Consider the following 144,179-nt stretch of genomic DNA (forward strand, 5'->3'; position numbering starts at 1 on the left):
AAAAGAATTCTGTCAAATCAAACACCGTTCAACACCATCACCCACACATACATACACTTGCACACACACACAAACAGCGTATGAAATGCGGAAGCCCGACAGACAATGAAACTTAGCTTCGGTGTGACATCATTCCGTGTTTTTTCAACTAATAAAAAAGCGTGTACAGGCTCCTCTGATATCGCCCCATTCTGGCAGCTGGAGAACAGAGAAAGAGGGGTGAGTTCAGGAGAATGGCGGCACCCAACCTCTCACACTCTTCAAGATGCCGATACCCCCATCCTCATGTCTGTGTCTTAAGAAAAAAAGGAAAAAAAGCTAATTCGATTTTTTTGTCCAAGCTGCACGCTTACTCGCTTGTTGTCATGCATTTTTTTTAATATTATTTTTCTAAATATAATTTTTTGATTAACAGGATAAATCTAAAAAAAACATTTGTGGTAAGCAATCAAGTATAGGATTTTCTGGAGGAAAGAGACCCCTCCACAAATGAACAAGGTTGAGTGCAGAAAAAATGCGCAGTGGTTTGAACAGCACTGCCGTTGTGCAGGGGTCAGAGGTCGACCCAGACACGAAGCTTGCGGCCTGGAGATGAAGCCTTCGGGATGGACGCTGGGCTGTTTTGAGGGGAAGGGGAAATTAGAGGTGGAGTAACTTACTACTTTCTCTTACTTGTGGTCATGAGGGACTTTGCTGTGTAAATGTTGAATAACACGCCCAGCTTGGCCTTTACAAATGACACCAATCTCTTTCCGTTTTGGAAGTCATATAATATTAGTGGCTTGTGTGCAGGTTTGAGTGTTCAGCTAGAGGTGAAACTGCAATCCATTTCCTCTGGTCTCTGTGGTTGCCAGTGCTGCCCAGTGTGGGAGACAGGTGAAACACTCCAAAGGACAGAAGTTGCATGTAATATTTGTTATTTCTGATCTGGCCAAATGTTCATACAGTACATACAATAACATAACACATTAGTTGTGCTAGAGCACCTCAGAGTGAATGAGGTAACTACTGTTTCAGGAATGGAAGCACACACTGTCAGCCATATTGTGCAAGACCATATGCAAAATTATACCATTGCATTGCATTGCATTGTAATATGTAATTAAAAATAACTTACGTAACGATACATTTACAAATACTGTATACAGATGTACATTGATGGATGGGAGTGGACTATTTGAAATTGATTTTGAAGAATTGCAGAATATATTAGCCTAGACCATTTTCAAGAGACAAGAGTTATGGAGGGAATCCGCTAAGTCTGTTGAGCACTGGCTCAACACCACCTTAGATGTAATGAAGGGGCATTTTTCCCACCCCAGGCCTGCTTTCCTGCTCCTCTCTGGCTGCTCTGCACTCCAGCAGCAACCCTTTCATGTTCTCAGTTCTTTTTTTAACCATATGTTACGGTACAATTAATAGTTGGCGGGGCTTTTTTAACTCTTTGCCTGGGAGGGTGAAAGCTCCACCCATTTCTCTCCAGCTCCTTGTTTTCGTTTTCTCATGTCGTCCTCCTGATGGATTTATTTCTCGAGACACAGCGCTCTCTCGCTCTGCTCTGTCTATGCCTGACCTCCACGACAGTCTCTGTTGTTTGAAGAGCGTGGCAGAGAGAATGTAGAAGCAGTTTACGCCAGCGCTGGGCTTCCAGCCAGGCCTGCAGACAGGTCTGAACCTTTAACACACATGCATGCGACTAACGGCATGCTGTTTACATTCTTTTTCTCCTAGAAAGACTCAAGTTTCCTGTCACCATAATCTGTTGTTGGAAGGACGTGGTGTTTATCCAGAGTTTGGTTAACATCAGACATACCTATGGGGGGAAGAGGCTTTATGTCATAATGGGGACTTCTGGTGGCTATATTCAGCCCTCCTTCTCTCAGTAGCAACTATGTAAGATAAAAACCGATGTTACTAAGACAGAATGAATGAATCCCCATCATTCTGAAGCCACTATTTTATTGAGCTTGCTTGCCTCCAGTTAGATTGGACTTTTCCAAGCTTGGACCGGGTCATTTTGCTTTTAAGAGCAGCCAAACAGCTAGAGGCCTCTCTGTGTTGGTGAAGGTCAGGTTGGACAGGCAAAGGGAAGGAGAACGAAGGAGTTTATCTTGGAATTGTAAGGTTTCTACTCCAGAGGTAAAGCAAGACACTGGGATTTGATTCCTCTGAATGGGCACAATGACAGCAGAGCACTGACACCCGGTTTCCACCCCATCACCCTCTCATGTGTTTCCTTTACTTATTTATTGATGGAATTATGTATTTATTTACTTGTACATCCCAGTGTGAATATCTATTTATGTATGAGTATTTATTTATTTATATATTTATTTACTGAGGAGTCTTACGGAGAAGTGGGTCGTGTTGTTTTGGGCTGGCTTCAACCTTAAAAGGGAACAGTGTGAAAAAAGGGATTTTGGAGCCATTATTATTGTCTTCCCATTCTCTCTGTGCTCATAATCCAACTTGGCCATCTGTTGAACTGGCGGAAGTGTTCTGCAGAATCGGCAGTAGTTTGCAGTGGCTGCTTGCTGTGGTACTCGTATTTTCCTGGGTGGTCTCGTTGGTAACAGCCAAGTTGAGGGGAGGGTAAGAGAACGGGCACTTGCACGAGCAGGAGTGAGGATGGCTGGTGTAATACAGTGCAGCACTGTCTGCTGAAGCTGGCTTTTCTCACTTAGTTGTGCTTCAGCTGCCCCCCTGACTGTTGTCGCTTATGGTGGGATGTTTCTCATATTACTTTTGCTCATCCAAGTTCTGGATCTGTGTGTCAGGTGACGACAAGCTTCACAGTGCAGTGATATGACAACAGTTTCAGTAGATAAAGTTGACCAGTGTCATCATCATGTTATATCAGAGTTGTGATAAAATTGCACAGGTACACATGCAAGTCTGTTGTGAAGTCCATGTTTTAAAATAAACGCTTTGCTCTTTTTGGACTAATCCATGACATGTGGCTTTTGCCAGCATTTTGGTCGACAGTCAAACCTGGACACTTGCCTGTTCAGCAGCAGAAGAGGTGCCTCGGTACACAGTGGCACTCTGACCCATTTACTGAGGGTGAAAAGGCTTGGCTGAGGCTTGTTAATTTGGGCTTAAATCTAAGCACATGCAGTGGAAAGGATTTGTTTCTTTGTTTTTGACCCTTTGCTTTTTCCCCCAATAGGAATTCACCTGAACATGTTAGTATTTACTACAGGATGATATGGTATATGTATACATATATATATATACATTGAAATATATACATATATAAATATTACTCACTGGGGCATGCATATTGGATGAAGGATGTTGTCCAGAGCCCACAGTGCAATTCTTGTGGTGTTCATTTTTAATTTTTGGGATTTATTTTGTTTTTTGGAAGATGGTCTGGCTTTGGCTTATGGCAGTGAAAAAGGAAGGGGTAATTGTACCCGGTATCCAGTCTTACAAAACTGCATTTGTGAACCTGTTTGCCTGTTAGTGAAGTGAGTAAAATATTTAACCAATATGCAAAGAACACAGCAGAAGTACAGCAGCTTATTGTACTGTGAACTACTGTTTGTACAGTAAGTTACCAGGCATCATTAAACCTCTTACAGTACGTAGCATTTACAAGGATCCCCATAGTTAATGTCTTTATACAGATTGGTGGTCATGATCACTACTCCTCAAAAAAGGTTAGTTTTTACTCATTAACAGTACTAATGTAAATTCCAATGACTTGTGCACTAACCAAAGTGCATGTTCATTTATTGAGCAAAATAGTTTGAAGATATAAGGAGCTGCATGTACTCTTCTTTTACAACACAGATGTGTTTATGTCAATTGGAGAAAAAAAAGACTGTGTAACAAAACCTTTAGAAAACTGACAGATCACACATAATGATCAGCTTGTTATTTCTATGTATAGAGAAAAGCTTAGCAGTGACTAATGCTACACAGGAAAAATATATATATTATACCATTCCTGGGCTGAAACAATTCTAAGTAGTCCATAATGTGAATGTCATGGCCCATAAGAAAAGTGTGTTTAAAGTCAGCGACAGTGACCATATTATTTATGCACTTCGCAAAGTGAATATGCTGTTTATAGGCAGCTGGCTATATCCCTGAACCATCTCATGGGAGTTAACCCAGATACCTGTATTTAGCATAGGTACATCATAATTACAACAGTTCCAATTTATACTCATGACAGCATAGGCCTAAAATGCACAATCAAAACTGTTTCTAATTTTCAGTTTGTGTCTGAAGGTAGAAGTCCAAGTTTTAAAGTCTTGTCCAATGAGAATGGGTTTTAGAGGTTATGTAATCTATTGACGATAAGGTCTTCGCAGTTCCTGCTCAATCACAGGGCTCCAGTGACATCAGTGAAAGCCTGGAAAGTGTATGCCTATTTTAGAATCTTTAGAATCAGAACACTCATAGATGAATTGGAGAAACAAAATGGCACCAGTCTCCCCCTCGCCTGCTCTTGCTCTCTGTACAGTGACCTAGGTCACTGTAACATTGACAAGTAGGCTATACTAAAGGTTCATTATGAGACTGCAACAGGCTGGAGACAGGTCTGCAGCTGGAATGAATGCCCCTCAGAGTAAAACTGGTCTAGTTAGCTTTAGAGCAAAGTCAGGCCTCAATGACAAATTCTGACTACTTCTCGAATATTGTATTCATTTTGTTCTCTTCTCCTTCCTTTTAGTTGTGACAAAGAAGTCATGAGCTTCATTTGATTTTGTTTTTTTTTTCCTGTAAATAATAACGTCATAAGATCTATTTGACAAGACTTTTATTAAGTTCATCTCATGGCTGCAGTGCCTTGTCAGACAAGCGTTGTCGTTTTGAAATGGTTTGGTTGCAGTCTGCACCATTTTAGTAAAAGTTGAACAAAAAAAATCTGTGTCCTCTTTTCTTTCATGATGCTCTGTTTCATTCTTCCTTTTGCCAGCATAAGTGCTGTACCTGTGATGCGAGCTACCGATTTTCCAAATCATCGGGATGTCCTCTCTTTGAATGTGTCTGTTTGCAGCTTGGAGATGTTTTGTTTTTACTTTACTGGAACATGATTGGGAAAGTTGCTGATGTGCTATTTTGTGCTCCATTTTTCTCATCTTGTTTGCTGTGCATCTGTAATGACAGTAGAGGCACTGATAGCATTTTAAGGGTATTGATATATTTTTGGTGTCAAGCAGGATGTCACGCAAATGTGCCATGTGCACATTACCACAGCTATTTGCCACCTGGGGCTTGACACTAACATGACTTTGTTGAGGGTCCGACACTCACAACAGAAGGACCACCCATCTTATGAACCTGACTTGCAGCTCAGTGAAAACGCATTTCCTCCTCAAACAAACACAGCATGCCACCCAAGTGTTGGGAATGCAAGGCAAGTCAGCAATGGAGCATCGTGTTGTATTTACAGGTGACTTTAATATTTAATCACAAACTGATTGTGTTTTATATGCGTTTTGTTGTTAAACATCAAGAAACAAAAATCACATTTAAGCTGTTAGTACAATACAAAACACAGGCAGTAATACAAAATGAAATAACAAAAAAGTCTGTACAATAACTAATAAGTAAACTGTGGTGATGATCATTAGGTTCTCGCAGCATCATTTTACAAAGACCAACAGATACTGTATGCTTGTCCTGAAGAGTTAGGGCAGATAATGACTACAAAACCCCTAACTAGCCAAATCATCTACCAGGTACCAGGTAAACCAGCAATTACAACATTGGCCTTGTAGCCTGACAAAGTTCATCCAGAAGTCAAAAACCTTCAGTCATCCTATGGGTAGTTTCTGTTGGGATTGCCAAATGTTACCATTTCTATGATTTGATGCACAATAATGCAAAATGAGTCAGGTCAGGAAAATAGATACCCAGAATTTTAACTCCTTATATGAAATCATACATATCTGACATTGATCTTAACACTGACAAACATAATATACGCTGTATAAAAGGGCAAACAAATAAAAGGTCATGAATCAATTTTATATTGTATCCAAAGCCACTCTGGAACACTTTACAGTGTTAAAGCATTAATGGGGAATGCTGGAATTTGAAATGCTGCGATGGATATAGAAATTGTACAAAAAAGTAAGCAACAAAATGACCATGTTTTCCAATAAACATCCTCAACATTTACATACCTCTCCAGGTTAAAGAGACAGCTGGAAGAAGTATGTCACATTATTCATTCAGTCTAAAAACAGGTGGTAAATAGATTAGAAACCATGTTAAAACCCATTCCCCTGTGTGAGTAACAGTATTTTTACTGGTTACAAATCAATAGGTGCTCTGAATCTAGACAACATACAGTAAGCATGTGGGGAGTCCCATAGGCTAAGAGAAGAAGCTACTGTATGTATGATACACTGTCTACATGGGCACAAAGCTATGCAGCAATCAATTTTATTTCCCCTTGCAGGATCAGCATTCACTTCTGTTCTGGCTGCTGTTCTTCCCAGGCCACATTAGCCCTTGCAGGATCCACACGTACATACATATGCATACTCATATATACTAAGGAAAGAGACACTTTCCTTTACAATCATGCCTACAAGACTTTGCATTGTGCGATCCAACATGCTAACACTTTCTGACTTAAATCATTTGTGTTTGTAAGCAGAATAGCCTTCATATGGCAGTCATGAAGAGGATGAATCGACGGAACGAGACAAAAAGCACAACTCAAAAATCAGGGTTTATCCTCCATTTGGTCCCTCCTCTTTCAGAGGTGACTCTCTGTTTCATTCTTTTCCATGGTCCCATTCACTGGGGTCAAAGATGAAAGTCCTAATCCGTTTAAGTTGCTTTCATTTAGCCTCCGGACTCTGTAGGTCTCATAATGGATGTTGTGTGTAACGTCCTTTAGGTCTTGCAAGTGGGACCTGGAGGAAACAGGAAGTGCAATTGTCTTGAATGTCCAAATAACACACTTTGTTAACCACGTTGTGTTCCTGAACAACAGAGCTCTAGGAAACTATATTCCATTGAATGTGAACTGCACATTCACTGGAATATATTTGCTGTACCAGTGGAAATCTAATCTTTGGCAATTTCACAGCAATTATTATCAAGTACTGTTGGGGTCATTTAAGGGGTACTTCTTCAAAAAATGTAATGATTGAATAACAATTTGATGTACTTTCCGTGATCTTTTGAGTAGTTAGCATTATATCATGGCTCTAATCTGTTCTGATGATCACACACTTTCTGAGAGCTTCCAAGTCATACAAATTAAAAAAAGATGGTGTGCCCTTTTACTGTGGCTGTCCTCAATGCCCAAACTGATTGGATTATGGAATTCAGTGAATTCCAACTGTTCAACAGCTTCTATCAGCAGATCTAGAACTTGTGACTGCCTTGTGAATTGGGGTGAACATGCCTGTCCTTTCTTTGAGGTCACTGAAAGGTGGAGGCATCACCTTAAGTGAACCGAGAAGGCCTGTCATTAGCCTCTCTACACCTCCATGTCAGATATCACAGAGCACAAAGGTGCACTGTGAAGCAGCCCTTGTCATTCACTAACAGCTCCCCAGGGTACTTAGAGGCCCCAGTGCCTGCCTGTCTCTGCCGCTGCTGTCACCACAGGAAGTATGCCTTTTGTGGGCAGCAGTAAAGCAGCCGAGAACATGTGCCAACCAGAGTTATGTCTGCATTAAAGATGAACTGCACCTTTTACATTAAAAATGTGCAATGTATGTGTAACATGTCATATACAATTTAATATACAGGCTAAAAACTTCTGTGTCTTCTGCGAAACCATATTGTGATGGCACCATTTAGGTTTCTGAGTGGTTTTGTTTGAGGCAAGGGCAATATTGAAATATCAATTATATGGACAGCAAATAAGTGAAGTGACAACAATAGCAGTCCACAGTGTACTCACCTGATGAGTAGATCTCTCAAGTTGGCAAACTCACAATGTGCAACATTCTCAACTGTGAAAGTAAAGATAATTTAAGATTAATATTTTATCATAGTTTTGCCTTATGCAGTGTTTGTTAATAACAAGAAATAACCACACAGCCGTTATACAATGGCGACGTTTACAAGCACGTTAATAATTCGTTTTTAATGCTCTTAAGGCAATACTTCGAGTTAGGCAAAAATCACGTAAACACTCTGATTACTTTAATGCGATTTAGCTCTTAGTGGGAAAAAAAACTCGGAGTAAGATGTGATCTTCTGCGCATTACTGTAAGGTCGTTGTGACATGTAAACATTAAAATCGCGCTTATCGATTTGCATTAAAGCTGCGCATGTCTGAACGTTACAGTCAACACTGACGCTGATGCTGGCCAGCCAGTAAACTATGGTTATGAAAGAAAGTGAATGGCGAAAGCAAACGCGTTTGCTAAATCAGTTGGCCTGCTGTAAAGACGAACGGGTAATAATTATGTAGCATGGTTTTTACGGCTATAGCTAAAATGAAAGTAGCAGGGCTACTTGCAAGGCTGCTCTAGCGCAAAAAACCTCTCGCCCCTCCTTTTTCCACTGTTTAATCGCATTATCCATTATTTACGTGTAAACAGGAGTTTTCGGCAAATGCCTTTTTACAGAGACATGAAATGGCAGTCATGACAATAATCGCATTATTGTGTGCATGTAAACATAGTCAATGGCAAATATAGACATAACTAGAAGACGATTTCCAGCTGGAAAAAAACAAACTATGAACAACTACAGCCATAAACTACCTGACCACTAGATGGCAGTGGAAGTCAAACATTACATAACGCTCTCCTCACGAATATTCTCTTCTGGATGTGGTATGAATAAGGTTGTTTAAAATAGACCTCACTCTTTTTTTTTTTTCTGAACAAGTTAGGCTGGGAAACACTTTTCCACCCTCGCAGGGCTTTAACAGTCAGGCAGTGGTGCTGCCCTGATTGCAGTTCTCCTCCATTGCACGTTTTTGGAGGTTTTAACTGTCATGCTGAATGAAAGGTTTAATCAAATCCTTTCACCTGCAAATAGCATCTGCTGTCATACACTAGGTGGGTTCTCATAGTTCAAATGTGAAAAGGGTGGGAAAACACACAATATTTTCTATTTATCTTGGAGTGCTCTTCAGTCAGTGTCACTTGACCGTGGTGTAATCTTACTTGAGCAGCCACTTGAACAACCATTAAAGCTGCAAGGTGAAAAAAAAATGATGCGATCTCTTAATTTTAATGACAGTGTACAATCTAAGGGAGCTTGAGTTTTTAACAAGGATTAGTTTATAAATTACATATGGATTTGCTGCACTTAATTTAACAAAACAAAAAGAAAAAACATTAATCATCAAATCAATTCAGGTCGAATTGAGTACATGTATATATGCCTTGAAGCTATAAATGAAGCAATGACATGACATTATGAGTATATAAGATGTGAGTTACTCAGATAAATCCACAAAAACCTAAACAAAATACTTTGTTCAGCATGGATGAGAACATGTATTTTTTAGGTCTGATCTTCTGTTTTCTTAAACCAAGATGGCTGAATAATGAAGTGAAACAAGTATGAGATCATTGAAATGTGCAAGAATGCAAATGCATATTACAGTACAATACTTTACTGGTAAAGATTTAACAGCACATATGTTGGCGTCAGTTGCTTTTCAATCTGTGCCTGACTTGATGGTGTGAACTGCTGTTTTAATCCCATTTCTACTTCAGACTGCAGTTGGCAGAGAGGCTCCAAACAGCTGCATCCTATAGAGCCAGGAAAACTTTCTCCTCTCCTCCACGCTGTGACTCCAGAGGGTCTCTGAGTCAGAGGGCTGCTATGTCACTCTGTTTATGAGGCTGGGGTAATTTGTTCTGGGACCTCCCCAGCAAAGATGCTGATTGACATCACCTTCACCTTGCAGCTGACCCTCCCACTCTTAGCTAACATCTGGGTTTTCGTTGACAACGTGGCGCGGACCTTGATTAGAGGAGACAGGAGGTGGGGTTTGGCTGTGTTACTTTCAGGGGCAGGGAGCCTGTTGTTCTTGCGGAGAACATGGGCCAGGCAGCTGCGCAGATCAGACCAGCTGAGTGGCAACTGCGGGGCAGAGTGTGGCTTAGGCCATCTATGTGATGGTAACTCTGTGACCTCACGCTCCCCTGAAACCTGACGCTGCACTGCGCCATGCTCTCGTGGCTCCTCTGGGAGCCTGCCACGCATCCATCCCCTCTGTGGGAAGGGCGATTTGTCATCGGCCCCTCGCAAAGGAACATCTCTCAGCCCTGTTGACATTGGAGGATCAACATCCCCCACAGATCACACTAAGGACGAGGCTGGAAACTGGGTTAACAAACAAACTCGGCCTGTCGCTCTACGCGGGCAGCCCGGTGGAAATGGGTTATCATAAAAGAATATATCAATGTTTATGTTGCGTGCAGCGTGCCTGAAGCATTCTGCATGACCACTGATGATTCATTGGCTTCTTAAAGTGGGCCCTGGTGGCCTTTGTTTAAATGGGGGGCTCCACTGGCAGGTCCGGCTCCTTCTTGTGTAAACACCACTGATCTGTGCTGTAGGTTGCTGATAGGATAGCCAGCAACCACTTCATATCATACAACATTAAACAGGGGGTCCAAGGTGACTTTCCCAGAAGCAGTTTTGGTCAAGAGTCGCTCAATATGGAGTCTGGAGAACCAATTAAAGTTCAATGCAGAGTATCTCAGAATTCTGTGCTACATGATAGAAACAGATCCTACTAGGAGGCCACTCCTCTGTCCAATCAAGCGGAAAAGCTCACAGCATACAGTCACCACACTGTTTATTTGTTTTCCATATCATTGGTGAAGTAGAAACACCTGCTTTTATGTGATCCTTGATTTCGTATGGGGATAATAGCTATATCCAAGGAAACAGACAACAGTAAACTATAGGAAAGGCTGATGCTGAGGGGGAACAAAAAATCCAGTTCTGGCACTTTGTCTTTTACTTTGATCAATACTTGTAAAAACTTTTTGCTCAATGTTAAAGACCAAGCACAACTAGGCTGAAGTTAAAGCAGAATCCTCTTTCACAGAACATTCAGAACTCAGAGAGCCATTCGAATGAGATACGACTGCAGCGTGATAGTTAAACTGTGGAAAATTACCATCTACCCATTTAGTCAGATGTCTGAGATCACAAACAAAACACAAATGCCAATCTAGCACTTCCACAATCTATGATACACAGACACGGTAGAGGATTCATTCAGTTCATTCCTCTGAGACACTTACCTTCAATGATGCCCCATTTAGTTTTCCTGCCCAGGACCTTGTTTCCATTTACCTGGTGTTCTTTGTCTGTACCCACCACGGCAAAGGGGATCTTTTCCTGCAAGTCACACACATAAGACCTCAGGGTACACTTTCAAAATGTATTCCAGGAAAATACACCTTTGCCATCCACAGAGATGTAATGAATATATTTATATTAATCACTATAAACAATGATGAGGCGGCAGTGTGGCATGGTGTTTAAGGTGCCGAGCCTTGTAATCAGGCTGAATGTTAGGGTGCTGTTCTTACCCTAGAGGGAGGTTATTAACTTGAATTGCTTAGTAAATACTCAGCTGTGATAATGGACAGAATGGGAAATGAAAATAAAAAGTGAGTGACATTTCTTGAGTGTGCCAGCTAAGCGCCTGGTAATACCAGTCAACAAGTCAATTAGATTAGGTAAATTTCCTATGCTAAAACATCTCCTTAATAAGGAGTATATAATGTTTACTGACTAATAATGGTGGTAAACATCACCACCCATTCCGTTCAAGCTTTAACCTCCATGTTAGTTGATTGGCATCCATTGTTACCCTGATTTTGTCATTCAGTATCCTGTCCTCAGCATCTTCATCATACTCTTTCTGGGGGTACACTCTGATTCCATTGACCTGGAGGTCCTGTCGGATCTGCAGTGACACAGCAAGTTTGACACGCTTAGTTTTGTTCTCTCACGTTCAGTTTACATAGGACTGCTCCATTAATCTGAGTCTGTGAATTTTACCTCAGTTCAAATCTACATATCTGCATTGATGCAACAGAGCTCCATGAATTCTTTAGTGATAAAGCAGGGTTTTAAGATGGCAATTCAATACATTAGAATTAGTTTTGCAGTACATTCTGCTCCTTTAGTGATGCAAATGGTGGAAGCAGACTTCTGTTCTCCTAAGAACTTGCGTAGGAAGATATTTTGCTGGAGTGAATAAGACTGATGGGTGTTTCATATTTAATATGCTGTTAAGCTTTTATGCACCTTACTCCCACGCAAAGTAGGAATCCTACAGCTGAGAGGGGGCCCGATTATGAAAAGAAAACTAATGAAATGATTACATCATCTCAATTATCCTCCATCTGAAGGAGACCTAGGCTTCTGGTTGCCTTACACAGATAAAGGTGGGAATGCATATTTCCCCGTTACAAAAGGTGCTTGCTGGTCAGTGGCTACGCTTGGTTTTGACGTTTAAGAAAAGCTTGGCCGGGTTTGGTGTTTTCCTTCAGCCCTCTCTTGCAGCGGTCATACACAGACAGCATTTGTAATGTTATAATTGCCTACTCGTGGTATTTAGTGCTTAGAGGAGGAAGTCAAAGGTTAAGAGAGCTTTGGTCATTCAGTAGGAGCAAATCACACAGACCCCTTTCAAGCGCCTTCTTTGGCAGAAGATTTAAAACTTTTCATGTTTTCTGTCCCCTCCCCTCCCCTCTGGCACTTTAGCCCTCACTTTCTAGATTATTTAACTTGTGGAATTTGGAAATAGTTTAGTGACAGCAAGCAATCACTTTTAATAAGGGATTAATTCCATAAGAGGAGAAGACTGCACAATCTGGGGGGGGGGGTCACATCTCTGGTATGAGAACACATTTCTTGAAAAAGAGCATTATGATTTTTGGCTTCACCATCTACATATGAAGTTTTCTTGGACAATCCAAAATTGTGGAAATTCAACACTGGCATATGTCAAACCCTTCATCGCCCCCGACTGCTCACCCTCTGTTTAAACTCCAGTCTCTCCTCCAAGGTGAGTGTGTCCGCTTTGGCAATGACAGGCACGATGCTCACGATCTTACCCAGCCTGTTCATGAACTCCACATCTAAGGGGCGTAACCTTTGAGAGAGCAGGATGAGCAATCACAACACAAAGACAACGTGGCATCATACCTATCCAAACAGGCAGCAGACACATCTATGAACACATTTTCTGAGCCTGAGGGAACGTGTTGTTTAGCAAGGATTAAAAGATGCTTTGTAACTACATGATGAAGCAGTCTGCTGCAGATGTACACATCCCTTCGTAGGATGCTGTTCAGTATCTAGTGCACTGTCATCTTCATTACTTTGCCAGTCACCTGCTTAGTGGGGACTGACTTTAAAAGCCTACAGCACCAATCATCAGGGGGCAGGTTTTCTGAACAGAGCCCTCTGACATTCACAAATGTGTCCTCTATGTTTAAATTTATCCTCTATATTTTTCAGCAGGAGTGAGGAGGTGTTTGCTATAACAGGTTTGTCTTCCAGTCTTGAGATGTAAAGGCTAGGGCTAGATTCAATCTGACCACCATGCACTTGCTCCTTAGCCTTGAGCCACATGTGTGGCTCGGACGTTTTCTTCTTTGGTATATGTCCTTCTGCACTTCTCCAGCACCTCAGAAAATGGGATGTGCATATTCCTACTTCGTATTAATATGATTGAAGAAAATATCTCTGGACAGTGTTTGTACTTTGCTGGTAGTGACAGTATGATGGATCGAGATCTACACACTGCAGGAAACTCACTAATAGTTATAGTATTCTCAGTATTCAGATGAGCTGTGCCTCTGTGCTGTAATAAACTAAAAATTTAGCACATCGATGGCCTGAGGTCTCCATGGTCTAACTCATCAGATTTTATTGCTGTCTTGATCATAACTTATTGCTTTGTCTTATTCTCTGTGTTCCCTCAACCCTGGCTACCTCATGCCTGACTTCATTTACCTCCATATCTTGTTGATCCTCTTATCGTAAGTTATACATTGTAATTAATCAATTTCACTGTTATTGCTTCTGGTGTGGAGATCATACTGTACCTATAATACATAGTAAGGAAGCATATTTAATGAAAAATGGTTTTTCTCTTTAGCAAAACTGCACAGCTTAGAAGGCAAATCCAGCAGGTCTTGATATACATATATTAGTTCCTCCACCTATAAATGAATTACGACACAATTTGTGATAAAAACATAGCTGTTCTAAACAGATCTGATATGTTTTTAAAAGGGGAGCCTATGAGATGAAACAGGAACGCTGCAAGATGCTGTAGTTGTTTCTTACACCTGCAAAACTGAAGGTGCGCTACTTTCCTAAGCCTGAAAAGCTAGAAGAATACAGCTCCTCTCTGACTCTGACCTGCACTTCAACTATATGACCTTCCCTTGCCTGCTGAAAAAAGGAGGTCAACAGTCGTTTTGAGAGGCATTTCAAACCCATCCAACGCCAGAAAACCAAATGAGTGTCAACAGTTCCATGCACTTTTCACCCCCCATGTCCATGTCTGACCTTCAACCTTACACTTGTAGAAACGGCTTTGAAGTGGCTCTACAGCATTGCTGCATTCTGTGGTTTTAGAGTAGCGGACTGGTGTAGACCCCAGCAGGTGTGACACAAGACAGTTATTTCCAGAGTTGATTGTTCCATTACACATAATTTATCACATCTGAATCACAAAGTCCAGGGTTTTCCCACATTTAACTGCATTACGTCACAGGGAACTTGTACACACAGCACGTGGGACGGTACATACCAGTGTCCAGTAGGGGGTAGGAAGTAGACACAGCAGTGGACACGGGTGTCTGGGATCCTCCTCTTCCTGTTGATATTGAGCTCTTCCTTCAGGTACTTCTCATACTGCTCATTGATGTATTTCACTATGGGCTCCCAGCTAAGAGGAAAAAAACAGACTCTGCAGGGGCTGCTTTGCTGGCATCACACATGCACACATGACTTTAATGAAAAATCAGTTATAACTACTTGACCGCATCAAGATTTTTTTTGCCCTACTTACCAGTTCTCATTGTTAATCTGGTCTCCGAAACCTGGGGTGTCGATCACAGTTAACTTCATTTTCACCCCTTTCTCCTCAATGACTGTTAAAAGATTGGACAGAGGAATTGTGCATTAACATTTATTTTAAACTGGTCTGATGTAAATTTCTCTTCATTCTTGCAGTGGACTCTCCACTAGGGGGCAGACTGGATAAGCCAGGTTCAGCAGTATCACTTTATGCATGTGCATTACATTCTCACAGCCTGGGGTCATCCTCATTGGTTGCTTTTACAGCTGTTTAAATAATGTTTATTAACCTCTGATGAATGTACGTAAACACACTGAGGAGAGATCAATCTCTGTAGCTCTGTCAGAGCACATCTCCCTTGCAGCACAGGTGAATCTGAAGGAATACCCATCTATTCTGATCCTTTAGTGCTAACATAAAAACATTAAACGTGTCTGTCTCTCAGTACAAAATCCTCCATGTTTCAAAATCATCCTGCACACCTAAAATAATTCTGCAATCCTAAAACCAGTTATCATTGGCAGCATTAATAAAAGATGCAGTCCTTGTTAGCCCCAACTCCCTGAGTGCTTTTTCCAAGCTGGCTCTGTCAAAGCCACAGATTTACGACTGATCTCAAGAACTAATCAATTAGAGGGTCAAAGGGGTGTCAGACTTTACAGCCTGGACTGTGGTGCAGTCAGACGGCTGTGCGTCGTGATTTCAGTCACGCAACATAAAACCTCTTAGTGTCCTGTGTGCAGTTAGAGCTGACAGTCCGTGTTGTACATGTGATCTGGTTGGGAAAATGGAGAAGCTGGATAAGGAATGCAGTAAGTGCAAATTCATAACCCCATCTAGAGAAATGCTAGTGGACAGAGGATCAAACGTGAACTAGCGTAAGATTGCAGAACTGTGCATTTACTCTGGCCACCAGGATGAGTTTCCACTTTGAAAAGCCTTTTGAAACTGTTAAAATTCAGCTACTCAAACATCAGACTGGCTGCCAGCAGTTTTTGTTCTTCGTTCAGACAGAACTAAAAGAGAGGAAGCATTCAGCTTGCCTGAGCTTAAGGCTGTTTCTTCCCTTTTTTCACAAGCTCTTTTTCCGACCCTAAAATAAGCCTGCGTTGTGTAACGCTCTCTTGTTCCGGGGGGTAATTTACTGTACAGTACTTTGAAGGGATTCTGAGGCTGCTGGAGCCTTTATCCTCTGTAGGTGTTCAGCCATGCAGCCTGGTTAATCTGTCTCTCTCTGCTCGAGCTGCTCTGTGCTCCAGATGAGCAGACCTGCATGGATTGATGGAAGGGACGGTTTCTTAAGCACGCTGCCAGGGAGAGTTACAAGCAGGGGACAGAGTAAGACACCTGTGTGCCAAGGGGACCTCATGACTATATCACAAAACAAACTGGGAACAAAGGCTCGGGTTTTACACAAAGAGCAGAAGCTGATTTGTTGATTTGAAGACCTATCTACAGTACCAAGTTGATTGAGAACTGGTAATATACAACATATATATTTAAATACCCTCATTCTCTGAACTACTGCACTTATGTTCCTTACAGTATATCACCACAATAACAGAAAGTAAGAGCTATTTAAAAGTAGTGTGTTTGTGAAAGTATTGCGCTGCAAGATTTGTTTTTGCAATGCATTTTGATTGCCGGAAATGTTCTAAATTCATTTATACAAATACACCTGTGGTTGCGAGGTGAGTCACTTCCTGTTACACCAGCTGAAAGATGAAAATGGTTTCTAGCTATTTTTACCCTGGCAGTCTACTAAAGTTGTGACTGCACACAGACAACCACTCTAATCTTCAAAAAAACCATCTACATGAAGACATTTTATCAGCTAATTCATTAAAAAGTAAAAGTGGGAAAGATACTACACAAATTAAATCGTCAAATATTCAGTGTTCTTTGAATATGCCCACTATGACAACTTTTAAAAAAAATCCATATGGCAATAACCCAAAATCCTAAATATAATAGCCCTTTCCATTATAAATCATGTCAAAGCTAACAGGTATAGAGATGGCTTTCTTTCAAAGCACAGAGTTACAAAGCACAACTCCAATCTCAGGTCAAATGCAAGGATCAAACTGTTTTCATGATTTAAAATAAATGCATCACGCAGACAGATAATGCACATTTTACACAGAGAATATTTCTTTACTTGATCTTATTATACCCTGGTAAATGCATTATCTATCAACAGGAATAGAAATGATTTCGTTTAGCAAGATAAATTCAACATGATCTGTATTTTTTTTAAGCATTTATGTGAATGATGCAAATGAAATACAGTTACAAGTCATCCTGGTTTATGTTCCTCCCTCGTAAGGTCATTCCTCACAAGTTTAAGGGAAACAGACATAAATCACGATGGAAGTGGGGTCTTTTTTCATGGTTTGACAGAAATGTGCCCATGAAATTGTCCTTCACTGTGACAGAGAATCTCCAAGGATGATGACACTGCCCCCTATTTATATTTTTTCCTATGCCATATAAAATTGTGAAACCCATTTCACACCCAAAGGACCAAACCCTGTCCCCAATAACCCCACTATCTTCCAGAACCAAGTTATTTACGACAGAGCAATTGTGTGCAGTATAATGAGAAAAGTCCTGTGAACCTTCAGTCATATAATTCATTCCTGTCTCAAAATCAAGAAACAGTGCTGGCTCCAGCAGGATCAACGTAACTGTCTCAACAGGTTTTACACAAAAGCTGCAGTTGCTGTCAGTTTTATTACAAGTACCATTCAGAGCAGGAAAAAGTAATGCACAGGCTTTTGGACTGAGGACTCTGCAAGTCTACTACTGCATATAAGTAAGGTGTTAATTCATTTCCGACTTAGTTTGGATTAGACATTGTGAAAGTAGATGTAACTCCTGCTGCGTTCATCATTTTAACTTAGGGGGTGAGGAAGTAGAGCATAACAGGAATTTCCAAGAGGACATGAGCCGATGCGAATATTCAGATTTCTCCTCTTTTGGAATCTGGACATAAGCATTGCAGTTAGGTATATCTACACTTATAACTTGGGCAGATGGACTTCAGAGTATTGCCGGAAATTCAGGCTTCCAGTCTTCTCGCTGCTGCTTTTCCAGGTTTTCTCCCAGCAGGACTTGGAGGGCCCAGTAGCATCACAGATTTGTTCTGACGGCTCAGCCAGGGCGGGATGAGGATAGGATTTATCTTAATACCTGTGCGGCACTCATGGAATGCACAGAGAAAGGCCACACCTAGCTGGTGTCGCGTTACATACAGTGAACTCTGTATGAGTTGTCTCCCCTGTCGTTCATCTGTTCCTGTCTTCTGAACCTCTGACTCCAGAGTTCTAATAATTATTGTGCTCAGGGAGCAGGCCACGCCATTACATAGGGCAGGCTGTTGACAGAAGTCAGTGAACAAAGACTAAGACCCAGGACTTGACTGCATCCTCAGTCTGGCAAACTGTAGTTGGGTTAGAAAAGATCCATTAAACCTAGCCAGTTTCATGAAGAAACAAGAAGAACAATCAATAAATAAAATTTTATTTTGTTTTCATGGATGAATTTTTATGAAGGAATTTATAAGTGTTTAAGCTGAGGCTTGATTGGTATGATTTACAGTCCTACATTCCTGAAGTGATCTTTGTGGTCATGTATAGCATCTGGCCAGCTGCAATACTGTACAAATGCTGGAATGTAACAATGTGTTTTCTGTAAAGCAGACTTAAACCTTTCATGTTACAAGTGATCATTCGTAAACCTTACAACAGTGTACAAATGATGACATCTGTCTTCCATGTCTAGTCTGTCAGTGAAATATATCATTGCCGAAATTTTATAAAGCAAGGTACTGTATAAACTTTGATTCACCACCCATCAAGGACTAAAAATTTGTTGTTGTCTGGTTGAGTGAGGCATGACTACAGTACTGTCCAGCAAAACAACAGCATAATGTAATGTAACACACTGAATTGTGGCTTTGTCTCCAGCTATGTTTGAACGCAGCTTTCACTAGGCACGTGTCAATGTAAGTGAGTGTGTCCCAGCACCACGACACATTGATATCCTCCTGGATGACGGAGCAACACTCAGAAGGGGGGGGGGGGGGGGGGGGGGGTGTTTTGAGTCCTAGACCAAAGAACTCACACTGTTGCTTTACACTAGTATATTTGCCAACCTGTATATCACGCTCCTGTTACTGAGTCTTAGGGCATGTTGAAATCCCATGTTTGGGCCTGCCGCCTTTCATGCGGGGCCCTGCTAAAAGATTAATTACTCTCTGCTATCAGTTTACTCCTGAAAATGAGTGAGACATTTGTTGATTTGTGCAACGAGCCGCCTTTAACTTTAACTTGACAAGGCCTGACTTGACATCAAGTCCCAACAGCTCTCCTGAGCTCTACAGCCGTAAGGCTCCACCCCAAGGGCGCCTCATGTTCTGTGTGTACCCCTGAGGCTGGATCAGGCCGCCCCAGACTCTGGCCGCACAGCAAGTTTTCTATGAAACACTGCATGACGTGCAAATTACACGATTGGCTTATGTTACCTATGGCATTCCATTCTGTCACAGTAAACCAGGCATGAGCATAAAAACAACTCTGCATAATCAAACTAAGACAACTTCACCAAAAAGCACTGTTGTCTGCAAACCACATAGTTACCACAGAATAAAATGGCTTCTATTGCTTTGAATTATTTTAGACCTTGTTTATCCCCATCTTGACTTTTACTTCTCCAGAATAAATATTGGCTTTGAATTTTCATACTGTGAATAGTGGGATTACAACAAACAAATTATATACACAACAAAGAACAAATGTCAATTCAAGCACAATATCAGCAGGAGTGTAGGGAGGGACATTTTTATCAGTCTTGCAAAGACAAAGTGTATTTAGTGAGTGCTTGCTATGTCCAAACGAACACTTTTCCTGGGTTTCAGTTTCAAAGAATTTTTTACAGGGCTAAAAATAATTCATAATTCCTCCTGACAGATTAATGTAAAATAACAATAATAGTATGGTGACCTTCTCTGAGAAAATCCCAAGACCGAACACAGCTAAGGTGACTACCTTCATGCCTCTATCCAATTGAGCATGGCAGTACCTCAGGAATCAAAATAGAAAAGGAAAGCTCTTTATCTGTATATGTGGGGGCTTTGCAAGTCTGCACTGACTATAACATAAGGCCTCACTTTCAAACACTGTCAACAAAGCATTGATGATTTTAAGGCTGAAGCTCCTCAAAAAGTGCAACGTGGCCCTACCTCTGTGATAACTGCTTGAAACTGTAAACTACAAACCAGTGTAGTACTACACTATCAGTGTAGAAAAGGCCATTAACTACTGCATGACTACTCTCACCTCTGCAATATGTCTCAATCAGGCACAGAATGTTCATAGCCCTCTTTGACCAGTAGAAGGCACATGACAAAAGGTCATGATGGTGTCAGGAATAATTTGTCTGTGTAGCTTGTTTTACAAAAGGGATTACTTGGGCCTACAGGACATTTTATATAAATGACATGACAAGTCCCAGAATCCAGGACAAAACAAGATAAAGGATTTCATGGCTTTGACCACAGACCTCTGCTTCCTGTTGACATTACTCCAGCAAGCCAAGAGCCAAGCAAACTGATAAGATGTGCCATTTGATCATCTCCCTGATTTTTGGGTATCTGGCAAGTATTTTTGCCCATGATCACTCAGTCAGAGCTGTCTGCAGAGGTGGCCATCAGTGATAAGACTTTCTCTGTGATCTGTCAAAGTGAATCTCACCGCACATCTCACCATACAGAGAGATGGGGAGGGGGTATCTGTCGGATCCCTATCTGTGAGCAGGAGCAAACAGGCCTGTGTGTGCCATTGTCTTCCCTCGTACTGAAACACAACATGATAGCTGTGGAACTGGTATTCAGAGCAGTGGGATTCTTCACTTCTGATCCACCACCCTCCCATGTGCTGGAAAGCAGTACTCCTACAAGTCATTTTTATGACTTTTATTTATTCCCTTACATAATTTCCATGGTCATTTCAGTCATTCAACAATCATTAAATAACACTTGAAAGAAACCATGGGCAGAGGTTAAGAAACTGACTCGTAACCACACAGTTCTAAGGTCGATTCCTGGATCTGTGGCACTGCACCGGTGAGCAAGGTAATTCGCTTCTGTGAAATATGCATGCATGCTACACGCATGTATGACATTTGTCAAGCTGAAAATAGGTTTCTGCTAATAACATACATGATCATGACTAGTTTTGGCTTTTGGCATCAAGCACCAGATGCAGACATAAGAGATCGATGTGTCTGTGATATTCATATTGTGGGAAAATGGAGTGGTGAGAGTTACATAGGAGGAAGCAGCACAGTTCTGCATAGCTTACCATGGCTGATAGACTGCAGGTTCACAGTTTTGGGGATCTTCTCCTCATAATTAGGTGTGCAAGACTTCCGGCTCACTTTGGACTTGAATAATGTGTTCACCAGGGTTGACTTGCCGAGACCACTCTGACCTGTAACAGAGGACAGTGGTGTTGAAGGTCTGTAATGACTCCTTTAAAGGGAAGCAAAATGTTTGGAAATACCACTCCACATAATTGTCATGCATTCAAAAGGAAAAACACAGTGTTTACAAGAATATGACACTGGAAAGACCAAAGTCTTCCATTCAGATCTCCTTTCTCCAAGGACTGATTGCCACCATGTGTCTATTTCATTACTTTAATGTAACTGGATAAGACAGCCAAAACCAGGCTTACATAAGAGTACATGTGTTTTCCAGCTCTCACAACTGTTGTTATTGTTATAAGTCAAAATGCAGCAGTTTCAGCAACAGATATTTTTCATGAGTTATGATTATTTTGTATGGATGAAAGGTTGGCAATGCAATTTACATCTTTAATAACCTTTGTTATCATAGCAAACCCTTAACCCTTAACCTAGAAAATCCAGTACTCCAATACAAGCATTTCAAGACATTTCATGGTGCTTTTTGCCATGTTATCACAACATTATCAAACAGTAAAACACAGCCAAAGCCTTGTGACTGTGTGCCCAAACTGCCTGTGCCTTGGCTGTGAGAGGTACGTTTTTTTTCCTTCCCATTCCCCTTTTAACCATAGCCAGTATCTAACTACCTGCAGCAGTCACACACTTGTCAGCCAGCCAGCAGCAGAAACAAAAAAGTATAGAACTGGTTATGTGACAAAGTCTTTTTTGTTGGATGAAAACTGAGACCTTTGTTTAAATGTTTTGTTTTAAATATTTCTGTAAATGTTAATCTTTTTTATTTATCAGCACTCACAACTGAGTGGAGTCCTTTGTAGTTAACCATCTCAGTTTAACACAATCTATAGTTAGAATATGTCAGGGATGTAAGTTTAGCCCAAACCTCCCGCTCATAGCGTAATAATTTACAATTTAGGTGTTGTTGGTCTGTGAGTGCATAATATAATCATATTTCTCAGAGACAGCATATGGAAATGAAGGTTTCTGTTCTTGTACCCTGCACTAGCACATCCAGGGGCCATATACAACTTTCCATTCTAGTTTTTGCATTCACAATAATGGTGAAATGCCTGACCCTTCTCCTTCAATTCTCCTAGTTTCCTTTCACCAGCAGACACACTTTCATTCAATGTCATGGGGTTTATTCAGACAGACAGTACAAGCGGCACCTGCATTGACAAATACCTAGAGCCTAGTCTGCAATATGACAGTCATTGATAAACCCATCTAGTTCTGATGAAGACATAAAGCAAGCCGATTCACACAGACAATGGCAGCAACACAACAAAGTGAGGCCCACTATTGCAGGATGGAAACAAAAGGGTGTCTCTGGACAGTTATGAAAGAAGATGAGCTGCAGAAGCACCCAGTTTTACAAATGGTTTGTGATGTAATCAGGCAGGTTCAGAAAAAGGCAAGGAGCCCTCTATTACTGTTTTTTTTTTTAAGGAAAGATATGGGCTGTCTGATGCACGAAAGTCTGGAGGAAGGCCAAAAAAAGAAGACAACATTCCACACGGTCAGTCTTTGGCTAATGAGACATGCAGAGGTTGGAATGGGATATTTCACTCCTTTTCAAAACAATAAACAGAAGAAAAGGATGACTTCAAGTGAGACAGGGAAACTTTTTCACCTAAAAACTGAATGTAGTCAGGTCTATATAATCATACTTGTGCTTTCCACAAATTTAATACATAAATACGAAGAACTCTCATATAGCATCTCAACTGTCAAAAGCCAGTGCTCAGAAAAAATACACACTCCAATTCCTGTCATTTTTCCTGGCCTGACAACGGCAAGTCTCAAATCCATCAGTTATCGCAAAGCAAAGCAGTTTCAGAGATATGAATGAATGGCACCTTTTCAGCGGGGAGAACCCATACATCAGCTGTCACTGCAGTCAGTTTATCACCGTGGAGAAACGCGGTTGCCTGAGGGAGCTGTCGTTGGACAAAATGATTGGACCCTCATCCACACTGAAGATGACAAAGACGGACTGCGCAGAACCGTTCCTGTCTACTCCACCAGATTGGCGGCCACCTTGACTGGAGTGCTGACGGATTTATGGTAACACTTACACTTCACAGGAAGCTGGCAATGTACAATTTATGGCGCACACACACACAGCACTGTAAAAAATGAGATAGCGCTTCTGTCTGCGGTGGTAGTTCCACTCTGTTCAACTCTAACACCTGACTGAGCCTCACAGAGCTTTTGATATTCATACAAATAAGGGCAAACACCAGAGGACCACAAAACATAAATGAATCCAGATCGTGACGCTGTGATCAGCTGGGAGTGACATATCAGTCAGGACAACACATGGTGTGATCACAGCTTTGCTGGCATAAGGCTTAATGAATAAGGCTAATGTCACCATACCACGTGCTGCATATGTACAGCATTTTTTACACCGGACAGGATGTTAATCAGACACTGGCATGTTTGTTTTTAGATATGCACCTATGGGAAAACTCACAGGGCAGACAGTGTGTTGCAATAAGACTGACAAAGAGAAATATTCTGGTTGGAGGCTAAAGCACATTTCAGGTGTTCAATGTTTTGAGTCATGGAAGTACTCAGTTCCACATGACTGTATTTAAACCTCTCTCTGATCTCCTTTGCTAAGCTCTTGACTCACCAAACCACATGAAAGCTAAAATAAAACATAAAAAGCCTGATAGGAAACATTTAATGAAGTGTATTTCAAACGCCACTTGAATCCTTTTATTTGTTGCTCTAGTAGAAATTAGGGAATTGATAAAGAAGAAAACTGCCTGTAAGTACCTGATACATATAATAAAACACATCCAATTTTAATTATTGCCTGGAGTCCTCCTTTAAATCTCTTAAGGAAGTGATTCTTGTATTTCACACAGGAGTGGAACACATTTAACCATCAGGCTTTGATTTGGGGGTTATTATGATCATTTCCACTCACACTTTAAGACACTGAGGAGCTGAGTCACCTGCAGAGAAGGGGAAGAGACACAGCGGCTTGGGGCAGGAAGCCACGTAAAGGTCCTGCCCTCCCAGTCTGAGCTGGGCCGCTTTAATACTCCTGAACGGTGGTGGTGTGTGTGTGTGTGTGTGTGTGTGTGTGTGTGTGCGTGTGTGCACACCACGTGCTGGCGCAGACTCTGACAGGTCCAGGACGCTATCCACTTCCTGTCGACAGCACTCAGCTTCCTATATTCCCACACTGCAGAAGCCACTATGTCAGTTTCTTCCCTCTCCTCTGACTCTCACAGTCCATCCTGTGTGTGTATCTGGTGTAATCAGGAAATACCCCTATCCTGTCTGAACAGATCTCCTTCTGCTGCCATGCAGCATGAGGGCTTTAAGTCAGTGTCACACCCTGTGTAGCAGCATGGCATAATGAGTGGTTAAGGAACTGGGCTTGTGCTGCTGAGCACTGTACTTAAACTGAGTTACCAGAGTGTCAGTTAGCTGCTGGTTACCTAAAAGCCTAAAGACCCTGGACTTCCAGGACAAGGCTTGTGTAACACCTTGCAAAGGTTTCTGGCATAGCACTTGTACATATGTACACACTATCCCCAAGCAATTACACCACTTATGGAAATAAATAAATACATGAAAGAATCCTTGAATATCTTTGAATGAATGACTCATCTGAACAATACAGTTGTCACCATTTACACTCTCTGACTGACATTCACTTTGTACAACAATACACAGCAGTGTCTGTCTGCAGAAGAAAAGAAAAAAACACACAAGAAGGGCAAACTTGATGAAAAAGAGTGACTCATATGGCACTACCTGCTGATTCACTTATACTAACTGCACCTACGGAGCTCTCAAACAGCATGTCTCTCAGTATGGAAACAGGCAAAGTGCCCCAATCAAAATCAAAAGGAGTGAAGTAATACTCAAGCACCTAATGAGTAATATACTGATGTTCCACAGAGATGAGAGGCGAACACATTGAGCTGAACATCTGCTTTTTATCCATCAGGTTAAACGATGTACGATGCACAGACCCCATGATAACCACTTACTTCACATAGCTCTTGCCAGACACCGTAATTTTCAAAGCCCTTATGTCATTTCACTGGTGTTTCTGCAAATGTGGTGAGGTAACTCCGATGATGAAGATGGCCTGACTTTGGATGTACATAAAAGGTAAATCCTCTTCCGCTATTTCATAACAGAACCAGTTCAAACAAGTGACTGATTCCTTTTTGTTTACCCACAATTGCTTTAGACTGGTCTAGAAGCATGTGCAACTACCAAGCAGAGGTCTTCATGGTCCCACTGCTCAACAGATAGTGTCCTTTTCTTTTTTTCATGTTGAAACATATACTTACTTACTTCTGCCACATTTCTTCTTCTTCTCTATGTCTAGTGAAGGTGAAGTAAATGTTCAATAATATGAAAAAAATGTATTGGGGAAATTAAATCACTGTTGACATTCTATCATGCAGCCACATGAGCATAAGATTATTAGTTTGACTAAAGGTCTGCAGCCATTCAGAGGGAAACAAGCAACTCGCAGAAGTTGCGTGCAGTGCAATTTGGACCTGTGTGGAGAGGGAATTATGCAGACTGAGCTGTTTGTGAGTTTTATAGAGAAGCACAAACTTCAACTTATCCGATCAAGTGTCTCAACATGCCATACACAGTAAATCCTATGTGGTTCTCCTTAGTCAAATTGGTGTGACACATTTTCCAGGAAATCTCATGCTATAAATTACACACCATCATGTTTTTCAAGTAATGCATTATTGACTCATAAAATATATTTTACCTGTTCTTCAACTGGTTCTGTGGCCTCCACAAAGCATAGGAACTTTTTGTTCTGACCTGAGCTCAATGCAAATGGAACGTACAAATATGGCCTGACACTGGCCCCTCCTCTTTGCTTTCAGTACCTTTGTTAACCACCATTTATTCCATGACCAGAAGGTGCTGACAGCCAGGGAGAAAACTGTAGGGACTCACCCATGGGAGCCTTTTTGTGTTCATTGAATTTTTTGTCACTCACAGATAACCTCTGGGTCAAAGGGCAATGAGTTGTAATGCACTAGAGAAAACCACATTAACATACTCACCATACATATGTAAGGTATTGTTACAAAAAAGCAAGCAAGATTTGCATAAAACAAGAATACAGGCATGTGTTGGGTGATCACCTTGATGGGGTCAGTATGCTGCATATGGAAGATTATGAGAGGGTGGAGCATTCATCCTTTCTCCTAAATGACCCTGCTTTGAGGATCCTGACTTATCACAGACATTGGATCTCACCTGCTGAAGATAACTGTGACACATTTTGTCACAGCCATCAGAAATGCCTCAGGGGGACATATTCCACAGACATGGTACAGCCCGCCAGAGGGCTTGGAATTCTTGCCTTAAGAGAGATAGAAAAGATAATGTGTGTATGTGCGCGCGTGTGTGTGTGTGTATGAAAGAGAGAGTGTGTAATATTTTTAATGAGTTCCCTGTTGCTCAGGAGAAGTGATCTTGTGAAAATGTCTGATGATTGATGAAGGTGTTATAGAAATAGGGTTTCATTTCCGTACATAGAGTGGTCAAAAATCCTTTGAAAAGGACAGCACTTTCACCACATTTCTACTGCTTTAGTACATGGATTTCTGCTATATCTGGGGTAGGGTCAGCGCAAAATATTTCAAAATGGATCACGCACAAAAATTGGTTGATCTTTGATTACTCACAGTGAATGCAGAGCTACAGTACAATTGCTAACATACAAGGTACAATTCATCACAAGATAATGTATCGGGAAAAGACTTCAAAACTAAATGGAAAGGAAAGTTTGAGGACAAATTTGAAGCTGGCTTATAAAAGCCTAGCATGGTAGTAGCTAGTGGTTACAAACTTTGCTCGAGAGATGGTTTATATCTGTGGTTGCTGTAGTAGGTCTACTGTAACATCAGCTACATGTGTTAGAATGTTCAGATCTGCATACGCTATCCATGTTAGTCAATTTAATGTAAAATCATAACTATCTCAAAAATAGTTTAGATATTGACACAAAAAACACAAACAATGCAATCCCAGAATAACTGAAGGTATTGGCCAAGTTTCATAAGTGTGGCTGAAAAGCTGTATGAGGAGTTACGTACAGAAAATCAGATGGAATACAAAAAGAAAGAAAGAAAAAGAAAAAACTAGAAAGGAAAGTTTGAGGACACATTTTTAGCTGGTTTGAAAAAGCCTAACACGGTAGTAGCCAGTAGTCACTGTGGGCACTGTGGCAGCATTATATACAGTATATGTTTGTGTGTGTATGTGTCTATATATATAACATTTCAAGAGTAAGTGCCCTAGATACTGTTTGAACTAATACTTCATATTGTCGTTTATTGTAAATGCACTGTTTATTCCTATTCCCATGGTTTTGTGTGACAAAACAAACAAAGCTCCTCAGATCAGCTGTCTATGAATTCTGAAAGTCATACCAACAAAGCAAAGCCGATCGAGCTATGCAAAGTCATTTATTCTTTATGAACTGGATAAACCTCCTTCTCTGGATCTCATCAGCCATTCTGGGTTGGATTCTGGCTCCGATGCAGTCAGTGCAATTTAAGCAGATCTAGCCTCACAGGAGTCAAATGCTTCTCATCAATGCGTATTTTTACAGGAAAAACTCACTTTCACATCTGAAGAACTGAGGTCCTTTGGTGCATGCACTGAATACAGCAATTCTTTCATCACATTCCATGTGATACAGTCTGAGTGAGATTTCCTAGAATGGATTCTTCCATAAAGGAGAAAAACAGCTAGAGCCCAGTAAAATATACGCTTATTGTTTTTAATTTCTTTCATCATGCTTTTCATACAGATCATTTCATGTTATTTATGTCTAAATATATGAGCAACTACAGAGCAAGGTAGGTATTTTATGGCTTGTAAAAATGAGTATCAGTGTCAAGGACATAACTGTGCTTAGAGTGGGCAAAATTAATGGCTAAGAACTACTTTTAACTGATTACCAATTAATTGGATATCTAAATCACATTAGTGAAGATGGCTTAAACACTTGAGTTAAGATGGCAGAGACTTCTCTGCTCAATGGCAGGAGCAACACTTAGAATCAGTACAAGCAGTGGGCTATCTCCTGACTCCTTCACATGAATTGAGGTTCTGTAATCATGCTAAATAATACACTGTTACCAAACTATGATCAACTTGTGATAAATATTAGATGAACATGCAATGGACAATTACATCTTAACATGCCTAATTCTCTTGATCTCTGGGAAAATCCATTCTACAGTAAGAGTACACATTTAAACCCAGTTGAATTGAACACATGTTCAGATTGACCAGGTGAATGGATGTGAACTTTTAATGACACACAAGATTCCTACTGAAGCGCTAAAAAACAAGATTACCATAATCTGAAAATAACGCCAGAATAAGATTTAGTGTATTGTTTAACCACACTGGAGAAATGAAAGGCAGAGATGTTCTCCAGCAGAGTGCAAACATGTCCAAATTTTCCATGAGGTAACCAGTGACACTGTTGTCATTTCCAACAGTAAATGGGTTTGTGCAAGTCCCAAGGGACCTGGCTGTGTGTGAGTCAAACAGCTCAGAGCACAGACTTCAGGCCCAAGCACTCTGACTTTGTACAATGAAAATACCTTCAGGAACTCAAATCATTTTTGAGGTGCTGTTCCCCTTCTGCTTAAAGGCCAATAAATCAGCATGGCTCGTTCCTCTGTGGCGAAGGCCAATGCCTTCCACTGTCAGAAGCATAAAACAGCACATGACTGATCACTTGAAACAGCAAAGGGTTCACGAGCATATGCTGGCTTTTGTTAAGGCAGCACTTGATTACAGTGCGCAGTTCTGGGTTTGGAGAGAATTGAAAGTTCATGTTGAGTATTCTTCCTCAAACTGGGACTCATCCGCGGCAGCAGAGTGGACCCTCTGCTACACACACTGTACTGATGAGCTACATTTTCCACCACCTCATGCAAAGAAAACATGGTCTTTTGTTTTCTAGGAGAGCATGACTCATGATATGCAGGGTTCCTCACTCAGCACATGGGAGAAAGCGCCCGGGCCGGCTGTTCTGTGAGGGCACTGTGGGCACTATTGGGCTTCAGGGACAAACGTTTGCACTGCTTACCTGCAGGAGCACATACCTACCTCTACGCACATTTTACAAACCCATGTTATTTATAATCATAAAATTGCACGATTACGACCCATTACAGAACTGTCTGATGATAAGCCTGCTAGACTGTCCTAGAGAACAGTCTTGTGGAAAAACAACTATTTTTACACAGCTTGCTTCTCTGTGCTGTATGTATTATTCTTAATGTCAAACTAATGATCTTCATTTTCTCTAATTTAATATAATGAAACCCACACTTTATAATCCTTTTATGAAAGGTTTGGCCTTTTTAGAAAGTGGAATGTAAGGCATTGGACAACGACTAAACATGATATAGTCAGCACAATAAGGGACATGGACTACTTGGCAGCCCTAGAAGTAAGTAGCTATTGCCAAGAGTGGGATTACTTTGAATGTCTATTGCTGGGACCTCTCTCTGCTCACTTGTCTCATAAATCCTATGGTCACCTCAGGATACAAACGAGTCCAACTCAGCCCCACGGAGCCTCCGCCAAACAAAGCTGAAAATTCAGGATCACTGTACACCCTGGTTGTTAATCTGAATCTGTTCAAACTCACACCCATCCCCCGTCCCCCTTTGGAAGCAGATGGTGGCCTGGGAGAAGCCACGGTAGGACGAGGGAGTTTGTGTGGGGTGCGCTATGATTGGTACAGCTAGAGTGGGTGGGGTCTCCACAACAGACAGATGGCCGATAACTCTCTCTCATGAACTAGTGAAAGTTATGTTGTCTCCTTGGCTCAGCCAGGCTCAACAGGCAGCCTGGGCCACAGCATCTCCCACTGACACAGGAACTGTGCCTCCAGTCTAAACAACTGATGATCTACCATACCATTTCAAAATGTTCAAACCATGTTCTTACTACAAGAAAGTTTTCATATAAAAAAAAAATCCTCATTCCATGACTATTACTTCATGGCCACCTACTAAGGATTCCAAACCAGTAAAGATTTCTTTTCTGTGCTTATTACATTATTACATGTATTACATGATCAACAGTAAAAATAATCTATTGCAATTATGACTAAAACTACTATGAATATAAATCTTGCTCACACAGTTCCCTGGCCAGACCACACATAGAACTCTGCAGATACAGTATAAAAATAGACCACACAGTCCTCTTTGACACATTAACCTGTGGACCACATGACATTTAAATTCAGTTTATGACACCTTCTCTACTGATTGCATGTGTGACATTCTACACAGAAGCCAAATTTCTTCCTCTCATGTGCTATTCATGATATACTACATTTTACATTGCCAATATACAAAGGATTGAATTAAGTCCCCCTGCTTTGAGGCTTAGCCATTACTTTAAAGAATGCATTTAAGGAAGGATTGCAGATTTTGCTAATATTTTGTTTGGAAAAATAATGTTTCCATAGAGCTACTGATAAAAGATAATGCCAATTTCAAATTAGGATGGGGACAGAGTAATGGATTAATGGACTAATGGATTAATTTTGAGAACCTCAACCCATACCAAAAACATTGACACTCATGCAATATTCTTTATTTGATAACTGTTGCAGCGTATTGAAGATCACTATGACCGTTCTGCATTTGATCTTAGACAAACAACTAACAAAAACATTAATAACTAGTCTTCATAACCTCATAACAGGGAATTTGCCAACGTTTTTGACCAATGTGCATTCAGCCATTCTGCTGAGATTAAGTTTTTACATATAATTATTGCTTGCATGGGTCTTGCAGAGGTGGAACCAATCTGAAGTCAAAGTTACACAGGTGCTGTCAACAATGTTTGAAATGAAGCTTTCTTGAAACAACCAGATCTATAATACCAATTTTCCAGCACACTGTCATTTTAGCAGTATATTCACCCTCTACCATCTTAATATTTCACAGCAACCAATGATTAAAAGAAACAGTGAACACTCCACCCTGTGTATCAGGCATGCCATCCAGCTACATTTCCTGTTCAGGTCCCTCCATTTCCTCTGTGTAAAGACAGAGCTTTCCGTTTGCCCATCTCCAGCAATCCCAATAAACCACAACTGCTGTATCATATGCCAGTGTCTGCTTCCCTGCTGTTTATGAAGATTAAGTTGCAAACACAAGGAGCAGATACTGACTGTGCATGTTCTCAACTGCATGGCTGAGCCATCTGCATTTTCCTGTGTGGTCTTAGTTCTCTTTACTTTAAGACTACAAGAGAGTGAACATATTTATTCTCTAAAGCCAGACAAAAAGAAACAACTGCAGATTTCCTGTCCTCCTGTTCTGGCACCATTAGTGTTACGGGGGGTGTTTGGTGCTTGTTAAACAGCAGGCGTATGGGTGTGGAATCAGTTCAAGTCAAGGTTTACTGGAACACAGTCAATCAGACACGCCAAAGATCTTCCCATCCTGGATTTAGAAGCTACACCACTTACCTACAACCATGATGTTAAACTCAAAGCCGGTCTTCATGGCTTTGCGCCTCATTTGGTCCAGAACAGCCTCGATGCCCACGTAGCCGAAGAGACTGCGGCCCCTGATGAGGCCTTCTGGGTTGGGCTCAATGTCGCATGGGAGCTGTTCCACCGGCTCCGCCTCACTCTCTGCCATCTGGACTCGTGGCTCCAGGCCCTGTGGCACGTCTAGGGGGCAGAGAACAGTGAAGTGAGGATGAGGGGAGAAGTCAGTTCATGGTGCAGTAGTGGATCCAATGTTTGAATTGGGAATGAATGCAGTTGCTCACACAAATGCTACGAATGCGAATACTTGACTCAGACAATGGAATGTCTTCAATTTAATAAAAGCCATTTAAAATAATTATATTTTAAATTCAAGAAATGCAATCTCACAAATAGCATTGGGTTTTTGAAAACCTCATACTGCACTAATTGGAATGGGCCTGCTAATTAGCAGTTGTAAAATGATACTGGCGGAAGCAGCTTCTTTCTCATTAAGATAATAAGATGTGTTCAGTGTGGCCTGGAGATGCCCAAGTGATACTCAGAGGACTTTCCTCCATGTAATGTCATTATTAAAGAGGGAATGTGCTCAATTAATTACTAACTATAAATTCATTAGAAACTATGCACTTTAATCTGAGCTTGATTTAATATGTCACCTAAAATTCATTTAGGCAAATTAAATAAATATAAAATATGTAATACGGCGGAGGTAGCTAATAATATTTTCCAAGAGTTGTATAATTTTGACTTGAATATTTTGGCACCCAATCTGCCAAATAGTCAATGCCAAAAACCAGATTTGTTCAATGAGAAACAATTTGTTTTATTCATGCCCTCTACAGTACTGACAGCCTTGTATTCATAAATAAGATTGACAGTAGAAAAGAGTACCCTTTCTTGTAAGAGCAACAAAAGCAAGCCTGCTTGACACAAACAGTTTCAACATGCACCTTTGAATTGACTCATTGATGGAACTGAAAAACACCAGCCAATCTGCTCAGCCCTCTGATGAGTAATCCTCCATATGAAAGGGGTGACTAACAAGCTTTCACAGTCCACACACAGTCTTTCTCTTCCGTCTTTCTGGGCAAATGTCCTGGTTTAAGTTATATATTTGGCATTTAGTTGTAGGAAAACCCTGGTCCTAAAGTAGATGTAGACTGAAGTGGGAATTTCCAGCAACAGTTTCAAAGTAGCCATCAAAAGGGTTGATTCCTGTTTGTGTACAAGCTTTCAGTCCAACCACTGTGATTACATTACATGTACTTAAAACAAAGTTGTCAGAAGACTGACACACACAATTTCTGATTTAACAGTTGAACAAAATAATACAACAGAATTTAACAGCTGCACAAAAGAGTGTTTTATATTCTTGTGCCATGTTGTTTATAAAGGTCAAGGGGTTATTAATGGGTTAATAAAGCCATTGAGGTTGAGTCACTGCACACCACAGGGAGTGAATGCAGCTGTCTGTATAATGCTAGCAGTAGGTCTTGGACCATGTGGGTGATGACACGTGGTCATCATTAGAGGTGTGGTGTTACTGGACTGATATTCAGCTCTGGCTATCTAAATGTTGAATATAGTTCACAATTCCAGGCATGGTTTGGAATGGAAAGAGGATTGGTGAGACACTGCCACCCCCTGAGATCCACATCAGATACGCTCGCCCTGCCCTCCCCAGCCCATAATAATTGAATCACACTGCAGAAATGGAAGAAACTTCTGTCAACTATTGCCGTCTCCTTTGTTTGCCTAATTCAGTGGGAAAATCCATTTTATTTTGTTGTGAATATTTCATTTAAATGGTCCTTGACTTGACACTCAAAAGCACACTCAAGAGGTTGGCGGGAGAAGAGGAATCCCAGTGGGCATTGACAAATCTCTGAAACTGTGCCTTTCTGGTTTGATTCTGCCACAGGAATGATGAGAACATGTGTGTGAGAGATGATCAATACAGAGGAAGCTGATACCAAAGATATCTGTTACAGACACTACTGATCATAGCCTATTAGAATCATTTAAAATCATTTTCTTCTTTTTGTCTGTCTGGTAAGTTACCATGCACAATGGAATTGTGCAATGAAGCTATCATGCCTCATAATTCCAGTGAATAACTGCAGAAACAAAGTTTATAAGCTAATTAAACATGCAGTCATGAATCAGGGAGATGCAATAAGCAGGGATCATGGCGACGGAGATCCCCTCTAGCCCTTCTAAACCTGCTCATAATCTAAGACATATGGGAAGACAAGCTGTCATGTTCCAGACGAGCCCACTCTCTCAGACATGAAGTACAGCACTGTAGGAGGCTGGAAAAGCCATCCAAGGACTTTTGCTTTCCAAGAGACGTCTGCCTCTGGCCTGACTAGACCTGCCCCCCCAAGGCTGCCAGGAAGGTCATACCAAAACTGTGGGGTCCTGAAGCTCTGATCCCCAGAGAGAAAAAGCAGCAAACAGATCAGAGGTCTTCAAAGAGGTTGGGTCAAAGTACAATATTTTTTACCTATGGGAATGCCTCAATACTCGAAAAGAACAGGAAGCATGACCAAGACTATTACGGGCAAAATGGTTGTCTTCCTGTCTGTGGAAGATCTCAAGCTTTTTCTGAAAACTTAAAAGTATAGTTTGAATTCCAACATCCCCACCCCACACCAAGCTAAAGTGTCTTTCATACTGATGTTAAGGCTGTTTAAAGGTGAAGACCAAATGCTAAACATCCTGTCATTTCTGGCCTGAACCTGGTGAAACTTCAAAGCAACAAAAAGGATTTCCTTTACTTCAAATAAAAAAAAACTTTATCTTCAAGCATCATCAGTCTTCTACAAAATATGACACTCATCAGTTTCCTCTCAATGAGCTTTAATGGCCTTATACCTACATGCTTTCAATAGACTTATTACAAACATTACATTTTCAGTCTTACAAACTTGCAATTTTATTAACATTTTGCAACGCTGTAAGGTCACCCAAACATAATGCACAGTTCTCTTATAGACAAAGACAATTTCAGTCACATCTTAAATATTCATTTTTCAGATGTACACGGGTCTTCCATACGTGCACTCACAGTAGTCCAAGACACTGTACCTAGAGACAGTTCCCGTATCACACAGTGTGATGAACCAATCAAAAGCTCACTCAATTACCAACCCACTCTTCAGTTTGATACGACAACCAAACAATCAAGATGCACATAAAACAAGAACAGAAATGAGCCCCATGACATGAATGGAAGCATGCTTCCATTTCTTATTCAGCTGAGAACACAGTAATTAATAAGATGGGTTGCCAGAGGACTCATCACATCAACATAAGATGCATAATCTTCAAAGTCAGGTAAATGCAGCAGAGTAATTATGATAATAACTATGATAACACTGAAAAGGGGGTGAATGCCAAGAACACCTGCTTTGTTGAGCTTCATGACAACCACGATACAGTACCTCTTGACTCATCAGCATTAAGTCCACCTGCTTCTGGGAAACCAAGTTCCGCAGGCAGGCACAAAGCCAACACACACCAGACTGTGGCAGGCAGCAGCACTGAACAAGAGCACAGCCACCATTTTAACAGACAAGAGGAGCAGAGGAGTACCCTAAAGAAAGATATTCGGGGATAGATTGTTTCTACTCTACAAATGTTTTTCAAACAAAAGGCACTACACTCACTCAGACTGCTCCAATGATTGCCTCATTTTTGAGAATAACAAACATATTTTGGCTGTCAAGCTATTGATAGGAGGAAGGTGATCCTGAAAAGTATTCCCTCTTTGGGAGCCAGATTGAGACCTTTTTGTTCCCGCTGGTCTTTTTTGTGAGAACTGGCCCCAGCAAAGCAGCAGGGGTGATGGGGGTTGGGGGTGGACTTGTGGGTGGAGGGGCACAACCAGCCAGGGAGGGAGGGTAGGGGGAGGGGCTATGAGCTGTACATGCACAGAGGAAGGATGGGCAAAAACAGGCCATTAGGAGTTTGCGGGGGAAAGAGCAGAAAAGTTGGATGGCCTGCCAGTCACTGTGAAATCAGGACAGCCGTGGGGGGAATTTCTTGAGTGCTTGAAACTGATGTGGTCTGGGAGCCATTCTTAAATGTTTAGAGGGATATAGATGATCTCATACATACTCAAGTACACAGGGGCTACTTTAGCCTGCTGCTGAACGGTATTTGAGTTGATAAATAATTTACAAGCAAACTTTTCTTTGATAGATTGAGGTAATATGAAAAAGTAAGGAACTGCAGAGTCCGGAAATAGTTTTTTGAAAGGTCAGGCTTGACTGTCTTCAACACTTCTTACTGTGAATGCTGAAATACAAAATGTGCTCTATCGTTGGAGGGGATGGAGGGAAATCAGCCATTGTGGGGACACGAATGGGCCCAGACAAGCATGCCGCACCACCTTGGAAGTCAAGTCCTGCAGGGCTCATGACAAATCAGCGACACATCTTGAATCGCTTGCCTTCTGTTTTGTCTCAGACACACAAAACAAACGTATGCAAAATATAGATGATTCCCAGCTGAGATGGAGAAACAGTGACCGAGTGACGAATGGAGTGTTCGATAAGAGGACAAGATGGGAGGACATGCTGTATCTCAGGGAGGCATGAGAAATGCAAACAGAGCACTGAGAACGATGAGCAAACAAAAGAGTTGGGCAGTAGACGAAAGAAAAGAAAAATACAGCAAGAGTCCAGAGTAGGGACAGCATGACAGCACTGATTTATAGAGCAGATACATTGGCCAGTCTTCCCAGGTCTTCACTGCTTGTTCATACCAAAAAAGACTTCTGAGAAGACAGCTTTAGAAATGCTTACAGGGAGTCATGTGTCTTTGCATGTGGCCTGTCTATGCTCTTCTCCTCTCAGCATGCACGCATATATTGTTTCTTTCAGATATCATCTCATCACTCCTTGAAAAAATATGGCTTTTATGCGACACTTGCATGTTTCAGGTGAAATGAAACATGGGCTGCATTATAAGGTAGAGTTATAGACCTGCCAGTGCTCTCCACTAGATCTGATTTAGAATTGCAGGGTTGTTCGCTGCAGCTCACCATTGTGCAGGCATGCTGCTTTGTGCCTTACAGCCGTTTCTGCTGACGCTAGCATTTAGGATGGGCCTCAGTGAGATCTAATCACCAATCAAATAAAGAACAGACATTAGATGAGCAGACTTTGTGGTACTGGTGGTGATGTAACTACTCCAATGGTAAACAATGTTTTCCACCTGCCACATTTCCCCTTTCCATAATGCTGCTGCTATGACCTAAACAGAATTCTGAAACCAGTGACCTCACTGGCTGGGACACGGGCATATCCGGTGAAACACACACGCATGTGCACAGTGCCCCACTGGACACCCATGGTCAGCCCAGGGGAACAAGGCAGTCCCTGTTGTCTTGGGTGTGACCGGGTCAGCGTGGAGCTGTCTGTGTACAGAGGGGGCTTTTACATGGCTGCCAAACACAGACCCACCTCCTCCCCTGCAGCACCGCCTTGCAAAGTTTTGACCATGTCCTCCCCACACATTTATTTGGATTGGGATTTGCATTTAGACCACAGATATTGATTACAATGCATATGCAGAGCAAATCCTTCCTGAAGTGTTTGGCTCTTGAGATAGTGATGTTATGTAAATCCCCATCGATATTAACAATCAATAGGTGAGCGAATTGGTAACTGCTCCACACAGAAATTCTTTGGACTGTGTCATAAAACATCAGGCTCTAAATAAAGCATACTCACCTTCCTGATGCCTAAAAATCTACATGTTTTACTTACATCACACTGCAGGCTACAAACATGATTAGGCGATTCATTTCATATCATTAAGTGGTGGTGTTTTGTCTTTTGCAAAAGATCAGGTTTAATAAAACTTGTAAGCCATTAACACAACAGTACTTAAAAGCAGCGGATTAAATAACTTAAATCATCATTCATTTTTGGATTGCAATGAAATAGAGATAATGAAATTAAATGTGATATCCTGCTTGTTATTGAGAGCTGCAGTTCAGCAACAGCAAATTCCCACATGAAAATCTAAGTATGAATTAATTAAGGCTGATCTGGGGTCAGGTCAGGTTGGCCTCCCTCTTGTAGATCGTTTTGAAATTCAATTCTGTGTTGTAATATGACAATGCACTCAAACAATATTGTCTTATAAATTCAATATTTGTTTCATAGAGATTGTTGCACTGGAACTACACTGACATGTTCTCCTCTTCTTCTGATATTGTGCTTAGGTGTGCATCAACAGAAATCCCTCAGACTAACAGAGTTAAGACAGTCAGAGAAATGTCTGCCTGCATAAGTTCAGAGCAGCGTTATGGAATCATGAGCAATAAACAGTTGGTCCCCTGACTCCCGTGCAGTTTGTGCAATGGATTCAAAGCAATCAAAGCTGCCTCAGTGTGCTCAATAGAGGCACCAGAGACATGTGTAATAATACAAGAGCAGAGAGCCCCCACTCATTTCTCTCAGCAGCTGCTGCTGGAGGAGACCATTCCTGGCAGCCCCATTGTTAAGAAACGAGGCACTGAGCGAGCCCTCATTCAAAGCCACAGAACAGAGATTCCTACCTTCTCTCATTCACAAAACTCTGTCCGCCTCACTCTGAATCCACCGGTAATCCAATCACTCCGCTGCCAACCAGGGAACCAGGCCGCGGCAAGCCTGGGAGCACTGCTTGTTTTCCAAACCTCACAATTGTTTCTGTGCTGAAGAAGCGATGAGTGTTGTGGCCGATGTGTTTCAATAAGTCCCTCTTTCTCCCTCTCCCTGCCTCTCTCCCCTGTGTCAGACTGAGGGAGTGAGTCTAACGGCTCAAGCTGCACTCAGCCATTCACATGCAGATCGCCAAGAAGCTTCCACTAATCCAACAGAGCACACTGACCCAGCCTTTCTGCCTTGGCCTCCCCTCCTCCTCCCTCTCCCTCCCTCCCTCCCTCTCTTACACACCAACTCTACAGACTCTTACAGACAAGTGAAGCTGCCGGCAGCCTGCTTCAAGCAGCACCCTGCTGACTATTTAACTAACAAAATAAATAATTCAGCTATGAAACTCATTAGAGAAAGACGCAGAGACTTGTTGAACATGTCTTCCTGTACATGCACTGAGGCTGCTTTGACAGAAAAAAAAAAATTCAAGTCTCATACAATCTCACCTCTTGTAGGAAGTGCCAACTGTGCTGAAATTTTTTGCAATCTGCCCTTGCAAGTCTGATGCTGGTGACGTAATCGCTTGCAAGATAATACTCAGTTAATTCAATGAAAACAAAAAAGAAGCATTCTTCATTATGTCTATTGATTGAACAAAAAATATTCCCTGGAACTTGTCTGTTACAGGCTAACAATCGCAGTCCCATGGCTCCTTTCACAATAGGGTAGTCTTTGTAATATTGCATTATAATGTAAGACCCTGTTCTGAGATGCATTGAGACATGTTCCATTTTTTAACCTGAAATATTTCAGGAACAGATTTCAATTTAATTCTTAGTTTGCTATCAAAACTTTGGAAATTGTGACATTTTAAAAAGAAATTGTTTAATCAAGCAACTACATCACAGCTGTCATTTGGCTCTGTTCAATTTCACTTACAGTACTTTTATACATGCCACCTGTCTGTTACTCTGGGGGTTTTCTGTATTTGGCCCATGGGTTTTACTTATCGTGCTTATCATATCGTACTTATGCTATCATACTTATCTCCCTTTAGTTGGAAAAAAACAACTCTCTTGACAGTTCCTGTTGAACTACTACCGTTTTTCACAAGTCGAGCACCTCAAATACATATCTAGAGCTTTCCATGATATGCATCAGTTAAGCAGATCAGCTACATATAAAAATAATCTCCCAACTAAACTTGTTGACCCTCATGCCTCCTTGATGTGGACATTACCAAGTTGATTACTTCCAAGAGGTGACTGAGTGAGGTTTGCTGTACTGCAAGCAAACATTAGCCACGTCGCCTCCACCCCACTCAGCATCATGCCGACATGGAGCATAGAGGTTCACAGGCCCTGTGGATTTCAACACAACTGAGATTCATCTTGTGTGGTAATGGCATCATTGAGCAATTCCTTGGCCTGAGACTAGATATCCAATTTAGAATGAATCTAAACAGACGAGAATACTGTACGCACATCAATAAAGTAATAACTGTTAAAGCATGCCAAAGACCAAACTAGCATCTTCAGGACATTCATTGGAAAGCACAAGAGACTGTCGGTCAGCCCCTGTTAGAGTAATCGATCTCCCCGACCGAAAAACAACCACCAACTGCAGAACAGAAAAAGCAGATTATCACAAGCCGCTGAATGCATTCATATAGCAAAGGGTTTCATGGTAAATAGACCCACTTCTACCTTAATTTAGCGGTGAAGAGCCTGAGCAGCCGAGACTCCACGTGCACTGCAACTCAGCACTTTAAACTCTGCACAGGATGTCTACTAGATCCACCACAGTGGGCGTGTCCTGCCTCCACCACAGAGATAAGTCTGTGCACGATGTGTTTCCTCCTCTGTAGGGCTTTCACTTCCTGTTTGTGTTGAATCATCTCTACTCTATTCAAATCCCTCTTCCCAAAAAACGAGAGTGCTTTCAAAACCATCACAATTACATGTACTGGCAACAAAGCTTACTGCTTACACCATCAAATGTAAGTGGCTTCTGAAAAAATTAGCTACCATGTCACATGGCACTATTTTTCTTCAAAGTGCATTACATGTACACATAGAAATACACAAAAAAAATCTCTCAGTCATGGACTGACCGTCACACGGTGGGGTATTATATTTACATTTTTACATTACATTTATTTAGTAGACGCGCTTATCCAGAGTGTCCTCCGGCGCACTATCTCAGGGAATCGGGTGTCTTGGCCTCTGCAGGGATAGAGGGTGTTAGAGACTGAGATCCTTTTTGCTCTCCTTCAAAAGAGAAAAGTGCTAGGGCCACACAATTCCAGACTCTGCGCATTCTCTTCCCACACCGAGCCTCTACAACACACTCACAGGCAGTTAACACTTTGTATGTCCCCCTGCTCCCTGTTTCAGGCCTACAGTAAAAACAAAGCACGCTTAATTCAGTTAGCACAAAGGGATTTTTGAGCCCGTCTTATTTATTTGATATCAGAACCAATTCAACACTGCTTATTTTCACTGTACATGTATCATACTTTTTGAACCAGGTCGAAGGAACAGTTTGCTCAGTTTAGTAACTCAAGAGCTAATTAACTGCCGATGTTATTACTGGGAGGGCAACACACAAAGCAGTAAGGACCAAGATAAATTTGGAGGGCTCTGGGATATTATTTGCTAATAAGCAGCTGTCTTTGCCCATTCTGAATTTATACTCTAAAAACAAACACCACAGCCTTCCCCAAGCTGCTTTAACGCGCGGTGCGTTTCCATGTCGACGGTAATTCATTGCAGCTAGTAGTGGGCTTTGGCAAGGCGCAGGGATGTCTATGCTTTGTCAACATTTTCCAAGCTGGAACCTTTGGAGAGAGAACAAGAAAAAGACAGGGGGGGAGGAGAAGACGGGGAAAGAGGCAGAAGGATGTAACTCTTGCCAAAAATGACCCTGCTAAACACAAAAGGTCAGAGATGAAATCTTCCTGAGGGTGACATTAGGAGTGAGCGAGAAAGGTTGTGCTGGTATTGGAAGCGTGCGTTGTATGAAAAATATTCTTTCTTCCCGCCACAAGCCTGCTCACAGAATAGGGGGTACTATAATTAACATACCAGTCCAATTATTTCAGAACACCATTTTTACTCTCTAGAGACCCCTGCTGGTAGTGGGCGGTTCCAAACCGGATTCCTGAATGACACTGTGTAACGCTCCAGCAAACATGGCACGAATTACTCCTGCAAATTAAATGAGTCAAATAGACCTGGCACGAACTGAAGGTAAATGTAGAGGCCAGAAAGCAAATCAAACATAAAATTGCACATTGCTTAGACCTATTGTAGAAGGCAGTAATAATAAAACAACAGAATAGAACCACCTATACACCCACCTGCAAAACTGTTGTCCTGCTGCACTGAACAAGCAATGTCCTCAAGTTCTCACATAAGGGAAGGTACCTCTGTCTTACCCACCCCCACTCCTGTAATTCATTGGGCCAATGTCTACAGTAATTCTCCTACACTCCAGGACAAACACCCAGGCCTCACATTCAATTGCCATGAAGTGCAGTTTGTCCTTAAAGTCGAGTTCACAATTCTTGTAAACAAATGTTTGTTTATATGATGTTTTTTTGAATCTTACACAAAACTATGAGGTAAACAGTTGCAGAAATGAACATACATGCTGAGTGTGGAAGAAAAACAAATTTTTTGTAACTCAAAGTGCTGTTGTCACTTAATAAGAAAGGCACCATCTACCTCTATACAGCTCTTTTAAAACTTGATCCTCCTGCTGATTTTCATTGAACTTAATCTATAGGCTCCCTATTATCAAATTAATTCCTCAAACACCTGCAAAATGGATTCAAAAGGTAAGCAATCATATAATATACATCTGGTTTATGGATGCAAGCTTGATTTAAAGTTCAAACAACAACACAACACATTTCTGAAATGCTGTTGGCATCTTGAAGTTTTGACAAAAACTGTTGGTTTGAAAATGAGCCACCTCAGTTTGGCGCACAACACTTTTGGCATTTGCCTGGCCACTGAAATGTGGTTTCAATCTTGAACCTCACAGCTGCCAAGAAAATGAAATGCGTGCATATCTTCAGGGCCCTCTATTTTTAAAAAGCACAGAGTATCTACACACAGTTACATGAAATTTGCTTTCAGAGAGCCCCAAGCCGACCATTCTAATTCATTTCCAGCGTCACGAATGAAAAGATTTTGAGATGATGAGCAAGAAGACTTTAATCCTTGTTCATCACAGGACGTTTCACTATATAGCTGGAAAAAACACATTCCTAAAATGATTGCCATGATTGTGAGACAAAGAGGGAGCACAATCTGTGCGTGTACTTAGTGAATAAAGGTCCTTATTTACACTTATTTACAAATCGATGAAATAATCTTTCATCTATAATTTTATTTTATATCATATTATATATCACATTATAAATATCCTTATATTTTATATATAGCAAGACTGACATCTTAAATGAATAAGCATAAAAGACTCCACTCAGGCACAGTACCCCTTATAACTTAAAAAAATGATTTGCCTGGCCTAGGCAGAAGTAGTAAATGGTTTATTTTGACAACAAAAAATGATATATGTATATTGTGCTTGAGTGGAGTCTTGTTAAGCTTATTCATTTCAGATGTGAGTCTTGCTACGAGGGACAGTGTCCTGTCACTGAACCGCTTCATTACTGAGTGTTCTTAATGAAAAACACATGTCACAACAGTTGTGATTGCTTCATTTGCATTGGTTGCCACAGCAACTTCTTTGAGGAAGCTGAGGTGTCGGGTTACCTGAGACTGCAAAGTCTCACTTGACAAGAATAGTGAAAGCAGGCCCAGTCTTATTTGCAGGAGGAAAGGGGTTAAATATATTAGGGAAGCACAGAATACAATCACAATATACTCTGTAAGAATAAGAGGCAAAACTGAAAGTGGGAGAATAACCCTGTTTTTTAAAAAAATGATTATGTTTACACTGCTTTGGTGTGGTAGTTTGTTGAGGCCATCATATAATCCTCCTTTTTTGAAGGGAGTGGGGGTTGAGGAGTTAGGTTATGATCACAAGAAAATCAACCCGTTGTCATTACTCCATGTAAAAATGATGCATTAATTGGGTTGGCTACACAGTGGCTTTGTGGTTAAATTGCCTCAGGAATTTGGCAAAAGGAAGATTACATTAACCACTGCTGTCAATTCTGCAGCCTGACAATGAGAGTCTTCAGAACAGGATTTTACGAGTTTTAAAAAATACATAACTGCCTCTGTGAGACAATGGATTTACATGAATAAATGTAGCACAGTGAAACACATTCAGTGCATTCAGAAAGTATTCAGACCCCTTCACTTTTTCACATTTTGTTATGTTGCAGCCTTATGCTAAAAATTTTTAAATTATTTTTTTCCCTCATCAATCTACACTCAATACTCCATAATGACAAAGTGAAAATGGGATTTTAGAATTTTTTGCAAATTTATTAAAAATAAAATCACGTTGCATAAGCGTGTTGTGATTTTGTGATCATGTGATCTTGAGATGACTTGAAATCCTAGAATAATTACCTGGTGATCAACATATCCCAGAAATAAGATCTTAATAGGTCCTGTGATATCAGTCTTAGTGTTTATGTTTCACTGTGTTCATACAAAGAGTTGTGGCAAAATCAGACTCACTAATTTGAACATGGTTACTTCTTTCACTAGCAATACTGCAACTCAGGAAAAAGGTCCTAGGTGTTCCACTAAAAAGTTACATCAGGGTAGCAGAGAAGAATCATATATCATGTAGTCATGTATAACATCGTCTCAACTTGATGTTCACCTGTAAAAGCATATGCTTTACAGTTCTATTAAGCACAATCATAAATCATTGAACAACTCAAATGAAGTTTTAATATACCATCATTTTCCACTATAAACATCACCCACATGTGAATAAATGTAGTTAACACAGCTTAATAATTAGAATAATATTTTCAAGATTTTAAAAAATCAGGCATAACCAATAAAACTAAGAATGTTTAAGACAAATTCATAATTTTATATGATATTATATTCATATTCATATTCATATTATATTCATATTTCAAATTATGCAGTTCTTTTTCTGTATAGTTCCCTCTTTTTCCAGACACCTTGTTCTTAGGTTAATAAGAAAAAAAAACAATATTGTTTTGGAAACAAGAAAAATTGGAGGACCCATTTTTTTCTTTGTAATCAGATTGCACTCAGTCTTGCTTAATAAGCCACCAGACAGTACATGACCACAAAATTAGAAGTTCACATTGTATAAAAAACAATTCAGTTACTGAATAAAGCCATTGAAATACTGACTTGTAATGTTATTGTAACCTGTGAACCTGTAATGACTACAATATGACATAATGAATTGTGTAAAAGCTAACTCTTAAGCAGCTCTGCATGCAGCATGCTCAGCTGAGCTCACCCTACCGGAGACCCAAGACAACTCACCCAGTGATCCAACACGAACCCAGCGCTAAAACAGGCCTTGGGTTGCCAGCTTTCCTATGGATTCATTTAAAACACCCACAGAGAACAAACTGAGGAATTTTTCCCACAGCCACAGCACATACAATGAGAAGATTCCCCCCACTATCCTGTGAAAAAAGTACTAGGGAAAAGAAAACGCCACCAAGAGAAAGGGAAAGCAGGAAACGAGGAGCTGTGTGGTGCTGTTTGTCCAGGGAGGAAGAGAGGGCCAGCGTTCAGGACAATCGCACAATGTAAATGAACCCCCACACGTGTACTCCACTCTCAACCCCAATCCGCATACACTCCTGCCTGGACTAGGGCAACCAGGGCCTTTCATGGGAAAACTACCACTTTATCCACACTCATATTTACATTTCATACAGAGATACTATTTTTAAAGTTATACATGCACACTCACACAAATATAAGCACAGACACAGATTAAGACTCAGACAAACAGACACAGACACAGACACAGACACAGACACACACACACACACACACACATACTGAATAATGATAAAAATGACAGAAATGCTGACTGTGTATCTCATATCTCACGTTGATGGCCTCCTTAAGGCTCATGAATATCGCCACTATCTCACCAACTGATCTCAGTCAGCGGCACAGCCAGAGATACAGCTGTCCTCTGCACTCTGCCATTTGATCTGCTATTAAGGTATTTTCCTTCAGTCTTTGATGGGACCAAAAGCAGTCAGATCCTATGAAGATTTAAAGCTGCACATTTATGAATAACATTGCAAGTAATAAATCCCTGTCTGCTAGACATTTCAATGATGACAAAACAGTGAAATGCCTTAATTAGTTGTATTATCTTATCACAGTGCTCCACAATATGTGCTGCTTGCACTGGTAAAGAAAACAAACAAAAAAAATCTCAGTTGATCTTGGCTGCAGGATGTAGGTTGCTGAGAGGGTTAATTCAGGAGGGCGTCTCCTTGCAGGAAGCTAAACCAATCCTCTGTTCTGCTGTCATACAGGAAATCACTTTTATTTGTTCCTCCCCTTTCAATCTTCCCCAGGCCCTTTGCCTCTATGTCACCTCCCTCACGCCAGCCTTGAAAACCTTCTGTCACCGGGACCTCTTCACCAACCAACACACACACATTGCATGCAACCACACCTGTGACCATGGGCATGCCTGCTACAGTTCAGACAAGCGTGATGATGTTACGATGAAATGTCTTGAGGCCACTGCTCAACATATTGTGAGAAGAAAGAGTGTTGCAGGTTCACACTTACAGAATTAAGGAATCAAACTATTAAAGAGTTCATTTGCTGTCTATCCTAAAACATGCTTGTCAATTTCTGACTTCTATAAAGAATAAATAAGTATTAAGTATGAAAAAAATCTATAAGCAATCTGCATCTTCTAAAAATGAACAAAATTATTTATGCGATGTAGAGGCTTACCTTATGAGGTATGGGTTGTGTTTTCAAATTTTGTGTTGACATTTCTGTTTCCATGTTCATATACTGTCAAGCAATTTTATGTTTTAGTGAATGTGGCTCAAATACTCATTTGTAGTGCACAGGGCAGTGTTAAACTGTTTTAACATATAAGAGTTTGTAATTGATATTTACCTTTAAATGAACATGGACATATTGATTAGTACATATGTAAACCTGTCATAATAGCAATACTTTCAATATTTTGTTTCCATAGGTTACTGAAATATTACATGATGTCAAACTTGTTCCCGCCCCTGAGAACTGACCCCCAAGCTAACTGTACAATTCAATTTCCTTAAAGAATTTAGGAGCACTCCACAGCAAGTGTGAGCATGTAAACTCAACTTAATAGATCAAGTCTGAGTCTTCTTCCTGTTTGAGTCAACAGCTGAACTCAGAGACACTTCTGAGGTACGCAGAGGTGTAGAACTGTTGCCCTGCACATTTTGCTTAGACTGTATAACTGAAAATTTGGTCACTCTCATTTAAGAGAATCAAGCTGATTCTGTGTATGAAGGGATGACTTGTGGGCCAAAGATGAACTGCCTGCAGCATACCCATGTATGGAGATGAGATTCTTTCTAGAAAGTGACGTGAGTGGGCCATTTAATTAGATCATCTGTTTAACCCGGTTGGCTTAATTTAACTTTACAGGCGATCAGATTACTCCATAGGCAACTATCACCTGCTGTCATCAGAGTATCCATCAGTAAACAAAGACTGGATATGAAAAGATTTGGCAATGGGTAAAAAAACAGTTCCAAAAGAAATACCAAGAAAGCTCTTTTAAGAAGCAGCTACTGACAATATGTAGTATAAAACCACCTGTTCATCTTTTAGATTCAAAAATGTGTGATAGCCATCCTGGTACTGTACCATTACCACCTTACCATTACCATTACCATTACCTTAAGGCAGTCTGGAGTGATTTGAGGGTTTAATACAATACACTTTGGCTTTCATTCTGAGAATGTAACAGTATAATAACAACTCGATCATCTTCCACTTCCCTGGCATCCTTACAAGAGAGCAAGTATTACTGACTGAAATGACAGCTAATCTATTATAAGGAGACATACTGACTAGGGCGTGAACTTAAAGTAACACTTACAGCCTCAATCCAACTCTGCAAAGGCTCTAAAACAAAATACTGAAGCACAGCAGTGTGCCTGTGTAAAATGATGACCAAAAATAACTTCATAATGAGTCGATATTTCTTGAAAAGATTGTATAAAACCACAACAAGCTACCAGTAGCTTCCTTTTATAAATGGTTTCTAACAAACAGCACCCAAAGGCAAAAGAAAAGCTCCAAATTGCAGACACACATAAGACACATCTCACACATACGCACACACACACACACACACACACACACACACACACACACACACACACACACACCACATAGCTCCTTAGCTTCACCCGCTGGGCCACTGGGAACATGTAACACCCAACATACTCTCTTGCTGAAAGCACATGTTATCCCTGACACTCACCTGTGAATGGACACAGTACTTGTAGAAAACAGGTGTTTGGTGAGCCCTTCTCCTGTTGTTCGTATCCCCCTACAGCTATGTCAGTAGCCCCCCGTCCTCGATAGTTCACTCTTCTTCTCTAATTTAAGCCACAGTTGAGGTCAGATAACTAATTTGCCAGGCTATAAACAGTGCAGCGCCACGTGTATAAATACACATGCTTGCTTTCACTCACAGTATGCCCATCACTGTGTCATGCTGACACGAGTTTCAGTTAGGGGGGTTTCAATCCAGAGCTCAACAGTGAGTGAGTATTAAAATGATTTTAACCTTAATAGGCTCATTTGACAAACCTTTTGACATGTCGCCTCTGTCGGTTCAGGCGTCCACACCCTGCTCTTTCCTTAGACTGTTTTACACCTTTATGGCCCCTTGGTCAAAGTACACAACCTTCTGGCACACGCACACCATCTGTTTCTGGATAAAAGGTTTGCTTTGTTCTCCCTCCTTCCTCAGGCGCTGAGAGCCAATAGACACATAAAGCTCCACTACACGTAATTAAATACTTCATTTGCTATCCATTACTGATAACGATACACTTCAGCATAAGAAAACCAAGGCAAACAACCAAAAAAAAGCAGTGCTAATGCACTAACACTGTTTACTTGAATCATGGGACCACATCCTTACAGATAAAAGGTAGACACTAGGAACTCTGCACTGCTGCCATCTGCTGGAGGTACATCGCAGCCCATAATCAGAGTGAGGCTCTGAGATATGATAAGGGTTGGCTAAATGTCTCAGAGAAATATGGGTTACTGTGTATGTCCAGAAAAAAAATATTTATTTTCACAGAATAGCTAATAGACCTACTAACCAGATTTATGTCAGGTTTATATAAATCTGTGAGATATCCTGATGCCAGTCCAGTCTCCCCCTGTGGGATTAGTCACTGCAGACCGAATATTTCACACGCCGATGTCGTAATCTCATCTCGATGGCCCACTGCAGTTTGCCTTACTTTTGAGTGTCTCCATCTCCGCCTGCCCTCAGCCTCTCCCCAACACCTGGCTGCAAATCACATTTTGCGGAAACCATCTGTCCAGTCTCCTCCACGATGGCCCAGTTGCAACAGATTTGTTGCCGGGGAAATGTCGTCATTCACTGTTTCCAGGTGATATCTTCAGTTGGCAAGGGAAGATGTGGTGTCACCATTTATTTTTGTTCAAATTAGACAGAGTTCAGTTCAGAGTTCAGTCAGTGTCTTTAATTAGTATGATTAAGTGTGTTAAGTTAGAGCGCTTACCAGAAACTGCAAACTTTGGAAAATCTTAAGGGACAAAATAGTGAGCTAAAATAGTACTGCTCCATAAAATGTCTTTATTCCGGTTTAAAACATTACATACTGTAATCATTATTTATGATGCAATTTCCTATGCCCAACATGTAATTAGAGATTTAAAAAGTACATGTGAATGGGTTATATTTTCATTGATTTTTCTGGCTAGTCGTTTGGCCTTGAAATTGTGCTTTTCTTGGCTGTGGAGGCCTGCTCTTATTTACACCACACTTTGATTTATCTCCAGTGTGAATCTGGAAATCTGGAAATCACCCAGAGATGTACACATAAACAACTAAAAAAATAGAAAGAAAGAAAGAGAGAGGAAATGTCTGTCTACAGTATGTATAATGTCACACTACAGTATGTAATGGCTGTGCTTTGTACAATCAGGATGTGAAGACAGCAGAAAGCAAGAAATCCTACATTTCTTTTTGTAGTAGCCTGAGATACAGTACATTATCAGATGGGAAAAAATGTTACACTCTAAACAGATGGACAGATTTCCTGATTGCGGGATTTTATTTTAAATCCTAGCCTCTCTAGAAGAGACTATTTTTCCCCTCATTCAAAATGTTAACAGTGATTCTACGTTTCCCTTCCCTCTGACCCTCAAAACTGTGTAATTCTTTCTGGCTTTTTATTTTGTAGAGAGCACATCTGGTATCTGACCCGTATTTCCTCAAACTTAATCATAAGCTTAGGTCTTTCCACAAACCTCATACAACACGGTCAGATTGGTTGCAACAAAGACTGGTTATAACTCAGACAGATAGGTTGCAACATAGATTTGATTGAGTACAATATAGGCTTGCTGGTTACACCACAGACTGATTGATATGCCTTCTGCGGAGCGCTGTGCTTTTGAAAGTGATCACAGAATTCAAAATGGCTTGCTCTTTATTTCTCTGGCAGTGACCGCAATTCTGACCCTGTTCTTGTTTGAAGCTAACCACTGTAGATGGTTTAAAACCAAGTTTATGAACAACTCCTGTGTATGCAGTATTGTGGTATGGCTGTAGATAGCATTTAATATCAATACCTGATCAACTCTCCTTCGCTCAGTACTGCCGTTGTTGAAAAAATGTTTGCTAGACAAATGAAGTCTGGTGAGCACTTAATCAAGTGGATTAGTAGCAGTTTCACACACCGCCAAGTTAGTTAATTCAAAAAGAGTGATGATATGTGTGGAAATACACCAGGTGCTGAAAAAGATTTAAACAGCCAGAATAACTCCTGGCCTCCCAAAGTAAATTTACATGGCAGGTTCACAGAATTTGCACGGGTTAATCTTTCATTTCAGCAAACCCCCCATAGTGAGGTACTGTATAATATAAATACTGAGCAATCCATCTTCCAGATGCTCTCCCTCCTGTTTGTTGGGATCAGTCAGTGGAAAGACCAGGACAAACTAGCTGCCTCTGCAGTGCAGCAGGAATTTCAGGCCAGTGTCCTCATATGGCAGGTTCAAGACCTTAATGAACCACTTATCCATTCTGCGTGGTAGGACAATTACAGTCAAGTGTTCTCACTGGAGCCATTCAGCCCACCTTTCTCTCCGTGTGAGGCAACAAACCGCATCTCCCACACTAGAGAACGGCCCACCAGTCACAGCAACATCAAGCACAGACATTTTCAGCTACAGGGCTTGGGGCCCTTTGACATGCCAGGGGCTGAGTGACTGCCAGTTCCCATTCCACAGTGTTAAAGTAACTGTGACAAGAGAAACCCAAGACCTTGATATCTCCGAACAGATCCATCATGGCTCCATTCCTCTGTGACAACTAAAAGTAAACTGGCATTGTTACACTTGGAGTGGCATACCACATGTAGGTCTGACATCAACCAAAAGTATGAGACAGCATGCAATTATCTCTGAAAAAGGTATGGGTACCAAATGAAATACAGGCTTTTTCCTAGGAGTTCTGACAATGGAGGAGATCCAGGTTTTTATTATTGTTATCCTCTAGACAATATTTTTCAGTGCTGGCTACTGGAGACATTCCTGGCCCACAAGCCATGTGTGTTCCAGCATTTCTCCAAGGGCCGCATGCCAGGGGATTCTGTGTACCTTAGCCGCTCACCTTACTGAGTACCTGGGCTTTAGGACAGACTGTACATCTCTGCTGGGAGCAATTATGGCTGACAGTTGTGGAACATACCACACTCGCCGCAGCTGGAGTTGGAAACCATATCAGTCTAGATCATCTCCAAACATTCACTGCCATCTGAAGAAAAGGTTTATGTAAACAGAAAACCACTGATTATCAATTCAGACCTCACTCTGCCTTCCACATTCCAACGCAACAGCCTAAATACCAGAGGCTGTTTTTGATTCTAAATAGAAAAAATATATTTCTTTTGAGAACTAAATAGAAAAGCCTCACTGATTGTTTAAAGTAATATGCTGGAAATAACATGCTGTTGGTTTTCATACTTCAAATATTTTCTGCATACCTGAAACTATTATCATCTATTAAAAGCCTTAAAAATAAAAAGAAATCAACAAACGTTTTGACATTATGTAAAAGGTTGTTGTAGAAAACATTTAAATTTTTACCTAATCTGCATTTGTTCATGGGAGAATTAATGTTTTCACAGCATGTGCAAAAATGTGGTAATTAATACATAATTGCACATGCTATACGCAACGACAGTGACATGAGTATGTCATGCATTGTGAGCGCTGTGACTGACACAAAAGGATCACACAAAGGGCAGATTGACAGCCCACTAACAGTTCACTAAAGTCACATTGCTATGGGAAAGCAGAAATGTATGTTTATGGCTAAAGGTTTTATCCAGTGAAAAACACAACCTTGCTGTACTGTGGCTATGCTTCAGATCATCCTACTATAAGTCATTATGTTTATTCATTCCACTTTTCTTAATGGCAGCTGCAAACAAGGCCGAACACGTGTCACTTTGAGAGACTGCCCATGGTCAGTAACAGCCAAAGGCCCTTAGAGTGGGAGTCGCGCTTCACAGAAACAATAACAGGATCCCATGACCAGATGCGTTGCATCTATCAGCAGCCACTGGAAGGAGAGGATCCCCCTGGCTGGGTACTCCTGGCTCTGGGCCCACTGATACGCACTTCTTTCCAGTCCAGAGAACAGAAAACTCCATCAGCCTCCCGCATATGATCCCTATCTTCTCAACCTCCTCATCAAGACAAGCCTTTGCTGCCTTACTACTTAGGGGCGGGTGGGGCAATATAAAGTACAGAATGACCATATAGATACCTTACCTCTGTTCAACCAGGACAATTAATCCATTTACAAATGTAGCTTACTTTGAGGATAATCTGAAGTAGTCTATTGTTGGACAAATAACAAGTTGTTCTTTCCAAGAACAGGGTAAGACAACATACTCTGTGCTTAAAACAACAGCAAGCTGTTTCCTATGTGGAACTGTCCTCTGCCTTAAAAACATTTCTGGAGTGAACAACAGCAGGGCAGCAGGCCATTCCTAATGTAAGTCTGAAAGAAAGAGAAGGACAATTTCAGACACTCTTCCCATTTTGCTTCGGAATTGATTTTGCTTGGATTGATTTTAAAGTGTATGAGGACACTATTGCCACATGCATCTGATCCCATCCTTCAGCACAATCGCACATGTTGCAAATGTGCTGTACATTATTAGCCAGGCAGATAGCAGCTGCCACAGCCTTAATTGGATACATGCTCCCCACAATAAAAAAGAGCACTGGTTGAGCAATGTGTCTGGCAGGTTATGGGAACAGCCCGCTGCATTGAGTCCATTCTTTTCATAATGAATAACTGGACCTTACTGGAGAGCTAAACCATAGCTCAGTTCCAGAACCATGAGGTATGTGGGATACAGGTACAGCTATACCTTAAATGTCTGAAACTGAAGTCCAGGATAGTTTTAAAATGATGTTTATGCAAGATTTTACCATTGTTCCTGCCAGTTTGCAGTATATTGTTTTCCACTATTGAAGAGCAAGAGTGAGAGAGAGAGAAATCTGATTAAGTGTAAAATTACTCATAAAGAACACACAATAAATGGTGTTTATCATTCAAGAAATACAGCGTAGTTCAAGAAGAGTTGTAGGTATGTAAACTAAAGAAGGGCATTTTCTATCCTTTCTGTGCTTCTGCTGTTTATGCCCCCTGTAACTCCTGTACTATGGCTTTAAAAAAAGGAAAATACACTCATGAATTTAGTAGACCTGGCATTTTTCTCACTGGAGGGAAACTATACAATCTTCCTGCCTGTGAAGAATCCCTCCTCTCTGTGCTGGAGGTGTAAATCAAAGCACTTACAGTGCAGAAGCATGGGCTGTTTACTCTCCTTTCCCTGGGTCTGAATCACATCGTCAATCTTTAAAAAGGAGGAAAACAGCTGCACTTCTTTTAATGGGATTAAAGGGGGTGGCCTGGGGATCACTCGGCTCAACCTTTGCTGTGGCTGTCATGAAAAACTACTTAAAAGCCAGCTGTAAGTTAAAAGATTTCTTAAGTTTAACATCTATCTAGCAGGTAATCTGATACACAGTACCATGTGCCTGGGAGTATGGTTTTTAGTAATCCAGTGGCAATGTAGTAAAGGAGGATTTATGTCAAAGTATAACAATTATTAAGTATTTAGAACTCAGTTTTCGCAGTCTTAACTGAGTATCCAGGATAGCATTCTGAATTGTGCACATATTTATTTACTTCAATTAAAGTTGCATACAGTGGCAGCTATGCGGCAACTTTCTCCTTGCTGCACCTACCAACATTCCCTCTCTCCAACCACAAAAATCCCAACCAGATGCGCATATGCACACACACTTAACAATAACCCTTTTGTAATAGAGATGATGATGTCTGAATTCTTTCTCAAATTCCAGTCGCTACTGATGACACAATATTACAACAGGCAGACTATACTAGCATTTGACAAATACTTTTCCATTTATTTCAGTGCTGAAATTTTATTTGCCTCAGTTAAACATGATTGTGAGTAATGCTCACTATTTAATTCTGTTAAAAATAAGCAAACAAACAAAAGTAAAATGAAATGAAGAAAACAGAAATGAAAGAAACTTTTTTTGTACATAATCTGAATAACCATAACAATCTTTTTCCTTGGAATACATAAACACAGGTTTTTCACAAGGGGTCATTTTGAAACAAGAGTAAAAACATGGTGTACACCCACCTCTAATTTAACATGACTAAGATTTTAATGCCACAGTGAGAATCACAACACACGTCTGTCTCTTGTTAAGTTTGAAATGGTACCTCTCATGCACCAAACAATCACCTGGCTCCGCACCTCATCCTTAAACATAGTGAGGATTTGTCTAGGTGTCCTGTTTCCCAGGTGCCTATTTAAGGACAAACAATTTAAAAAGTTTGTTTGCTCCTCACCCAGCTTTAGAGTTGCAGGCCAGGTGAGATCAAACATTACTGGCAAACACTTACTGAGTTTCTCTTTGCCTCCATATTCATTGTTCTCATTTCACAGAATTAATTCACTTCATCAACATGCAGATTGACTAAACAGAGGTACACTGATTAGTAGGCCCTTTTGTTAGGACTCTGTGATTGAACTCAACGGTCGGATCCACTGTCCTTTATCCACAGGTTAAGAAACAGACAGAAAGGCCTTCACAGAAAGAGAGAAAAAATCTAAAATATCTATCAACATGTAACTGCCCTTTGAGATCAAACTAGAACTAAATTACGCAGAGGAGCTGTCATAACAATGCCCCCAGGCCACAACAAACCCTGTGGTATTTTACACACGTTCCCTCAAGGTCCACATATTTCAGGGATTAAACACTAAACACTCCACAGACCATAACAAACAGCAGATTAGTGACCACAGAACAGCACCGAGAAGCCATGACTCAAAGCTGTGGAATGAAGGTGCAACAAGTTGTAACTAAGAGGATGGACTTAGGTGGTGGTTACCTTGTGCTAATTGTGATACCGGCAGCGCTAAAATGCTTCCGAAAATGACACTGCAGTCTTTGATTATAGCCCTATTCTTGCTACAAAATAAAACCTTTGCTGAGGGCATGCAAGCTTGTGTTAACATTATATAACTAAGCTTTGAGAAATGACTATTTCATGGTCAACACCTTTGGTGGTGGTGTGTGTAAACCACTGGTGGGTTAGAAAAGCATATTTAATTTTTGCTATTCTCATGATCAAACCAGCTTTTCAAAGTCAGTCAAAGTTTATAATTCTTAAAAGTCTTCCCCTTAATTTAAAGTCAGAGAAAGGTTTTTCGGTTTTATATCAAGGCTAGTAACACTATCAGCATGTACCAGTGATTTCCATTTTAATGGCATGACAGGGGAAAAGCACACACAAAGACACTCCCCATTCCCACCCTCTGATGCTTACTACTGCTAGCAAATGTAGCAAAAAAAATCTTTCTGTGAAAAGATCTCAGTTACAATCACAGCCAATTACACCTCGCCAATTATGCAGTTACTATCAATTGGGAGCATCAGCTTAGCGGAGACACAGGTCATTAGTGCTAATAATGACCTCCTTAGTTTTCAGTAGCCTGTGGTATGCTTGATTTCCAAACCATTTCTGTTACATAGCAGGATGTGACGACAGTCTATGCGGAGCACAATATACGGGAGCAGTGTTGTGGCTATAAGTCAGTAAGACACAGAAAATCCACAAAGGGTGGAGGGGGGAGACAGACACCTGCATGACTCTGCTTTGAAACCTGCCACAAGGCTGTAGAGATGACTGACATTCAGATATGTATGCACCCCAGGATCTGACCAACTCCACAATGACTGCTGCTAGCAGCAAAAATACTTTTCAACCAAGAATTAATTCATCCCATCAAACCAGCCTACTTTTTTTGTTTTTTTCCTTTTTTAAAATAACAGGGATTATTTCAAGGTTTTGCCCCAGGCAGCTGTTTCCAGTTAAAAGCTTGTCAATGTACGGGTGATAAATAGTAAATCTGACTTGGCCTAAAGTGCTGTTAGGGATCGGATATATATGAGTCTCCTAATGCACTAATTTAATGAATAAGACAGTTTATAAAGGTGCAAAACTGCATTTACACTGTAGAATTATGTACATCCAAGTATTTGTCCGAGCAGTAGGGCCCACATGTCAAAAGTATTCAAGGCAAAACTGTGATATCATACATATAGTGCCCAGACCGTGTGTGTACATTAAAGATAACAAAGCCTCAAGAGTGTAGCTGTCACAGCAAAGTGCCTCCACTCTTCTTTCAGTCAAATTTCAATAGACTAAACATGATTGCTTGCACTTTTCTCCATTTTGCCATTTTGTGAAAACAGATTTGCTCAGTTTGAACACCATAGCAGTTCTGTTTTCGCTGATGCATGGGCTCTGTCAGCACTGTGCATCAACACAATTCTTCCCGGTGTCTCTCTGATTGCATGACATTTTATTTGCCAAAGTCAATAGCCTTGTGTACGGTAACACCTTCCATCATAGTTTTGCAGGGCAGGTAATAAACAGCTCTTTTCTCTCTGGCAGAAGACTAATGGCTTGTTTGTATGTTTTGGATGTTCTTACACTGTTCATTAGCCCTAACGTGATCTTACAGCGTTTACTGTGTATTTATGGCATGCCTCTCATTTTGGATAGTTCCTCTTGAACTCGGTCAAGACATAAGGATGTGGCAGGAGAATGTAGTAATAACTGCTATGACTTCATATAAATTTAAAAGTGAAGTCAAGTGTTTTTATGATACACAGAACCAATTAGAACCTGACACGACTACTGCCTCTTCATGGTGACGTCACATGGCCCTTGGTTCGGACATGAGAGACAGTACAGACCTCCTACTGAGGATGGTCTCATGTCAGTTCTATCAATCATGCCTCTTACTTTCAACTATGCAGACATGTTTTTCTCCGTCACTCTAATTTCAGTGCAGTAACATTACTCAGACCACCAAGTTGGGCCAATTCAGGACTTGAACTCACCGAAGTCCACATAAGGCAGGCCTGTAAATACTCCACGCAGCAATTTACTTAAACAGGAAAAAAAGTTGTCTTAAGGAAACTCAAGCATCCAAACAGAGGTCAAATGTATCACAAGGGAATAGAGTTTCCTAGGCAATACTAGTACGTAATATCAATTATAAAACTATTATAACATGATTGGGAAAAAAAACTATTTAACTATACTGCAGGACTTTTTCCAATAAATATTGTCTGTCATTTACGTCTTATACCTGTTATAGGTATACCTGGTACTCGTACAACCAATAGACAAGCTTAGAGTAGTGATGTTCAGCACCATGGTAAGCTGTGAGAGTCATGGCTGTTGTGGTAATTCAGGCATAATATTTTTATTTATTTATTTAATTGGAGCAAATAACATAAATCCAATACATATTCTCGGGAGGCCCCAAAGACGTAGTTAAATTTGCCATTGATGGATTTATGCTTGACGTAATCCTCAAATATGTGTTTTTTTATGAATAAGACGTCCAAGCAAATGATTATTGTTTAGGTTAGCATTGCATGTAGCATTGCAAATGTTCTCCATCATATAACTACACCATTTCCCATGAGCCACATTACAACTACCCTTGTAGTTGAGCAAAGGAGCATAACGCGGGCACACAAATGCAGGTTTCATTAATCTCTTCATGTGCCTGTTAGTCACTTTCAGTATCCAGTTCATATTTTCAGCTGTCCCCAGAGTTTTCAGTGAAAGGCAGTTTGATATTTAAGTAGAGCGACACCTGCAAACCCCAGCTGCCCCTAAGTGCATGTGAAGCTCATTACAGGGGGCGAAGGAAAAATCAGTTGCTTAATTTATCTCCTTTTCTGAACATCTATGGTCTTCCATCCCTACATCTCTGACCAAATCTCCGACACACTCACTGGCCATGTCCTTCTTCCACCCGTCTCTATTCTATCTCTCAACCATCACAAAGAAAGCAGACAGAAGCTCACACCTTTGGGCTCATGAAATTGCCTGTGACACCGCTGCAAGACAGTAAGTAGCTCTGTGCAACACTATAGCCAGGCAGTAAAGGGCTGTATAAGGCACCACTACCAGACTATTAGGGCTGTATATGGCATCACTGTTGCGCAGTGAATGTCTGTATGTGCTGATCACTGGGATATAGAGATACTGTATAACTTTTCTGAAGGCTCAAGTCAGATGTTTGCAGTGGTTTTTTGCAGATACATTTAGGAACAAATGCAAATTGATTTAGTCAAAAAATCCAGGTGAATAATGGCTATATTGCCACATGAAAGCAAGACTTCTAGGATCAGGACACCTGTTGAGCACATGAATAAAAATAACTGCATCTAAATTCAAATATTTCAGATCATAGGACATGAAAACTCTGAGCAGCTTGCAGTTATGGAAAAGCCAGTTCCATACTAGCTTGATACACTCTACCCTACAGCACAGCACCTATAAACCTAACAATTCTACCCTGCACAGCACCCCACATGTCCTAAAGTGAAAATAAATCAGCACTGTGTACAGCATCATATGACGACACACAAGCTGTTCCTAAAATCCATGAACATTACTTATCCACTGCTCTCATCTGCTTCCAACACTGTACATCACCATCTTTCCATCTGCCATTTAAAAAAAAACAATAAATCAGAGGGTGAAAACAGCAGTCTTTTTTCAATATCCACCCTCCCTGTAAAAACTGTTCCATAAAACAATGTATTGAGACATTATAAGGAATATACTGTCCAAGTGCTATTAACTTTCGAGGCCTGAAAATCAAAGAAAACCTGATATTTCACAAGTTAAAGCAACGTTCCTCAAGCCTAGGTTTGTAAATTTTGTAAAAAAAAAAAAAAAGAAAGAAAAAGAAAATTGTGAAAATCACAAAAAACATCTTGCGGCTTGCTCCATTTCTCTACCTGCAAGATAAAGCTATGTGGCTGTCTACTTTAATCAGACCATAGTATTATCAAGAGAGGATCAAATCTTGTACTACTCAATAACTGATAATGCTTTATAATTTAAATTTATACACTGAAAAGGAAATCATTTTTATTGTATACTGCTATTGGTACTTTTGGTTCTAATTCATGCTGTTAACACCTAATGGTGAACTCTTCTGCTGTGCTGTAGAAACAGCCCTGATTCAATGTTCCACTTCAGTGTGAATGCTTGGATGTATAACAAAGGGTATTTTCTCATATGTCCCACTGAGGCTCTCCATGACCAGATTGCCATTCTGGTCCTTCATGAATATAGTCCGAAAAGTCTGCCAGTTTGCCATTGTCTTAAAGGCAGCAGCGTGATGAACAACTGAGAATTACCACATTTTTGACAGGTACCTACAACTAAGATGACCATGGGCCCCGTATTATTATCATAGTAACAAGAGCAAGACATAAATACGGATGAGTGTGTGCTTGTTTGTTGTAATAACAGACCCCTGAACTGGAAACATACAAGGTTTCCTGTAGAGAGAGGAGCCGGCAGTCAGTTTCTCTCTGCCAAACAGGACACAACCCATTTATTTGTCTGTATTGGACCCTGACACACATTGTGAAAAAAAATCTACAACTGCCATATGAATGATGTAGTAAAATTATACCCATCTAATTAATTGTTCCCTTTCAATAAAAATAAAACGCCACTGGCACGGAAAAAAATTACCCCTTCCCCTACAAATATGATTTACATCAAAAACTATTGCTCTTGAAGCCAGACAATAATGTGTTTGCAGTGAATGGAGGCAATCAAAATCTGGCAATGAGACCCTTTGGAGAGAAACACTGGGATATGATGTCAAAATCATTTCAGCTCTCTGCCAAAATATACTAAAAAAGAACCTACAGCAGCCATAAATAACATTTACGATTTCAATATGAGGATTTATATTTTAATTCCTTGTAATTGTGATGTAATCACAAGTTGAAAAAATGATGTAGCATCAATATGCATTGCTATTTGTAACCAAAACTGAACCAAAATCAAATGACACTTTGTTTTTGTGCTGTCAGGGGGCTGCTGGTCAATTACAAGCTGATGTAAATCCTGCCCAGAACTGAAGCAGCATTTATCTATTCTTCTTTTTCTTTATTTTTCATGATTAATGTTGTGTTTTATGGTTATACTATATATTATACAACAGCTTTGCTTAATACTTGTTTTAATCATTACATCTGCTTTGGAATAACACATTCATGCAGTCATACTACATTATATGCCTGTACGCACTGATCATTTGACTATTTACCAAGGTGATGTACAGAATCAAAAGGAAAAAATGAAACAATGAATGAGCCATTTCTGGAAAAAAGCAGGAAAGAAGAGCTTCAGATTTCCCTGTCAGAAAATGACTGAGCTGGAAGGGTTAATGGGCGGGTGCCTTAACATCTGCTGGTGAAGAATTTATTCCCTAAATCACTGTAATTAAATGCAGAATAAATTGCACTCTATATGAGAGAGAGAGAAACCTGCTTGTTCCCAGCAAGAATCAACATGAACCTGGAGGGAGATAAAGAAAGAGAGAGAGAGAAAGAGAGATAGAGCAAGAGAGAAGAAGAGAGAGAGAGAAGAAAAACACATTTATGAAAGTGAGTTTCTCAACCCCCTGTGCTTGCTCTACTATGTATATGTGGAAGTAAAATTAAAGAAAAGTTAGGACCTTTACAGACACACGTACATTTGACTAAGTTTACATACTGTATATAGGATATACACAAATCTGAATATGTGATATCAAATTCATATTTCAAAAATGTGCTTACATGCACATGACTGAATAATCCATAACTGCAGCACATAAGTAGATAGGTACGTGGAGTAACATGCAATGTACACTAAATGTGCTTATGCCAGGATGTCTGTCAATTTATCATAATTCACTGGTTCTAGGGAATGAACATGTCTGAAGAAATTAATGTACAATGACTCACAGGATAACAAAGCAAATCATTTTGCCTTCTTCACAGCGTATTGTTGTCCAGACAGAATATTATGAAAACCTTATATGAATTGCATGAAGTTGTCTTGAAAAACATTTAGGCTCTGAGAAGCAGAGATTCCTACATTCTGATATTACAGGATTTAGACAGAGCAAATTAAGCATGAGTTTATGCTGGCTATATTCCAGTCAGCTGAATATGATTGTTACCTCAACGTGAACAAAGCAGTGTATCACCCTGTCTGTCTTCTAGCCTTGCATCTAGTCCAGTTAGTATTGAGACATGCCTGTTCTGTTTCCCATAAAACATTACTGGGATGACAAAAGACAATTTATGCTCAGATTCAGTCTGACAAAAATGTACTTTGTCTTCTTCCATCAACAACTTTAGTACAACTTCAGTAACTCAAAGGTGAGGACGCTGTAATCTGAGGATGGACAAAATCTTGGCCTTACTAATGAAGAGAGTCGTTTCCATGGCAGGAAACAATTACTTTCAAATCAATGGGGTAAAAAAAAAAGAAAATCCACAAATAATCTAGGGTCTCAACCCAGAGTGGAGGTATTGTGGGGAGGACTGGGAGCTGGGTGACAGGAAAGAAAAGAGAAATCCAAATCATCCTGGATCCCTGTTGGAACAGGAGAGTTAATTAGCAGTTGCTCTGAAGCCAGCAAAGGCATTAATATCTTGGCTTCGATCGGCAAAAGCTGAAAGGAGTATGATGCCTTTACTGGTCCTTATTGCCATAACATTACACAAAAGAATGTGTTGTACAAGGCCAGTGAACATAGGCGTCATTTATGCTGGGGACGCTGGGGACATGTCCCCACCACTTTTTGTTGTGGTCCATTTCGTCCCCACCACTTTAAAAAGGTGTGAACATGTCAAACCCGTCGTTGTCCCCAGCACTTTTCAAAACAAACTGACGCCCATGCCAGTGAATACTGCCAAGACTGAAGCTCTTGCTTAAAGGACACTGAAAATCACGTTGATTTGATAATTACAAGTAAATACAGGTCCCTCAGCCAATTTCATATAGGTTTCATATCTGCTGGATCAAGCATCTTCATCATCATCATCATAAAATCCCCTTCATTCTCTGGCAGTTAATTCAGATGAAGTTTTGACTGGAGCCCTTGAGCAAGTTGTGAATTCACTGAATCATACTCATGCTGAAAGGCACTTTTTTTTATTTAGGACATACATTTCAAAAGACAAACCACCGGAGGTGGTAATAAACTTTATCAATCTGGAAACCTTGAACAAATTTAGCTGTCAAAGTGGAGAGGTATTCAGGCAATGTGAGGGTTGCCAAGCTACAAACACATTAAAATACTAGTGACATTTTATCTAAATATACTGTAGATGCTTGTCTAATCATTCCATCATTTTGCTTGGAGCAGTCGGAACCTGCTCACCCCACAGCCATTGCAGCACCTGAAAGTAGCTTGATAGCTAGTGAAATTCTACATATGCAGGTATGACATAAAAATGTATTATATTAGTCATAGCATTCCCTTAGCAACACTGGGATTTTAAATTTTAATGATACTGTGCTTTTCACATTGCTTTTAATGAGAAGAAAGGGTTTACATCTGAAAATGCACACGATTCCTTTTAACTGGATATAAATACGCTGAAGTAACACCTGCATGGCAGAGCAAAACTTTTTCTTTTTTTGCAGACAGATACAAACAAATCATATCCATAACACCACTAACTCTGAACTGGACATTTGAAAGAGTTGTCTTCCTTTTAATTATACCTTGATAGTTTGTTTCTTCGTGCTTTTCATGCCTGAAGTCTACATTCTAAAGTTTGCACTGATACTTTCATGTACAAATCTCTGAAATCAAAAACCAAAGTTATTCCATTTAGGAGGTGTTTCAGCTCTGTTGCATGAGCTTTCTGTTTAGCCAAGTTTTTTTGAAATAATAAAAGGAATGAAAAACTGCGAGCCTCTGATGTGCTTCACTTTGAAATGTTCGTCTTTTTTCACCCACTTCAAAGCTGTTTTCACTCTCTGTCTTGCTGTTGAAGGAAGGGAGGAGAGGAAAGCCTTCCGGCAAGATTTTGTTTGTTAGCATGTCTATTATTGGAAAGAGCTGAAACATCCTTATACTTAAAAGAAAGGATAAAATTCCAAAAAAACAGTTCACTTACGAACAATTTAGGTAAAACTGTAATGCATGTGGTCCAAAAATAAAATATCTGGAAATAATATTTCCTTTCTCCAACTGTAACTAATAAGGTAAACATTCTGTCTATTTATGGCTCAGAGGGTTTAAAAATAATATCAAGCTACATGGTGGACTCTTTCAAAAGAGTGGTGAATCCGATATGAGTTTGTGTGAACATGAATATTCAGAGGACAACCATGTATCATTTGTTTTTTTTTTCAACAAACTAACTTAATTTTGTTTTTAAATTAGATGTGCCTATTTATTTGTAAGTTAAATATAAGCAATTGAGAAGTATTTTTTTTCCAGACAGTGACCTCAAGTTCAGTGACCCCTTTCTGATATACGAGGTTTAAGGTGTGAACAGTTTCAACACAGAAATATTGCTGTGGAACTCTGTGAAGCCTTGAAAATGGTTATACATGAAATCTTATAATACTACTTATTGTATTAATATCCCTGGTACCGTATTACATTCAGTGGGACTTCCCAATAGGCATTATAGCCTTTTTCTAGTTCAGGCTTTTTGTAGTTCAGTCACAATTCAAAAGATAATGCATTTCATTATTGTATGATGAAGAACATAAATCCTTGTGTAATTCAATACAGATGCAAAAGCCAATTGCGAGTCTCATGAATGCTTAATGATTAACAGTTGATTCATCTAAACATCATTTATATTCTTTATATGACAGTGTATTGAATATTTTTCATTGCTTTATATGTAAAGGGAACAGTAACTTGGAATCTATACCACAATCAATTACTGCTGATGAACCGTGTTTGAAAACAAGACCCAAGCATAATTGGCACAAAATACCATGATTGAGCCAGAGAGGGAATTTTAATTGAAACAATGCAAACCGCCTCAATGTTGACTGATTCACTCAAGCGTGCACAATAAATGAGAATAACCTGAGAAGACTAACTGACTGTTTGGCATATGGACAATAGCTAATGAGGAGCAAACAGTCAGCTCCCACAGTGCTATAAGAGAAAGACCATTCATGTGTTCAGAATATTGAACGGAAGTAGCCAAAGTAACCAATCCACACCTGTCACTGCTGACCATTTAACTGAGTACTCTTGAGTACATTATCAGACATTGAGGGGCACATTGTCTCTTAATAATATTATTATCAGCTATACCTGCAACTTGGGAGTCAGAATGCCCTTAATTAGGATTATTCAGGTATTTGCTTATGCTAATAACACATAACATGCACAAGCATCTAATTAAAAAACAGCTGGGTTTCATCCTCATATGTGCAAGGGTAAGCATAAAATTAAACTGCATTTTTCATGAAACAGATGTGACTTCTTTGTATACACTTTTCATAAGAGCTAAATACATTTGCTTCTATGAACTTTTTGATGAAGGAGGCCCGCTTACTGCAATTAAAGGTTGCATTAGTTTAACAAACTCTTTCAACAAAACAGAAACTATACTGACACTGAAAAGAGGGCTTTGTTAACAATTAAGTAACTTTAAGTCCTAATCATAAGGACTAACAGCACTGGCACCCCTTATTTTGTCTGTGTTTTCTCCATAATACAATAGCCCAATGAGATTGTGCACACAGGTTTAAATCTACCTTCAATGAATGTGTGCTTAACCCTTTTTTTCTTTTGCAGTCCATAACATCAGATAAGATACCTGGAAAATGTTTGGAACGTTTCCCATGGCGCCAATTTAATAAAAACAACCTCACTGAACAATATAGCACTGTCATAGATTTAACCCTGCCTCTAAAGCATTCTTTACTTCACTATCAAATATCTAAAATGGCCGGATTTTTCCCCTAGCGCTTTTCCCAAGATGTGGGCAGTGCCTAGCTGAACATCGGACAGCTGCAAACCCACACATCAAAATCTAGTCTCAGACTTTGTTTCCTCCATAGCCTGAGAAGCTCATTTACTGTAAACATCTGAAGTTCTTCTCCACTACATGTTTTTTCTCCCTCAACTGTGAGATGGAGTTTGGATTTCCATGTGTTATAAATCTTTACAACATGAGACTGCTGTTCTGAAAGCCTCACGGGTCCATGAGTTTCTGTGCCCCCTTCTTTCCCTCTACAGCTTAAGATGTTGCAAACAGTCTAATCCGAAGGACTTCAACTACTGCCCAATGCAAAAGAAAAACAGCACTTTTCTTTCATTCAGTGATGTGACGCACATTTTAAAGTGGTGGCGAAAAGGGCTTCAGTGTTAGTCATCATTTCACTATTCATTCAGAATCTTAATTATGAAGTGCTTGGCACACAGGGGTCGTTGTCGTGCAACAAAGATGAATATAAAGAACACTAGCTGTAAAGAAAATGATATTTACATGGTCCTGATGAAAGCTTATGAAAGCTTCAGTATGCAGTAAAACCACCTTTTCATTCCGAAACACAATCCGTTTATTGCGCATTTCTTCCACTGTTATTTAAGCAAACAGGAATAACAGCTTGCCATTCACTCCGCATGTGGCCCCAGCTGTGCCCAGCTGTGGGTGTGACATGTGCCGTACATCTAAAAATACAGTTTCAAAACCAAACATGTCGTAAAAACGTGTTTGACATACTAAACCCCAAAAAACAACAACAAGAATGCTCGGGAGGGACTCTCTGTGTTGTGATACTGGAGCACCTGCTCACTGCAATTTTCCCTGAAACGATCTCATGACAGGAAACAGCCGGTCCCAGCTCTGTGGGGAAACAGCAGGTGGTACTGGCGAGCTCAAACCCGTGGTGCTCAAGCGCATCAGGGCTGCATCTCTGTCCTCACAGCAGAGACCTCGAAGAGCCAATCGTTCTGCGTGAAGGCAGCCCTTCGCATTGACACGTGCGTTTAATGCCTCCCTGTTTGACCCAAGAGCCACTGCCTTTCAACCTTACCTAACCGTGTCAGGGACCGTTTGTTTTTTTTTGTTTTTTGTCAATGGGGAAACTATACGTCTATCTGCTAAAAAGTGCTGTATTCCAACAAAAACATTCCAAAGCTACAAAACACAGTGGCTTGCACGTTATCAATTAAAATGTCCACAAAGCCACCTCTGTAACCATCTCTGAGCACAACGGCTGGCTTCTGTGGAGCCACAGGGTCTGCAATAAACAATGATTTACAAGACCAAGTTCAGGGGGTGCAGCACTCCCTGCAATCTCTGATAAAAGCTTGATAAACCGCATACTGCCAAAAAATAGCACCCTGTCAACTTTAGCCCTTGTAATCATGCAAAACGTGACTATCTTTACAGCAAACTAAAAAAAACCATCCAAGTTAAAATAGGGGACACATTCTGTATCATTTTTGGAACTTTGCGAGAGTAATTCCCACTTTACGGGACATGAGCATGTTACACTGAGAAAATCACATTGCATAATCTCTCCCAAATGACTGAGGGAAACTCAGTTCCATGTTTTTCTTTCATAAATGATGTGCTGACAGTTTTGTGTGGCTCCCTTGTATAGAGTCATTCTGATTATTTAAAGCAAAAGGAAGTCTATGCAACTCTTTGATAGCTGTTCCTTCAGTTGTTAAAAGTGGAAACTCCATTCTAATATGCACCCAGAAAGAAAGGGGGGAAAGCAGAGCCATATGGAAACTACACAGCTGCTCTTGTTGAAATGAACTGTTTACTTTTCTAATGAACCTGAGCACTTAAAGTGAGTGATTACTATTTGTTGGACAGGGCTGGACCTTTACAAGCTGCCATTGGACTAGTCTACAATGAGTTGCATCAATCTCTGCAATAACTTGAGGTCTTTGAGTTCAACCAGTTTTCCACTCCTTGAACTCAACGCACTGAGTTTCTCCATACAAGCGCCTTTTGCAATCAGCCTTAGACTTGTATCACAACTCTAAGGTGTGTAAACTATAATTAAAACAGGTGCTTCCTTTAAAAGCAATCCTTTAATTCCCCCAACACTAGATTCTTTAGTATTTTAGCTGTTCAACTACATTTACCAGGTTACTGGATCTTCACTGTAATTTCCGTTGTTAGCTGCTTCTTAAAATGTTTATTCTAATTGTTCCCACTGCTCTATCCACACAGATGGCTTTCAGAGCTGCAGATGTCCTGACTCATGAGGCATTATATTGCTTTAGTAATTGCTTTGTATTTCTATAAATTAAACTGAGTCCCTTTCAAGCCTTTCCACGTGCATAAAATGCAGCTTGAGTGGCTTTATAGCCATAACACAATTTAATAAATAGGAGCATGACATTTCATTATTGTCATTTAACAGATGCACTTAACCAAGAGCAATTTACCACAGTTTTTGCATGTTATCCATTTATACAGCTGGATATTTACTGGGGTACTTATGGGTTACGTACCTTACCAAGGATACAACAGCAGTGCCTCAGCAGGTAATCAAATCAAATGTAACTAAAGGTTTCAGGTAATCAAATATGACCAAAATGGTTTCAAATGAATCTAGTGTGTTGTCTGAAACACTTACTCATTTAGCAGATGCTTTTATCCAAAGCAACTTACAAGTGAGATAGCTTACAGTTCTTTACAATGTTATCCATTTATACAGATGGATATTTTACTGAGGAAATTGTGGTTAGATACCTTGCCCAAGGGTACAGCAACAGTGTCCTAGCAGAGATCGAACTGGCAACCTTTCGGTTACAAGGCCTGCTCCTTAACCACCCGGCTACACAGCCATCTACACCTGAAATAGTCTGCTGTGACAGACATTTGAACCTGCCTGCATGAAATAGCTAAACCTTATGGCTGCGGGGGATCAGTTTACCAAATAAGCAGTGATGATGGTCTCCTCTGCACTGCTATCATTGTCAGGAGTCAACAATTTCTCAATGTCAGAAATTCTTCATTCTTTGTTTCTTTCTATTGGTAGTGTAAGTTTTCATGATGTGGAAAGTCAACTGTGATGACAGCATCATTACAGAAACAAGAATCAGCTAAGTACTCTGTAGCAGAAATCGGCATTGCGCCACAGTAGCATATTTATTAATCACAGATCTCCATAGTGGAATCTTATTTTTTTTTTTTAAATTAGAGCTATTCAATTCATTCTCTTGATTTGCCACACAATAATGAAGTCAGTTAAACTTTTCAGTTTAAACAGAAACACATTGAGACATGGATTGTAGCCTTACCTTCCTCTTTTTTGAATATTTGGCATTGCAGACTGGACTCCTGCCTGTCTACCTTGTTTCCATGGTGATTCTCCCTGGGCCTGGAGGCTGGGCTTTCAGCTCTTGAGAAGGAGGCAATCCTCTGTAATATGGACCCCACGCTCTCCTTCGCCAGCGTGAACTCCTGCTCGTTGTCAGAGGTGATGCTCAGCTGAGCAGGCTCAGGGGACGCCACTGGGCTAAGCTGCACCACCTGCGGCTGTGAAGCCAGCATAAGCTGAGGGGTCTGCGCAGGAGAGAGTGGAACAGGAGACTCACTCACACTGGGGACAGGAATGGATTCTGGAGGAGACATGGTCTCAGCGATTTCCATGAGCTCCATGCTGTCTAAGCTGTTGGTTGATGCTGAGGGGCTGGCAGAGCCAGACAGACTGCTCAGTTTGGAGTTTGACCTCGGAGGGGGTTTGGGCATGAAGGAAGAGTCGACAGGAACTTCTTGAGGCTTGACTACCAGGCTGTCCAAATCGAGGGGGAACTTGTTGAGTCGAGCAGACTCCTTAGGTTTAGGAGGCTGCTGGCTGGATGAAAAAGATGGCTCCCTTCCAAGGGCACTGGGTACCTGCTGTTGAGGAGCACAGCCCCAGGAAACCCCTGAGTTGCCATACCTAAGGCTTGGAGAGGCCACGCTCCTGACGGCTCTGTTCTCTGTGATGTGGAGATCCAGAGATGGCATGGAAATGTGGTTGATGCCGATGGGCGCAGTGGGTATGACCAAGGGTGCATCCATTTCTGAATGGAACATGTTGCCATGAGAAGAAAACTTTTTCAGGGCAGGGCTCCCCAAACGCTGGGCCTTGTACTCACTCATGCCCATTGGACTCTGGGGAGGGCTGGTATAAGAGCACATCTTAGAGGAGGCCTGGTACTCCAGGCTGGAGGAAGAGCTGTGGAGGCTATCGTTGTCACTCCCAGGACCCGAGGAAGAAGAGAAACCATTTGGATTGAATTTGCTCTGGAATGATGACACTCTGTTGATTCCAGGACCTGTGTTGCCATTGGTTTTAGCCACTGCTGTGGTTCCACGGTTAAAGGACAGGCTGGTCATCATTTTATTCTTCATCAATGGACTCTGGGCAGGGCTGGAGCTGATACTGATGCGTGATTGATAGGTTGGAGAAACATGGCTTGCTGGTCCTCTCCCTTCATTGGTCTTTGTTAAGATGGGGCCAGGGCTGAAGGGTGAATTGAGAGTGGGTGTGGGAGAGAAAGTCGGGATTTCATCCACATCTTCAATGTCAAAAGATCTTTTCAGTGCTGTGAAGGAAAAGAAATTGACATTTAACACAGAAAAGTAAACTGATCACTTGCCTCTCATTGAACTTAAAAATGTTGCTGTGTACTTCCAGCAATATTTATAAATGATAAGGGTTAAATGCTAATCAAATTTGATAGTCAAGTCACTGTTACAATAACAAACAGATTTGCATGTGTGTTGACTCGTCCTGTGTTGTACACTGACTGTTTTACACAGCTGCAATGCAATTTGCATGCAACTAATGGTTATTTTTTCACTAGAAGTCCCACTGTACTGAAGCAAAAACCGATTGGAGGATATCTGTACCTCAGTTGTCATCAGTAACTGTCAGGTTCCTCACTAGCCGCTACAGGGTGCCACAGTGGAGAGGTGAGGGGACCCTGACTGATGAAACCCATCCTACCCCAGTGGAAAAAGGCACTGCTGCTACAGACTCTTAGTTATTGTTGGAAAACAACACAGCTAAGGCCTGAACCTGGATCTGAACTATAGGATGCAACCTGTGCAGAAAAAATGCCTTAACTTACTGGGCCACTCAAGAGCCTATATTACATGTCCTTCAATATATTATTTATTATTCATTAATTGTTAATAAGAAAAAAATAGTGAATAGGCAGGATACAGTATATAGTTCACACTAATGAAAATGTATTGTGTTACTCCTTTACTGGCCCACTTCAAAGTACTTCAGTCCTTTGGTAACTCTGTAACAATAATAAATCAACTGTCATCTTCCAGTTATTGTGAAGAGCCACAGATGCCCTGAGAGGCAACTCTTCTCTGCAAATGCAGGCAAGAGCCACAATTCAACACACGTCTGCCAGACATATTGTTAAAAGCCAAGTCATAATTACAACTGTGCCTGTTTGATCTTCCTTTGAGGTCTGAATGACATCACTGAGGAGAGATATGTTTCAATCCTGCAGCCTAGCCTGTTGCAGAAAAAAAACACAAAACGCATAGTATGTAGGGCTAGCAGTGTGAATGAAGGTGACATCTTGCACCACCTACGTTAAACTACAGTATTTAAAACCTTGAAGATACATTAAAAATATATGTTGAATGGAATTTGTGAACATTGATATATTGTATACTATACGGTAGTAAGGGTGGTCACTGCAATGAGTGGAATGCAGGAGTGACTGACCTGACAGCCAAGCTTTGGACAGGACAGGATGATTACAGACTAACATCGGAGTTCAGTCAAAGTTAGCAAAGCTAGACAGCGTGGGACAGAGGCAGAAACATTTAACACTGTTTCAGCCCTCGGGTGTTCTTGGTAAAGAAGGAGACCTATTGTTCCACATGGGTTGACTTAGCCAGTGGGATGAGAGGGCTCTTAAGGCACAATAAGCTATATTATCTGGACCGAAATTTATGAATCTAAAGTTGTGCAGTGTAATTTTGACTTTTCTGAATATATCCACTGAGGCAATGAGAAATGATTCATGTACAGTTTTCAAAAGATATTTGTGTTGTACATATGTCTTTCCTTTCGTGATTCCATAAAAACATTGAAATATCAGTATTTTGTGAAAAAAGTCCATTATGTGTTCATATGTATGCACATCAAAGCATACTGCAAAATCTGAAAGTGAGTTAAATTACCCATTGCATTCATTTTCCAACAGATATTCAAAACAAAACAAAACAATTTGACTTAACTAAAATATGACATACACACCTCAAGAAATTGGTGCATTTCTAAATTCCACAACCCAATACACTTGACATACAGAGTAACATAATGTTATCAGCAAAATTTTACAATGAAACACTTTGTCCAATAATTGCACAGGGAATTTGGCAAATTCGTTCTCTTTTAAGGAAGCCCTTAGTAGCTCTGAAGTATGATGTTCTTTTTTATTAAAGCAAAATATAAAAACCAAAGTTGAAATCTGCGTTGTTCTCATCTTCTCTTATAAATGGATATTGAATAATGGACATTTTGGATGTGTGTAGTATTCAGGATTGACATGATCAATTCATTGTTTAATTGTTGTATTATACATCATGATGTGAAGGAATTCATTTAAAATAATCAGTCTAAATAATAGTTATTTAGCACATTCAATAGTAGGTAAAAAACAATGTCCAGTGAGAAAACTATACATAATCTGTGGTTAATATTCAAATAAAAGAATACTTTTGCTGACTGCTGTCTGTTGCAGGCTGATGAGAGTAGGAATTCAAGAAGTGGAAACAGCCAGGACTCTTATCAGATACAATGAATTTAAGCTTTCAAGTCTTATTTATGGCACAAAGTAGGTCTGGATTCGTAGTTTTTTACTACACACCTCCATTAGTTGATCTTTCTGCTTTTCAGAGTTTGCTTTCTCCTGTTTGGTTTACTTTAATGCCCTTCGCTGTCACACTGACTGGTGTAATTGTTATTGGTTCACCTCCTCTGTGTGTGTACACTGCGAGGTGGTCCAGCTCTGCCTCTCAGAGAGCTGCTGAAAGGTGATGAATGATCTGAAGAGGTTTTCCTTGAATTCCTTAAAATAATGATTGAAACCAGAATAATAAAGGATAACTAGTGTCACATTCTTACACTCCACATGCATGTCCTATGCATAAACAGTCTACCCTACAGCTCCTCCTTACTTAAAACATACACTCCCTCAGAGAAAAACAAGCCCTATGAAATACTGTTGGGATTAGACTGTGGAATTAGGGAAGATGAAAATTTATGAAGATGATACAAGCAAAATTTGTGTTTAAAGAGTTTTATTATTTGTGATTATTGCTTTTTATAGAATCTCTGTGAGACTACAGTGAATGTACTGAAGACTGTACAGAAAAGATTCTGTAACTGGGCAGCTGCTTCTGGAACACTGTAAATATCAGGGAAACAAACAAGTGCAACACAAATGAGTCAAATAAAACGACACACAGTATGCACATTCTGCGAGGCTGCTATTTAGTGCCCGCATTCCGGAACCCTGGAGTAAAATCTGCTGGCAAACACAGTCTTTCATCCGTGTACCTTTGGCGGAAACGGCAGCTCTCTCCTCTGCACAAAGGACTAATTCACAAAAAAGGGTGTCTTTGGGGTTGTGGGTAGAAGGGTCGGATTACTGCAGCCTTCGCGTTGACCCGGAATTCCACAACGGGACAATGAGAGTGTCCTCAGTGCATCGCTTGTCTACGTGAGGAGGTGAACCTGCCCCCATTCCCTTTTGTTATGACAGTTTCAGGTCATGAAAAAAGCTGAAACAGGTAGCGTGGCATGAGGGCCTAAATACTTGCAGCTTACCTCAATGTAGTGCCTGTTTGTACACACTTTTCTGGTGTACAGAGAGACACAATTGCACATTAACTGAGTACTCCATGTTGGAGCTTTACAGGGTGAGGCTTTGCCTGGTTCAGGTGAGGTGCAGTTTCAACTGTCTATTGATGACCGTAAACATGCTGAAATGAATGCGGCCTTAGCACCGCATCAAAGTAGCCCTTTGATTTTATCAGTGCTGAAGCAAAGTCATTCCATCCTGTACAGTGTGATACCAATTACCTACCACTGCAAGAACTGAATTAAATCACACAGCTCATGGAATTAGACTACTCATAATATGTGAACTACATAGCTCTGCCACGTATGCTCCCATTAGCTAGACAGAAGCATTTACCAGCCTGATAAAAATCCAGCAGTGAGACAGCTGGTGCTACACTTGCCTCTCTAGAGTTCAACAAAATGGATTAACACTTACAACTTGTTTTCCCCTCAGAACAAGAAATTTGTTATTAAAGGGGTACCTTCAGAATGAGATAAATCACACAGGACCCCGCTGGACCATAATGGTTGAAAATACAACTGCATTACTGCTCATTTAGAGGGACAGAGAAATGCATGCAATTTCAATTCTCCACTTATACACGTAAACCTACCTATTTACATTGCACAACAGAGCCAAGCCACTTTTATCAAAGTAGTGCACACAAGTATAAACTCGCCCTCCCATACACTCGAGTCAGAGAAAGGCTGGTGTCAGGCAGCCACTGGCACCCTTTCAAATTTGCTAAAAAGCATTACTGCCTCAGCTATGTGCACTGTCTCTGCCTCCCAAAGAATAGTTTCCCACAGGATTACAGAACCATAATCCTCTCAATTTACACATGGCACTACACCGCCTGCTGAAAATCATAGAAACAAAAGAACTCGTGAGTCTCTTCCAAGTCCGCAATCAGCCAAATTTACACACTGTGTATTTACTTGTGGGTTTGTTTTTAGAACTCCAGCAGCTCCATGTATCTGCTGCATCCTCCTGTCCCACAGCAATTGAAGTAGAATCCAGGACGTGCGCTCTTAATCTGAGGAAAATATTCTCCCTGTTACACATTTGCTTGGATTACTTAATTTGAAGGTTACTTCCCTGTCATTAACTGTCATGCAAGACTTCTCCAGGAAAAAGCTCATGTTGTCATTGCTTGGCCTGGACACTTGTAGGTGCACAGGTCTAATGCTATCCAACACAAAAATTTCAAGTTTCAGCAACTGAACAAGTACATAAACACAGAGAGATCACACTGGATAACTGAGGCACAAGCATGATGACCCCAGAGTCAGGTCAGATGTCAAAGAGATATGGTGGCTTTGGTCATTAAAGGTGGTATAATGACAGCATCGTGGAGAATATTGAAAGAATTTTCCACGTCGCCACCTTAAATCACAGAGTTGATATTTGACACTGATATGATATTTGATATTTGGGTATACTTGCAGGATGCAGACCCACAGTGACCAGCAAGTGATCTGAAGCCCAAAAATGTATTGCTGACGTTAAGAGGCACAGCCTAAGGGGTCACAGGGACTGATTTAATCTATTAGAATTGACAGCCCAAAGGCAGTCTGGGAGGGAGACTCCAGGATTAATGCAAGTGAGAGTGAAGCGTGCAGCCATCTGGCTATGAACAACCACCTTCTCAAGAGACAACTACCCACAACTTTAGAAATAATGACATCCTCTTTAATGATTTTGATGTCAAGAGGTTACATACTGTAAGAACCAAAAAAATCAAGCATGGTTTTGCAGCTGTGGTAATTGTGTATGGTAGCCAGGGAGAGGGGACTGCAGAGACTCTCAGGAAGTGTGCATGCTCTCCCTCCTCACTGCGTTTGGGTGAAAGTCGGTGTTCCCTCTCCTTGGTGTACAGTCCTGCAGGACAAGCAGGGACTTGCCTTGGAGGACCTCTCCCTGTTCAGTCCCCACATTCCACTCAGGCATTTACTGACGGCCCCATCAGCAGCACTGAGAACATCAGGTGTGAGCTGATTACCTGTGGAAACTTCCTCCATTAACAGGCACATCTGGATCCAGAATTCCGAGCTGCCATTTACAGTGTTGTTACGATGCAGGACTCCTCAACCCCTGCCTGAGGCCCGGACACTCTCAACGTGACTTCATGTTTAATTTGTCACAATTAATTCTTATGAATAACAGGAAAACTGTTATTCAAGACAGTATCACTGTACGAAGCAGTGCTTACTTCAGCACTGTTTTCTAGTAAAACTAAAGATATCCCGGTTTAGGCAATTACATACTATTTGCGTCCCGGCTACAGCTAGTAATTCGCTGTTGCCCAGCCAAATTCCTGTTTGTTTGTTTTATGTAGTAAGGGAAACAACTTGGCAGCACTTCACAGTACCCATATTAGGTCTGGTTAACTTTCATTCCACACTCAAGCAGGTTCAAAGAGGGTCTGGATTTAGAAACGGGCTCATTCTGACTGTGATAAAAACAAGAATCCCAATAAGCAATCAGGACCTGGCAATAGAGTAATAAATTGAGTGACTGGAGGCCAGCATAAATCATCCCTGTTGACTACGATCCAAACTCTCTTTACTGTGTGCTGTTGTAACTTTCTTTCTCTAGCAAGCCACATAACTTGGTTCATTTATAAAAGCTAAGCTATCAAACAATCCTGCACAAACACTGTGCTCTCTGAAAAGAAAAAAATCAGGCAAATTACCACACAGATTTGAGATGGAGTTAATGAGCTGGTGCTGGAGGGCCACACACCCACCCCCTCCCCCAGTAACTCACCAATCCCCAGAGCCAATAGGATCAGCTGCCTTCAACCTGATGCATTAAGCCAACTGGAATGTAGGGGGCTAAAAAATGTTGCAAGGGGGTCTGTAACCCACCACTTTATTTTTATTCTGTGCCAATTGTCAGCATGAGACATGTAGCCCCTCTCTTCTTTCAGTGCTGTTAGGGAAACCAGATCAGTGGCCTGGACATTAGGATCACAGGATTGCGTGTCCAAGATCAAGTGGGGCCTTGGCTACCATGGTCTTAGATTTCAGAAGGCCAAATGCCCAGCCCAGCACTTTTACATTTGCCCCGTCCCCAATGTGGTCAGTTATTCTCGTCCCCGAACCTTCCTTAGAGTCATTTGACATCTCCCACTTTCACCTGCTCTTGAACTTCAGTCTTAACACAGCTCAGCTCTGCCTTTTTGTCTCAAGGGTAGGAAAGGCCCCTAATTTTTCTCTTGGCTCTGATCAAGCACACCTCATTCAGCTGTCAGTTCATTCAGGTTTCCATGGAGGGATAGACTTCAAAGCAGCATGGCACTATCGCCCACAAGAAAAAGTAGCACAAATCACTGCACAACCTGTGGCATGAATCAAGCCAGGGAGAGGCCTTGCTTTTTTCAATTTTAACAAGAACCCTGTATGTCCTCAATGAGACTTTTTGTGGGACTCTACCATTTCCCTAAATTAACCTCACCACAGAGTTAAAGATTAAACCCAATTAAATTTATGCCTGAAATGCATTTATTTCCCCTTAAAGATTTCTTCTTTTCATGTCACATGGCTTATCAGCTTGGTGATACATATGATTTGAGTTTGATGTAATTTAACCGGGCACTTATAAAGGCAGAACATTTCAGGAGTAGCACAGCTGCTTTCAAAAGCCATGGAGGACAACAATTGCATGCTTTGACCTAAATCTATTTGAAGCTGTCACACTAAATCGACCATTTGAAGCCAGCTTTTTACTCTATGGCTGCATTATAAGACGGAGGCAAACCGCTTAAAGTTCATTCTTGATAAACAATTCAGATTCACGATACAAACATAAAGGATAATACAATTCTTTCTGATAACAAATCATGAAGGATGACATGCCTTTTCACTTAAAGCAATGTCCGGAACATCAAAGAGGTTGCTGTGCTCCACAGTAGCAACAGGGCTGCCAAATAATGCCATTACAAGCCAAGGGTTCATAAAGGTCAGTTCATTTTCTTTGTGTTTGCTTACATTTCTTTCACCAAAGGAAAATGTGTTTGGTTTACAGAGGTCTGTTTCTTGACAACTAAACTTCACATAATGAGTGTCACAAGTTTGAATTTGGTTCACATATTTAGTCTTGTCACTGGCAATGATCGTGCTGAGATCAGTTCTGTTGCTCACTGTATATTCTGTAGTCATATACAGAAGTGAGAGTTTTGATATTATGTTTTACTGGAAGCATGTCAGGCCAAGGAATGACGTCTAGAATGGTTTGCAATGTACTGTGCACCACACTCCCAAAAATATTAATACATTTCAATCGACGTCTTAAAAATAAGTTGAAGAATCGAAAGAGAGCTACAGCTGTTACTACAATTCTACCAACCTTTCAACAACAAAAAATGTGGTTTGGTCATTAGAAAACATAAATAATCTCATTTCTTATTAATTATATACCTGCCAAAATAGAAAAAAAAGTTCTGAAAGTGAACCTGTAATCTGCATTTTGGCCCTACTGTGATTGTACCTGTGACCAACCTGTGGTGAGGCCTTCTTTCTTTTCAAGAAAATGTGCCCCTCTAACTAGAAGGTGTGGTGGGGGCAAGGCCAGGTGAAAATTTCCCCAAGTAAAACTATTCAACACAACCACGCAAGGCACCCAGCTCAGTTATCAGTTTGGCATGTAAATGCCATTATTTCAGTATTTCAAAAGAATGCCAGTGGATATAAATTTTCAAAAGGATCCCTTACTGTAAACAAGAGCTACAGGAAACAAATCTTATTCAAAAGGTCTGCTTGTTTGTTGAGGGGGGCAGGTTTTCCTGTCTTAATCTCCCCTGTCCTCCTGGCAATAATGAAGAAAAATAAACAGAAGGCACTGTTTTCTCACAGGAAACCGCTTAAATAAGTTTAACCTTGAATATTAGTTATGGTTGCCTTTAAGATATATGTCAACCAGATTATATCCCTGATTGCTGCCATGTTTTGAAAGTTCTTTGGAGCGTATGTTCTCATTTCTCACTTCTCACCCCTGTTCCGTCTTGCATGTTGCTTGCCAAACTGTGTTTCTCTACAAGTGCAGACAGTTAGAATGGCATGACGGGACTGAGGTGGTTGAACGTTTAATCATTACACTTAAGTAGGTTAAAAGAATACTGAAAAACTTAATTCCAACATTCTGTTATTGTAAAACAACTATGTACGGTGAATATGTAAACATGTAAGACAAAATCCAATTACTTTCATCAATTATACCTAGTGACTACTTCCAGTCACGATACTTCAACAGCTCTACAGTTTTCCTTGTCGTGGAAGATACACTTTTATTTACTGTATAAGGGTCCTATAGCGATTTCTACTATAGTTGTTGCAACTAGCTATTGCAAATTCATTGCAAACAAGTTGCTTTTTATCAATAATCGATTAAATGGGCAAAGATATGACTACTGTATGTAGGCGTATGGAAGTCGTGGACATTTCATTCATGTTCATCTGCTTAAAATCGATTCAGAAAGTGACTCTCAATAAATATATTCACAAAATGATAATTATTCTCTAAATTAAGGGGGTGGAGACGCAGCGAGAGTGAGATAAATATTTATCTGTGAGCGAAATCCATTCAGTCAGTGTTTTGTGTGTTTGTATTAGGCAGACTAAACCAGTTGTTTTATAAACAAATCCAAAGATCCCTTCATTTTCATGCAGCCTCGAAAGGTAAAAAAGAAAAGTACACCGTATGAAATAGTTCAGGTAAGACTTTTCTCGAATTCCATGTTAACTAAACATAGACTAGTTTAATCTATGTACATTATATATATATACTACTACCACCATTGACGTCAGTACGATTATCGTACTGATATCAATGGTGGTAGTAGTGTCTGTGTAGTAGAAACAGAATGCAGTATTAAAGGTAACAGTAACAATGGACCTACCCTCAAAATCTGACAATATCCCCTCAAGATGGTCAGTCACAGAAATATCTGACATCCTGGCTCTTTTGGTCCCAGAAAATTCCGGCTTGGCAAGATGAACACCAACAAAATAACTGCGGTTCTTATTAAAGAATACAAATACTTGGAGAAGAGGGAAAAAAACTATCCAGTCATTAAATGAAAACAGGGGGAATTTACAGCCTCTCTTCAGAAAGTTGCGTTCTCGCAAATGAACTCCACATCCGACTGCACAGCTGTACCGTCTCTCTCACACTGGCTAATTCGCAACCTCTCAGTTAGAACAAATGGCCTTCTGATAAGCCTCCTCCCCTAAGGAAACCCCAAAAAGACGAGCCCTGCGAGCAGATTGGCTGGATCACCCTGCACGCTTCAGTAAACCCGCACTTTGGTAAACTCCAAGGTATCTCTTCTTGCAGTCCCGCCTCTTTCCTTAAGAGTTTATGAAGACTTTAAAGGAACTAGAATCTCTTGGCAAAGTAGTTGATATTTGGCTTCGATTTTCTGCAAGCCCCTTACTATTTACTGAAAATTGATACTAAGAGAAATATAATACATTTACCCTCTCCCTCCGCGCCTCCGTTTCCCGGCAAAGGTAAGGTAGCAACAGATGTGGAAATCTCATCAATCGCATGCTTCAGCCCAAATGGTCTTTTGAATCTTCTTGTTTGTCAGATACACCAGCAGTCTCAACGTTTACATTGTGGCTGAGGGCATGTCCCTAGCTGCCGAAGTCTTAATGCGATGTGTAATGCCAATTGATCAATACGAACACAGTCGTATTGCGTGCTATCTGCATATAAAAATTCAACACCCTAATCAGCAGCCCATGTGGCATCCACGACAGAAAACGCATGATGAGAATTAAATTTATATTGAGTTTTGTAGGTGCTTTGAGAAATTCTGTTTTAGTTCTGTGCGCGTGAATCCATCTTTTGAATCCACGACTAATTGAAGAATAAATAAATAAATAAATGATATAAATGAATAGAATTGGTTTATCATTGACATCTCAATGGCAGAGGCTAAAAAAATCAGTGATACTCAAATGAATTCTTTCTGTTGACCAAAGCTGCAAATTGTTTTAAATTATGAATGTTATTACTAAAAGTTTATGGTTGAATTTTTCCTAATCACTCTTGTGTTTATCTTGTCTGTATCACTTAGGGATCTTTAAAAATATTTTCAGTATTGATATGGTGTCCAGAGGGTGGGATGCAGTAGATATCACACTGCTCATATTTCTTTCCATCATGAATTTGTCTCTTGGGAGCTGACGCTGGAAACTGGCAAAGGTCAGCTCAATGGTCAATTTAATTCAGTCATGCACTGAATTCCATTGCATTCCTATGTAACTTAATAGAAACATACAAATCATACCTTCTTCGACACCCTCTTAGTGAAACAGATGAGCAAACAGTGGTCCAGTGTGCGCAGTGATTTTGTGCACCATTGCAATTGACAAACCACCCTTAATAATCCAGTATGATCTACAATTGGGTGTTCTGTGTGGCTGGGTCCTGTACTGTTCACATATTCCCTGGGTACAGATGGTGTTGTGTATGAGTTCTTAATCACAAGGGCAGGGGGAATCATTTGTTTTTGTCTGTGGTTCTGCCCACACAGTTGCCAAGGGAGCAGGCACAATGCAATGCAGTGCTGGGCAAAGGCCACCCTGCATGTCTCATGCCATGTAGGCCTAGAATAGTCCCTCCCTGATCCCTATCAGCACTTTCCTGTTCCGAGACCAGACCCTCCCCTATTTTTCCTGTTTCTCTTATCCAGTTACTGATTTTATAAGGGCCTAGACCAAAATTAGAGGTTTTATTTAGTGACCAACTTGCAATATGTGGGATACCTTTCAGAAACTACATTTTGGTATATTTAATATTTATTGTGTGAAACAATGAAATGTCAGGGTTCAGATATTTTGCAGCATTACCCTGCATACATGAAAACAGCTTGAACCAGAAATAATTGATTGTCATTATAAGGGTGTCAACATGTCAACATAGAAAATTATAAAAAAAATGATAATATGAGGTTTTCTTTGGAGTTCTTTTGAAGCTATTGCAATGTGAATTCTTGCCCTGTATCCTTCACACAAGAATCAACACAAACATCATTTGATCTGAACAAAGTCATTTTGATGAGTTATGCAGTTTCCCTACAAATGAGAAACAGTGTTTGGAGTATATGATGAAACCTGGCACTTACAGTTTCCTGAGTGTCAGTTCAGAGCAGGTCCTGCACAGCCAAGCTGATACTATATCCTGAAATATGACTGCATTCATGCAGCCATGTAACACAAATGATGGAGGATCTGCGAAATGCTGTACACTGATGTCATTGAACAAGGGCAGGGACAATTCACAGGGCTGTTTGTCATACAATTAAGGAAGAGCACTTCCTGTTCAGTGTGGGAAGCCCAGAAGTTGATCGTCTAATTGTCTCTCATTTCCTTACTTTCTCAACCATGGTTTGATGCTCGCATATGCCAGAGAATTTGAAGTTGACAGAGTAAACCTACAATATTCCCTATAGTGTGTGTGAACACAACCTAAATGAAGCATTGCTACAAATGAATAAGGGTCTTCCTGTTTTCCCTATGAAAGGAGGTACAAGGAAAAGTGACTCTTGTAAAGAGTCCTGTTGTCTAACTATTGGAATAAATTCCAATATTTGAAGATTTGCCAAGGAGTAATAGTTATTATTCACAATGTTGCAACATCGCAGATCATAAATGGGAAACTCATATCCAGTCAAATAGAAACTGCTTTTAAGGGAACTTTGCATTTTATTTTGTCATTGACACACTGTTGATGAGCACAAATGCTCCTGCCTGAACACTCTGCAGTTTCAGTTCTTAGGGAGTGGGGACCCTAAGTTTCATATCAAACAGCTCTCAGCTAAAACCTCCAGGGAGTGAGAAACCATGTGACCAAGTTCCCATGGTCCTCCCCTGCCCGATCACACTGAGAGGTCTGACCATGATCTCAAGTGGCCCTCATTAGCTATATGAGCCTGGTGTGGTGGGGATTAATGTCACTGGCCCTTTTCATGGTCAGAGAGATGGGGTTGGATATTGGGTTGGGGCTTTAAAGCAGCAAAACTGGGCAGGGGAACGAATCCAGAGCTTTTATTGCCAGCCTGAAACTGTTTCTGTCAGCCTGTGGTCATGCTGATGATAAAACCCATCATTAAGATATTTGAATGTGTTTCCTTGCATTATAAATGGGAACTGGGGGAAAAAGGCATTGATTTGGTTAGGAAGTACACTATAATTCTTGCCAGGCATGTCTTATTAATAGGTACCTTTCTGCAATATTTCAACAGATGAACAGTGAAGCTGTCTGTGAGAGAGAAGAAAGTTGTTTGGAATGAAGAACACCCTTCTTTACAGGAAGTGTAAAGATAAATATTATTCCATGGAATAAGATTGTCGGAGTCTTACGCCGTCTGCCAGGTTTTCAGCAGAGATTTTACAAGCAAGGACAGAAATGACAGAAATAGACAAATGTGTGTTTTGTTAATAAGGATGTTTAAAACTGTTAATTAAAATTTAAATCAGATGAATTACTCAAAATCTTGACCCAACCAATAATTGGATGAAAATAACCAAAATAACCAATAAGGCAATGGATATTAAATAATGGTTTCAGTTTTGGAGAACAGTTTTGTTACAATAATTAAATAAATAATCGCTCCAAGTCATCTTGATGAGTGGATTGGTCAAAGTTTTGATTTAAACAGACCATGATTGTCCTACTAATCGTGTCGGTTACATCAGCCCTAACAGAACCACTTATTAGAGCTTTAGCCATTGTTTCTGGCGAGTGAGAGGATAAATGGTTGGTTCAATTTGCCTTCCTATGATCAAACATTCCTATGATGAAACATTCTCTATAAAATTCCCAGGTTGGGCACTGCTGTTGTAACTTTGAACAAGGTACATTGCTTCTCTAAATATCCAGCTATATTAATGGATAACATGTCAGGTGTAACCTGTGTGTGTGTGTCACCTTGGATACATACATCTACGGAGCAAGTGAATGATGATAATAAGGTATAGAGATGCTGTGGAATGATGATAATAAGGTATAGGGACACTGTAAGCTGATTTGTAATTTAGGGTAACAGTTTTTTGAGTAGCATTGCACATTTTGCAATAGTTTTGAATATACACTATTAAGCCATCTGAAAGTGGAGTGTGCGTTAAGCTATAGCTTTAGCTAATTTTGTGGCTTCCCTAGCACTCTGCTTTTCCCCATCTGCAACCCTGTTCTTGGATTTGGCAATTACATTAGGCTCATCTCAGCACAACAGCATCTACACTCATGCAAGAGCCGTGAAATGAATCAGTCAGAATCACCTTTATATTTTAAGGATAGTAAATTCACAAGGAATTTGTCTTGGTGGGAGTGCAATCCCCTGATACACTCACACACAGCCAATGTGCACGGCAAGTCACAAAGTGAACCATAGACATGTGGATGCCCATTAGAGGGCACATGCTACTGCACTGACATCATCTGTGCAACTTGCAGGTACCTTACAAATTGCTGGGTGCCTGAGAGCAGTCAGCAGTGAGGAAACCCTGGCTGATGTACCCACCACTATCCACCACTGGAACAAAGGTCATTTCTTTGCTGCAGTGGTATAGTGGTCATTGTTAGCAAATAAAATGACTATGCATACTGTGTTTTCTAAAGCATTGTAGTAACCTATTCATAGTTTTTGTTTTTGTTACTCAGCTCAATGTGATCCATGTAAGGGAATAATATGGCACCGGATTCATTCTTCTGTGTGACCACCACACAATATAGGTTTGGGATCAAAATGTGCATCCTGAGACATCAAATCTGAGTGGAACACAGATCACAACTTTAATTACATTGTGATTTTTTCATGTATATACCACATCTATGCGCATGGATCCAGGACCTATAAAGTGAGTGAATTTGTAAGAAATGCCAATGGCAAATCCCTATGTCCCTTTTCCTCCTCAAGAAATTGTTTGGTTCTAATGGGGCCCTGATCCTTGAGGAGCCAATGGCATCCCACTTCAGGCTATCTATAAAAGATGGGATGATAGACAGCAGTGGAGGTTATCAATTTGACTGGGGAGGACTAGGCCCAGTGACAGCTTCTCAAGCAATTCATGAAGATTTGTTAAACCAAACAGGTTTTACCTAGCTGTCACTCACTGCTTTACACAGTCAGTGGGGTGAGCAGTTAAAAGAAGGGCTCACCTCGATGGACAATGGCTTGACCTTTGCCAGTGTGGCGAAGATAAGAGGCCCTCAGAATGGTATGTGGCCCTGAGGATCTGAAATATGACCATCCAGTCCCAATGCTGGTATAAAACACAAGAGCAAGCCTGATAGCTTCAAAATACATCATTAAAACATTTTTAGAATCACATGTTTCCCTCTGGTCAAAGCAAAACGGTTCACTTTATTGGTTTTGGTAACTGCATTTCATTCAATTGCGTCTGATGTTGCCTTTCTGTGAGTTTGCATTATGCCCCATGGATGCCTCAGAACCTGTTAGAAAGTTTAGTTCTGACTGCATCAGGAGAGGAATGCTCAGCAACTGCCCACAATGCCAAACAGCTGCCCGCAGATGGAGAGGGAGTGTACTAAATGATAAGTAAGCTTTGTGTGCCCATGTAAATGAATTTGCATCAGATGTGCAAAGGAGACAATTAGGGGGTCGTGCTAATTATTAAAATTGCCATGGATGAAGCTTCAAAGGCCTCCCCACATTCTGCATTTGCATTTTGACACTCACACTTCTACGTTGGTGAGCCTGGAGGTATTTTGGAAGTCAGTGAGGTGGAAGGCTTCTGAAGCTTATTACATGAAAATACAGGCCAGGGGCATGTGAAGAGGAGGCTGTCTTTCATGTTGATGCCTAACCTGCTAATTGACCAATCACCCTGCAGTCCTCAGGCACTGGTGAACTTAGCATTATCTTCTGACCCATGTCAGGGCTCAGAGTGACAGCTGTGAGGTGACATCCCTCCAGCCATCCTGCACCCTTTCTGTCATCCCACCCGCTCCTGTGTCCCGCTGCCGCCGTCCAGCATTCCTGATCTCTCAATTACGGTAAACAAGGCAGGTGAGTTGGGGGTCACCTACATTTGAAATGAAATAAAAAACAAAATACATATGCTTTTTACATGTGCAGAAATGTTTGGCATTTGTTCCCTGTAAACTAAATGCATGTGTATAATTTCCTGATTATTTGTTGTCTGTAGTTTAATGTACTTGCCAACTGTACTTCCACTGCTGCTGTGGTGATGCTCTGACCTATTCTAAATATAAGATTCCTTGAAACACTGCTGAAAACATTCCTTGACATGTACTGTTGGTGACAAACAAAGTTTGAATCAGTCAGTCAGTAAATAGTAATCTAATTGCGAGCTATTCAAATATACAGCAATTTTTGTTTTTTAGTTAATTGAATGAATGATACCTTATGTCAACACCTCTGTGAATCTTTGTGTAACTTTTTCTCTGTTGAATCCCTGTGTGTTTTGGGTTTACTCCCTTATCACTCCACTCTGCTGTAGGCTCTGTTGAGGCCAATTAAAAGTAAAGGACCAAAGGACCACACAATGTCACCAACAGTTACATAGACAACAGAGAGATTATTTCCTTCTATCCATAAGTAAGCAGTAGTTATTGCTGTGTGTGATTTTTAATTACAAAGCATGAGTTCTGTGGTGGCATATTCTCTGTCCCCCAGATCACTTCAATCTACCCATAGACAAGAAACCTGACTCAAATCAATGCTGTTTTCAGAGGAGAACTTGTTCCTCTCTGCATCATGCAGAATATCTTGTTTCTGTGATCGTGCTTTTCTAAGTTGAATGATTCTACAGAAGGAGTTCAAGATTGTGTAACTTATACCTCTTCTTACATTGTTTCCTGGCGTGGCACAATGTTTTCACTCTTTAGCTCTTTGGAACCGGGACAGTGTCAGCCATGCTGAAAGTACCAAACATGACACTGCTCTCCATGTCTTCACATGTATGCATTTCCCCTTTGAGCGTAACTGTCTTCACTGCCTGTTTCCTGGAAAGGAGCAAACACTATGCTGAGATGAAGTATAACTTGAACTCAAACTTAATTCAGACAGTGGCATTGAAAGGAATACCGTTGTTTTAACAGAATGGGGACTTAAACCCTATTAATTCAGGTTCTTTTGAATTCTTTTGAATATGTACGTGACACACACTCACCATTCTTTATTCACCCTATTTGAACTGTCTGTGAATGATTCTCTGTCTTGACCATTTTGAGACCTTCCCACTCAGGTTGCTGGGGCTCATTTACAGTAGATCTGAAAAGCTCATTGAGACATTCATTTTGGAGTAGGAAACACTGCTTCTCCCAGGTTGGTGCACTAATAGCGCCATTCAGTATTTTACCTGCAGAACTAATTTTCAGGCTCTTAGAAGCCCAAGGCTCCTTCATTACACATGTGCTCACTGATCCCGGCAGCTGTGAAACAGCTCATGTGGACGCTGTGGGGAGCAATAGATGCATCACATCAGCTTCCCTAAGATTGATGTGGCCCTGAAGTGTAGTCTTCCCATTTTCCCCTCATTACTGTTAGTTCTCCATTGGCATCATTCAAATGTGGTCAATATTATTGCTACTGTCCTCTGAGAACCATTAACCAACTTGATATCATAAGCAAACCAGGACTTGTAAGCTGAGGGTCTTGGACTGCCAGAGGAGAACGGTTCACAGGCTGGAAGACTGCATAGAAAGACCTGCCTAATATGGACATTTTGCTGCACCTTAATGTTTTCCTTTTGAAAAGGATCCCATTTCATCCAATATTTTGGCTACAAATGAGGTATAATTCAAATTATCAGGTGCTCCAGTCTATTTATATTTCATGGCAGCCATTTCTAAAATTAAAAATGAAAAACCTGATTTTCAAATGTGATGGTTAAACAGCTCTATCTATGTGCATGTGTATGTGCATGTGAGTATGAGTACAGTACATACATGCATGTCTGTGTATTTATCATGAAAAGTGTAGAAACTGTGAACTTGTGTTATCAGCAATGACCCCGCAGGGCTTAATGGCTGTTTATGTATGGAGCATGGAGATATTTGCTACATAAAATAGGACTGTGACACTCCATTTCTTTATTCTCCTCATACAATAAAATATTGATGATTATTTTAATGCTTCATAATTAGTATTGTGTAATAAAAAATGATGAGGGAGCTTTACATCTTGTACAGACTGCCATCTACTGGTACAGTATGGTTGTTGTTTTTTTTTGTTCACTTGACCATGTTTTTACTCAGTAAAAAAAAAGCAAATATTTCATACAGCACGCCATTGACATTTATACAGAGCATTCTGGTGGAATCCATTCAGCCCCAGAAAATATAATGTTTGCTTTAATTGATGTTCTGGTGAAGATATTGACTTACTAAGTTTCTGACTCAGTACACTTACATTTGATATGATCCCCTTAAATAATAATTAAATCTTCTTTATGCCTCGCATTCTTCTAGAAGAGTATTCTTGCTGAGATTCTTATCTATTTGCGCACACAAATGTAGTACTCCCATGAGAGTTTTCTACTTGTTGTTCAAACCACGATTGAATTTGCATAATTTGTGGAGTCCCCTATGTATTGTAGTCTATTTTGTTGCTGACGGTTATCAGGGGACATTGTTCATTCTGACTGGCTAATTGGAGAACTATAGGATGTATATTTGTTTGGATGCCTCAAATCTGTTGAATATCAGATTGTATGTGCAAAGATCTATCACTCTAAATTAAGATGTGAATAGGCTGTGTACATTCACAAGGCCAGATATGTGTTAGATTATGTACTAGATGTTACGAGGAACATATGTAAGGTACTGTTATCACAGAGCAGTCCCTGAGTCACATATGGTAATATCAAAATAAAGTTAAATTCTTCGAAACACAAATGAGAAATTGCTAATCATTTCAATCTCACAACTGAAACAACTGCACTCTAAGGGTGCTTCCTCCATATATGCAAGTGTTTGTAGTGGCTGAGCTCTCTGCTTGATTGAATTGAGGGTGATGCTTGAATAACGATGTGGATTTGAAATTACTTTTAATATTTCTGTTGGTTCTTTGTTACAGATAGTGATTGTTGGACATGTATTTGTTTTAACTGAAGAATCCAAATACATGTATTTTGGTAGGATATCTGTGTTGAATTGAACCCCTTAAACAAATTTGCAAACATGTATTCCACTTCATCGATTAAGAACAAGTTGTTCACTGTCCCAAACTAAGCAGTTGGACAAATACTTATGTTTGATTGAGACTGCTTGTTAAGACATTCACAGAAAAATGTTTTACGTTTTGCTGCTTACGTTTAGGATTACAGTTAAGGATTAACAACCAGAAATCAGCTTTTGGCACGAATACACCAGAGCAGGCAGAGAACTGGACATACATATAGACAGACATGCTGAGCTAAATGCAATACCCTTGGAGCCAGGGTAAAAAAAAAACAACAACAACAAAAAAAAAAACCATGAACTAAGCTACTGATGGAATATCAAATTTAGCCAAATTGCAATTGTACATAGCAGCAGGATTGTACACAGCAGAAATATACATTAGATTATGAGATTATGTTGCGGACATAATGTGGAGAATTGTTTTATATGATGTGCACAACATGCATAATTCATTTTATGATGCAATGATCTTTGAATAAAATTGGACCAATGGCCTGCTTTGTGTGTCACATGTTCTCTTCTGTATTTTGCTTTATTTTACCAATCTCCTCCAGTGAACCTACAGCACAGACACAGAGAAGAACGGAATAACGCTATGCTGAGTATGTCTCTTGTGTCTGAATGATAAATTGCTTGTCAGAAAATAAATAAGTAAATAGCATTGGCAGTATGATTACATGTGGAGGTATAAAAGAAATTCAATATCACACAGGTACTATTATTCAATCAGGTTTTTACACATGTATGAAATGATTGTCTCCTCTTCACTTCACTTCAATGGCAGGATTGATGATCTGTGAAATTTGGTTGGGCAGACAATTGGTTAAAATTTTCTGCAGAGATTAAGTGACCTTTAGGTAAAACATGACACATACAAGGATTTCTTTGCCACTCATCTAAGCAAGTGACACTGTGATATTACCGGATTAAGCCATAATGCACTCTTCCAATGGGAAACTCATTTGTGATTTGCACCACTGAAACCAGATTTCTTCAAAGTCTGCATTTAGATTCTAGTATTTCCAAGTATGCAGTTTAAATAATCAAATGAATTTCAGTTCTCCCAGTTATCACCAGAGGGGGCAGATAACACGCTGAAATTACCAGCATCAGTAGAAGAGACAAAAATAGCTGACTGGCACTGGTTCTGAGATAAAAGCAAAACAGTATCAAAATGGTATTAATAATAGCCTTTGTGTGGTTCTAACTTCTGTTTGTGCAGAACTTTCTCTCTGACGACATCATCGTGTGGTAAATGGATCCTGTTCTTTCCAGTCCTTTTCCCCTGTTTTTTTTTTTTTTTTTGGGGAACATTTGGCTGAGGAAACGTCCTTGTTAAATGACCATATGGCAATTCAAGTAGTTCTTTTTGAGAGCATTCTTAGGATCCTCAAATCACCTGCATGTTGGACAAAACAATAGACTTGCGGATTAATGAAAAAGGTGCCATCTGTAGCTGTTGTCCATTTTGAGGCAGCTCTCAAGGTCGGAATGAGAGGTGTTGCGTGGTGACTGCAACAGAATTAAGGTGTTGATAAGTATGTTCAGGATGCCAAGGTTGCATGCCGTGAGGTCTGTGCGTGTGCCATCTGTTAAAGAACTCTCTCCCAGACTGACTGTAACTTGTATGCCGTTCAATCTGATCATTGTGTTGCTCAGTCTTCAAATCTGAGTAGTCAGTGTAAGCAAGCATTCCTTTTTTTATTTGTACACATCATCATCACATGTTTGGGGGCCCTGATTTCTAACAAAAAATATTAAAATATTGTAAGTCAGAGTTAAGGACAAGGCACGTGCAGCAGTTAGTCTGAAGGATTTAACATGCTCCCTTCTGAATCATACATGCTCAACCCTTTGGTTAAAGAGAAAGCCAAAACAGCCTGATGAAATTTCACTTATGAAGGTGTTATGAACCAAAGTGTCACTCCTCATGTGGAAAGTACCACTGCATGCAATTATATTGAATGTGTTGTTAAAATGAAGGAACTGGAGTGAGGTATCCTAAAAGTCAGTCACCATTTTAATGAATCGCACAGTGATTTTCTTCACATGAAGATGACAGGTAGTAACCCAACACGAAGCAGTGTACTATGGAACCCAGTGATATTGCCTAGCAACTATTGCCTCTCTCTGAGCACTTTCAAAGAAGTGCTGCAGTGCGCATACATAACAGTATTCTGCTCCCAGCAGTGAACTAGGATGGGGGCCAGGAACATGTGGCCCATAAGCAAATTGTGGCCAGGTTCATGTTTCACTGTCTGAGATATTAATTCATTTAAATATAGGTCCAGTTTACACAATACTCAGCTAATACAAGGTGTGTTTCTGTGACTGTGGCAGTATGAAATAAACTAGCATTACAGTGGCTTTGTCTTACCAAAGCTATAGAGAAAGTTAGACAGTTAAACCTCTTTTTAAATGTACTTAGGTAGCTGACTGATTGTTTCAATTCAAGCAGCTTTGTATTCTCATTAAATTACAGTGGAAACATTTAACCACATTCTCTGACTTTCCTTTTTGTAAAATACTGCATTGATATTTGATGCAATATTTTAAAAATCTTTCTGGTTTTGCCTGTGCCAATTGCCTGTATAGCTAATAATACAGTTAGTAGTACAAGCTAGACCATTTAATATTTCAGTTTCTTAGTTCCTGCTTTACACAAACACATTACCAATGTATTTCCACCACCATGCCAATGTTTGTATTAATTTGCTGGTAGAATGTTTGCTTCTTAGGACATCAAAAGAAATGGTATTGGGGTTTAAACAATATATTACACTTCATCCAAAAGCTACACTATGACTTTATAGAAATTATTTTATTGTCTCTAAATCTCCTGTTTGTATATCACATCAGTCTTTTTGCAATGTGAGGATACAATAGGTTTTCTGGAGCATGCATAGCCCCATTCACATGTCACTCAAAGCCTTATGAGGAAGAATTCATCCATCAAATTCCAGTCATTTCAAAAGAAATCCAGAGGGTGTTAAAATGCCCAGAAGGATTGGCTATGACACATATGAAATATGTTGGCTTGTAGAACCTTAACTTTACTACTGAGTTTGTTGGTCACTGGTTCAACGTGTGCACAAGTCTCATGTGAGCCTGCCCAGAGTGAGTTTATATATTCAAAAGCTTATGAGGGTTCTATGAGAGTTGGTGATTTATGTGTTATACTGTACTATTTGATTATTAAATGTTTAAAAAGGAAAACTTTGACCATATTGTTGCAGACCTTATTGCATTAAGAAAATTGGGTAAAGATGATATGTGCTGGAAGAATCAGCTTGAAATTGTGATGCTGACAATGATCAACAAATCTTGACCTGTCTCAACATCTGGCCAAGAAGGCAGAGGTGTGTGACTGCTTCCTCTAGACCTGTCAGTCTTTAAATTATACTATACTTTATGGAACAATTAGAGAAAATTGTCAAAGAGGGTAAGTAGTGCCACATATTTTCACTGTTTTTATTTAATTCATTTCTTCTTACATTTTTGGCTTGGCTGATGCCCTCATTCTGTGTGGGTTGCATGGCTAACATTTTTATCCACTTATTATTCATTTATTCAGCTGGATATTTGCTGAGGTTAATTACCTTGCTCAGCATTAAAAGACAATTGTCCTGACTGGGAATCAAATTAGAAACTTTCAGGTTACAAGCACAGATACATAACTACTACACCATGATGCCATATATTCCTCTTTCTCAGCTATGCACACAATTGCATTGGTCGGTTTTATTGGATTCCTTAGTATATGAATAACTGCTATGCTCCTTCTTTCCTTTTTTTTCATTGCACACATCTAATGTTGTGTACAAAAAGAGGAACCTTAACATAAATTCCCTGTAGGGATCGTTCAGTTTATTGAAGGAGCTCCAGATGGTTGGTTTCTCCCATAAACATTTCTCTAAGATGAATGCTAGTAATTTTGTATATAGAACATAGTATAGTATATGTTCATTTTGTCCTAAAAAGGAAGTGTGGGCTATGTTGGATGAGACATATCCCTCCATGTATTTATTTGAGTACCTTTTAATGAGGCAGTCTTTCCATAAAATCATTTGATAATCGACAAACAAAGGAAGCTCAGAAATAAGTAAGAAATAATGGGGTGACGCTCAACAAAACAGTTGCTGTCTTTTGTGTGTTCTGTGGAGTTTATTGAGTGCATTGTGGCCTATCGCTAACCAGTGGGTGATATCACCTGATAGTTCAGATCCAATTTATTTGCTTAATTGCAGACTTCTGAGATAATGTGCACGCCTTTTTTCATTAAAAAAACCTGTCTGGAAGCACATGATGTACAAAACTACAATAGTTCAGTGGGTTGTTAGCTGATATTTTGTTTTCCACATTGATCACCATCTTTTTGATTACCAGTTTAATTATTGTTTCTTTCTATGTCAGAAACACCTGTCTCTCATTTATGGAAGCCAAGCTTATTACAGGCGTCTGGGGCCAATGTTTCTGATCCTGTCTGTAGACATGAAAGACTGACAGTTCAATGCAGGGGGTTGACAGGTGGTGACGACATTAACATATTCTCACCACAAGTGTCATTTCTCAGTTTTTTCATATCAAATGTAAATGTCAATCAGCATGCTGGCAAAGTGCAGACTGGGGGCATGAAGCTGTGATGTTATTTTCCAAATATTTCAGCCGGTATGAAAGGTGTGATTGCTAATTTAGATTCCAGTCATTAAGGCATGAAAATACTGGGCCAGGGAAGCTGAGAACATAGCAGGACACAAAGAAGGAATCACACATTCATGCAAAGAGATCCCAGCTAACATCTTTTGATTGGCTTGTTAGTACATTTGAGAGATTCGGTGCCCCCCTCCCTGTCACCCCCACCCCCTGCACATCCCCCCACTCCACCCACCTTCTCCCCTCAGGCTGACAGCAGGATAACCGGTCACCCACAAGACAAAGGTTATCCACTTTTATACTGATGTAGAGTTTATCTGAATTGAAAGCTAGTGTATGTCTCCAGATGGAAACTGCAGTTCAGTTATTTGGTGCATAGGGTCTTGAACAGCTGGTGAATTGTCACTGTACTAGTTAATGGGCCCAATGGATGTAGGGTATGAGAGCTGTGGTGTTCAGTTTCCTCAGAAAGGGGCTTGATGCAGGTGATGTTATACAGGAAATAGGTCAATGGGTCTTTGTGGCTTATTTAGGCTGTGTAAAAAGGTCTATCTGATCGGCTAACCTTGTATTCATTAAAACCTTCCATCCTGCGTGGAAAATGTTTTGTTTATCATCAAACAGAAGCAGCCTCTACATAGACACCTGAATCGTATTTCATATTCTCCTGACTGGTACCCAGAACTGAATTCAGATCAGACCCCTGTTTTTTTTGCTTTTGAACAGAAATGTTACGCACTTCACACTTTACTTGTTCGTAATGAATGGAAATGCAGGACCAAATAATATTCCACGTATCAATCAAGCATGGTGCTCAGAACAATGCATTTATCAGCACAGCCCCCACTGGGTCTGCACTCTCAGTCCTTTGACGTCAGAGAGTGAGAACAGCTTTGATTCTGGCTGAAAAGGCCACTCATTAATATTCCACACTCACTCCTCCAGGGTGCTCTCTTAAGAAAATGTTATTTTTAAAATCCTCAAAAAAGAGGAAAATGGAAAAAAACCCACATTTTCTGAAATGGCCAGTCAGCTTTACTTCAATGAATATTACTCAAATTAATGCACCTTACAATTTACTTATCATTATTATTTAAGAATCATTATTCATACAATGATTTTGCGCTGATCAGTACTTACAATAACAGGATTAGATTATATTTAAAAAGTAGTTTTTAATTTTATTTTTGTTTTTAAATGGCCCAAGTTAAAATCAAAAACAAAATAAAAAACTTCTAAAGTAAATGTTGGGGAAAGTTATTCATGGTCTGCTTGATATGATTATTTATACTGTTTGGTTGGGAAATTAGTAAGCAGAAATAAGGCAATCTCATTCTTCAAAGGAGTTATTCTGTAACTACATAATACAATATGAGTTCATGCCTTGTGTTAGCAGTCAGTTTCTTCTGTCACTGAAATGTTATCTGGAAGCAAGCAAGATCAAGATGCACTTCAGAAATTAGTCAATGAAGAAAGGCAGTAATATTCTTTGTATATACCAGCAGAAGGGGAATGAGTTTAGGTGGTATTAAGGAGCCATCGGGGAGCACAGAGTAAATGATAGGATTTTAATAAACAGGAGCCAAATTGCTGAAGTGAAAATGAACAGCCTTTGGAAGCAGATGCAGGCAGTGTTGTTACAATGTAGTGTAGTGTAAGGGAAGTGAGACAGAGATCTGAAAAAGAAAGCAGCCGAACTCTGTATCATCTGAAAATGACAAAACATCAGCAGACGTAAAGTCTATGTTCCAGTCTCATTGTTACTGAGGCAATGAACTGTTCATCTTTTCCTCTATTAAATATTTAATATTCCCATACACTACACAGCCATGATTTGCTTGTGGGATAGGGAGGTTTGCACTGATCAGTGATATATTTTGAATTAATTTCTGTCATCTGTGAAAAGAGCCCACCAATAACAACTATATTGAGTGTAGGGCCACGTTACACTAAACAATTTAGCAAACATTGGGTGAGTTTTCTTTGTAATAGCACTTGTTCAGTTTCTGTGAGGTAACATGACCCACATTGTTCAGGGTGGCTACTTTAGTTTGATACCAACAGACCATTTTTACTAGTGTTTCTTCAGAATGTAGCATGCTAGGTAATGAATCCTATTATTGGATTCATTGCCTAGGATCCTATTATCCCCGCCCAAAGCCTGGTAGCCGATAGATTTTCTCATGCAGCTATTTTTTCCTATTGCAATATTCTTAAGTAATAAAGTTAAGTCTGAATGCCAAAATACATAAGTAAGGTGTACAAACGAACAAAAATACTCAGTACCCTTAGTCTGAATTGGCCCCATACTGAATGGATGTGATAACTAATTGTGATATCCATATGGTGCAGTATATTTTTATGTTTCTTTCCATTCTATCCTGTGTGCAGTGACAGAGAGTCAGCCTTGGTGATGCTGATAAAGTGAGACATCGGGAGGGAGAAAGGGGGTGTCAGCAGTAAACAGCGCTGTATAGGGAGCCATAGGAGCCAGGGCCCTCTCTGCACTGCAGCTCTCACAACATCTCTGACCTGCAGCTGCAGGAGAAAGTTGCTCTCAGCGCCACTTCAATCTTGAATGGCTGCCAGTGTACACGGGGGCAGGGGGTGCTGTGTATTTACTTTCATCTTTTATTATTCCCCCAGTTTGTTCCCTGTACTGCAGAGGTATTGATCACTGGAAAGAGATCTTTCTCCTAGGGGACAGGCAAGTGTCCCTGTATTGATTTACTAACTGAATTCACTTAAAACAACTCAGTAATATTTCACTCAGCAATTCTAAAAGAAAAAAGAGGCAACTACAGCACAAACATTTTTGCAGTTGTAGACTGAACATGAACGTTATAGCAGTGGATCTGCTACAGTCAAAAGTCATAACAGAAGCAACGTTGTAGTGAATGCTTATTCCTGACAGAGATACATTGTAGGCATGTCTTTTGAAATGAGAAATACATGCTTCTGTCTTGATGACATAGTCACATGGCATTGTTACGTTTTCCTCCCCTTAGAGTCTCAAGAGCATGGGATCAGAGAAAGTGTAAAAATTCAACTGTGATTTGTAAATCATACAATGATTTAATAATTCAAGTCATATTTTGTGGGAATTAGGAATGCCCCCCTTCCTTCATCCAATTAATTTAATCCTTCTTTATAAATGAATTTATTTTGCATCATATCCTCAAGGATTATTCATTTACACCCTTACATACTTTGTGTTCATTCTACAATAAAAAACATTTTCTACTATCATAACAAGAGCCTCTGACCAAAGCATGAATTCAAATCAAAATCTCCAACCTTTTCTGACAGTTTATAGACTGTTTTCGCAACCATCAACCATCACATCATATTTCTTCATGTCTTCTTCTCGATGAATCTCCCTGCAAGCATATTTATGAGTCCACTTGTAAGCAGCCCTTATTTCCTGTTTATGTTGTACTGAGTTTATTTTTTTTTCAAGAATATCAACAATTCTCAATATTTCTGTTTAATCCTGTGAACAGAATGCTTCATCAATCCTTCAGTTTTCTGTTTTATTTTTAAGCTCCAAGACCCACTATATTCATAACTGCTGTTTGTCTTCCACCATGGTTGTGTTTTTATTATACATGCACTGCTGTTCGAAAAACAAAATGCAGGAAATACAAATAAGGTTTCTACTAAGGAGAAGGTTAAAAATGGAGAACTCGACGTGGAATGGCTCTCCTTAGCTGAGGACGTGAACTCAGAACTAGAATGTGCCAAGACTTGCTGCTCTCCACTGTGCGGGTTATTAAACCCTCTCCTCAGCTCATCAGACATTCTGTGAATCTGTCAAACAGCCAATAACAGCCCCTGCTGAATGAAGCCCCCCCCCCCCCCCCCCCCCCCCAAAAAAAAAAAAAAAAAAAAAGAGAGTTCTACCCCCAGTAAAACCACCATGGGGGCAATCAACAATTAATGAGGCCTAGCTTTTTGGAGAATAAACGTGGAGAATAAATATTTGACAATTTCACTGCCTTTTATGAAAATTTTAAAAAATGTTTTCCGACAGGTATCAAGTAGAGATGGCATGCCAGTTCAATGTCTAACCACAGGTTGCTGAGTGACACAGCTGTCAAAACCAGGGCTCACCTGCAACATTTTATTCATTGTAGCTGCAATCTGTACATCATGTGTCTGTACTAGAATCATATCATTTCAGAGTGGCTCTGTTGGTTGCCTCTGAGTATTAATGTACTTTTTATCCAGCAGGGTAGAAACTGTGGCAGGAAGACAGTCATGTGGTGTGTGTAAAGTGAGGTGTGTAAAAAATGCCAGTGACATTAATTTTAATTTGACGTGTGTGATTTTTTTAAAAGCAAAGAAACCAATTTGTTAATGTGTGAAAGGAAACTTTACACATTAATGAACCATTCTGCACAGTATAAATGCCACAGATTCTGATGTTGTAAGATCAATTCACAAACTGGTGACTCTTCATCAGAAACAAAGCCAACTTTTCCACAGAAATCAGTAATTCCTGAATTATTCCACAGTGTTTCATGTGTGTACATTTCAGGGTGGATCTTACAATAACGTAGTTTCTAGAAGAGCAGATTCCCAGAAAAAGGCCTTAAGGAAAGTTTATCTCAAATTCAATTCAACATTCTGAACTGAAGGCTGCAATAGGCAGAGTAGCCTACAATACACAAAGACAAAAGAGAACAAAAATGCACATCAGATTCTGGTCACAGTAAAACAGATCACTCAGTGCTCAATTTTAAGTATTACTTAGGACAAAATACCCAGTGTAACCTTGCCATGAATGCTTTCCAGGTTAAACCTCCCTTCCAAACTAAGGCATTCAGCTATTTTAAACAGCTATAGGGGGTTCATTTATCATGAGTGTCAACCGTTGTGTCAGCAACAGTGTTTCGCAGGATCCCTGTTCGACGTGGGCCACCTCTTACCTCAGATGGGGGAGAAACGGTCTGAGGAGGTGAAGGGCGCTCCAGCGGGGCGGACAGCGCGGGAACGAATGACCTATGAAAGAACGGCCACGTGATGACTCACGCCCTCGTAGGGTCCCATAACATCACACGGCAGCGTCTCAATTTTCTCGCTGAGAAAGCTGGCTGTCTCAGTTTCCTCTAGAGGTCAGTGTGGAGGATTCAAACCTGAGGGGCTGGGAGGAACAGTTTCTTTTTTTTAAATGAAGAATAAACGGCGGCAGCGCTGAGAGTACACACACACACACACACACATGCATTGCCTAACGTCCTGTAGCGCGCCCTTACGCTAATCACTAGCGCAAACGGTAAACTGGAAAGTGTGTGTATTTCTGAGGAAAAGACGTCTCCTTTAGAATTTGCTACAATAAGTTGCGTTTTTTTTTCGACGGGAGAACCGCGGATAAGCCAACGTGAATGACACAGAGGTGGGACTTTTCGGCTGCCATGGAGACACAGACAAAATTTGAGAGGAACTAGCAAGCTATGACTGTTTGCTGTGGACGTAGACACCTAGCCCGCTAGCTAAGAAGAGTTAACGCTAGTCTAGCTAGACTTTTAACGGAGCTGGCTGAAGTTTAAGAACTTTTCGGGGAGCTCATGAGAACTGAATGAGCTTATTTATCTAGTTAGCTGGAAAATCTAAACTGGAATGAAGACGTGATGCATAACTAGGTGTACCAGTGCATCATATTGGTAAGTTTCCAAACAAGAAAGCAAATTAGCCAGCTGGCTAGCAGACCTACAGTTTTATCTAAAGAACTGTAGGTGGGTTGCAAGTCAATAGGTGGATGCTAGATAGGTAGTTCAGCGTGTGTGCTGATTTGCTGGCTATTTGGTCATTTTAGACTGCCGGCTGTTAGTTCTTTATGTACACTGCAGAGCCTTGATGTTCCAGGTAGACCAGCTATCGTTATTTAGCCATTCTAGCTAACTAGACAAATACCTTGCTGTCTTGCTACCTATCTAACCAGATTATAGTTATCATAGAAACATTGTTATTTGGTAACTTACTCTTATTAACGTATCTATGTAGAAATTACGACTCTTAAGCATATTGTTTTACTCTCTAACACCTGGCTGGCGAGCCAGTCAATTTATCGATAAAGCGAGTTGCTAACTCCTTAGAGAATCTCCACATTAGGTGGACTGTAGTTATGTGCACGTATGTAACGTTTGATAGAGCGACTTCAGCAGTGTTTGACATGTGCCCACACTTTCCATGGTAAGCTAGCGAGGTTAGTTACCAGACGAAGAAGTCTACAAACATGTACTAGTCCCCGAGTTGATTGCCAAAACCAATATGCTTACACATCACTCAAAGTTACTTAAGCCATTATGCGTTTGGGCTGGATACAAACGTAGCGTTCACACTGTTGGCAGTATATTTTGAATTATTGGCTAGGTAGTCAGATGAATAACATTTTCTCATGTTCAGTGTAGATACCGTGAACACCAACCCTGGCGAACTGCTTGCTGAGCGACCTGTGATAGTCGACGCGTGGTTCGTTTTTTCTCCTTTCCCTTGAAAACGTTCGGGCACATAGTCAAGCAATGAAATATTCACCTGGTTGCTCGCACATGTACATAGTTAGCTCGCAGATTATATAAATTAGCACAATGTGGCTCAAACTTTCGGTAAAACGCATAAATACTTCCAGGAATACGGGGTAGCTTGAATTCCGCTTTTCAATGCACTCACACACGTCTTTGAGTGGCTAAAACTGAACAGCAATTAGTTTATTAAAACAAAATAGAATGGAAAAAAAAACTTTTGGAACTACGTAGTGAAAGACTTGCTTGAAAAATATACGATGCAGGATCTGCTACGGCAGTACGCTTTTATTACAGAAAACAGGCTAGTGTACATATGTCAAGCTTAGTAATACAGGCTGTGACGTTAATGGTTGTCATTGGATAGTGGGACAGTGAGCCTTGTCATAATTTCATTTGACTCCTGCAGCGGTGTGTGTTTATTATTTTTGCTTTTTTTTCCGTTTTGACGATTCAACTCGAGTATAGTAGAAATAAACAATATTTTATCTAGTTTGATCATATGCATTTGTTAGAGGCCTCAACGCGTGATTACAGCTGTGGATAGTTTGTGCAAACTACTCTGAAAAAGGGAGCAAAGATGATAGCCTCACAGTAAGTTTAGGTATGCTTTGCTCTCTTGATAGAGGATTACAATGTATTTATTGGTTATATAGTCCCTATACATCCGCCATTTTGGTATGTTGACCATACACTGTCAGTTATATTGAACGCAGATATTTACATAACAAGCGCCTACCGCGGAAAATGCTCTCAATGGTCTTGTACTGCCGTGTAATTTACTGTAACTTCTGAATTGAAGGAGAAAACCTCTGCCATTTTATGAATGGTAAACTGTTTCTTGCTAATGTAATCTCTTTTTTTCTTGACAACAGTGTCGACCCCAGTATAGTGCTGTATATATTCTTCCTCTGGTTTGTGGGACTATGACTGTTTTCTTGCAAGAGGTGTCAAGTCATATATCTTTTGCTTGTCTTTTTGTTACAGCCCTGCGCAGGAAGTGGTATCAGCACGCGGATCTTGCCTGACACAGCTCTGCAGTAGCAGTAGTGTGTGGGGTTTTTTTTGTTTTGTTTTTGTGGTTCCTGAGTCTCTCTGGACAATTGTGTGCCTTTGCCCAGTCCCCTGCCACATTTTCTCAAAATCATGCTACTGAAAGAGTACCGCATCTGCATGCCCCTGAGTGTGGAGGAGGTAAGATATTTATTGGCAGTAATGCTGGTAATAAATGATGGACTTGTTCTTTTTGTTTGATGTTCCTCCCTCCTTTCACATTCACTGCCTGTGACCATGTAAACAGATCCCACCGTATTGCTCATGCAGAATTTCTTCTTGTTGCATGTCACCATTAGCAAGCTAATTGTGGTGTCTCATTACAGTAAAAACATTTTATGAGTTGACCATGGCATTAGATACTGAAGCTCCACAGGTGCTGAAAGCTGTGTAAAGGGATGGATGGAAAAATTGAAATGAAATTCAGCATACTTACATCTTGCATATAGCATTTGTGGTTGTAAGGTTTCTGAATAAAATCCTTTTAAGAGAACTTGTGCAGTTACTGAACAGCACAAGTGAAGCTCAGGGTTAACTATGCTTCGTATGCTTCAGTGTTTGCTTGTGTAGCCTGTATCTATTTAGGATCTGTTCAATCAGTTCTTTCAGAAATGTTGTCTTGGATGGATAAGGTATAGTCTTTTCCATATACAAAAGTCACTTATTTACATGCATTTTTAATGGCTGGTTGTTTAATTCATGCTTTACTTGTCAAGTGAGTCAGAAGAGAAATGGTGTGAAAGCACTTTCCAGTACAATGATCAACATAACTGGTGGGATATTTATACTAGCTTTTTTTTTTTTTTTTTTACTTTAAAAAGCACTTGAAGCACTTCCATTCCTTTGAAATTACATGGCTTTGACTGTGAAATGACTCACAAGATAGACACTGTTTTCAAAATGTAGTTCATAGTAGGGTTGACAAATCATGAAATAATAGTCATCTTGCCCACCAAAAAGTTAAGCCTGGTTGCCAAGAACAGTTTTTGGATGCCAATATTTTTTATACATGACGTGCATAACATTAAAGGACAATGGCAGCTAGCTAGCACTGTTTAAAAACAATTCTAATTCCATATTATAAAATTTAGCTAACAGGGAAATATAACAGTTGTGCTGTGGTTCTGGTGTAGCTAAAGACATAAAACATTAACTAACCAATTAGCTAGTTATACTTGTTTTTCTGTGTTAGTTAAAAACTGGCCACACAAATGAAAAAGGTATCACAGCAAGTGGGTTAAGTACCTACTATCTGTTTTCTCGCTAAACAGGGCTGTTCTTTTTTATTTTTTAAGTGATTCTTTTCTCCTTTTTCACCCTTTTGGCATTGCCAGTTGTATACGCTAAGACTGTCCTGTGTAACTCATGCAGGAGCACTGAAGCGAGACAGATGCAAGTCCTTGACACAGTTGCATTGGCGTGTATTCTGTGATGCGGTCAGAGTTATTTGCAGGTGCCTCATGAGCCACTAGAAGGTTCAAAGCAAAAGGTCCCCAAAGCAGCAGGCTGATGGCACCATGGCCAATGAAACCACCCTTACCTCAGTGAAAGAAAGCCAATTGTGTTTTGCTGATGCAGGCTGCCAGGAAATGACACAGCTCAGACTCAGTCCTGGGTCTGAGCTGTAGGGCTCATGCTGCACTTGCATTACGCACCTTAACTGATTGAGCCACTCACGAGCCCACAGGGCTGTACTTTCATGTTAGTGGCACATCCTCCACTGCTATTTGTTTAGCTGACTCCAGCTAGCTAGCAGCCTGATATTGAGAGCTTGGGCTTGGTTGAAATCGGAGTGTATGTGTAACCAACAAAACTTATAGTAGGTGGCAAGTCAGTCAGTTGGGGATGCAGGGCAGTGATTTTTTTTTTTTTTTTGTCATGCTGTAACTCTCTGCTTGCTACCCCCCCCCCCCCCCCCCCTTGTGATAAAATCCCTGCAGCTCAATCAGAATACTGCTGCTCAGTTGGTCCACAATTCTCCCATGTTTCGCCCATCCTTATCTTCCTCTACGGGCTACTGGTGTTGGCTTGCATCCATGCCAGGTTTGGCTTCCCCTTATTTTCATTAGATCCTACGTACCAGGCAGGACATTGTGCTCAACCTCTTGCCGCTGGATATACTTTGTTTTGCCTTTTTTGTAGAACATTTCATGCATTTTGTTGAATGCACTTTGTGCTAGCAGTTTGGAAGTCACTCTGGACAAGAGAGTCTCCTAACGGACATAACTTATGTAAATGCATGAAAATCATGTTGGCGTATAAGGGCAGGTTATGGTGGCTAGTTAGGTGAAAAGTTGTTACCATTGGGATATCTAGCTAATTGCTTTTAATAGTCTTCTAGATGGCCTCTGACTTAAATGTTCAGGACATGTGCCTATCCTCCAGTCAACACTGGTGCACTTATATGAAAAATAGCTGCTGACTGCAAATATACAAAAGGATTGCATCTGAGCACTCGTATGCCAGCACAGACGAGCAAATAGATGACTATGGTACAAATGGTGATTCCAAATTGTGTACAAAGGGTTAAAAAGGATGAAATGATAAAATACAAACAAGGTTTAATTTAAAGAAGATTTGTGGAGGTTCACATCCAAGTGCTACTTGGTATGGAATTAACATTATAGTTTAATATTGCTTTTTGTTAATATCATTTGAAAATGGTGAGACAGTCAAGTTTGATTTGTTGCTCGTCCGTACAGTTTAATATTACTTTCACTTTCACAGCAACTGTGAATGGGACTGCTGGGAGTTGATATGAGTTCTTTTTTATGAGAGTGTTGTAAGTGAATGCACCAGTGTTGCATTTCTATGATTATTGTTCACTGTTTGACGCAGCATGGAGCTACCTGGCAGGCTTATTAGTGCCTGTCAATAAACAGCTACCCAATGACACAGCTTCGCAATGGACAGGAAGCAGTGAAGGATCAAAGGACCCCACAAGGGCTCTGAACGCATGCCTTGAAGCAGAGGGTGTGTTTTATGTCCTCAACTCTACATGCAAAACTGCCTGGCATCAAGCTTGGGCTATTTGTGTGTTCTGTGAACGTTTGGCTAAAGGCATAACTAGCTAGTTTTGTTAATGGCTGAGAGCAAAATTTGATCTCATAAAAAGCTAGGCTACTGCTTTAATCGGTGCTGAGCTTTTTTTTTTTTTTTTTTCCCTCAATTAACTTACCAAAGGACTCTTAATCACGATGTATTTAGCCTATTGAATTTATTAAAGCCAAGCTCTTAAGCGTTTTTGTGAAATGTGGCTGGGAGTTCTTATCATTGAACTTTTGATTTTTAAACCAAAACGGGTAATATACATTGTTGTCTTTTTGCCTTTATATACACTTTGGATATGATCATATTGTTAACTTTCACTGATTTTACTGTTTGAAAAATCAAAATCTAGCTGACCTTTGTAAAAAATAGTGGTTGAACGATTCATTTATCCTCTGTGCTCTAACTTGTGTACAGTAAACCACATTTAGTTTGGCTTGCGTAGGGTCTGAAATGCTTCAACAGAAGGCAGAAAAGAAGCAAGACATTTCTTTTAAAACAGTGTCCCCCAAGGCATGATATTGATCTCAAAATAATGAAAAGGTCTTGAACTGTGTACAACTTCAGATGGTTTTCAGAAAGAGGTCCACTTGTTATAAGTAATAGCATATGAAAGGAAGTGTGAAGGGCTGCATTTCCTGTATGTTTCTGTATGGGCTCTCATTTTTGCAGGTTATCATGCAAATCTTCTGGTATAATTCCTGCAGAACTGTCTGGGTGTTTAAAGCAGGATTAACATACACTTGACCTTGAAAGCCCCATATTATCTACGTTCATTTGTCCAGGTCTGCAAACCTGTTTGAAGAATTCTTGACTTGCACTGTATTCTTAAGGTGTCCTCAAACTGTTACTGCCTGGTTTTGTGTGTTCTCACCAATTTTGCTCCATAGAACTGGCAGTGCTGGGATCTTAGACACACTAAGCCCCTTGGACTGGACATTTTGAATCATCAATATTGTTTATTCAGATACATGAATTGATTTTGGTATTGATATGCCAAAGGATCCACACTCTGCTTTCCTGCAAATGTTGGAATCACAATAGCGTTGAACATTGAGATATGACATGGCTCTCCACAGGTCTTTCTTTGTTGTAGGACTATTTGTTGGTGGTATGACATGTTCCTTCTGAAGCCCAAGTTATGAAAATAATCTGTTTACATGTGAATGACCTCTTGAAATAGCTCACTCCTGCGGGTAGGGATAAACAAAGCTTACAACTCAAGCAAAGATTTTTTTGGCCAAGGATAGAAGGTAACAGAAAATAAACATTGGTGGGAACAATTGAAAAACAATCTTGACTTGTATTAGTGGTACAAAGCTGGAAGTAGTTTAGTCTTATGAGAAAAAAATTATATGTATGTTTGTTTAACATAGAAGGAATGTTTTCAATGGCATACATTTAATTAGCCATGCCCACTGCAAGGATTCAGATAAGAGATGTAATTAGATTTGAAGTGGTCATACCCGTTTGGCTGGAAAGGTTTTGCAAGTGTTTTTGTCTTTAGCCCAGGGAGAATGTAACCTCTGGAGAGTCTTTCACAACATTTGCAACAGAACAGTCTTCTGATCAGAAAACTTACAGATAAAAAAATCAATAAGAACAGTTGACTAAATAAAAATCAATGGAGCAATTTACCATTTAAAAGCTTATTTTACAGAAGGTTTGCACTCTTCCACCGTGACGACATGGAAATAAAAAAAAGATGTTCCTTCTTGTTTAATGCTGTGTCCTAAAATAAAAACCATGACTTATTTTTGCAAAACCACAGCCATAAATTCTGCACCAAGTACGTAGTTAGTATGTGTCTCTCAGTTGAACACTTTGATATTAAAGAAGTGTATTAGCTTTCAAACAAGAATATTAACAATATTTAAAACCTGAGGTAGCTGGGCAAGAACAAACAATAGCTACCTGGCTAACTAGCTATGAACGCTACGGAACTCTTGCAGTCTTGGTTAGCTTACTAGCCACAACCACTTCCTTTTTAACTTTTTCTCTGAACGCTGAGCTTTGTGCGGGCTTTTTTGTTATTGGCAGATTATGGGAAATTATGTTTAAACTGTTTATTTTAGGCTAGCAGTGTGGTGTGTCAAAATCCTTTTTCTGCCATAGAATATGTATACAAAACATTTCTCTCTCTCTGTAAAAAATGGCATGTTATCTGGCCTCCTCCTTACAACTATGGATAAAAAAAATCTGATCTTTGATTGCTAGGGGTACATAACGTTGGCTTGCAGGCATGTTTTGTATCCCTTTGTTGAATGTCTCGGCTGCTATAAACATTTTAATAGAAGAAAATCAAACATGTAAATTTGAACAGCGCTTTCCTCTCAAACAGTTCTTTGATAGAAAGAATGTTGCTGCTTGATGAGTAAGAACGGGGTGTGATTACCCCCATTCCATCACTGTTTGCAGACTTGCTGGCCCACCTGGTTATATTCTGTAAATGTTCATGTTGAGTCGGGCTCCAGTACAGAGGATAGGGGAGACGGAGTGCATTGGGATGAAGCCTTAATTTCTCTATAGAGTTTCAATCTAGCATTAGTATTGCATCTAGTTTGCTGCTTTGGCTTTTTTTAAGCAAATTTGTCATGGAGGAGGTTGTTAAAATAATTCACTCCACCTAAAGCTACATTACCATGGTGAATAAGCTGAATTTATTTACAGCAATTTTGAAAGGCATTATAGCCTATATATATTTATAAATATGTTTTACAGATATATGCATGGAGAAGCAAAATCTCAAACCAGGCAACTTGCTTAAAAGTTTGTAATAAGCCCATCTTGTATTATTTTTTGTGGATTGCCTATATACATTTGTGTTTGTGACACAAGCTTTTCGTTAAAAAAAAAAAAAAGAAGAAAAGAAATGGGGGGAAAAAGAATGTATTTCTCATAATTGTCAATGCAGTTGTCTATTCTGGCAGCTGATAATTATTCCTCTACAGAACTGCCTCGTAAATGCATTAAAGGAATGATAGTCATTTGAAATGTTGTCTGTTATTACTTTTAAATAAAGTGTCCTGATATTACCAATTTAACAAATTGCTTTCCTGAAACTCTTAATGTCTTCCAAAAAAAAAAAAATCCAACTCCTGCTGTTGGAAAGAATTATCTGCTTTTTAGTTGTCAGTTAGAATGTTAAACTAAGTAGTGGACTTATGAAAATGAATATGCTGACACAGGTGTCAGTTGGATGTGATAGCTCTTTAGTAATATTACAAATCGAGAGGAGAGATATTTTGTGAATATGTAAAGCACTTTGCAGGGGTGTGGAGATTCACAGAATGAACTGTAGGTAGTTTTTTGTGCCATGAATTCAACCTGCACATGATCAGAGGATGTTTAGAGATCAACAAAGATTAGGGTCAGCATGGCAGTGTGTTTTATGCTCACCAGATGTCACCAGAAATTGTAATACTGTAAAGAAAAAGTATCTAGCAGACACTCTTATCCAGAGCGACTTACATGAGGTGCAGTTTTTTTTTACAATGGTATCCATTTATACAGCTGGATATTTACTGAGACAATTGTGAGTTAAGTACCTTGCCCAAGGGTACAAAAGCAGTGCCCCAGCGGGGAATCAAACCAGCAATCTTTCGGTCACGAGACCTGTGCCTTAACCACTATGCTACACTGCCGCCCGCTTTTTCTAGTTTAATATTTATCCAAGTGTTCATTTAACTACAATAGTTAATCTGCAAGACAATTGCAATGGTCAAGTGGGTAATTATTTGTAATCCTTAATGCTGCTGTTGGTGATTTGCATTTCAGTATGGTTCAGGAGCTGTGTTTGTAGTGTTCTAGAGAAGGTGCTACAACTGACGGGATCTGACAACTGGGAGGGATCACTTGCCCTTACCATTCAGCAGCAGTACTTGAGATAGTTGATTTACTGTAAAAGTTAAAGAGTAGGGCATGGAAAGTCTTGAAAAAATATTAGCTTGTGTAATATTTTTAGCTATTATTTCTGCTGTAGCCCTGGTAGAGTTTTGTGAAGATTTAACAAGCTGGAGAATTGGCTAAATAAACTGATAGCTAGACTGATGTTTTGTTACCAGTTTTTCTTTTTTTTTTGTAAAAATACAAAGCTCATTGCGTTGAAATATAGTTTCTTTTTAATTGGCATTAAAATGAATCAATAGCCATGCATCTGTGTGTGTATATATATATATATATATATACACATATCATACTCATATATAGCAGTCCTTGCAGTCATGTGATGTGTATGTAGCAAGATACAGTACAGCCACAGTAGAGCCACAGTAATTAAGGTCTGGCCCTGAGTAAGTGACACAACTGGAATTTAGCATGTGCCCTGTAGAGTCAGCTGAAGGCAGTTTTTAATGGCCTGTTTGCAGCCCCTGTCTGTGCAGCGTAACACTCCTTTAATGACATTGCAGTCCTACAGAAGTGACCTCTGAAGCTGGTGATCACGCAAAATGGAAGGATGAATGAGACGTTGACCTCACTGAATGCACCTGCTTTAGTTCACCGAGAGTTGCCCGAGAGAATGGGTGATTGCTACGAATGTATGTGTGTCCATATTGACTTTGCATAGTAGAGAAAGGAGGGGCTTGTACAGCTCCTTGATTAAATATCTCTTTAAGAGACTGGGTTTTGTTTTTACTCATACCAAATTTGTTCCATAGTATTAAAAATAAACTGATGGCCTGATGGCAGTATTTAAAAACTGATGACGTCTTGGCGAACTGTAGTTAATATGAACTGTGCAGCTAATGAAATGTTAATTTACTGGTGGTGATTATTGAAACTACACTAGGAAACAAGAAACTCCTGTTCAGCTATTACACACAAACTAGCAATCAGGAAAATTTTTTTATCCTAAAGGGCCAGCAGCAATTTTTCAGCTTCTGTTGTAAAGTTATTATAGCAACATTTAATTATTTTATTGAATTGTACCTATGCCTGTTACTTTCAGCATCTTATCATTGACTACCCATAATGATAGTTTTGAATCATGAAATTGTTTAATAAACGAAATGAACATGACGAAATACAAATTCTTCTAAAAATATGTTGGTTTATGCAGCTTCCGTATGCTGATCTGCTCTATATTTAGTTTGCTAATTAGCTGTCTAGTAGATAGATCTATGTGCTGTTTATTTCCATTCTTTAATTATTTATTTTGTGGTGGTTTTACTCATAATGTTGGCCGGCTAACTGGTCATCGTGCTTTCAGACACAGTTGGTAGTGCAGTTTGTCTGAAGGGTGAGAAATGAAAACTGAACAAATCAAGGAAAACGAGAGAGAGCTCTACAACGTACCGTTACATCATTTTCATCATTTCTTTTTTTCAAATGGTCAGCTTAATTTGATTTTCATGTTCTTGTCACAGAATTCTGTTGCTGGGTTTAATATCGCTGATTAAGGAAAACATTTTATTTTTATACGCATACATTGAAATCCTCAACCGCACGACTCTCACTTTTATGGTACGACACAAGATCCCCTGATAACCAGTGATATATGTTTGATGCATAATCAATGGCAGCACCCCCACCTCTCCCCTGCCCATTATTGCCCCCACTGATGGAGGATCATTAACTGCTGCTGTACCGCAGCTATTTTTAGCCCACCCTTGACATCAGTGTGACGTCAGGGGCTGAGCAGGAGACAGTGATGCAGGAGGGAGCTCCACTGGCCCTTGAGTAGGAAGGAATGCTTTGTGTGTTTGTGTTTGTACATGGACAAACATGGGGACTGGAGCCTCCTTTTCCTGAGGTGTGTGTGTGTGTGTGTGTGTGTGTGTGTGTGTGTGTGTGTGTTTTCTTTTAACCCATAAGAATTTTCAGTTAATTCCCAGAGACAATCTGTGAAACTCGCTGTGAACTGACGGATGTACTCGCAGAGCACCTCAGATAACGAAACGTGCACTGGGTTTTGAGTCCCTACGCGCAGGCCTTTTTATGCAGGAGATTTCCGATTAAATTCCTGCTGAGTGCGCCGCGGAGGACGTGGAATAAGAGCTCATCATTATCTGCTCCCCTGTACAATTCCATTTAGAACAATTCACTTCATCACTGTGATGAATGGGAAGTGTGGCAAGCAATTTGCGTGTTATTAAATGCACTCGTCACATTAATGTCTTCATCCGAGTAACAAAGTTTCACAGTTTTAACATGGTGTGATGCTAATGTGCAGATTTGATTCATCACAGCTGATTAAGTAGTGTCTAGTCATTGCAAAATTCTTCTGGCATCTTCTGGAATTTTCAGTAGAGTGAAAGCGAATTTGTGAAATGTGAAGCTGATTGTGATTAAATTCAGATCCTTCCAGAATATCTTGATACAACCTGGAGAATTTTCCTTTTGCATTCAAGATTAAGTGATCTATGTACAAAGCACTTCCCATAGGAAGGAACCCAAGAGGCCATGATTAATACAGCTAGAAACCATACATAATGAGTTTTCTGATTATGCTTGATTAATCTACTGTATTAACATTGATTTCTTCTCTCTTTGGTGGGTGCCAGTAATGTAATTGTGTAATCGTAGCAGTAATATGTTTCAGAAGTTGTTTTCTAAGGTGCTTCATTTGATATGTCACAGTCCAGCTTACGTTTCATCTCTCATCTACAGCATGTCCTTCCAACACCACCCCAGCCACACAAGATGGTGTTTGTGTGAAAGTATAGACTGTCTTAGACCAAGTTGCCCTTTAAACATGCTTGCGCCTTGCATCAAGTTTCAGCTGTGTTGTTGAATCTGCATGTCTCTCTTCAGTATCGGATAGGACAGCTGTACACCATCAGCAAGCACAGCCATGAAGAGAGTGACAAGGGGGAAGGCGTGGAGGTGGTGCGCAACGAGCCGCATGTGGACCCTGTACACGGAGAGGGCCAGTTCACAGAGAAGAGGGTTCATCTGTCAAGGTAGAGTGTCCTTTTGAAGTGTTACACATTCAGACTTCATGCAGAGCAGTCCTGCTCTTCCTTCACAATGTTGTGTTGCATTGTTTTGCTTATGTATTGTCTAAATCCGACTCCTGATAGATTTCATACGTTTTATTTAGCCAAAAGTCATTTTCAAGTTGGCAATTGGTCATTTTCAAGTCCCTCTTTTAGCAAAGGACTATCTGCCGTTTGATCATCCAAATCCGAAAGCATAAACATAATGCATTGCGGTGAAACTAGATATGTTTTGATTTGTCAGTCGATGAATCTGTTTTTGTAACATCACTCTCAGTTAAATCCACTTAGAGGGAATTTGTGTTGGCCACCATGTTACCTCAGGAAAGTACAGCTGTGATTGGCCTAAATTGCATCTCAGTATGGGTGACCGTACTCCATCACAACCTTTAATTCAGAGTAATGTCTTAATTTGCTCACCATTTTTGTGTGTCTCATTACTTTCCTGGTGAAGGATTTGAAAATCACACCTTAACCCCTCATCCAACTGCACCTCTCTCAGTTTGAGAAAATGAGATTAGACTCCAACCCTGAAGCTCAAAGCATTCTGAATCAGAACTTAAAAATGACTCCAACTTGAGCCTGTTCTCATCCAGCTGAGACTGGAAGCTTCGCTTTCCACCTACTCATTCCCCATATGCTGCTTTCTTGATATAAATGCATCTTTCTTTTTTCAGTATAGAAATTTTGTTCTGTGCAGCTCCTGTTGCCAGGCAACCTTTTGTGGCATGAACTCATGTTTCAGTTTGTTCGTGAGCTGTTAACGCCAAAGGACCAAATCTCCCAACAAAATCTATTTTTACTCCCCTTTCCTCACAAGCCTCTGTAATGAAGTGCTTTTTTAATAAGCCAGCTATTCCTGATAGCTCTGCTACAGGAAAGAGACTAAGTGATTTGGAGGAGGGGGCTTATTATCCCATCCATTAGAGCACCATGTACCTCACGCTCGAAAGGGTCTACATGGCGACTTAGCTGTCTGATTCCCCACCATTTTGTATAAAATACATTGATATATTAGACATAAGTTCCTTTAGTTATATTGCTTTACTTTATTATTCCTAATATGCTGACTAACAAAGAAACTGATATTTTAATAATATGGGTTTCAGGAAGAAATATGTTTAAATATTACAGGTAAGATCATCATTTTTAAAGTGAGCTTTTTCATTTTATGTACATATAGGGAAAATGGTCAAATACAGATTGAAAGGTTGATAGTCAATTCCAGGGAGTATAATGTCTCTTGAAGGACACATACAGTGCTGCAATATATCATTCACATCGTAATAGATCCTCACAGCATGTAGCCTATTTTAAAGATGAATGAAATTGGGTGATTTATTTTTCAGTGACCTAATGTTGTCCTTGTATATAATGTGCCTATATTAAGTCAACAGTGATGTCAAGCCATTTGAGATTTTTTCCATAAATAGAGAGCAGACTTTGAAAGCTGCATCACTCATAGCCAACCCTCCCACTTTTTTAACTGGCTCCTCTGACGAATGCTTCACCAGACTTCCCAGGAGGAATGGTGCACTCCTCTACCGCAATGGCAAGTAGAAGCTGGGAGCATTTTGGAAAGCGAAAGCTCCTCAGCACATCTCTGGGCGTACCGGCCATTATCCTTTATCTTTGGGAGAAATGACTTTTCGAAGAAAAAGAGCTATAACGGAAGCATTCTCAGAAAGCAGTAAGGCTAACTATAAATGATCTGGCAAGTAATGATACCTGCCAGTAGTTACTTTTTTGATGAAAGCCAAGAAAAACTGCATTCGGCATATGAATAGTAAAAGTGTGAGGGAGACACCATCTAGAATTCATCACAGGGTCAAACCTAAAAAGTCAGGACTAAAAGCAATTTAGTCCTCCTGTTGCAAACAGACTGTGGAGGGATTAATTGCATAAAAAGGCAAAAGCAGTTGAAAAAGTAAAGTAACATTCCTACTGCAGCTAATCTGTTGGCCTTCAGGAAATCTCCACTATGCACCTTCTTCTTTTACTTTAGAATACATAAAATGTTCTCCAAGGCTTGAAATTCTGCTGAAGGGTGTCCTTGAACTCATGCTGGGTCCTCTTTGTGATCTATATCTTATTTCATTTGGCTGTAAAACAGCTTTGGGAAGTCTATTGGACTCTCCATCTATATGGTTTTGCCAGCCCTCTGCATCTCTGTTCTTGCTGTCATACCTTCCACACATTAGCCTACAGTACAGGTTCTGTTTTCCAGTGTGAAATATATTGTTTGCTACTGGAACTGATATCAGATAATGATTGTCTAGTATTGTTTATGTGTAACTATTTCCTGGAGATCTACATCAGGCAGCAACTACTGTGTTCTATGGTACGAGGTCCCTGAGAGGTTTGTAAGGGACTTTGATCATGTTTAAATACTTGAATAAATATGAAATGTAAACAAGTATTCGTCAGAGCCCAAGGTTTTCTCCTTTATTTCGATTTGGTTTACTTTGGATTCACAACTTGCATTGGAACCAAAACAAACGTATTTTGACATCGCTGTAAGTGCTGCTCGCTCTGGCTAACGTACAGGCTGGCTATTGGAAACTCACTGGCTACCTCAAACAAAGAAATATGGACGAGTGTCAGCTGTCTGATCAGTCAAACCATGTTGCAGACGTATGCAGCAAACTTGGGGTGAGCAGTTCTCCATCTGCGTGCGAGTGGTTGTCACCTCAGAATGGATAAGGGAATGGGAAAGAGGTTCCAAGCCAGTGTAGAACCTAGTTTTTAGATATCCAAGCTAAAGGCAAGGGAAACAGATTGATCATGCAGAGATTTTTCTAACCCCCACTAAGACTACATCTTTAGGCCATAGGTTGTGCCCTGTAATGTCTGTCAGCATGTTTGATATTTGTTTTATTTTTCATTTGTCTGATGCACATCACTCTTGACTGCATTGCCCACTTTTGCTAAAATTCGGCATATTAACTGTTTGTGCTTGGAGGGATTTTTTAATCAGTCTAACTTAACCCTCAGGTCATGCAGATCCATTCATAACAGAACATCCTGTGTATGTCTGAAAATCAGAACTGGCTTGGACACGTGGCATTGGCATTTAGGAGTACATTGGGAGGAATAAAAATGTAACACTACTATTTTGGTAAATGGGTCATTTTTTCAGGGTGACATCCTTGTGAATTGTTTTTTTTTTTCCTCTGCTGTATTGCATTTGGCCCAAACATAAGATGTGTTTTTCCCCACGCATATTAAGCAACTCACCCCATATTCACAAACTAATCAAAATTGCTAATGTTAATCCAAAGTGGTAAATGGGGCATTTTGCCAAAATAATGCTGGTGGATAGACATTGCTGTCAGCAGACATGAATTTTTGTTTTGTTTGGTTTTTTCCCTTTGACTCTCGAACTTTGTAAACAGTAGTTGAGCATTAATCTCTCTATTTATTGACACCTTCCTGCACTTACACAAGGAGAGCCTGAATTGAAGTGTGTGCAAGCACAGTCCTCTAATATACCTGCCTGCATCCAGTAGGCATTTCATACACTACGGGGAAAACTCTCCCAAACACTCTATGGGGTAAAAATAATAGAGGTTTTAGCAATATGGTAGAGCTTGTATTTTGTAACTTAGTATTGCATTACAAACTTTATGTGGCACCAAAAATCTTTCATGTTTTTCAAGTGCAAAAATTCAGAATTCTGTATTAATTGTAAAAATAAGTGCTGCAGTAATTGTTTCTATCAGCTGTGTATGAGTCGCTAAGGTGTCGTCAGTGAAAGCAGCACCAAATCCTTCGACTGGTGTTTGATCTCCTGTAGTGAGCTGTGGGGATTACAACCATTGGCTGCATGCAGATAGCGGGAGGATCACACATGCATGACTTCTGGCTCAAATCTCAAAAAACATCCCCCATTGATTAAGTCATATTTTGTTTTTGCTTTAAGCTATTTGAAACTGCATGTAATCTATTCTTGGTTGTTTCTTGAATTCTTGAAACGATAGGTTTCTCTATGATCAGGACTGAGGTATATTCAGTCTAAGATGGTAACTGTTTACTGTAAGGCTTTGAAAAGTAACGGCTTTAGTGAAAAAAATGAACAATTAAATAGCAGCTCTATCTCCTGTCATGCTTCAGTAACTTAAGGAAATATAAGCCTCATAAGTGGATGTGGCAAGTTAACGCATCACTGCCTTGTCAGGATTTATTGCTTGCTTAGGGATTGGGTGTCGTTAATGCTGAAGCCTGAAGCAAATTATTTATCAGCTGCTGGGTTGTGCAGTGTGCTGCCTCTAGATTTCTAATCAGACAGTTAATATTCCAGGTTAATACCAAATCCTGTCTCTGCTTCCCAGATCTCATCGTTGTGTGGCCTTTTAACCAGGACTAATTGGTGACACATGCCTTGGTCTCCCGAGAGGCCTGTCTTGCTGTTGAATGGGGCAACGCTGAATCAATCTGTCACTCTATTTATAGATTCTCTCACTGAACAGGCTTCTATTCTTGGTAACAGCGTTATTCCGCCTTACACTCACCGTTGGGTATCGGGGGCTTTCGTGTCCAATCAGTGGAAAAATAATTGGATTTCCTCTCTGTAATCAGAGAAGTTCTCTGGAAATGACTCAGGCTGGGGCTCAAATTGTACCAAGGCCACAATCATGTGAAGTGCTCCTCCATTACCATTTAGAAAATTTCAGTATTTTTAGGGCCATGTGAATATTCAGGTTTCCCTCTCTATTTCTTCTGTGTGAATTTAACACGTTTTTATGTCTGTCATTGCATTTTTAGTAAGCTTCCCAGCTGGGCTCGTGCTGTTGTTCCCCGTATTTTTTACATTACCGAAAAGGCCTGGAATTACTACCCATATACAATAACAGGTAGGCTGAACATGATATTGCAGTATAGTACAGTATAATGTGTACACCAAAAGGATTCAGTGCTAGTGATGGTTTTCAAGCGTTCTGTTTTGTTTCAACATTAAAACATTGTGTTCTTTAAAAAATGATGACATTCACATGTCATTTCTTTCCAATATTTAACCGAGATATAAAATGTCTTCATGAATTTTCTTTTGCTAGTTTCATTGAGAAAATAACATTATTCCTTCCTTACATGTACTCCTGGGATCCTTGAATGCAGAATACACAGTAAGTCCTTATATATTCTTTTTTTTTTTTTTTTTGACGTGAAATGTGTGAAATGATGCCTTGTTCTGCTACATGCATTGGGTTTCATGAATTTTCTAAATGCCACCAAAATGTCAAAATAATGTCTTTACATCCAGATAGAATACTTTCATACATTAAAACCCAAGGCTGTATTTGGAGGTTTTTGTGATGAACGTAGAAACATCAATTCCAGTCAGTGCTGAGCGACTGCAGTCCCTTTGTTGTGTGTTGGTGTTGGTGTCGTCGGTGTTGGGCTGCTCCATCCGGAGTGACCCCCGCACGTGTGCAGCGTCGCGGGAGGTTGAAGGCAGTGTGAGGAGGAGGACTGGAGCTGTGATAGCCCTGTGGCAAAACTGCAGGAATGTCAGGGCCATCTTGTGCGCGCGCCTGGCTGCAGATCATTTCACCCAGGAGACTTTCCCCTCTCTGCAAATTAAGGCCACAGCTTGACCGGAGATGTGAGAGGGATATAAACTAGCGTAATGAGAGCTCTGTGCTCATCATGAGCTCTGTTATCTCAACGGTAGAGCCCTCATTTGAACCTGACTCATAATTAGTTTAGGAAACAGTCGGTTTGTTGCCCATATATCTGCCGTTCAAAGACATGGCCCAGTCCGAATGCTGCTGTTGCAGCAAGTGATATTTAACTCAGTGATATTTTTACTCTGTCTGTGCCCTTTTTTTAACAAAATGTCTCTTGAAAAGATGGACCTTTTGGTTGGTTTCTGTGTTTGTTTTTTTTTTATCCCACTCCTTTTGCAAAATGTAATGATTGTGATTTTTCTTCTCCCTTCAGTGCTCCTTTCTGCCAAAGTTTTCTATCCACATAGAGACAAAATATGAAGACAATTGTGGGATCAATGAAAATGTAAGTAAAAGGGAAGTTTTATGAGTATTCTAGACACAGGTCAAAGGATAGCTATTATATGGTCATCATAATGCTGTATTACCTCAGCTTGATGTTCATGGTAACGGGTACAGTGCTGAAAACTGATACCACTTTGAATGTGCTTCATAGATTTTCAGTATTGAGAAAAACAGCTGCGATCCAGAGGTGTGCTTCCTGGACATAGCCTTTGATGACATCCCAGAAAGGCATTACAAAAGCTCAGAGGTACAGAATGACCTGTTGTGTCCTGTTGTGTGCCCTTCATTGTTCAGTGTAATAGAATAAAGTGACAATATTTCCCAGGGATCTAAAGAAGGTACTGTAATGCATTTGTCATAACAATACATCATGCAAAGCTTGATATACTTAAGCCTCTGTATATTGCACATACATCATGGGAAAAATCTGTTACTTCACAAAACACTCAGGCTTTGTGTCATTCACAGTGACGATATCATCTCTAATGACAGTGCAGCTATCTGTGAACTGTGGTTCTACAGTTCAAGTTATTTTTAGGGAGTTGAACATTGCACTTCTGTTGGTGATCATTGGAGATGATCAAAAACAGTACATCAAGCCTCTGTCTGATTTTGGAGAGGTAGAGTAGTAGAAAGTAGAAAGTACTTGAATTCCTCAAAAAGTATCTAATGGCTCTATACACAGTAATTTGAACACCATCGCACCATTTGTGTTTGGAAAAGACCTTGGTTATCTTTGTTCTAAACAAACACGCACACATACACATGCACACAAAGGAAATGATGAACTATGATGTCTTTTAGGAGCATGCACTGTTAATTGCAAGCTTGTGCTTGGTTACTTTCAGAACATGCTGTTATAGTGGTCTCTGGTTTGAAACAGGTTCAAGCTAGAGCAGCTGATCTAACTACATTTTCCCGCCTTGTTATTCTTCATTTGTCTGCCAGCCTTTTTTTGGACATTCAGTGCGTCATTGATGAACGTTTTAAAGATGTTCTCATGTCTGTTAGCAATCTGGTACTTTAAAGCAATAAACAGTAAGTGTAGTGATAATGTTACCAGAATACAAAGATTCCTTGGCTCAGATAAAGGAGAATAGAAATGGGCCATAATTGCAAGGATCTTCAGGTTCTGCTTCTTATTTCAGTTAATTGTTCAGTACACTTGATACGGACAGAACACAAGAGCCAGATGATATTGCTGCACATCCTTAAGTAGTGCAGTTAATAATAAAAATTACAACAAACTATCCATGACTGTTTTCTTAAAATGTGAAATGTTGAAAGAATTGTTTTCTTAGTAATGCTTTGTTTTGTGGCATTTGTGACTCTTTTCTTTCAGGATCTCAGGTGCTTTAATTCTGTAAAAACAGGACGAGGACCCCTGAAGGAAGGATGGAGAGAGAACAGCCAGCCAGTAATGTGCTCTTACAAACTGGTTGGAGTCAAATTTGAGGTGTGGGGCCTTCAGACCAGAGTTGAACAGTTTGTACACAAGGTATGTTGTTCGACATTGACTTGCCTGCTTTTGCTTGGTCTCAAAAGTTTGACACAAATACAGCGTGTTGTTATCTAGACATAATATCATATCTTGACGTGAAGAGGTGATGTGACTAATCCTGCATACTAATGAATCAAAGAGGGGGACTCAAAGAGGGGGATGTGTTATACATTGCAGTATAACACATGAATAGCTTTTAGTACAAGTACTCCATACATCGTTATTAAAAGTAACATGTTGCATCCACTTGCAGTAGAACTTGACATCTTTAGTTTTTGAGTTGTATGTACTTTCGTGGTATGGCAGGTGTGTCTGCCAAGTTACAGTTTGGCAGGGCATACTCCATATCTACACATCACTGAGAGATAGTCCCTTCTGTGATTTCCTAAAGAAATAATACAGTGAAATATATCGATATTTTCAAACGAGTCAATATTCCGCCCAGCCCTAGGTCTGACTCAATATAAAAATGAACTTCTCTGTCATTCTTGTTTTTGTTCTCCTCCATCTTAATTTTCCTGCCATGTTACCACATCCAAAATGTTCCGCTACTCAGGTTCATGTGTCTTCCAAATTATTCTCTCCTCACATTCAGTTAATTGACACATCTGTTCATTGTGGCAAGTTTTGGCAGAAAATAGATGACTGCCATCTTGGTTGTGCATGAAAGCTAGCTGGTTATATGACTAGCTAACCAAGGTCCTAACAGAAAGATTAATAGTAATACTAATATAGGAAGATAATCTCTGAAACACATCTCCCATAATTTTTGATTCAGCAGCATCACTGCCTTGTAGTTTACAAAAGGAAGATCTTAACATCCCTGGTCTATGTCACCAGCTAGCAAATGTTTTTTTTTCCTAATGAAAACAGTGATTTTGCAGACCAGCTAATAAAGACATCAGAGTGAGCCCCAGATGCTTAACCTTTGAAGTCTTCCCCACACTTCAGTTGTGCTTTCCATTTACTTTACAGTTCAAAATTGGACAGGCAGAGTTCTTTCACCATCTTCCAGGAAATTGGATCAAAGTGCCTCTCTTCAGTAACATTCTAAATTTGATGTGCAGATTTTGATTAACAAGTGAAGTCGTTTGATAGTTTTTCATTGGATAGGTTTGTTTTGGAGTTCCTGCTTGTCACTCAGACTCCTGCTCGGCTCCTTTATATTTTGGCTGCCTTCTTATTCCCTTCAGGAAGGGTTGCTCATCTGAATCATGTCCCTTCCCTAGTCTGGCCCCCAAGTGGTGGAATAAGCTCCCCACAAGAGTCAAGACAGCAGGATCACTGTCCATTTTCTGCCGCAGACTGAGAACCCGCATATTCAGAGTAAATGTGGCGTCTCTGAACTGACGCCTCCCCTCCCTTCCTAAAGCTGCCTCCCTTCCCTTCCTAAAGCTATGATAAAAGCTAGTAATTGTAAAATGGATCATGAATCAAGCATGGAACATAGCCTGGTGGTATTTTTGCAGTGCTGTAAGATCAGTGGTACACATGTTGTGCAAGCTTACAGCTATAAGAAATCTGATGTCTGAAATTTGTGGCAGTAGTTTGTATAGGTGTATAACAGTATAGGTTGTTTGCCCTATAACAGCAATATCCCCACTTTGTTGCTTGGTTTCTCACAACACTATGTTTCAGGATGATTCAGTATCTGTACAGCTAATTGCCTAACCCTATTGAATGTGCTTCTTGTAAGTCATCTGGGATAAGAGCGTCTGCCAAGTGAATAAATATAATTGTCTCAGCCATTCGTATGTATTTTGTCATTATTTAGCAATACTTAGCAGTACTTGTAATACTTGTAATACAAGTATAGTTTCATTGACAGTCTTGGTTTTCAAACTGAGTAGCATCCTAGTTAAAATGCTTCAATCTTTTAGTAGACATAGATGAGTCTCTTCGGTAGATATAGATGTAATTGGTATTAACTATCAATGTGTGTTTTTTTTTTTTTTTTATGGTACTTGCTGCTTTTCATCGGATGTTTTAAAAACTGACAGTTTTAATTTTCTGCACAATGCAAGAAGACAGAATTGTCCTTAAATATTTGTAAATGGAGATTAATTTGAAAACTAAATTAAAAGTACTTCAAACAATAATAATTCTACTCATCATGCTCTAATTTCATACAGCTGGTGAAGTGCCTAGAAACAGCCTGTCTACCTGCAGTTTTCATGATTCTACATGTTTGCTGGTGTTGTGATTCTTTGTCTGAGCAGTGACAGCCAACATTATTACAGTAGTTACCTTTATCATTACTTTTACCCATTAGCTTACCCTTTGAAGTTGGGCTTCTCTGGTTATAGGTTTCAAAGATAGGCTATGATGAATGGTTGACGGTTTTATTCAGAACTATGTGTCTGTTCCCCACTGAATATCAAAGTCCTTTAAGATTAATTTCTTAATTATAATTATCCTCGTATCAAATAAATTATGTGCAATGAATTAAATGTGTTTCAGTAATGTACACACATTATATAACTGATAACAAAACCTGAAGAAATACTGTGGGATGCAGTGGCTGACTGTAAATTCAGTCTCCATGGTTACAAGAGCACTCTTCAATTAAGTGACTTCAGGAACATTTGTTAGTAAAGAAAGGCAGCATAATCCATCTTGATGAGGTTAATAAATAGTGTTGGTCATGGGTTGGGGATGCAGCTTGGTGTTCAGGCATACTATAGACGGAATGTTTCACACTTCACCATTCCCAAAGCAGCGTATCTTCAAATATGAATAGCTACAGAAGAAAAAAAAACTGTCTGGCAAAACAGTAGAAAATCAGACAAATCCTGTGCTTTCGCTCCACACTGAAAGGCACATGATGAGAATGATTGAGACACAAAAACAGTTTTTCTCGCCATGTCAGTTTCTGCTGCTGGAAGCTGAGCAGGGGGCTGCAGGTGAACTGTATCACCGCTGCCGTGATCCTCAGCCCTCCCCTGAGCTGGCAGTCCGGTGGAGGGATGGCGTGTGACGTCCGTTTAATCCACAGCTTTAATAGAACGGTTAAAGTGACCGGTCAGCACCAGAAGACGTTTACGTTGAGCAGAGGCAGCAGAACAGCCAGCACCCGGAACACGTTGTTTTTGTTTTGAAAATAAAATGTTCTCTCCGTGCGTGCGTCCTGCTTTTTAAATGGATGCGGGAGCCTCTGGAGACCGAGCAATGTCCGGTGCTGAAAGCGAAACAGAAAACATCTGCCAGGGGTTCTCGGGAACACAAATCAAGGAAATGTTGAAAGAATGAAATCAGCGGCACACTCCCTCCGAGGGGCCTGGCGCAGGCTCCTGTCCAGAGAGGCCATGAGTCACCACATGGCCTTTAACAGGATGGCGATAGATGGATGCTAATCCATTTTGTACACAGACTGCGTGTGGACAATTGGATTTACCGTTTTGAAATGATGAGGTCGCTGTCAGTGTGATCAGCTTTGCTGCAGTGTGTGATTTACAGTGCCTTCTCGATGACACACAACTTTGGTGAGAGCCTGGTCACGGCTTCTGTGATGAATTGAGAAGGGGAAATTACCCCATGTGGGTCTAAGTGCCTGACATTACAGGGATTTTGAATAAGTTAATCTCTCGCTGAACGTTTGGTTTTTCTGCTGTTACAAACATTTATAGCATTACAGGTATCTCTTATCCTTGGGGCAGCTGTAGCCAGTTTGGACAGGCATAATTTTTACCTTTGTATATTTACATTTGCATTTACCTTTATTCGTTTGGCAGACATATTCCAGTGTATGTTTATGTTGCTTTTCGTCGAGATTATTCGTAACACTTGACTATAGCAATTTTAGTGTGCCAGTGACTTTTTATCCAAAGAGTTGGTCTGATTAAGCTGGTCTAACTATGCTGCTGTGTGTCTGCATAAGGAACAGTGCCTATTCCATCCTGTAACCACTTCGTGGAAAAATGGTAAAGCTAAGTGTTTAAAGGGGGAGGGAAAATGTGGAGAAGGTGCCTTGTACAGTATGCTGGTGCATGACTCTCGGGAAACAGGGATTGTGATTCATGATCTTTGAATGAGGCTCACCCTTGAGAATATGTGTCCTCTTCTTAAACCTCAGATTGTGCTGGCCTGGCTCATCTGCTACAGTCTCCACACAATGACCCTAATCCATTCTACCCAAACCCCAGAGTGCCTCCCACAAGGTCCCCAGCTCCACCTCCACTCCATCTGACAAGTTGGTGTTGTGAGGCAAAGGCATGGATGGCGACGACATTAAAAAAGGGAAGGTGGAGCTTCCCACTTCCATGCAAGGCGGACAGAGTCTCTTTGAGTGCCAGGGGGGGACTCACAATGAGCCCTTAGTGCAGTACCTTGAGGAGGTGTGAAAATGAGAGGCTATTTTTAGTCCTCCTTCAGTGTCCCCTGCAATCTTACCCAGCCTCTCCTCAGGATTGCTGCTGTATCAGGTGCAGGAGATGCTGCTGTAGGCTCCGCTGCTCATACAGAGACAGGAGCCAGGTACTTTACCTCCCCTAGCTCCAGGCTAATAATGGCACATCCTTTTCTGAATAAAATCTGTTCCCATTTTTTGGGAATCATTGTGTCATGTAGCATGTGCTTTCTCATTAAAATACATCACATTTGCCATGGTCATGTCATCTTCAGAGTCTGAAATTATGGAAGGGTGCATACACCAGCCTGGATGTTGATGTGTTTACTGTAATGTTATAGAATGATGAATACGAGTGTTTTCTCACATGCTTTCTATAGATAAAAAGATGTAGTAAAAGAAATATTACAAAAAGAGAAGTGGTGAGTCAGAGTTCTATTTTGTAGGGGGAGAGGCAGGAGATTGCCACAACTATGCATTTCCATGTTTTCTTCATTTTCCAGATAGTTTCCACTCTTGACAACTGTGAAGAGCTTGTCCTGAAATTCTGAAATTCGCAAGCACTATTCCTTTATGCTTAAATCAGTTTGCATATAGATGTGGATTTAGTGGCAGTTGACCAATGGCATCATTGGGATGGGTCTTTTCGTTTGCTTGCAGAAATTCAATTAAAAAGCAAACCTTGAAGGGCCCTAGCCAAAAGATTACACTGCATTTGTACCTGAATATGGCTGGTGAGACAGGGGAATTGGGGTATTTCACACTTATGGTTGCTCAGCAGCTCACTACATTGTTCATTGTCTGGCTCATTGATATCACTTGCCCTGAGTCCAGCCTCACTAACTCTGTAATGCTGTTCACACTGAGATCAGTTCTGGGCAGCACTGTTCTTTTATGAAGATGATGGCATTTTTGAACAGACCCATGTGTGGTTTCTTACTTTCACTTCAGGTCTACACAGTGAGGAGTGCTCATCTGCTAATTATAGTCCTAATGACAAGGAGAGGGCTGTGTGTTACTGTAATAATGGCTTAAATAAGGCACTTGTCCATTATGTCAGTGTTTCAGTCAAAATGATGCGTTTATTGTTTTCAGCTATGCATGTGTTGGTTCTCCGATAACTACAAGCAGATCAGGTTTAGTATAACTGTGCCACTCTCATCTTTATAGTAATGCTGTTTCTTAAGGTGGATTTAATCAACCAATGTACAAACCTGCCTATGTGCATTAGTTTTGTATTTGATGCATTGTTCTGTCACTGATAAATCTTTTGATGTGACAGACCTATTGCAAACTTATCATGTTTGACAGCCAAACCCAGCGAGTAGGACAGTCACAGTTTTCAGACTAGTTGATAACCATTTCAAAGTGTCATATCTACACCTTGAGCTGGTCTGTGACGGGATGAGAGAAGTGCTTGAGCTCCTTTTTTCTGAAAGACTGGGAACAGGGTGAGACATTTTTGGCCTTTTTGTGAAAGCTGCTTTAATTGCGCTGCCGCTTACACTTCTCTTTGGCAGCCTGCTCAGTCTGCTCGAGTCTTGCCTATTGACTTTCCTCCATGTTTCATGTGAATGGTGTAGTGAATGTGATGCAGGATTGTAATGCAGCAACTTCTTTGTCTTTTTTTCCCCTTTCTCTAAGGTCATCAGGGATATCTTGTTGGTTGGACACCGACAAGCTTTTGCCTGGGTAGATGAGTGGTATGGTAAGTCCTGATCCATGTGTGTTTTAATGAGCTGTTGTCTTCCAAAATTTGGCTGGGAGTCATTTCTTCTGGTGGATTTGGAACATGTGGCAGGTTAATTCTCCATCTGTCAACGTCTTTTATCTATATCTTAGCCTCAGGCCCACTGAGATTGCATCTGCAGCCAAGCCATAAAAGTTTTTCTCTCCTTTTCCCTGTTATCCTGTCCCCATTGGATCATGGTATGATGGACATGTTGTGCCTAATGGCTCCCTGTCAAAGGGAACCTGAGAGTAAACCACTATCCCTGGCTGCATGTCCCAGTGTGAGCTTTGGAGACTTAGAAGCACAGCCTCCTTTGTTAACAGTTGGTGAAACGAGTATCAACAATGGCTGGTTGTCACATTGAGAGATATGCCATTAATCCAAGTTGATACTGGATATCTCAAAGTTTGATGAGCATCAAAGAGAAGGTCCTGATCTTACAAATTATTTAAGGTACAGTGGATCTAGAAAGTCTACACACCATTTCAACATTTCTCTTCTATTGCCTTGAGACTTAAAATGAAAATCCATTAAATCTGACTTTTTCCCACTTTCATTTAGAAATGGTAAATCACAATATTAAAGTAAAAAGAAAAGGCAACACATTTCTGAATATTAATTTAAAATAGAAAAACTAAAACACCTTGGTTGCATAAGGGGAGTTGTAATTGTGCTCAGGTATTCACCTTCCAAATCATCACTTGTGACCAATTGAAGTAATGAGTTCAGGAAATCAGCTGCTCCTGTAGGTTTTCTCAGCAGGTGTCCTTGTTTCTTAGTACATGCCAGCATAAGGAAATAACTATGGGCAACAGGGAGCTACCAGAACATCTGAGATTGAATGGTTGAAAGGTACAGATCAGGAGAGGGTTACAAAAAGAAATAAAAGGCCTTAAGTGTATCATGGAACACAGTCAAACTCATAATTAATAAATGGATTAAATATGGCATGACCAGGACCTTGTCTATATCAGACTATCCCTCCAAGATGGCTGACCATGCAGGGATGAAACTCATCAGGGGGGCCACCAAGAGGCCAACAGCAACATTTAAACAACTTCTGGACATCATGGCAAGGACTGGCCACCGTATGCACAAAGCAACAATTTCATGCGTTATCCACAATTTTAAGCTGTTGGGTAGGGCTGCAAGATTGAGGCCATTTCTCACAAAGGAAAACATCCAGTCCTGTCTGAATGATGCAAAAAGACACTCTGAATCTCCTGAACTTTTGGCCTTAATTCCAAGTGATATTTTTGGCGTAAAGCCAACACAGTCCGTCGGTCTGAGGTCCCTGGTTGCAGCATCATGCTGTGTGGCTGTTTCTCTGCAGCAGGGACAGACACTCTGGTGAGGATATGAGGACAGAGGAGAAAATGAATAGTGCTGCATACCAATAGATTTTAGAGAAAAACCTGCTACCCTCTGCAAAAAAAAAAGCTGAAGATGGGGGAGATTTTTTACCTTTCTGCAGAGCAGTGAACCAAAGCACACAGCCAGCTCTACAGTGGAATAGCTGGAAAAAGGAAGAGCAGTTTCCTGGAGTGGCCCATTCAGAGCCTTGACCTCAGCCCCACTGAAAATCTTTAGACTGACCTGAAGAGAGCTGTTCATAAGTAGTAATTTAAGGGTGTGCAGACTTATGTAACCAATTTCATTTTTAATACTTATTTGAAAAACTGAGGCTTTTGAGATGGCTGTTGTGTAAAGAGAGCTAAAAAGTCTGACTTCACTTGCCTTTAATACACCAAAAATAAGAAATTTTGAAAGGGTGCGTAGACCTTCTAGATCCACTGTTGGTAGAGGATATTCATGTATAAGTACTTCATTATGCGTTCTTTTTGCTAATACATCTCCTCCAGCAGTTTCTCTCAGTCATTAGTTGCATGGCCACTGAGTGCTTTTAAAAGTTACACACATGTGGTGGCTGTTCTTTTCCTCTTAGGTGCTTGTCTAACCAGAAAACTAACCCTAAGTTTGTTTCGACCCTTTCATTCCAGTTTGTATGACAAGGGTCATCTCTTAAAATTTTCTCACTAACAGGTCCAATGGATTAACGTGCCGTCTTTGTCCCTCTGTGTTCCTGTGTTTAATAACCAGCTTCACAGTTTTCCTTCACGATGTTCTGGGTATCAGCACCTGCCTGCCTCCATTTCCTCTCTAACCACACTAACGTTTGTTCTGACTCAAAAAAGCATTCGGGTGCTCTGCCTCTCTGTATAGATGCCTTTGTCTGGACATGAGTCAGAATGGTTGTATCACAGGTAATGGGTGCTTTTACAGAATGAAAGGAGCATAAATACAGACTATTGAGTCATGGGCCATTTTCTGTCGTCTTGTCAAAAAGAGTCAGTATGATTATAGTTATCATGAAAATGGAGAGAAAAGATGGCGAGGGAATCTTCATTGCTAGAGGTCTTCCTTTATTTTAATCAGAATTTAGCAGTGAGTTTTCCAATGACAGATGTGTGGCTTTCCTCTGTAATAAGCACGATGTAAAGGGTTTAATCTAAAGGACACTCAGCAGGGTGACATTAGTGTATCTGATCTGGACAAGAGCCATGGGAGAGTTCCCAGTGGCATTTACAGAAGTTTGTTTTCGGTTTGTCAACAGATATTTTGAGGGTAAGGTGATACAACCATTTGGACTGGGGTGGGGGCCAAAGTGATATAAAAGTCTGCTGTGATTTGGCAGGGGGATCTAGGTCAGGATCTTCCAAAATAGCTCTGTGGTGGGACACAGGGAAAGTGCCCTCAGCTCAGTAGAGTAGCCCTGGCCAGCACCCCCCCCTTGCAGAAATGGCTGCAGTCTTTACAATTTTCACTTGTGCTTCCATGTGTCAGGTCAAGCATTTATTTTAAATTGCATGTCACTGTTTCATTCCGGCTGTCATCGCAATAACGTCAGGTCACACCAGGGGATTTTAAAAGTAGAAATGGCTTGGCTTTAAATCCTTCAAAATGATACAGCTTGATGATTTTATTGGACAAGCAGATGTGCAGTGTTGACTGTCTAAGCTGCTTCTGAAATCACATTTTTTTTGGATATAATTTTTTACATATAGGGCATCCCGTAGGTCCTGTCTCTTTGTTAGCCTGTGTTGAATGTCAGAATATATCAGAATATCGGCTTACATCAAAAACAAAAGTAATACATCAGGGCTGAAATGCATGGGGTTTTGTCAGTCTGAAGATGATATTTGCACATGTTGCCACATTCTAAATTTAAACTCACATGCCAGTAAGATCTGATTTTTTTTTTTTTTTACTCCACCTGCAACAAAAAGGGTAAAGATGGATTTCATGTGAGGCTGGATTTATGAGGTGCCCTTTAGCACTGAAATGATAAAGACTTAACCTGACTGAAACTGACTTTATATTAGTGGAAGAGCATTTCACATAAATCAGGAGTCATTCTGCCTTCAAAAGGTTCTGTGATCGTTCTTACATTTTAGAATGGTCATGCCAAGAGTGAAAATGGTGCTGAATGGGCTCCTTAAATTGAATCTCCTTTGTTTTAAAAGCTGTGGTGAATCCATCCTCATACTGATAAGGTTAATATTTATAAAATAAATTTTCGGAAAAAGTCAGAAAGCTTAGGAAAACTGCATTTTGAAAAACCAAAATATTTTTAAAACAATGGATGGTTCTTCTCAGAGACTGAGTATTTGAGCAATTTTGTACCTGTTTTGTAGTATAGTAATTTGCAGATACAAATAAAAAACTGAGGGCTAAACATTAAAGTAAATTCCCCTTCACTGGCATTTTGTAATTTGTGTAATTCAAAAGTATTTGAACTGATAGTAGAAGGATTTGGATAATTTTGCTTATATAATTACAGTGTCATATTCTGGGCATATTTTAGTATGAATGGCCATCATAAAGAGAGGGCTTGACTGCAGTCCCTTTTTAAGGATTTTACTCTGTTGCCTATTGAAGCTCAATACTGCCTCTTAGTGGCAGTAAAACACCTTTTCAGGCTTACGCGGGTTATGTACAGAAATTTTGCAGAGTATATTAAGTCAGTTTAAATGCTTGACCATCCCTTGATTGCAAAGAGCTGGCTGCTGCGTGCGTGTAGATAACATCACCCTTTTCACAGCAATGACTCTGGAGGATGTGCGCAGGTTCGAGAATCAGATGCACATGGCCACAAACCAAAAGCTTGGATGTCAAGAGACATAGCTGAAACTCTGCAAATGTATGTGTTTCTTTTTCTTTTAATTTTCACGTTTTAATGTTTTGAATTGGTCCTAACTTTTTTAATTTTATGTATTTCAGATTACAATTGTAATATGAGATTAGTAAAATGTTAACCACAGTTTGAATGATACTGCAGGTCCATTTCTCATCAGATTGAAGAAGTAATTATGTGGCTCACACAGCCAGCTGCTGGAGGAAAAGAGAAGTGGTGTATGTTATTATGTTATGTACTTTTCATATATTGTTGACTTCTACTCATTTCTACAGGACCAAAGACAGCTGGAAAATGGCGAAACTAATGTGCAGTATCTTATTAGTTGAATATTTTTTTCCTATATTACTCCCACAGGTACTGAGAGCTGATATTCTGGTCATTAACCAATGTACCAGAAAACGTGCTTACAGTCATATTTGTAGACTTACAGGTTGTAAATGTACCTTTATGTCATCCTAACTTGCCAGTATTCTTTCATGTTCTTATTTGTGTTACCAGTTTAAAAAAAAAAAAGTGTTCAACCCAAATGCAGTCTTTAATCTTATGCATTGGCACTGTTAATCCAATGACTGAAGCAGAATTGCAAGAATTGTTGACAGTAGCCACTGATGTGTAACAGTCAAAAGATGATTACCAATGGTACTGAAGAATTTGCTTTTGAATTAATCTGTGGCTTCCTCCATTCCCCGCGGCAAGACATGACCATGGATGAGGTGAGGGAGTATGAGCGGAACACTCAGGAAGCCACCAACGAGAAGATTGGCCTGGTAACGCCCACCATCTCTATCCACGAGGTGGCACACTCAACCACCACAAGGAGCGCCCCTGCCAGCGCCCCGTCTACGCCTGTTAACGGAGACCCGCCTGAATTCCTCAGCGTGCCCAAGGATCGCCCCCGGAAGAAGTCTGCCCCAGAGACTCTGACCCTGCCGGAGCTGCGGGAGCGTGCCCTTCCAAAATAACATTCCCACGCAAGCACACGCGATATTTCCACGTAATTCCCTTCCTTTTTAATGTTTCTCATTGTATTGGCCGCAAGCCAATAAACCATCAGTCATTGATCATCACTTTTTTTCTTTTGACTTTTATCCTAAAAATTCTTTGACTGTTTTCTTTCAGCTTGTGGGCTTGATTTGCAAGATGATGCAAACATGCACAAGAAAGACTGGTTGGGTTTTGTTATCCTTTTAGCTGTATTAATTGTCATGTAATTTCTGCAGGGGCATGGCATGATTTGAACTGGCTCTCTCTGTAGGTTGTGAAATTGCAGGTGGTATTATGGAGTGGAGGTTCGCTCCTGGTTGGGTAAGGTGGGTGCGAGAGAAGTGCCTCTGCTTGTATAGCCGCATGCCAAGAGCTGGGAGAGAGGCTGTGGACAGTGCATATCCAGGAGCCCCTTGACTCTTGATGCTTGGCTTCCCTTCAGTTGGTACCTACCTTGAGAAGATGGTGAAGAAATGCCAAGGAAAAAAAAACTGAATTTAATACTGTTCAAAGGCTTTGAGTAAAAGCCTGTTTGTTCATGTCTTCTGTTACTGTGGCAAACTGTAGACGATGCATGGTGTCTCTGCAGCCATAGGCTTTGGTTTTCATACAAAATGTCATGAGACTAAATGAAATTGCCTTTGTTGGAGATGAGCCAAACTACTGAACTGCATTAAGTGATTTAAGAATATTAAAAATATGCCAATCAGCACCTTTGACTTCTGCATTCTATGTTGGGACATTACTTTCTTCTACTGTCTTTGTCAGTCTAGCTTACTCGTAATTTTCTTTTTCTTTAATTATAAAAATTCCACTTAATTATGCAGTGTTATACCATAAGTTTTAGCACTGACACAAAGCTGGGTCACTTCCTCAAAACAAACAGACAGGATGTCTCACTGGGTTGTCAGTGTACCATTTGACACAAGGATATTTTTAGGTTATAGCACTAGGATATTTTATCTGTGAATTTATGTCAAGAAGGATTAAAAAACATCATGTTGTGATGAAAGCTTACTGCTCCGCTTTGCAGTGATGATCACTGCATACTTTTTAACTATGCACATGATAACAGTAGTAACCGAAGCAAGAAAATTTGGTTAGTGTATGCTTATGTCCCTTTCATACCATACTTTACACTTGATTCTTTTTGTCCAGGGACAGAATAAAATGTAGATGTTTCAGGTAAGACTGTGTCAAGCTGCACAGCTCACTGGTTATACTAAAAGGTCTCTGGGCTTCAAAACTGTACTGCAGTGCAGATAACCATAATCTTGCACCTCAGTAATCATCTGATGAATTCTGTCTGGAGGAATATCTTGGCATCTGCTGCATTACCATTTTTATGGTTCATACTGCTACTCAACTTGTATGTGTGTGATGAGTTCAGAAATCATACTAAAGTTGAACCCTGTGTTTCCTCTGAAGGGAAACGTTAATTGTCACCAAAACAAGAACAGAGTAATGGCATTTTAAATTTTTCATGTTGTACAGACAGGTTTTTTTATTGTTCCTTTTAGGTGAATTATGTTTTTCTTCTGGTTGGAAAATACACATTTCAGATTTCTTTGTGATAACGTTCCATTTACAGCAAATACAAAGTTATAGGCTGTAAAAGTTCGGTTTATAACTTTATTATTAAGTATTGGACAATGCAGGCAACAATATTTAATTATTACATAGCCACACAGATGTGGTAGCAGTATTTCACTGGTGAAACAGTGTATTAAGACATTTAATACAATAAATAATGGACATATGTCAACATGCTACTCTGAAGATCTTTTGTTATGTACACTGTATGCCATATCAGAGCAAAGGGTGTGGGCAATTGCTCATTCCTTGGCCCCTCCTCTCCCAGAATGCATTACCTGTGCAACAAAGTCAATGTTTAATGTACAGTCCTTCTGGTCTTCAAATGTAGTGATGGAACACAAGTGATTAAGAACTGGAACAAATACTTGGAAGCAGAGAGAATATTACTGCAAGTTTATCAAATGAATGGAATGAGACCATGTCAGGTTGTAATTATAGTAAATTAGTATTTTCACTCACGTTAAATGGCTACACCAGATGAAAGACTTGCAAAACCATTGCTACCACGAGGATGAATGACATTTGGTTTCTTCCGCCTGAAAGAGAAACAGAGTCATTAGTGACATCACATCACCACTGTTCCAAGAGTATTGACATCATCTTTATCTTAAACCCCATGTTGTACAGGCTGTCTTGACTGTTTTCCTTTGTGAAGCACTGTCTTTGCTGTCCTTACCAGATGCAGTGGTCATAGGGGGAACAAACAGTGTTGTTGTTGGTTTTGTTGGCACAGGTTCCTGATCAAAGCCATCCACCAGCATGCCCTCTGTGAATGACAGAGAGCCGTTGTTTGGGGCAGGGGTTACCCCCAGTAGCTTGCACATCAGTGGGTAGATGTTGACACTGTCGAAGGGCTCAGCTAAGTAATTCTTCTTGAAATCTGGGCCAAAAGCCCTGAAGATTGTTTTCATGTCCATCTCTCCATTGTGGAAGCCGTGGTCGCCTTTGTTAACGTAGAATATGAGTCTCTGCACATAATGAAATGGAGTCCAAGTGTTAAGAAGCATCTTTGTTTCTACTGAGATTCTCTGCACAAGATAACTGTAGAGCATGCGCCTTTGAGGAAATATTTACTTTTTTTCTGTACAAAGCTCAAGCCAAGACTTTGTTTTTGCACAGCCGATGAGTATATTACTGTGAATTTGGTGTTTGCATACAGTAGATCTTTCAAAATCACACCAGGAAATCAGAAATGAATGGAAATCTGTTTACATATCAGATGCCATGTTCTCTCCTCATGTTCACAGAACATGTGGATGTATTGTGTACTGTAGCATGGATGTTTTCTTTAATTTTTTTGAATTTGGAATTATATAATAAAATTAATAAATGCACACTGTAGTAATGAAGCAATAACATGGACCCACCGAGTTCAAGTTGAAACCCAGATCCCCTACAACGACAATGGGCTGGATTCTGCTGTTTTTGGCGATGTGGAAGTTCTCCGGAATCTCCTCTTTCTTGTAAACTGTCAGATTGGGATGGGCATTCACCAAAGCATTATAGACCTCCTGCTCTTTACCCACTTTGGGTCTGATCATGCCAAAGCCACCGTAGTCAAGCAGGTCAAAATGGACCAACTTGGCGAAAGACATGAAGTTTGAGAGCTTGATCTCATCCACGTCAGGCTTCTTCTTGATTGTGGTCATGCCGTGGTCAGAGGTGATGATGACATTCAGGCGCTGTGTCAGACCGTGCCGGTCAATGGATTCCAGCAGATAACCGATGGTGCGATCGATCTGCCTGATGATCGTTTTTCGGTCTTCGTGTTCGGGTCCTTTTGCATGCCCCACCTTGTCAGGTTCCCCGTAGTACAGAGTGACAAAGTCAAAGTTCTCTTTGGTGAACCAGCCCATAACGATGTCGATGTTCTCACGCCACTCAGTTTCATTGGAGTCTGGGTGATCATAGGACTCAACCAAGGAGCGGTCCACAGACTGGCCACTGTAATTGGCTCCCCCTCCGGGATAGTGAAAGGAAGCTGTTTTCCGGCCCTGGGAGAAATAGAAGGGACATGATGCTTTAACCGCAGAGTTGGAACTTGTCAATTTGTATATCGGGGGCACCTCTGTACCATAAAATTGGATTGGAATGGATATTCTCTCTCCTTAACAAAAGGGCAAGGAATTGACGTACAGGTGTATTGTTTATCTTGATAGTCCACTATTTGTTTTAAAACACTGTTTCAAAAGTGTTATGATTTCAGAAATTAATTTTCGATTACATGCTTTCTTTTTTAACTTAAATTTGGAATTGGGAGTTTTTGGTTAATGAATTAAAATACTGACCATTGACTCAAAGGTTGCTCACCTCATTCTGTGCTGTGATCCACAACGGCATGACTCCATTGTCCCACCATTCTGAGCGATTCTGAGTGGCTTTGTGGGTCAATTTCAGGAGGGTTGTGGAGTTAAACATCATGTTGTGAACAACACCATGATCTTCTGGCCATCTGCCTGCAACATCCAGAATACAGGAACCTTTGCATTAGGACAGATACAGTGCTGATCAACTTGTCATTCAGCATTTGTAGTGGTAATTGAGCACCACATATGCAGTCTCATCCATTCTCAGTGAAATACATTTAATCACCACCAGGTGTCAGGAAACTACCAAACGTTGTTATGATGATATGTCACTAGATGGTGCTGTTACACCAAACTGAAGGGCCTATGTTAGCACAATTGCACTTTAGCATGCAGGCACAATTTCACTAAACTGTTACCTTTAAAACAGCATTTTAACATTCGAATCAAATAATACCCAATCCAAGTTCAAAGAAGATTCAAGTAAATTGAGATCAGTTGGACAATACAACTAATGCCCCTTTATTGAAAATATACATAGTGAGACTTGCAAAGACTGAAAATGACACTGACAGCAAGGGTATTGTCAGTTTCTATTTGTGGTTGTATTTAGATTTGGATAAATATCATCTGACATGCATTATATCTTTAATAAGATATGCTTTATTATCAGTATGAGGGGTCACATATACTGAATGGTCCTGTTTTACTGTACAGCATCTGAGGAAAAGTCATTGTATACAGTACAAAAATGTGCAAAGGGGTACATTGGCAAGTGACATAGTGAGTCTTGATTCCATTTGAGTTTAGTTTGGGGGATATTTCTGAGATTGCTTTTTGTGTAAAACCTAAATGAGTAGAAAAGACAAGATGCATTAGAATAAATTCTTCCAGCAAAGTAAACTTTTATCTGTTGGTTTGCTCATCAGAAATAATAATGTGAAGAACATGTACCTTTCTATGCAAATAGCTGTAAACAGGTACAGTGTGTACAGGCCCTGTGGCTCCTCCAAGTTTGTGCAGCACAAATCTCATGTGACACGTTGCTTACCCAGCACTGGCAGTTAGGCTGAATCAGCAGCTGACTGTTAGTCCTCTTTATCTTTCAGCACAATACGAGTATAATGCAGCTTCTCACCATGGTGCAGTAATTATACAGGTAGGACTATCTGTGTAGGAGAGCCTCCAAGTACACTTAAATATATATACTTGTATAGTTATTGCTAAGGTCATTGCATTCCCAATTAAGTGCAAAAGTCAAGTTTCACTGAAATTTTGAGGTGATGAGTGGAGAGTATTTTAAGTAACTGTGTTATATCATGACTATTACATCATTAGTGCAACACAAGCAATTCAGCAGTTTTTCAGTCCATCTTGAGAGTTGCCTGATGTTATTTTGATGAGGAAAAATGTTTTGCATTTTATGTGTCATGCAGTGATAGAAGTGAACAGAAATCAACTCTGCTTTTCTTCCTCTGATTAAAGAGCTGCTAACCTGAGTTATCCCCATCCAGGGCATTTGTCTTTGTTCAGTTAATGAAGATAAGTTCTGGCTGTATCTTCCACAAAGTCTCCCTACATTAGGGGGCACTGTTTCACTGAATAGGCTCTGCCAGGAAATCCCTGATGTTAAGAGTAGAAGCCTTGGAATGATTATCATGCAAAGGTCACCTGCAATGTCCTCACTGGTCAAAGGTCATATATCATGCCTGAACTGTCACGTAGTGCTGATCTGATCTTGCTCCAACAAATGCAGAACCAGCAAAACAGCTAAGCTTCAAAGGAGTTCTTTTCTGTCAGCAGCAAAAAGATGTGCATTATAGGGGCTTATGTAGGTTTTACAGGTATTGTGCTGCTATTTGGTGTCAAATCTGTTAAAATGACACTTGCTATAGTTGTAAGCATTTGCACATCTCATCCTCCCTGGGGAATTCTGAGGATGGAAGTCTAAAGGATAAATTCACATGGCTACATTTGAGTCCAGTTTGCTGCTTTTCTACTCAGTGGTTGCGTATGAGGCGAAGTGACAATAATTTTCAAATGATGATGCATAAGGCACTATAGGCAAATGTCAAAGCAATTTTCAGAACAGCTCACAACACCCTGACAGCAGAAAATAACATTGAATTTCTATGGATGAATAAGTGTGGCTCTGCCATCAAAGCTACCTCATGCTGAACCACAGAAAATGAAGGGAATAAATAAAGATAGGCTGCAGGGAAACCGAGCATTTGACTTCACCAAGGGCACACAAAGCTAAATATTTAAATTACAGAGAGTCTCGCTGAAAATAGGATTTTCTAGGCTCTGCTCCATTTCTTTCTACTTCACAGCTTTGCAGGTCTGCAAAATTTGAATCACTGTTCCAGGTTTACTGCACATTACAGCCACTGATGATTGCTTTGCCCAAGATTTTCTCCAAGTTACACTCTTTGAGATATTAAAGAGAGCTGCCATGGGGTGTTATGTAATGTCAGTTATGTAATAAAGGCTGTCCTTCTATGAAGGCCAGATTGAAAAGTAGAAATGGGTGAAAATGTATACCTGAATAACAGCAATATGCCTATTACAGTACATCACATATGATATATCACGTATGATATATCATCACATTTGAGAGATAGTTTGAATATTATTCATATTCAAAATCAGGAGTGTAGGATTGCTCCACATTCTGTAATACAACTATTTCTCAACCTGCCTGTATATATCTCTGTAGAAAAGACAAAGAGGTTGTTCTGCAATATAATATAGACCCATACATCTCAAATTTTTTTCTACAACTTTTACCAGTGGCTGCATGAATGATTACGCTATTACCCCAGTGTGTGCGTCTGTATCTGAACAGGATAACTGAAAGTATTACAGATGAATTTCAATGAAATTTGGTAAAACGACTGGGACTGGGATAGTAAGAAATAATTTGATTTTAATGCTTTTACTACTACTGAGTGTGGCAGTGGAGCACCATTCTATCTTTAAATTTAAAATGAAGAACCCAGGGTATGCATACATTCATGACTCACCATCCGTCTTGAATCATGTGGTTTACACCTTGGGATGGACAATTACCAAAAAGTGCTATGTACACAAAAAAAATATTCAAAAGGACTTGCAATGTAATTTAAAATCTAGGTGGACGTCTGCCATTCTCTGTAGGGATCAATAATTTAGATGACTGACATACTGAATATTTGCTTCTTAAAATTTTGAGAATTCTTTGCATCGCAACATTTCTACTCTTCAATTTTTGTTGTTTTCCTCACCAGCAATCATCTCACAGCTATTTTGAAATGATTTGTTTATGGGGAGGTGCAATTACATTTCTTGGAGAACCACATTTACATTTACAGCAACTCACAGGACAGGCACAGCAGCTGACTTATTAAATCAACACACATTTGAGCAGTCATTTGCTGCATGATGCAACAGTTCATTTCCTTTGAGGCTGAAAATGAAAAAAAGTTGTTGATCACAGACAGACAGACATGATAAGTGCGAGAGGAATGTGGATCTCTAGCAGGTGGAAGCTGGGGAGATGCACTTACCGGTGATGGTAGTGAAGTGAGATGGCGAGGTCATGGTGATCATTGGTGGGGTGATGTACTTGGCCTTCACCCCCTCTAACACCAACTTGTCCATGTTTGGAGTTTCCACATCCTGGTCATAGTTCCATCTGAAGCCGTCAAAGGAGATGACCAGCAGCTTGTTGAAGGTCTTTCTCTCATGAGTCCTGAGTAGTGGTCTGCACTCTATGCTGTGGCCCAAAAGGACAGTCAATACCAGCGTCAAGACTAACTTCATCCTAGTCTTTGCTTTTTACCAGTCTGGGCCTGAACTGTGATGACTCGAAGAGACCTCTTGCCCCTTTTGTCTTGTTTTTATAGTCAGTAAAGGGAGTGGAGATAAGGTTGCCCTATACGTCACAATTTGCAGAGCTAGACTTATCTACAGTAATCTGTATGTCTGTTGTCATATCTGTGTGTGTGCGTGTGTGCATGTGTGAGTGTGTGCATCCATATTTAAATGTGCAAATCCTGCTTAAAAAATTAGAAATGGTATACTCTTATCTTAATGTCACTGCACACAGAAAATTCAGATTGTATACAAATGACACATTCTTTTCCAAAAAAGATGAGGGTCACACATATTCACACCTTTAAGTAAACTCCAAGTTAATCTAACAAAAAATTGCAAAGAAATTGCAAAAAAGTGTGTCATTATATAGATATAACAACATACAGTGCGTGCAAAAGAAATTTGGTTAATTCAGTCATAACATATAACTCCTGCTTATTGAGTCTGCATGAGCTGTTACGTCATCACCCACTGCAAGTTCACTGGTTGCTAGGGGCAAAAACTACAGCAATTCTACATTCTACATTTTGGAATTTCAATGGAAGCTTCTGAAAACTTTAGAAGCAGGTAAAGGCTTCCTCTTTCTCTAGGGTATAAAAGGAAATTACACACAGATGGAATTAGCATGCATTATCAAGGCTGAAGCCAGAGAGCTCTCAAAAATTTTAACAAACGGTGACTGACCTCTACAAACTGTGAAATGGCTATAAAATTCACAAAAAGCTGAAGCTAACACTTGCCACTTCGTGACCATTATTAAGGAATTTAAGGCTAGTAGAACGGTGGCAACCGTGACAGGAAGTAGACAAAAGTGTCTCTTGTGTTCTGGAGCTTTGAGACATATTGTTTGAGTGGCAACAGTTGGTGGTATCTGAAACAAACTGGCATCATTAGGATAAAAATTGTCAAAAAGTACAGTTCGAAGTTGCTTGCATTATTCTTGATGATCTTGAAGAAGTCTGTACTTAAGGTAAACTGCAAAATGCAATAAAATATGGCACACTGCTACAATTTTAAGCATGCCTTGTCGTCCGAAGAAAACAAATCTGAGCTTTTTCAGTCTGCTTCTCAGTGTCATGTCTGGTGTAAAAGAAGTGAAGCTTGTTGAAAAATGTTGAGAAGCATGTTGAGAAAACATTGAGATATATGACAGGGGCTCTATGATGTTTTGGGGTTGTTTTGTATCTTTGGGTCCTTGAGCCCTTGCTACACACACATACCAAGACTTATTGGTCAGAAACCTGGTTCCCTCTGCCAAGAACCTCAAACTTGGCCAAACATGAACATCCTGGCATTACAATGATCCAAAGCATTCATCCAGATCTACAAAGAAATGGTTCACGAAGCCCAGAATCTCAGAAATTAACATCTTGCAAGTGTAGCCCATGTCAGTGGAGAATTTACAAAATAATACCTACAGGGGTATGAATACATGTGACCCTCATGTTTTCTAGGATGACATGTATTGTTTGAAAATAACATGACTTTGTCCTGTGCAATGATAGTAAGATTAAAGTATAACACTTAAGCATTTTTAAGCAGGAAAAATGATCAGCTGTGTACATTTATTTCTGTTACATCATGTTTTACAGTTAAATCACAGGTGTGAATAAATCTTAATGGCACTATATATATATAATATATATATATACAATAAATAAATCTTGATGTATGCGCCATTCACTGACTGGCTTACGGCTTACAGAAAAACTTTTCTGAAAAGCTTCTTAACACGATATGCTGACAATGCAGCATAACGAAACAAGGCGCCAAATCCCCTAATGAGCAGCAACTTCCTATCAGTCATCACAGCCGTGGCAGAGCAAACATAATGTGCTGCTAGAACAGGGCCACTCTCGCTCACTGCTGCACGGTGTCATTGGAATACATTATAAATGAGAAGGTCACAGCTCCACACTGTGTGCACTGTGTGTACAGAGAAGGGGAGGCTAGGAGGAACATGGCTATACTGGGCAGTGAACCATACCAAACCTGGATTCAGACTCAGACGCCAGGGCCTTTCAGTACCTGTGGGATCTATTTTATTTAGTCATGATGTTTAAAAATGCTGAGCTTAATGGTGCTATTAGTGTTATCTGTGCTTCGCCTGCATTAAATTATGGTGTCTGCATGTCATAAAAAGATTATTGTACTCCCCTTAGATAGCTGTCAAAATACTGCTTTGCATGATTTTCTGTATTGATATCCTCAATGCACAGATCACGTAATAATCATTAATGATCCACCCTACAATGAGACCTTGAATACAATCTTTCACCTTGGACTTTCTACTGACTGGTATATGGGCAATTGAGGTGACTTGCATTTTTTGTGTCTCTTCTTGATTTTTACTAAGACAAAACTGAAATGAAACTATGTTACACATTGGTGTAACTCAAGTCATCCATAAACTGGAATCATTTTTTCACAATATTGTGCAAATTCAATTGCCTTCATTATAACTGTATAAAGCAAGGCTGTGAAACCTCAAGCATAGCATAATTTCATGTCAATTTTTCATATAATTTTGTACTTTACAACTGAATAATATTTTGTCTACAAAATTTACCTCAGTTTGTTGCACATTTTTTGTTGAGCCAAATCTCCAATAAGTGATTGTGTGCTGCCCTGTGCTGCACCATATTGAAGACAGTGGAAAGGAGTAAAACTGTTTATGGTACACTGACTCTGAACAATTCAATGCTTCTACTTATCTATTTTGTTGTTGCATATAAGCAAACAGGAGATGGTAGATTCAATTTGATTTGATTGAAAGTAGCAAAAGGAGGAGCAGAAGGATGTATGGACAACCATAATACTGCAACATTATATTACAATCCTGTACAGCAGAGCCTGAATATGAGGAACTATAGCTGAATAGTGCATAATTACAAACTTTTTCATTGATCATTGAATACTGAAAAACATCAATGGTATATTAATAAAGACAATTCTAGTAGCAGCCTAATTCCTGTACATTTACAAAACTTCATTTTTTCCACATAAAACATTAGCACAAAAATAAACAGAGAAAATAAGGGTCAGTGAAAAGCCAGACCAATGATTAACAAGAACTTAAGGAAGTGAGGCAAGACTCAATCAGCAAATCACTTTTCCAAATATTCCATGGACATGTAGCTTACATTGTTTGTTTCAACCTGAGCTCCTTGCATGGGATAGTTTTTTTTTTCTGCCAGCAAATTTGATTTCCCCAGAATAACTGTGGGGTTGTTTTACAAAACTCTGATTAACTCTGAAAGTTATCAGATAATTAATTATGGTCCTGCATGTTCTAATCTATTTAAGGTTAGGTTACCACTGAAGTGAATCGTCAAACACTGGCTCAAGTACTTCCAGTGCTTGCACAAAATTAGGGCTATTTACTTATCTGATGATCCAGGATGTTGTAAGCCAAGATGGAATTCAAGGTCAATTTCTATGGTGCAAAGCAAATTTGGTTGGGGATCTCGGGTTGCCAACTCTCACTCATGACACTAGAACAGAAAGGACAACGCTGTTGGCAACAGCGTGATCCAGGGATGAAGCTATTTATGTTTAATTATTTTAACCCAGACACCTAATGATTACTGTGGGCAATTTGTTAACATTGTCAACTGATATGAATGACCTTCACACCTTCAGAACAATCAACAGACTTGTCGTTAATTTTATTATTTTGGAACAATTCCTTTGAGCACATGGAACGTAATCCATAACATTACTCTATGTGTGGCTGAAGGGAGCACTCTGCAGCTTGTGGACCAGGCAGTGAAGTGAGAAACACAGGTAGATCAGTAGCAGGTATTACCTCAGAGAGTAATATCTAGGGAGGTCACATCAATAATAATAATAAGTAACAACAAATAAATTTCATACAGAAATTAAATGAAAGTTTCCACTTCAAATCTTGTATTGTACTTAGCAACCCTTGTGCTAAAAAGCTGCCCAGAAGTACGTTGACAAAAGCATTTCAGCTTCATCAAACTTTTATTCCTTTGAGATCATTATTGTAAATGATTTATAAAAATGTGGCAGCTTCATGCCAACATAAGACAGGCTTTTAATATTACCATATTCTATCTTATATTGTCCTAAATCATGGTTTAAGTGATTTCCTCTTACAATTAGTGCTGCTGTCCTTTTCAAAGTGACAAAATAGGTATCTCACATCCAGCCATTTCCAAAAGTGTATTCTGTTCTAGTGTAAACAAGTCACATTAAAGTCACAGAGAACAGTAAATAAACTTATTATAACCAGAGCAAATGTCCTACTTATTTTCATAATTTCATATGATATACACCTTTGCTTGCATCAGATGGGAAAAAGATGAAGAAAATATGTAACTCTTTAATGGGGTCAAAATATAACAAGCTAAAACCTATATTTTTAGTTTGCATGTGTTGCTATTTAGCTGATTCTTTGATTGCAATAGTATTTTCAATATTCTCAGGAACCAATGTCCTTGCAATATACATACACACCAGTATGCACAAAAGTATATATCATTCCTAACCATGTGTTCTGCATGAAGGGACAGTTACTAGCTAACTGAACTGATTAAGTACCTTGCCAGTCAGATGTTGTTTTTCCTCTTTTAGTTTAAGCACTGTTAGTGATAATTGTGGTGGGACTTTTTGAACAGCACTTTCCAGTATATCCTTCAATATTTATTCAATGCTAGACAGAAGTAATTTCATGTTAAATGAAATGAAAAGGCCCTAATTCTTATACACCATAATGTGAATTAGCACATGACCATTCAATTATCTGATGTGGACGGGCATTTGTATGATGACAGTGTGATTTATTGTGGGGATTACTATAGAGAAAAATGGCAGTGTGTGTATTCAATTTGTTCTTGAATGAAAAGTAATTGAATTTTAAGTGGATAATGGCAAATGGTATTGAATACACACATGTTCATATTTTAATATGAGTATTCAACATTTTAATGAGAATTCTACAAAAACCCAAGGTTTTTCTATTTTTGCCTTCAAAAACAGTTGGCATGGCTCCAGAGTACATAAATGGCTAAAGCACTCGCTCTGAGCACAAGCTGAACTCTACGGCCAGAGATTGATCAAAGCCATGTCACCTGCCAGTGATGACGGGGAACATAGAGTACAGCGAAGGAAGAAGCTGGCATCGTTCCACCGAAGACAGAGTATGTTGGGAGGAGCTGCTCCTCTCTCCACTCTCAGGCACCCTGCATGTGACTCCTCCAGTGCCTGGAAGTTGCTTGGATGACATCAATGGAGACGCAGCCATCTTCAGTTGGCACTCACCTCACTGCCGTGTGCTAGGCAACATGTGAAAAACAGTCACCATTTTCATGTGAGTATATAGAAGGTTTGTATTTGCTACAGCCCAGCACTCCTGTATGGGCACAATGGTTGTCACAGTGAGGTGAACATAATATATCCAATTAGTGAATATTTTTCTAATTTATTAACTACATCTTTTTATATATATTATAAAAAGATATATATATATATATATATATATATATTTTTTTTTTTTATATATATATATCTGTCTGCCTTATAAAATAGACATCACCTGAAATCATAACAGAATATATACCTGACCCATGATAGAGTGTTGCTAGAGCATCAGCGCTCAAGGACATTTTTCCTTGCATTCTCCAATCACCATGATTTATAACTCCTACGTTTTATATCAGTGTGGCTATCAAGCTGTGACAGTATCAGCAGTTGGCTGTCAGTTGCTTGTAGCTTCAGGTTTTATGTAACAGTAACATTAGTTACAATGAACAGCTAGCTAGCTCTGTCACTAGCTTAATGTAAAACATAACACAATATAACATGCAAAATATACAACATAAAAAGAAAAAACAATCATTCAGTTCTTTATATCTAGCTGCTTCCAGCAGGCTACAAATACAAACTGGCTAAAAGAAATTTCAGATAATACCAGTGGCATCGTTAGGTCCGATCATTTGGGGCTATAGCCCAGAATATTTTTGCCCTGAAAAAGGAGGTGTTTATAGCAAAACAACAGACAGACTGTGTAACAGAGTGGAACTTGTCTTGCAGCATCTGAAGGTGTGATAATATTTATTATAAAGGTAGATACAATGCTATAGCTAATGACCCCCCCCCCCCCCCCCCCCCCCCACACACACACACACACACCACACACAATTCTTAAAATATTAAGAATTAAAAACTTAAAATATTATGTTTTATCCTAATTCCACTTGGGAAATGTTTAAGTTAAGACACATATGTTTTAAATAGAATTGCACATGTTCTTTGGTCCAGTCCATGCCAGCTTCTTTATCAGCTTTTTTCTAGCTCCCTCTTTTTATCAGGGCTAATGGAGTTAATGTTTAACAATATACAATTATGCTGATTCACTGGTATGGATAAAACACTGTTGGATTTTGATCTTCTTTTTATTGTTTCTCTTGAGGCTGGGTTTTCTGTTTGTGAGAGTGAGTCTGTAAGAGAGAGTGAAAGAGAGAGAGAGAGAGAGAGAGAGAAAGAGGGAGGTATGGATGTGCAGTAATTGTAGGCAAGGTAAGCAATTTTTATTTTCTGATGAAATCAATAAAATATTTTTTTATTTTTCTATACATATTTTCATATGTATTTCTAGCACTTTGTTTACAGTATTCATTTTTCTTCTTTCTCTGCCCCTTTATTTAATCAGGCACAACATCTGGGCGATGGTATACTCTTGAGGAAGAGATGAGGAAAAATAATGCAAATGGCTTCTCAGTGTTAGCATATTGTTGATTGACAGTGATAGTTTCACATATTATGTGCTACTACAGCAAACTGGAAGCACAGCTCCTGGATGTAACATTATTTCTTTCCATGTACATGTTTGCTCGGGAAAAAAAATCCCCCATAAGTAGAGCTGTTTTTCTTATTTGTAATATGTTTTTAAGAAAGGAGACTGTTGAATTGGCCAAGCTTGCTTTCCTGATGAATATCTAGTCTAACCTATCTAACCTTTCACCTTTAGTCTTTTTATAAAAT

The 144,179-nt window shown here is 40.0% G+C and overlaps 4 protein-coding genes across 9 annotated transcripts in view; 2 read left to right on the forward strand and 2 right to left on the reverse strand.

The window, feature by feature from the left end:
* Positions 1–3,174, forward strand: part of LOC118769529 (F-box/LRR-repeat protein 16-like) — a 14,646-nt gene extending 11,472 nt beyond the window's left edge. Inside the window, exon 6 of the mRNA XM_036516696.1 lies at positions 1–3,174. This exon is cut by the window's left edge and continues 397 nt beyond it. The gene's annotated coding sequence lies outside the window, so the exon portion shown is untranslated.
* Positions 3,175–5,436: 2,262 nt separating this feature from the next.
* On the reverse strand, positions 5,437–79,403 carry LOC118776264 (neuronal-specific septin-3-like). 3 transcript variants are annotated; one of them, XM_036526464.1, is made up of 11 exons: positions 79,144–79,403; positions 68,676–69,968; positions 32,037–32,243; positions 21,379–21,507; positions 15,008–15,089; positions 14,747–14,884; positions 12,958–13,075; positions 11,786–11,881; positions 11,211–11,307; positions 7,889–7,940; positions 5,437–6,887 (listed from the first exon to the last, which is right to left on the reverse strand). In XM_036526464.1, exons 1-11 carry the CDS (start codon positions 79,196–79,198, stop codon positions 6,728–6,730), a joined length of 2,427 nt encoding a protein of 808 aa, XP_036382357.1. In that variant the 5' UTR covers positions 79,199–79,403; the 3' UTR covers positions 5,437–6,727. The 3 variants fall into 3 exon arrangements, with proteins under 3 accessions (XP_036382357.1, XP_036382375.1, XP_036382366.1); XM_036526482.1 differs by lacking the exons at positions 68,676–69,968; positions 79,144–79,403 and adding an exon at positions 40,423–40,482 and having other exon boundaries at positions 5,440–6,887; XM_036526473.1 differs by lacking the exons at positions 68,676–69,968; positions 79,144–79,403 and adding an exon at positions 38,638–38,923 and having other exon boundaries at positions 5,440–6,887.
* Positions 79,404–98,267: 18,864 nt separating this feature from the next.
* LOC118788208 (cytoplasmic phosphatidylinositol transfer protein 1-like) lies at positions 98,268–130,116 on the forward strand. 4 transcript variants are annotated; one of them, XM_036544185.1, is made up of 11 exons: positions 98,268–98,743; positions 100,589–100,795; positions 110,456–110,604; positions 115,405–115,493; positions 115,756–115,763; positions 116,581–116,652; positions 116,803–116,898; positions 117,994–118,149; positions 124,142–124,205; positions 128,332–128,430; positions 129,124–129,197. In XM_036544185.1, the coding sequence occupies exons 2-10, from the start codon at positions 100,748–100,750 to the stop codon at positions 128,412–128,414; spliced, it is 765 nt and encodes a 254-aa protein (XP_036400078.1). In that variant the 5' UTR covers positions 98,268–98,743; positions 100,589–100,747; the 3' UTR covers positions 128,415–128,430; positions 129,124–129,197. The 4 variants fall into 4 exon arrangements, with proteins under 4 accessions (XP_036400078.1, XP_036400055.1, XP_036400063.1 ...); XM_036544162.1 differs by lacking the exon at positions 128,332–128,430 and having other exon boundaries at positions 129,124–130,116; XM_036544170.1 differs by lacking the exon at positions 128,332–128,430 and having other exon boundaries at positions 98,268–98,475; positions 129,124–130,116.
* Positions 130,117–131,475: 1,359 nt separating this feature from the next.
* Positions 131,476–137,117, reverse strand: zgc:153896 (uncharacterized protein LOC569930 homolog). Its single transcript, XM_036530654.1, has 5 exons — positions 136,862–137,117; positions 133,318–133,463; positions 132,375–133,001; positions 131,756–131,975; positions 131,476–131,543 (listed from the first exon to the last, which is right to left on the reverse strand). The coding sequence occupies exons 1-5, from the start codon at positions 137,115–137,117 to the stop codon at positions 131,476–131,478; spliced, it is 1,317 nt and encodes a 438-aa protein (XP_036386547.1).
* Between the last annotated feature and the right edge of the window lie 7,062 nt (positions 137,118–144,179).

This window comes from Megalops cyprinoides, chromosome 1 (assembly GCF_013368585.1).
Source record: "Megalops cyprinoides isolate fMegCyp1 chromosome 1, fMegCyp1.pri, whole genome shotgun sequence".
Taxonomy (NCBI): domain Eukaryota; kingdom Metazoa; phylum Chordata; class Actinopteri; order Elopiformes; family Megalopidae; genus Megalops; species Megalops cyprinoides.

Excerpts from the sequence above, each read along its gene's own strand:
- zgc:153896 (XM_036530654.1), bottom strand. The coding sequence starts at position 137,117 with ATGAAGTTAGTCTTGACGCTGGTATTGACTGTCCTTTTGGGCCACAGC. Across the intron at positions 133,464-136,861 it reads TCACTTCACTACCATCACCG|GCAGATGGCCAGAAGATCAT; the intron begins GTAAGTGCATCT and ends TGGATGTTGCAG. Across the intron at positions 133,002-133,317 it reads GGATCACAGCACAGAATGAG|GGCCGGAAAACAGCTTCCTT; the intron begins GTGAGCAACCTT and ends TATTTCTCCCAG.
- LOC118776264 (XM_036526464.1), bottom strand. The coding sequence starts at position 79,198 with ATGTCAGATATTTCTGTGACTGACCATCTTGAGGGGATATTGTCAGAT. Across the intron at positions 15,090-21,378 it reads CCTGCAGTCTATCAGCCATG|TCATTGAGGAGAAAGGGGTG; the intron begins GTAAGCTATGCA and ends ATCTTTTAACAG. Across the intron at positions 11,308-11,785 it reads TACTGAATGACAAAATCAGG|GAAAAGATCCCCTTTGCCGT; the intron begins GTAACAATGGAT and ends TGTGACTTGCAG.
- LOC118788208 (XM_036544162.1), top strand. The coding sequence starts at position 100,748 with ATGCTACTGAAAGAGTACCGCATCTGCATGCCCCTGAGTGTGGAGGAG. Across the intron at positions 110,605-115,404 it reads AAGAGGGTTCATCTGTCAAG|TAAGCTTCCCAGCTGGGCTC; the intron begins GTAGAGTGTCCT and ends TTGCATTTTTAG. Across the intron at positions 116,899-117,993 it reads GGCATTACAAAAGCTCAGAG|GATCTCAGGTGCTTTAATTC; the intron begins GTACAGAATGAC and ends CTTTTCTTTCAG.